Source organism: Echiichthys vipera (genome assembly GCF_963691815.1).
Source record: "Echiichthys vipera genome assembly, chromosome: 9".
NCBI lineage: Eukaryota > Metazoa > Chordata > Actinopteri > Perciformes > Trachinidae > Echiichthys > Echiichthys vipera.
The window spans coordinates 26093590-26215485 of NC_139834.1; the positions used below are offsets into that span (position 1 = coordinate 26093590).

Below are 121896 nucleotides of genomic sequence, written 5' to 3' on the forward strand. Positions count from 1 at the left end.
TTGTCTTCTTACATTTACTTGAACATGATTTCGATGTCTTTTGTTTGGATCCTTGTTCCTCAGTTGGTCGCTGTATGCCTGAAGTGAGTCATCGTATTCTGAGTGCTCCCATGTCGTTCCCCTTTTTCCCTCTTCTTGCACTGGCTCTGCCCAGACGCCTTTTTGCTGTATAGGCTACATCTGCTGATGCAATGATCTGCCAGAAATGGCATCAAAATGGTTTATTATCATAAAGTTTAATAAAAATATATGATGGCACTATGTTAAGTTAATTTTACTTGTCTCTGCTTCTGAATCTGGAGCATTTTTATTTATTTTTTGGACAGAGATGAAGTTCCTGTCCCCCAAAGTGAAAGAAATAACAATGAACCTCTTTAGTGCTCTCCCCTCTGAACTGAGTGATGACCGAGAATATCGATCAAAGAGTTAGCTAACACAAGTTAACTGATATTAATATTGAAAAGTAAGGCAGGAAATGCATTCCAGAAAAAAACCCAATTTAAAAGATTATTTCATGGTTGTAGAAACTGCGCTTTATAACTCACAATAAAATGAAAGAGGTGAAAAAACAAGAATGAGTTTGAAGTTAGTGCTGTTTATTAAGTGTTGAATAAAACCCTTTTATGTTGCTACTGTCCACAAGGACAGTGTGCTGTTTATTCTGCTTTATTGGGGAGAAGGGGAACTTAATAAGAGGCATTTTTTTAGTAATGGAAATTGCATAGTTTAAATGCCCTAGTGCATTCTTTCACATACAACATATATTATTATCTCATTTTTATTTACCTTTATTCATTTTGAAGCCATGACTGGGCCTCTGATTAACCATGTTTACTGGCAGTTAACATGGTTCTTAAGGAAGTAATTTTATTATGGCCACTCCTGAATGACTCTTACGGTTTAACGTAAATGTCTTATCAACAATGTGAGGTACTTGGGAAAACCCTGAGCCATAAGTTTTCCTTTATCTGACACACGTAATCCAAGAACAAATAAAGGCGACTTCCTGCCGAGGCAAAGGAGGGCTTTGCTTTTATAGCCATGGGTTTGATAGTGAGGATATGACAAACAGCAGTCAGTAAATGACTCGGCGGTTTTGCAACTTGACCCCGAAACTAACGCTTCTTTTTAATTTTCATTCAAGCGCGCCAGGAGCTGTGTGATATTTGAGGGGAAATTACTGCACCTGCTCTTTACACTGATTAAACTGATCCTGCAGTGAAGTTGAGTTTAGTTTTAAAGACGTAGAGAAAATGCATGAACACGACGGATCACGTTTAAGTCATTTGCACAAATGTCTCATGCCGGAGCTGATACCTCTTTTTTATTTGGATTCTGTAAACAAGGGCGTATCAAAACACACAAATCAAATGTACAATGTATAAAGTTTGAGTTCATAGTTGGCACATTGGGTTTACATTCATTTTCTTTGTTTGTCACTCTAAACTAAGCTATTTGTAGGATATTTGCAAAGCGAGCACATCAGCATTTTTAAACGTCACTGTTTGGCTTCGGATACAACGGCGAGTTTTTATGCCGTCGCTGAATGTTGAGCACAAATCAACCCACTCGTGTTCTCTGTCATCCCATGTCTAGAATATGAGTGGGTTGATTTGTGCTCAACATTCAGTCCGTCCAACCAGTGAGACCAAAAACTGTGAACTGATTTCAAACTATAGGTGTTTATTTAAGTGCAAAAATATGGATTGTGTGAATGTTTTTGTCTCACTGAACACAATTTCAGGGGAAGTGCCTGTCAGAGTTCATCTCCCGCCACTCAGTCATTTGTGTCTTTACAGGCTTGTGTGAACAGTTAAAAATTCAAATGAGCCTGATGAAATATATCACAATAACACAAAATTCCAGTGAAAATTGGTGCGGTCCGTGTTGCCTTCAGCCCACTCATCTCGGTCCACTGGTGGGGTCCGCCATAGTATCTTTTTTTTTAAATCAACACTGAACAACAATAAAGTCCAACATCTAAAAAGCCTTCACATTGTGACTTTTACATTAGTAGTTAAAAACTGAGGTATTGACCGTTATTATGTGGCAATAACAGTGTGGACTTGGAAAAAGTGCAATTATGCACAAAAAAAGTACAATGTCAAATGTCTCATATATAATAGTATGTACAGTTCCAGTGAAGTCCAGTCATTCTGTAAGTTTACTCTGGCTTGGTGAACGGGTTGAAAGCAGCAGCAGCAGTAGCTGTTGTCGTGGTTGTGGGGTTGGGGTGGTTGGGTTCTCGCATACAACGCATGTTCCCAGTGCTGAATACACACTGCAACGGCCACAACACAACTACAATAAGAAGCACCATGAGCACGATGAAAATCACCATCCTCTTCCAGTCTGCCAGCCGGCCCAACAGGCTATAAGTCCTGGGCTGCGTTTGGATCGGAGGATCCACTGTCTTGCTGGCCCCAATGTCAATGCAGATACAGAAGGCCGTGGGACTGTCAGGGGTGCCTGGGCCGGTGTCCTGCTTGGAGCTTTTGTAGCACAGCCTCTCCCCCTCCAGCCACACAGGCTCCTCCTGCTGCTGGTGAATGGGCAACTTGCAGAGGACCTCTCGACTGGTTGTCAGGGCCGGGGGTCCCTCATCAGGCAGCGTTGTGGGGTGGCGACAAAAGGGGCAAGAGAGGCGAGCGTTGCCGCCATTACCATCCTGGTCAGCCAGCGAGACTGCCATGAGGCGGGAGAGGCACTCCAGGCAGAAGGTGTGGGTGCACTCAAGCAGCTTGGGTGTTTTGAAGACATTGTCGTAGGTGTTGTAGCAGATGGAGCATTCTGGCTGGCTCATGACTGACACCTTCTTTTTCTGCTCTCCAGCAGGTTCCTGGGGGGCGAACTGCATGTGCCAAAACTGCGGAGAAGGTTCCATATTGAGAAATGTAGCGCTACCGTCGCCTTTATTGGGTCTTCTTGGACTCGTGGGCCTTTTCTTTCCACTTCTTGGTCCGTCTTTAACTTCTGAGTTATCTAAATAAATGATCTAAAAAGAGAATGGATGACAAGTAGATTAGTTTTATACGGTAATCTGCTGCTTGTATCATGAAAACTGTGCAAGCAAGTGAAAACTATTTTTTTCAGTCATGTGCAGTACAACCATAATCCCAACAAGTCAACAGGATTCCAGTCAATCAGTGCACACTTTGACATCTGAATGTTGAACTTTGAACACTTAATATTCCGAAGCTGACAGGATTTTGGTCTGTCAATGAATAATTCAGTCACGGCTGAAATGGAAAATGGGATGAATGGGTTGAGTGATGTTGTGGATTGGCTAAAGCAACATTGTCCACCTTGTTTGTAGTGTAGTGTAGGCAACAGGGTGTTATTAACAGCACCACTCAGTTATCAGACCATGAACAAGAAAAGGATATTCAAGATCCTTGATTCTCCCATACATTAAAAACATCTCAAACCTCTAGGAGCCAGAATAAGAACTCCATTTGGTGCAGTTTAGTGTTTGACCAGTGAATGCTGTAATTTTGTTATTTGCTTAGCATCCTAAATGGTTCTGTGTCTCAGACGGTGACAGCTGATTGAGCCTAGCAATAATGAACGGATCATTATAAACATGGTGAAACTGGATGCATGTTGATGGCTCATGACCTGGTTTGATCATAAAGTCAAACATTATTGTCCTTACAGTCTCATGGCAGTGAGTGCACACGGCGTAAATGATGAGGAAGGACACATTCTGTACAGCGGATTTCCTTGAGCAAATAAGCCCAAACGAGAGAAGCTTTTACTTTCAAACCACAATGTAGGCGGTCAAAACTCAAAATCCATGTTATCTAATCAACAATTAAGCAAGCTAACCTTTGTAAATTGCTATAGCCCAAGTCATATCTTGCTATTTTTTTCAAGCTTTTGAAATGTACTGCTCCTGTTAGCTTTTAACCCCTGAACACCGAAATGGAGACAGACTAATATATAACCTTTACACTTAAAAACAAGGTCTTATTTCAAAGCTTTTGGTTGTATATAATTGTTTCGATCAGACATTCTTTTTGAAAAAATTAACATGACTGAAAATATGAAAATCTAAGCTGTCAGCACATTCATATTCACGGAGCTTGCTACCATACCGCAGGCTGAACAGTATCCAGATAGCAGTCACAGCTAGCTTGTGCTGTTTACAGGTATTCTAGACTTTCTGGAAGTTCACTGGACATATAATGATACTCAACATAAACCAGGACAGTAATTACCCTCCCCCAAGATTCAGATATTCACATTTTCCAGTTGTACTGCAGTTCTGTGTCTGCTTTGTCCAAGTGGTGTTGCCGTACCCCAGCAGAAGTGCCCAACTGCTTTGGGTCGGTACAATCACTGTATTGTCTCTGTATTAATTAAAAACAGGGCAGGCATAAGTGACTTAGAGGAGGTGGGTGAGAACAGACACCTTGTTGCAAACCCTGACAGAATGATTATTGGACATATTATCTACATCTATATTTAAAAGACAGAACACTTTGGGGATTTGTTTAGGTCTTAAAGTTCTGACCTCAAGGTTGACAAGGGCCAGAGCCTTGGCAGATGCAGGCAATGGTGTGATCCTCACTTGCCATTGGACGATGTCGAAATGCAAGTTCCAAATATGCTTTTGAAAACATGAAGAAGACTGGAATATTTGGATGACTGATATTAAGACACATATTTTTAAGTAGAACAAAGCTTTAATACTCATTCGGGTGAGGTATCTTTTCACCAATAGGATTTTAAAAACAAACAACAGAATTTTTAATTCATATCTCATTTAAAGTGATCTAAATTATTTACGTTAGGTGATTTTGGCCCTAGTGCAAATGTACACCAGCTGGTACAGGGAGTCCTTGTCCCTTCTTTGCCTCGAGCAGCTGCTGAAAGATTGTTTTGGTGAGTTACAGTACGTGGCTCTACCTGGGATAGGACCAGGGATCAACACAGGCGGCTTTGTTCATGTGACTTTTTGAGCATATGTGTTCGTATCTGTATATCACACAGCACAGTGCAAAAGCTAATAGACAAGGTTACAGGTCAGGTTTTGTGTAAAGTCTGTAGAACTCTTTGAGTACCAGATTGCTGCTTTCTTCCAATTATTTTAGGATGGTATGAATATTACATGGTAATAACCTCCCTGTTGGTGTTGTAGGTTAGGTATAAGAGGGTAATAAAGGCCCTAATGTGAAGTAGACTGTGTGTTTGTGTGTTGGGGATGATGGATACACAGAGCACAGGTGTTCTCCTTGCTGTGCCCTCAGGGCTGGTCCTTCTCCAGTAATACCATCCACACAAAGTCTCTGCTTGTTCTGTCTTATCACTCCATCTACCCTTGAAATTCCTGCTCCGCCAACGCTCTCTTTGTCTCTACTGAATTCAAACAAGCTTTATTGGGATGAGGGCAGATTTTTCTGTATAATTAAACCTCCCATAATCACTGATCAAGACAATATTTCCCGGATGCTCGAATTGAAATTATAACACTGGGTGTGGTCATTTGCCGGAGCTTCCTGTACAAAAGTGTATCCAAATGAAATTGAACTCACCACGATGGACTATTAACTGCACCTCACCCTCACTCCAGTGTGAACGCGACTAACTGAAGTCCTGAGATATATGTTTATATGTTTCACATCGTGCACATAGAGATCATGCTTAAGGTCTTTAGAAGGTGAGATGTCCTCCCAAAGCCCCAGGCCATGTTACCTGTTGAACGAGCACTGAGTTAATAGCAACTGACTGAGCACAGGACTTTGTTATAGCCTACTTCTAATGATTCTCAAACAGTCCTCAACCGAACCCTATAGGCTCCAACACATTCTTGATATAACATAGTTTTTGATAAGTACAATAAAAAAAATTCAAATACATTTACAGCATCTTTGTTTGACCCTTGTTTAAAGATAGAAAACCATGAGACTAAATGATTAATGGGAGACTTTGATGTCTGGTCTTATGTCCAAGACCATTTTCTACCATGGGATACACTGTAGTCCAGTCACCTAAACCATGTGTTTGGTGTAGACTCTCCTGTGTGGAGTCTAAAATGTGTGCCCCAGTAGAAAATCTCCATTTCTAGTGATTTGGTTACACATTTAACTTCTCTCTCAGCTGAAAGTTCACAGTTTTTAATCAGCTGGCCGGTCAGAAGGAACGCAGTGAGTACATTCCACAGCTCTCTGTTTAATTTTCTGCTTGTCTTATTTACAAATGCAGAAATATGCTGTTTACGTTATAATTGGGCCCTCTGGCAGTCTTTCACACATTCCAGATGCATTTGTGAGACTTGCAGCTTGTGAAATTATTTCCCTGTATTGGTGAAATATGTCCCTTAGTTTTCAGAAAATGAAGAATTGTATGGTCCAGATGTGAGACATACTAGTGGTATTGAAGACATACTAGTAGTCTTTGTCTAATAAACAGATTATGTATGTTTTGAAATAATAAATAGCTCATTCTTTCTTTTACAAATGAAACGTTGAATTAATGATCATTTAAATGTAACCCTGCTCAAATCAACACAACCAAGAGTTTGGCTGCTACAGCCCTATTTGGTCTGGTATGACCAGTAGCTACATTGTTAGCAAACTTTAGCTTGATTTAGTGTGCTGTTACTGTTTTTTCATTGATCCTATGGCAATAATGATCATATAAAGCCACTGTGGACACAGTGTAAAGCTGAGAGTCACATATTAACCCAAGCATTACTCTTTGCTATACCCAAAATTTCAACTTTAAAAACGTGAGGTCCTCTTCTTGTGCTTCTATTTATGGCCGCCCATTGCTATCAGTGGCACACCTGTCCTACTGACCCATTAGTATACAAATCACAGCCTGTCGGTCACGAGACCTAATGCAAACTGAAGCGTTCTTTCCAAGCTTCATGTAAAACACCGTAGTTTTCTGTTCTCAGCCCCTTTGTGTCAGGCTCAGCTGTGTGTATCTTCAGCTCAACCGTCATCCCCAATGCTGCCCTACCTGTTCTCAATTTGAAAAGTAAATGAAACTTGATCCACCTGCCGTTTGAACTAGGGGTGGAGGGAGACTGCTGCAGACAGTTTAACTGAATGTGAGGCTGGCGGAGGCATGAGCGTGTACAGATAGCACATGTGTAAACACAACAGACAATGAGGGATACAGACGCTAGAGAATCCCAACTGAATAAACAGAGAATACTCATGACTGGGATTCTACTATTCACCTCATGATGGATGTGACCCACCTACACTGTCACAGTTATTTGCAGCTGAATAAAGTTAAAAAGCCATGTTAAACAAATACCTCATTTATTCTGTAAGAAATGAATCCCACAGTCTGGAGTTTCTTTGGTATTTGGTTTTAGGAAATGGTCTTCACTCGCCGTTCTTAAAAAGAGGTCATTTGGGGTCTTGCTTAAATGAAACAGGTCTTAAAGTCTGGTATTATAACAACAGTGAACCACAAACAGGTATAAAAAGCACAAAAGAAACATTTAGAGCAAAAGTTCAGTTTACCTGTTAATGGAAAACGATGTCAGACGATCCCCTCTTTATCTCTGAGGCTCAGCTCACTCCCTTTGTACATGAAAATGCATTTTTCTGGAGTCAAAATCAACTGACTTCTGAGATGCCAGCAGGGTGTTTGGGGTTTTAGTGCCTCTGTCCAACCAAGGTCCTCGCCTGCTCTCAGTGCACTAGTCTGGATCATCTGCTGGAGTCACAGGTGTGTTTGTCTGCGTGGGTGTGTGCTCAGAGGCTGTGTAATAGCTGGCAGTGTTGGCTCTGGGTCGGCTCTGGGTCCTTCTTCGTCTGCGTCCGTTGGCCAGTATCACCCGCCCTGCACTGTCAGCTCCCTTTTAAGCACTTTATGCAAATTAGTACAGACAGTGTCTCAGCCTTGAGTTGGTGTCTGGAGGAGGGAAGGGGGGAGGAAGAAGCCTCCAAACTTCAAGGAGAATACACATTCTTGCCCTCTCATAACCCCTCCCTGTTTCTTTATATGTTGATATCCTCTATTTTCCTCCTTAGCTCCTTTTCCCTGCCCCACCACCCTCAGAAAACACACCCAAAGAACACATAACCTCTCACCTCCAGTCCCATATACAAACACATACAGGATCACAAATCCTTCAACTGACACTATTTACTTTCTTGTCAACACATCGCATGGGCACTCTTAAAAATAATCTACAGACTGCACTTTTTTTTCTCCCCACGATAACGACATGCAAACTGAATGAGACTGCCGATGTGGTGTAACATCACTGCACTGAACATTAAACACAAGAGACACACAAACTACACAGCTTTTGCATCATTCAGTATGCTTAAGCTGCACAATACATATAAAGGCTTCATTTCCATTTAGTGAGTGATAAGGTAACAGGTGGCGATACAGGACTGTCTTCTCACCGGAGCACCGCTGTGTGAATAGCCTGTTGTTCCATTCTTTACTGAAAAACAGTGTTGCTGCTCAGGAGGACACATCAGCACTAGCCAGGCTGTAGTAACTCTTTACTGATTGTGTGTGTACTGGGAAAACTTTCCCAGCTACGCTTCACCAGGCAGTGTTGTGTAATGACAAAAAAGATGTCATGTTTGGTTAGATGATGAGATCACCCTTAAAAGTAAACAACATTTTGTTTAAATCTGCATTTCAAGAGTTTTTATAGACGTTCATCAATCTTTAATTCAGGAGATAAACAAAAAACGGACATCCACCAGGAACAGGCTCCTACGAATTAAGCCGACTTGAAGAATGGGTGTTGGACTTTTTATTAGACTACTCCTTTTATTTATTTTATGGTAATGACTAATGGCTCTGGGCCATTAGCAATGTCTCTGCAATAACAGCTGCCTAACTGACTCGGTTCTTTAGTAACCCAAACACAAATACTGCTGTATCATATCAGCAAAGTCATTTATTGGACATTGAGTTGTGAGTGCTTTGAGGAAGGAGGAGTTATACAATCAAAAGCCGTTTTATTCCCCTTCCTGGAATCCATTGACTTGGCTTTATAATAAACTTGTCAAAGATTTAGGGGCTGGCTGGGTGAAAGTAATAAGCTACGGTAAGTTATCTTGTGGTATGGATCGGGTTATGGGTGAAGCTGCTGCTGAGGTTGTGGAGGGAGATGTGAGAAGGGAAGAAGAAGTGTGTGCCGGCAGGTTGTAAAATGACACAATGTGACTTTATTTCCACTCTGCACGACAGTTCCAACACCAGAGAGCACAGAGGACATTTTCAAGGCCATTAAGGGGGGAAAAAACCCTGTGCTCTTGCATTTTTTTCAGAGTAGACCATACAATGTTACATCCGGGGCAGCTATGGCAGGAATGGGCTGTAGGGTTTGTGTACATTGGCTTGATGATATTGGCCGTATGTTTACTGTATTATCTAGAAGGGTTTGGTTGTGTTAGTATCTATTTCACCTTACTACTCTAACTGTCAGGACATTCAATCAAGTCATCAGGACACATTTTGAGTCCAAACAAGTGCAATCAATGTCTTTGATTGTTATGATGATTGTTATTATTAGAGCGAGTGACGTGGCTTTCGGGACTGGTAGGTCCATTTTTTGTCCAGACTGATACACCTCAACAACTATTGGATTGATCTTGTAGACCTATAGACATTCATATTCCCCAAAGGACGATTCCTGGAAACTTTGGTGACCCCCTGACTTTTCCTCTAACCTGCAAAACCGAATAGTAGGGTGATTTGAGCCTGTGGGTATGTCGAGCCGGCCCTTGTTTATAGGCAACCACAGACAAAATTGGTCATTTGACCACAAATTTGCCCATTTTACTCCTGTGATGGAGTGAGGCCCATAGGATTGGTAAGCAAATGTAAGTTTTTCATCATTCAGAGTGGTTTTTTTGTTCAAAGAGTCATGATTGTTGTGTCTGAACAATTACAGATAAGTTGTTTTCTAGGAAGAGGCTATGAGGCTATACTGTTAGCATGAGGTTCGCTCTAAACTGCTGGTGGAGGGGTGGGGGTAGGATAGTTTGAGCCAAAAGACCTGGGAGAAGATGATCCAGCCCCCTAATTGGTTATTATATAATTATCATCAAAGTGTTATTTTACTGCAAGTCTACATTGTTACCCTTACCCTTCATTGGGGGTAAGTTGAGCCAAAAGACGACTTTTTTTTTGGAATATCCAAAACTATTTATTTTAGAGCCAAAGTGATGACTCCCAGGGACGCACCACATCCTGAAATACATGTCGATATTGTAGTTGGCATCATTTCTGTCATGTCTTCATCTTAAAGATGCCTTGAGTAAAAACTCACCCGGCTCTCCTCTCCTCATCAGCGTCATACTTTGTGTTTAGTGCTAATCAGCTAATGTCAATGTGTTCACAAGCTAAACTAAGATGGTGAACATTACCATTTTACCTGCTGAGCATCAGTCTGTTTAGCAATGTCATTGTGAGCTTGTTAGCATTACGTTAGCATTTAGCCCCAAGGTGCCCTAAATGTAAATACAGCTGCACAGAGCTGCTAACATGGCTCTCAGTCTTGCAATATGATTACAAAGGTGTTTCCAACTGACAGGGATAACACGTAAAGTCCATGCTCCCCTTTATCTCTGTCATCTGGAATATATATATCTGTTATATATGTTAGTTAAGGGAGGAGCCCCCGGAAGCTCAGTGTAGCTGTTAGTTGCGAGCTGGAGAGCTCAGAGGAGGTTTTTGTCTATGGGAGTAGCCCTCAGATTGTCTATAAAGCTTTTTTTTTTGTTTTGTTTTTTTAAATCTGGTGTCAACTTTTGCCACAATAACTTCAATCTGTGTTTTTATGAACCTTGCTCTGATTTGAGCTAGTCTCTCAACTTTTCTCCAGCATTGACCTGAGAGCAATCGTCACATTTTTTTAGCTGTGCTTTGGTCGTGTTGGCCCTAAACTGTATACAGAAGAGAATTTGACAGGACACATAAGGACAATGAGAGAGGTGAATGACATGCAGTGGTTGGTTCCCAGCTGGAGTTGATTTAAGGTTGGTATTGTTATGGTATATGGTATAGGTCTTTGACCACTAGGTCTAGACTTTTCTAGAATCACTGGGAGGGGAATTTAAAGCAACAATAACAACAGTAAACAAACATTAATAACCGTTTCAAAATCCTTCTGATGATACATTGACTGATAGTGAGAAGGGTGCCTCTGTCATTCAATTCAATTCAATTCAATTCAATTTTATTTATAGTGCCAAATCATCACAAAAGTTATCTCAGGACACTTTACAGAGTAGGTATGGACCACACTCTGCGCCCTGAACGCCTTTTGGGACGGAGTCGGATCTCCCTTCTTTTGTTGAAACTGGATCATTTTTTATGGTGAAAAAATTGTCTGGCCCCAGTTTTTCCGAAAATAATTTTTCCCATGTGTCTTTTACTAATACATTATATATAAAATGTATTACATGCTGAATATGTGAGCTGATATGAGGGGAACATATGGTAGATAGTAGGTACGCAATGATAATGCATTAAATACGCAGCTAGCTTTAGTTGGACATGTTAACTGATACAGGGCTTCTGGGGAGGTGATGAATAAACCAGACACTTCAAGGTGCTTTTCCATCATCCGGCAGCCATCTGCCTCTCTACACCTCAGCAACAGCAGCAGCATTACATCAGTTTTTCCATTGTGAAAGCCTCACCTTCATGTGAATTTTGAAACTTCAAACAGAAGAAGGGTTGTCGGCAGCAAGCACACAGCATGACCACACTTCCTGTCAGCGTCCTCTCTTTACTGTCAACAAGTGAGGTGACAGAGCCTAGAGAAGGTCACTGTTAAACATTAATAATAATAAAAAAACAAACACATACCATAAATGCTAAGGTGCTAAGATGTGGAGTGATGTCAGAGCAACTGGGATGTGTTTTTATTAAAATAGAAGCTTTACAAATACTGTGTACAAATATATACAGGTCCTTCTCAAAAAATTAGCATATTGTGATGAAGTTAATTATTTTCCATAATGAAATGATAAAAATTAAACTTTCATATATTTTAGATACATTGCACACCAACCGAAATATTTCAGGTCTTTTATGTTTTAATACTGATGATTTTGGCATACAGCTCATGAAAACCCAAAATTCCTGTCTCAAAAAAATGTGCATATCATGGAAAGGTTCTCTAAACAAGCTATTAACCTAATCATCTGAATCAACTAATTAACTCTAAACACCTGCAAAAGATTCCTGAGGCTTTTAAAAACTCCCAGCCTGGTTCATTACTCAAAACGTTATGTTTGAGCCTCTCTCTGTGAGATCTAGACAGCGATAAATCACACTGCTAGTAAACTGTTCTATAAACATATTAAACTGTAAATTAGATTTTGGTCCAGTCCCCTATTTCTCTGAACCGAGGTCATGTCGAGGTCTGACTGGAAAAGTTCAAAAGGCCTACAAAATATAGCAAATAAACACAGGAAATATTGGTTTACATGTTTATGAGGGTCTATTTTACAGTTTACTGTAAGCCAGTTCAGGTCATTAGCTTATCTTTATGGCCCACAGCCACAAAACAGTTCTTCTTCAGATAATCTCTGGTACCACGGCGCTTACTGTCGCGCTCTCCGTCTTTTCTCGCATTCATTGAGGAAGAGGGAAGTATTAATCATTATCATTACCGTAAGAAATGAATCAAAGTTTGTGTTAGATGTTTTCAGAAACAAAGATGATTTCAATCAGGTTATAAACCTCCTCAGGTTTTCCAAAAGGTTATCCCAGTTCAGCTTTCCACAACAAAGATCCCACTTTCGAAATCAGCTCATGTTTGGGGGGAGATTATCATTTCCCCGCACGCTGACCTCTACTGTCAACATGTGGCTTTTATGGTTATATTCATGCCGAGCATATTTTATGCATATAATTGCACAGAGGCAAAATTACTCTTGGAAAATGATGGCACGTTTTAAACACCTGTTGTCACACACTTCTCGACACACTCCAGTGCCCACATCATGGATTTGGAGCAATTTTTATCCTTTTTTTCTCAGTAAATGTTAGATTTAATCTAAATTGTTGTCTTTTGTGTTTCTTTTTGTGTGTAACACAGAGATGACATTGGAAAATACCCACCTGATTTCATTAAGGTAGACTGTGTATTATTACTATTATTATTATTGTTATTATTGTTATTATTGTTTTTATTAGCTTTGACTGGAGTTAAGAAAGGATTTGTTCAATGAGAGAAAAACATAATACAAAAGAGCAAGAGCTGCTCCACTGTAAATATGGACATGTGAGTATTGTTTGAGGATGTACTTAAATCCCATGATTAGTGATGCCTGTCAAAAGGTGTAATCAACCCCCCGCTACCCATTACCATATATTTGGGTCATGTCCTAAATTGACTATTTGGGCAAAGTATTCTTGATACCATAGGTGGCACTTACGGCCAGATTGTTCCCCCTTACCCAATATCAGCTATTTTTGACCCCCCCCCCCAACACTGAGGTGAGACGGGCCCGGACTTTCTCAACCTTGCTGGCTTTGACGGCTCATTGGGCTTGATTGGAAGCTCTCCCGCCCCCATCATATACTCACTGGGTTAAAGAAGTTCTTTATAACCTGAAATTTGAAAAACTTAGGTTTTCACTCAGTGGCTCTACCAAGACATTTCATGACACTTGGCACCCCTTCTGAGGTGGACTAAGCTCAGGTCCCTTTAATTTTAGAATTCCCCCCTTTTATTAATTTTATATTTATTTTTATGTCTTTATGTCTATTTAATATTATTTTTCTCCTTTTTCGCCTTCTTTCTATCTGTCTTTTTCTTTGTGTGTGTACGTGTGTGGTTTGTCCCAGTCTGGTTCTGACCCCATGTTCTGACCCGATGTGGCTGAGTGGTCGGGTGGGTGGGACGGTGTTCAAGGGACTGGTTGACTTACTGTTGTAAATGTCATTTACAGTTTCTCCACACATATGTCATTGTGTTGAAAAATCTCAAAAAGAAGATGTACTTGAAAATAGGTCAACCTATCCTTTCAACTGATCAAGGAGACATGGAGATAAATGTTGAATTTCTTAACTGGGCACAGTGGGGCCTCAGACCCTCAGAGGTTCAGGTGGTAATAAGTTTGTAATAACAGGATTGATTTCAAATGTGGGTAATGATATGCACCACTAAGGCTCAGTATAAACTGATATCATAAAGATCTTTAAGTGGCTCCTGCGGTTTCACCTATCTTGAGACCCTATCTTGTCAACATGTAGTTTTAACCCCGTCAGTATTTACTCCAACAGGACATTGTGTATAGCTTGGTTGCAGTACAGCCATGCTGCTGAGTAATTCAAAGTGTACAGTGCAAAGACAGTGGGAGGAATATGTGGGCAGGTCAATGGGCCCCGAGCAGCGGAATAGCCTTCCAGTCTCCTTTAGAAGTAGTAGCAGTAAGAAGTGTGGTGGTGGTAGTATGAGTAGTAGCAATTAAAGTAATGGGTTACAAAGTATATTCTAATCCAGTCTCATTCATTCACATTCTTCACTCCAATTTCTCACATTTTGCCTGAAACTCTTTAAGGACTTACAATAAATATTTACTTATAATTTTCAGTTATGTTTTTTAAACCAAATTCTACTTTTATTACGGCACTATTGCATATCTGACAGTCCTAAACAAGGGATACCTGTTTTTCCATATTATTTTATTTCCAATTAAACCTATTTTGTTGAGTTTTTCCTCATTAAAAAGTGAGGATTGAAGAGTAGAGTGAAGATGCTGTTGAAATAGCCTTCTGAGACAAGTGTGACTCACTTGACTGCAGTGAGATCCAGTCCAGGCCTGTCAGAGGACCTACAGTAAGTGAACTAGTGATGTACTGTACTGCGCTGTACTGTACTGTATTATTCCGTACTGTACAGTAGCTGGGTGTCTCTCCAGGCAGGGCTCTGTAGAGCATTGGTTCTCAAACTTAGAACATGACGTACCACCTCGGTTAAAATCAGGCTCTCTCAAGTCCCACCAATGTTAAAATGCAGCAGCATGCCGACACTATTCAGCTACGGCTGGGTTGGATGGATTCTTTCAAGTACCACCAGAGAGAGCTTGAGTATCACAGTTTAAGAACCAGCGCTGTAGTGAATTCCCTCAGCACTGCCCCCAGAGGGCAAAGATACAATGTATTCCCTGTATGACAATGTGACTGCAGGTTCTGGTTAGGGTTAGGGTTAGGGTTAGGGTTTAGGATTAGGGTTAGGGTTTAGAGGTTAGGGTTAGTTTAGAGACTTGAAACTTGGGCTACCCCCCCTATTTCTAGGGTGCTGAGTGCACTCGTGCTAGTTTCGTTGCGATCGGACGTCGGGAACCCTTTGATCTTAAACAATTGTGTGCCTATTTTTATTTCCTTAGGTGCTCGTTTGTTGAGACTTCGCCTACCCCCCTATTCATGGCCCTGCACTTTCCATTGGTACCAAGATGGAGTCTCTACGACATTCCTATCAAACGTTATGGCCTATTTAAAATGGGGTTAAGGTTTGAGATTAGGCTTAGGGTTTGAGATTAGGGTTAGGGTTAGGGTTTAGGGGTTAGGGTTAGTTTAGAGACTTGAAACTTGGGCAACCCCCCCCTATTTCGTGGGTGCTGAGTGCACTCGTGCTAGTTTTGTTGCGATCAGACGTCGGGAACCCTTTGATCTTAAACAATTGTGTGCCTATTTTTTCTTCCTTAGGTGCTCATTTGTTGAGACCTCGCCTACCCCCTATTTGTGGCCCTGCGCTTTCCATTGGTACCAAGATGGAGTCTCTACGACGTTCCTATCAAAAGTTATGACCTATTTTAAATGGGGTAAAGGTTTGAGATTAGGGTTAGGGTTAGGGTTTGACATTAGGGTTAGGGTTAGGGTTAGGGTTTGAGATTAGGGTTAGGGTTAGGGTTAGGGTTTGAGATTAGGGTTAGGGTTAGGGTTAGGGTTTAGGATTAGGGTTAGGGTTAGGGTTAGGGTTTGAGATTAGGGTTAGGGTTAGGGTTTGAGATTAGGGTTAGGGTTAGGGTTTGGGTTTGAGATTAGGGTTAGGGTTAGGGTTAGGGTTTAGGATTAGGGTTAGGGTTTAGGGTTAGTTTAGAGACTTGAAACTTGGGCTACCCCCCTATTTCGTGGGTGCTGAGTGCACTCGTGCTAGTTTTGTTGCGATCAGACGTCGGGAACCCTTTGATCTTAAACAATTGTGTGCCTATTTTTTTTTCCTTAGGTGCTCATTTGTTTAGACCTCGCCTACCCCCCTATTTATGGCCCTGCACTTTCCATTGGTACCAAGATGGAGTCTCTACGACATTCCTATCAAACGTTATGGCCTATTTAAAATGGGGTTAAGGTTTGAGATTAGGCTTAGGGTTTGAGATTAGGGTTAGGGTTAGGGTTTAGGGGTTAGGGTTAGTTTAGAGACTTGAAACTTGGGCAACCCCCCCTATTTCGTGGGTGCTGAGTGCACTCGTGCTAGTTTTGTTGCGATCAGACGTCGGGAACCCTTTGATCTTAAACAATTGTGTGCCTATTTTTCTTCCTTAGCTGCTCATTTGTTGAGACCTCGCCTACCCCCTATTTGTGGCCCTGCGCTTTCCATTGGTACCAAGATGGAGTCTCTACGACGTTCCTATCAAAAGTTATGGCCTATTTAAAATGGAGTTAAGGTTTGAGATTAGGGTTAGGGTTAGGGTTAGGGTTTGAGATTAGGGTCAGGGTTAGGGTTAGGTTTAGGTTTTGAGATTAGGGTTAGGGTTAGGGTTTAGGATTAGGGTTAGGGTTTAGGGGTTAGGGTTAGTTTAGAGACTTGAAACTTGGGCTACCCCCCCTATTTCGTGGGTGCTGAGTGCACTCGTGCTAGTTTCGTTGCGATCGGACGTCGAGAACCCTTTGATCTTAAACAATTGTGTGCCTATTTTTTTTCCCTTAGGTCCTCATTTGTTGAGACTTCGCCTACCCCCCTATTCATGGCCCTACGCTTTCCATTGGTACCATGATGGAGTCTCTACGGCGTTCCTATCAAAAGTTATGGCCTATTTAAAATGGGGTAAAGGTTTGAGATTAGGGTTAGGGTTAGGGTTAGGGTTTGACATTAGGGTTAGGGTTAGGGTTTGAGATTAGGGTTAGGGTTAGGGTTTGAGATTAGGGTTAGGGTTAGGGTTTAGGATTAGGGTTAGGGTTATGGTTAGGGTTAGGGTTTGAGATTAGGGTTAGGGTTAGGGTTAGGGTTTGAGATTAGGGTTAGGGTCAGGGTTAGGGTTAGGGTTTAGGATTAGGGTTAGGGTTAGGGTTAGGGTTTGAGATTAGGGTTAGGGTTAGGGTTAGGGTTTGAGATTAGGGTTAGGGTTAGGGTTAGGGTTTGAGATTAGGGTTAGGGTTAGGGTTAGGGTTTAGGATTAGGGTTAGGGTTAGGGTTAGGGTTTGAGATTAGGGTTAGGGTTAGGGTTAGGGTTTAGGATTAGGGTTAGGGTTTAGGGTTAGTTTAGAGACTTGAAACTTGGGCTACCCCCCTATTTCGTGGGTGCTGAGTGCACTCGTGCTAGTTTTGTTGCGATCAGACGTCGGGAACCCTTTGATGTTAAACAATTGTGTGCCTATTTTTTTTTCCTTAGGTGTTCATTTGTTGAGACCTCGCCTACCCCCCTATTTATGGCCCTGCACTTTCCATTGGTACCAAGATGGAGTCTCTACGACATTCCTATCAAACGTTATGGCCTATTTAAAATGGGGTTAAGGTTTGAGATTAGGCTTAGGGTTTGAGATTAGGGTTAGGGTTAGGGTTTAGGGGTTAGGGTTAGTTTAGAGACTTGAAACTTGGGCAACCCCCCCTATTTCGTGGGTGCTGAGTGCACTCGTGCTAGTTTTGTTGCGATCAGACGTCGGGAACCCTTTGATTTTAAACAATTGTGTGCCTATTTTTTCTTCCTTAGGTGCTCATTTGTTGAGACCTCGCCTACCCCCTATTTGTGGCCCTGCGCTTTCCATTGGTACCAAGATGGAGTCTCTACGACGTTCCTATCAAAAGTTATGGCCTATTTAAAATGGAGTTAAGGTTTGAGATTAGGGTTAGGGTTAGGGTTAGGGTTTGAGATTAGGGTTAGGGTTTAGGATTAGGGTTAGGGTGTAGGGGTTAGGGTTAGTTTAGAGACTTGAAACTTGGGCTACCCCCCCCCCCCATTTCGTGGGTGCTGAGTGCACTCGTGCTAGTTTCGTTGCAATCGGCCCTGCGCTTTCCATTGGTACCAAGATGGAGTCTCTACGACGTTCCTATCAAAAGTTATGGCCTATTTAAAATGGGGTTACGGTTTGAGATTAGGGTTAGGGTTAGGGTTAGGGTTAGGTTTTGAGATTAGGGTTAGGGTTAGGGTTTAGGATTAGGGTTAGGGTTTAGGGGTTAGGGTTAGTTTAGAGACTTGAAACTTGGGCTACCCCCCTATTTCGTGGGTGCTGAGTGCACTCGTGCTAGTTTCGTTGCGATCGGACGTCGGGAACCCTTTGATCTTAAACAATTGTGTGCCTATTTTTTTTCCTTAGGTGCTCATTTGTTGAGACTTCGCCTACCCCCCTATTTATGGCCCTGCGCTTTCCTTTGGTACCATGATGGAGTCTATACGACGTTCCTATCAAAAGTTATGGCCTATTTAAAATGGGGTAAAGGTTTGAGATTAGGGTTAGGGTTAGGGTTTGACATTAGGGTTAGGGTTAGGGTTAGGGTTTGAGATTAGGGTTAGGGTTAGGGTTAGGGTTTGAGATTAGGGTTAGGGTTAGGGTTAGGGTTTAGGATTAGGGTTAGGGTTAGGGTTTGAGATTAGGGTTAGGGTTAGGGTTTGAGATTAGGGTTAGGGTTTGAGATTAGGGTTAGGGTTAGGGTTAGGGTTAGGGTTTAGGGTTAGGGTTTAGGGTTAGTTTAGAGACTTGAAACTTGGGCTACCCCCCCTATTTCGTGGGTGCTGAGTGCACTCGTGCTAGTTTTGTTGCGATCAGACGTCGGGAACCCTTTGATCTTAAACAATTGTGTGCCTATTTTTTCTTCCTTAGATGCTCATTTGTTGAGACCTCGCCTACCCCCTATTTGTGGCCCTGCGCTTTCCATTGGTACCAAGATGGAGTCTCTACGACGTTCCTATCAAAAGTTATGGCCTATTTAAAATGGAGTTAAGGTTTGAGATTAGGGTTAGGGTTAGGGTTAGGGTTTGAGATTAGGGTTAGGGTTTAGGATTAGGGTTAGGGTGTAGGGGTTAGGGTTAGTTTAGAGACTTGAAACTTGGGCTACCCCCCCCCCCCCCCATTTCGTGGGTGCTGAGTGCACTCGTGCTAGTTTCGTTGCAATCGGCCCTGCGCTTTCCATTGGTACCAAGATGGAGTCTCTACGACGTTCCTATCAAAAGTTATGGCCTATTTAAAATGGGGTTACGGTTTGAGATTAGGGTTAGGGTTAGGGTTTGAGATTAGGTTTTGAGATTAGGGTTAGGGTTAGGGTTTAGGATTAGGGTTAGGGTTTAGGGGTTAGGGTTAGTTTAGAGACTTGAAACTTGGGCTACCCCCCTATTTCGTGGGTGCTGAGTGCACTCGTGCTAGTTTCGTTGCAATCGGACGTCGGGAACCCTTTGATCTTAAACAATTGTGTGCCTATTTTTTTTCCTTAGGTGCTCATTTGTTGAGACTTCGCCTACCCCCCTATTTATGGCCCTGCGCTTTCCTTTGGTACCATGATGGAGTCTATACGACGTTACTATCAAAAGTTATGGCCTATTTAAAATGGGGTAAAGGTTTGAGATTAGGGTTAGGGTTAGGGTTTGACATTAGGGTTAGGGTTAGGGTTAGGGTTTGAGATTAGGGTTAGGGTTAGGGTTAGGGTTTGAGATTAGGGTTAGGGTTAGGGTTAGGGTTTAGGATTAGGGTTAGGGTTAGGGTTAGGGTTTGAGATTAGGGTTAGGGTTAGGGTTTGAGATTAGGGTTAGGGTTTGAGATTAGGGTTAGGGTTAGGGTTAGGGTTAGGGTTTAGGATTAGGGTTAGGGTTTAGGGTTAGTTTAGAGACTTGAAACTTGGGCTACCCCCCCTATTTCGTGGGTGCTGAGTGCACTCGTGCTAGTTTTGTTGCGATCAGACGTCGGGAACCCTTTGATCTTAAACAATTGTGTGCCTATTTTTTCTTCCTTAGATGCTCATTTGTTGAGACCTCGCCTACCCCCTATTTGTGGCCCTGCGCTTTCCATTGGTACCAAGATGGAGTCTCTACGACGTTCCTATCAAAAGTTATGGCCTATTTAAAATGGAGTTAAGGTTTGAGATTAGGGTTAGGGTTAGGGTTAGGGTTTGAGATTAGGGTTAGGGTTTAGGATTAGGGTTAGGGTGTAGGGGTTAGGGTTAGTTTAGAGACTTGAAACTTGGGCTACCCCCCCCCCCCCCCCATTTCGTGGGTGCTGAGTGCACTCGTGCTAGTTTCGTTGCAATCGGCCCTGCGCTTTCCATTGGTACCAAGATGGAGTCTCTACGACGTTCCTATCAAAAGTTATGGCCTATTTAAAATGGGGTTACGGTTTGAGATTAGGGTTAGGGTTAGGGTTTGAGATTAGGGTTAGGGTTAGGGTTAGGGTTAGGTTTTGAGATTAGGGTTAGGGTTAGGGTTTAGGATTAGGGTTAGGGTTTAGGGGTTAGGGTTTGAGATTAGGGTTAGGGTTAGGGTTTGAGATTAGGTTTTGAGATTAGGGTTAGGGTTAGGGTTTAGGATTAGGGTTAGGGTTTAGGGGTTAGGGTTAGTTTAGAGACTTGAAACTTGGGCTACCCCCCTATTTCGTGGGTGCTGAGTGCACTCGTGCTAGTTTCGTTGCAATCGGACGTCGGGAACCCTTTGATCTTAAACAATTGTGTGCCTATTTTTTTTCCTTAGGTGCTCATTTGTTGAGACTTCGCCTACCCCCCTATTTATGGCCCTGCGCTTTCCTTTGGTACCATGATGGAGTCTATACGACGTTCCTATCAAAAGTTATGGCCTATTTAAAATGGGGTAAAGGTTTGAGATTAGGGTTAGGGTTAGGGTTTGACATTAGGGTTAGGGTTAGGGTTAGGGTTTGAGATTAGGGTTAGGGTTAGGGTTAGGGTTTGAGATTAGGGTTAGGGTTAGGGTTAGGGTTTAGGATTAGGGTTAGGGTTAGGGTTAGGGTTTGAGATTAGGGTTAGGGTTAGGGTTTGAGATTAGGGTTAGGGTTTGAGATTAGGGTTAGGGTTAGGGTTAGGGTTAGGGTTTAGGATTAGGGTTAGGGTTTAGGGTTAGTTTAGAGACTTGAAACTTGGGCTACCCCCCCTATTTCGTGGGTGCTGAGTGCACTCGTGCTAGTTTTGTTGCGATCAGACGTCGGGAACCCTTTGATCTTAAACAATTGTGTGCCTATTTTTTCTTCCTTAGATGCTCATTTGTTGAGACCTCGCCTACCCCCTATTTGTGGCCCTGCGCTTTCCATTGGTACCAAGATGGAGTCTCTACGACGTTCCTATCAAAAGTTATGGCCTATTTAAAATGGAGTTAAGGTTTGAGATTAGGGTTAGGGTTAGGGTTAGGGTTTGAGATTAGGGTTAGGGTTTAGGATTAGGGTTAGGGTGTAGGGGTTAGGGTTAGTTTAGAGACTTGAAACTTGGGCTACCCCCCCCCCCCCCCCATTTCGTGGGTGCTGAGTGCACTCGTGCTAGTTTCGTTGCAATCGGCCCTGCGCTTTCCATTGGTACCAAGATGGAGTCTCTACGACGTTCCTATCAAAAGTTATGGCCTATTTAAAATGGGGTTACGGTTTGAGATTAGGGTTAGGGTTAGGGTTTGAGATTAGGGTTAGGGTTAGGGTTAGGGTTAGGTTTTGAGATTAGGGTTAGGGTTAGGGTTTAGGATTAGGGTTAGGGTTTAGGGGTTAGGGTTAGTTTAGAGACTTGAAACTTGGGCTACCCCCCCCCCCCCCCCCCCATTTCGTGGGTGCTGAGTGCACAATTGTCACGACACGAGATTAGGGTTAGGGTTAGGGTTAGGGTGACACGATGTCTGTCTCCGGTCTCAGCTCCTTCCTGCGTCACTGAACAGTGTGAGTTTTCCCTGTCCATTTGTTATTGATTACGTACATCTGATAACATTTCCGTCTTATTTATTGTAGTGATTATTATTAACTGTAGGCTGTTTGTCTGATTGCACCAAAGAAACAATGCACTGAGTTCGGTGAGAAAATGGACCCATGAGTGGCCTTTTCCCCCCCAAGGAATCTTTTGTGAGGTTCCTGAGCCGTAGCCTCTTGAGACCACCCCGATGTTGTGAGCTCCACTGTATATGCCGAGCAAATGCGAATCATGCAAATCTTCCTGCAAACTGCAAACAGTAGGGATTCAGGTTCAAAAGTAGTGAAAGCTCCTAAATGTATGGATTTTTTTTGTTTTCTCTGTAATTTCCTGCACTTCTACAAGACTACCAGGGACTTTTTTCCTTTAACATACACATATTTTGGCCATAATCAAACATCATACTTTGTACAGCACCATACCATATACCATATGCAGAAAAATCTATTCATTTCTGTGCCTCAGCCCGGCCACCCCTGGCCAATGCCCTGGTGCTATAAATAAGGTTGTTTGAATTTGAATTCAATTTGAATGAAGTAAAAGTACAGAAGCATTATCAGCTAAATATATTTAAAGTATCAAAAGGGCTCATTATGGCACCTATGACTGATATAAAATTATATCAGACATTGTGAGATTGATACTGACAGTGTATAAGTGTATAACAGTGTTAAAGTAGCATCTTATTGCTGCAGCGAGTTGATGTGGAGCTCATGGACATTACTTTGTTTTCAGTGAGGTAGTGTAGTCCAGTGGTTATTAAGATGGGAGTCACATGATCAATCCGAAAGGTCGTGATTTTACTGACTGGGTTTTACTGCACATATTTTGTTTCATTTTTAAAGATATTTTTTTTCTTTTGGGGGGATAAAACACTGGAAAGTAATATTTCCCCCCCTAAAACAGCTGGGAACTGTAGTCTTTGAGCAAATGTGCGGAAGTAGAAGTTCAGCAGCGGATGAATCTGCATTCACCCGACTTCACCTTTAACCCGAGCCCGACAAGTCTTAGTTCATCCCACTGATGTGTGATTCTGTGCAGTGTAGCTCAATTCGTACTGTACAAATATAGTGTTTAACTCCTAAAAGTCAGAATTAAAGGTCAAATAAACAGTTCATAATAGTAATCGATTCCTCCCTCTAACAGTTATTGACTTACGTCCATCACTCGTCCAAAATACAACATATATTTAACAAACATATTATATCTGAGATGTTGATGTATTGGCAGAGAAAAGTTCCAGACTTTAAGCACAGTCCTTTTCTATCAGTAGCAGGACATGGAGACACTGCCCCCATGTGGTAATGATTGGTGAAACACTTATGGTGTTTGGATATTCTTTTCAATGGCTCCCACTTCAGAAGATTACTGTTTTTAATGAGCTAAAGTGTGCCTCTGTGTACCAGCAAGCTCCACCATCCAAATGTTTGTATTTTAATTGGGACTGGCAGGATGAGGACCATGTTTTGGGTTTGGGATTTCAGTAAAGGAGTGAAAGACGTATGATTAAGTTGTGCCTGAGAGGCTCAGCTTAGGGCAGCAAGTTTTGGTTTAAGAAGAACCTGTTCTGCCAGAATGATTTATCCCTGCCGCTCTCTCAAGGTGTGTCTCTGGAGGATGGACTCCTCTGTGCAGGCGTTCAACTCAAACTCATTTGGTTGATCTGGAGAATCTACTAACCCACACACCGTGAAACAAGACAACCGAGTCAGTTTAAAGAGGCGATGTCTCAGACACAGGGTGAATACAGGTATATCCAGACGCAGTATGAGAAAAACAACGCGTTTGAACAACATTAAAGCATGTAAACACGTTCTAGTAACAACGTATATCAAAAATACAAGTACCTGGAAATGAGCATAATTTTCCCTTTAAGTGGAAAAGCATGATGGGTAATTTAGCAGAAATCCTGAATGTGCCAGCATCCACTTTAAGAAATCATTCATAGTGATAGGGCATAATGCTTTAAATGACTTTTCACAGCACAAAACAATGTTATATCTACATACATGTCTTAGTAAGTTGACGACTTCCTTTAAGACGCTTAACATATCAGATTTGTGTAAATACTTCTGCTTTTAATTAATGTGTTTGTTTTGAGCCCTGTATTTTAACGTTTGTTTATCTTATTTTATTGCCTTGGACTCAGATTTTACTTACATGATTTCCTTTTTATAGCTATTTAATGAGCATTGTTTGAGGAGCCTGAGGCTTAGGATTTTTTTTCTATTGCAAACGACTACATCTGTTATCGTTATGCACAGGACACGTAAATAAACTTAAGCAGTACAAAAATACTGATGGAAGACTATGTTTATCTTGGTGAGGATCACATTTTCAGTAAACTTAACTGACATAATTTAATAACATCAGTGACAACTACATCTACACTGGAGATCTAAATTTCTTTATTGAGATGGGGAACTAAATGCGGAAGTACTTGAGGTTGAACGTTCAGCGAGGATCAAATACAGGGGTAATACAAGACTTTGTCCCTATCTCTTTCATTCAAATTCAATTTTCGGACACCGTATTACTGCGAAACTATGGAAACGACATATGATAGTAGGCCTACTTACTCAAATATAACCTCATTTTAAAGCAGATCTTTTTTTAGTATAGATTATACAGCTTTATGTACGGAGCTCAATGCAGAAGAAAACATGCAAATGGACAAAACACAAGTAAATTAAATGACTTCTTCACCAATCTGATGATGCACGGATGCATTCATTCATTCATCTTCAACCGCTTGTCCCTGTTGAGGTCGCATGCAGCATTTAGAAGAAAAAAAAGCCAGCAAATAGAGAAAACTGATATCTGCAATCTTTCTGTAATGTAAGGACGGGCTGTAGAAGACAATATAACACTTCAATATCACTTCACAATCTATGGTTACTTAATTGTTGTACTGTCGTGGTAACAGTAGTTTAACTTGACCGTCCCCTGTAACAGGCTCTGAAAGGAACTGTTAATGTTACCATTAGCTAACATAATTAACGGTGTGTATTTTGCCAGATTATTTGAATTGTCATGTTAATACTAGGCAAAAGTCTAACGTCGGGTTAATAGCAACAACACTGATATTGCTGAACTCTGCATTCACAATGTTAAAATCCACTTTACTACATTTTAGCTTATTTTCCAACACTATTTGCACCTAATTTGCATGATTTCTTTATATTTTTCCTTTATTCCGAGTGCATTGAGTTTTCAGGGAGATCATATTTCAGGCCTCCCTCACAGATGCTCAATCACGCGTGTTGTAATGTTATCCAGGGTTAATGTACAACCCAGTTTAAATGCATTTGTATTATAAATAAATAGTCACTCATTAAATGCTGTCCTTGGAACCCATTTATATAATGTAGGACACATCATGCTTTAATACAAAAATATTCCAAATGCTGTACATTGGTTTCCCAACATTGTGCAAATTGTAAAAAAAATATTTACAACTGATGGACAGAGGGAAAAAAAACAGTTTTCAACACTTTGAAATGTTCAGAGATCAGAGAAGTTCATGAACTTGATCTGAAACGCAAACAAATAGAAACAGTGGACAAAGTTTTCCGTGCTGAAAGGAATGCAACATGAATAATGGAAGTTTACATTAAAACGTATAAAAACATGCAACGGGGTGGAACCATACACATTATTTTAAGTACTTGCATTCGCTGTAAAATGCACACACTGTGCAGTAGAGCTGAATATACGCAAAAAAAAAAGTCTGGCAAGTAAACATGTTTCCAGTCAAAGGGAAAATGGTTACAACCTACCACACGTGTTCAGGTTGATAACTGAGGTTTAGTAGCTGGGGTGTTTTCTGTAGTTTTCCGTAGACAGTGCCTCGTCTTCAAGGTTTCGTGAAACACTGCTGGAAGAGAAACAGCCTTTCCAGTATTCGTCCAATAAAAAGTGCACTGCTCTTCGACACGTATAAGGCGAGTAAGATGAACTTGGTCTTCTCGTTCCTGTACGCTTCACTGTCCCATTCACATCTAGACACAAGACTCATCCACATTCATTTCCTCAGCAAGTCCAGCAGCAACAAGTGTTCCATTTGTACAGTAATTACAGAGTCTGTCACTGGAAGTCCAGGATGTTGGTTGGTTTTCATTTCATTTGGAGGAGCTTCATCTTGTTTCCTGAAAAAGGAAAAACAATTAGCTGTGGAAAACAAACTTTCTGACAGTAAACGTTTGATGATAGAGCGCCGCTTACCCAGTCCTTTAAGAAATTTGTTTACACCGCTTGGCTCGGACTCAGGGTACGAGTCCATATATTCAGCCACTCTGACCTCGAAGAGACCTGGGAGAAAGTGGGAAATGTTGAGCCACTGAGACAAAACGTGTACAGAATTAGATATTCAACATAACCTCTTAACAAGTTATATGAAACTAAGGACTCATTTGGTACAAAGGATAGGCTAATGCTAACGCTCCAAAAGGATATAAGATATCCAAAATGAAAATGTATTCTACGTCCCACAAGTCTCCCCTATCCAGGCATGCCTGCTTTATGATAATCCCAAAGAGTTCGGGGCAAAAACATGCAGTTTTTCTCATGCAGCACAGATGTATTATTTTTGTCTATTCTACAATGAAATTATTCCGTTTAGAGTTGCATGAATTGGGTCTGACTGGAAGAATGAACATTGTATTTATGTGGGATGATGTTAGTCCCCATAGTAATCATTTCATTGTAGTGGGAGCATTTTTTGAAACTTGAGCTCACTGTATAAAATGACCTGTTGGGACCCCTAGGAAACTTTACAACCACAAACTAGAGACCTAGGGCATGCAGATGATGGACGGCTTCCGTGGGTATATTGACAATAAGGGGGTATCTGAGCATTGTTCACAACAGCCATTGAATCTTCTCACAGAAATCTCCAAATGTCAAACGTATTTGATAACAAATCACAGCATGGCTTTTCTGGGTGTCTTAATGTGGCATTCTGGAGGGATTTTTTTTTTTTATAAATTCTAAAAATGTAAAAAAATGGTTCAATTTAAAACCAAATCTGTGTAACTACTGGTGCCGCCAATGAGAATAGCCATCATATACTTCCATCATAATGTTCGAAGCCTTTATACAATCCAAACCTTAAACATTTAAATAGGTGCCAAACTAAAACACACAGCTTATTCCAGATTTATGACTAAAAGAACTTAACGCAGTGCTGATCTAATTAATCTTCAGGGTTCACAGCTTTCAGATGATGTACACCACTTCGATGGCAAAAGTTATAATGAGCAAAGTTTAGATTCTTTTATAATGTAACAGTTCATGGTTCTGGTGTTTGCATGCAATGAGAATGATCTTCTGGAGCCTGTTTTGCAAATGCCCGGCTTGTGGATCATTTAGTGCATGCTGTGATTCATTTAAATTTGGTCACATGTCTGGTTCTGTATGATATCAGTTTATTATGTGCAAACGTCTGATTCCATTACTCCAAATTTAATGTTTAATCTTCTGAGTGACATCTTCTTCACAAACATCACATGTTGAATCCCAGCTTCCCTTCAAACTTCCACCACTGTTTTACAAGCAATCTTAGGCAGCAATGCAATCTAATGGTATAAAACATTCATAAAAAAAGCTTAATCCAAGCATTTGCATGAAGGACAATACCAGTGAATGTTTATTTTTTTTTCCCACTTGATTTTATATTTACGAAGAAGTTACTTTGAGAACTGCATGTGAAGAAACTGCATCTCTAAGTTTTGTGCTGTCCTGTAAGAACTCATCTATGACGGCATATTAGGGCTGGGTGAGGGGGGTTTAAACTCTGAGATTAAAGTTAAAAGAAAATACCTATTTAATCTCAGAGAATATCAACATTTTTCTCGTTCATTCCCACTTTAATTTAAGAAATTTCGACCTGTTTCTTTTTTCTTTTTACCTACAATCGCCTTGTGTTTCCAGTGTTCCTATTGCTTTAAAAAAGGAGCTTGGCACTGCTACACTGGCATAATTACCTCTTCCTCCTCCCTTGCGCAGCTCTTTGTCCTGAATGAAGCCGGCAAACATCTGAGTATCCATGAAGAGCTGCAGGAACTGGCGGACTCCACGGGAGGGGTGAGATTTGCGGAAGCTGTCGCGCTGGAGCTCCCTGCTTCCGTTGGAGGACTCGATCATGTGGAGTGGATAGTGGCCCACCATCTCCACGAAGAAATGCACGAAACCCTCCGACAACAGAGAGCTCAGGTCAGCCTGCTGACCTGCACGGGCCACGTTTTGGATGAAGACAAAAGGGTTAATGACAGACTCCAAAACAGATAAGCTATTCTGTAGTTTAAAAAAAAATTATTATCTAACAGATATGTGTTTTATAAAATACAAATTCTGAGACATCTTAAAGGCATGGCCTGGGAACATGCACGCTATAGCAGAAGTTTTGTTCCCTCTGCAATAACATCACTAAACAAAACAGTTTAAATGAGTGCAGGTGTGATGTGTATAGGTTTTTGTGTGGATGTATTTGATGTCTCTAATGTAGTCATATTGTGGTGTATGATGTACTTCTGTGAGGCTTTGTTCAGACGGTGGCAAAAAATCTTAATATTGAAGCGTCCTAAGTGTGGTGCACAAAATTGATGCATCTCAAATCAAAATCCACAGCCTAAATTGGTCATCAGTGAACCTCTGATTACAGTTTCAAGTTTAAAACAAACAGAATAAACTAAAGCCTGCAGCATTTTGCAGATCATCAGTAGTGCAGTGAGCATTTGCAATTCATTTCTAAACATCGTCTCATTGTAGATTTAGTGAACTGGACAAATGGAAAATAGGATGCTATGATCATTATAATCAAAAGAAAAATAAACTTCTAGTGATATTGGAAACTGTAAGGGCTTTACTGAAGGCACAGTAAAGTTCCAGACCTAAAATACAGCATCTTGTAATATCTGTTTATACCAACCTGCACAACTGTTGCCATCCTCCTGTCTAAGGATATCTTCCCTCTCCTCCAGGATCTGCTGCAGTGCTGCCTGCAGTTTACTGGGCAGGATGCAGTCTTCGTCACCCAGCTGTCACACATCACAGGAAGTAGTGCTCATTGCCTGACCAGTAGACTATACACCTACAGACTATGCTTTGTATGTCAAATTGTTTTTAGACCTTTAGTTCTTTATGTTACATGCTGAGCAGGGAAGCTACCAGCAATATTGATGTTAGAATTATGTATAACAGACAGCTAAAGGGACTTTTACACCGCCGCCTGGTAACTAGCCGCTTCCAGTAATTTTAATCACTGTGCTGAACTTCTGGCGGGAGCATCTGCTTTTAAAAACTATTTTTTTTTGGAGGAACGCTCTTGCAAGTAGGTGATTGTCAGGGCAGTTGCCACGGGGCGGTTGCCACAGGGCGGTTGCCACAGGGCGGTTGCCACAGGGCGGTTGCCACAGGGCGGTTGCCACAGGGCGTTTGCCACAGGGCGGCGTGAAAACAGCTTAATGTTGGCGTGGCAAGTCAATCACAGCATTTCCCATTAGCTTGTAGTTAATAGAGAAGGAGACTGTGTCTGAATAAAGATTAAGCTAAATGAAATACCAAAAAAGAACCCAGTAATATTAGGACACATAACTATAAAACACAACTAATCAAAACAAACCCATTTATCATTAATTGAATAGACTGAGTGATTTCTGTTGACTAACAAACCTGCAGCTCTGAACCAGCTGCAAAACAACCTTCCTGTTTGATCACGACATGTTTCTGCTCTGGGTTTAAATCCTCTATAGTTTAATTTGTGCAATGCTAATGGGTGTAACATCATTTTCTCTCTGTCACCCTTAAAACATTCTCCATGAAAACAAGGGACAAGTGTAGGCACAGCCATCTTCCCCCCACTGGCACCACACCTATCATTCCCTTTATACACTGCCATGTGTACACACCTGAATGACAAACTTGTCTGCACACAGATCCACTATGAGCACCTGGGAAGAGCGAAGAAAGAATGACAGTTACAGACTGCAGGAGTTCACTATTTCGCAACAAGAGTTAGAAAAAGATGCTGTGAGCCTGAGCTACAGTCTCTTCAGGGTGTTTCTCCACTACCACACACACACTTACTCTGTTGTGATTCATTTACAACATGCCGTAAATATACAGCCATAAGATGGCACTAAAACCTCTATACAGACCGGACAATGATTTGAAAACATTTAAAAAGAATTGCGACCAACCTCCTCGATGGGCAGCTCTAGCAGCTCTGGCAGGCAGGGTGCCAGCACCCCGATGAGGAATGGTGTGGGGGAGCAGCTGATGTCCAGCATGCTGGCCGGGAGCACAGGTACAAAGGTATGCTGCCAGGTGAAGGGGTACAGCAGCGCCAGCACTGCATGGCTACACCGAGACAACACACTGCAGTGAGCAGAGGGAGGAGAGAAAGGATTAAACACAAAAACACTAGAGTTGAATAGAATAAAAGGACAAGAATTCTTTCCCACCACATTTTCATAGTGACAGAGAGCTTTCAGCATATAGTACTGCTACTACTATGTCTAATAACACTCCTTGTCCCCTTGCAAGCTGCTATTATACCCTGAACCCTGCTATTTTTTTTAATGTTAAACCAATTAAACTTCTACAACATCATATGTTTCTAATGGCTGTTCTAGTCAGTTTTAGACCGCCCTATATCACAGAAACTGCCTTAACATACTGCTGACATTCTTCACTTTGACATTTGCAGGTTGATATTGGCTTGAGATCCGTATCAGTGTAGCAGTATATACAGCATGTTGGCAGATATGCAAAAATTAATTGTTTACATGATTCGTATTTGATATATTTTTATTGTAGTTGTTTTTTTTTTAATCTTTATGATAAATAAAGACAAAATTATGAGTTCATTCAACTGAGAAATGTCAAGCTAAATCATAGAGCTTTGGACCTGTTATTGTTGTACAGCCCACTGTAGGTGATATTGGGCTGTACAAATAAACCTGACTTGACTTGCCACTGGGACTTTGCCATAGCTTAGCATTGAGGCCAAGGTACACACAGATAAACGACACTGGTGCTGTGCCTGTGTGATGTAATCGAGAATTAACATTCTTTTTTTTATCGCTATACTGCATGTCATCCTGCTATATACTGAGGGTTAAGTGGCCCTGCAGAGTTTTGTGTAACCACAGCAGTACCTGAGTTTGTCAGCGACGAAGATGACCCTCCTCTCAAGCAGAAGGGAGGCAAACACCTGCAGGAGATTCCCAACACTGAGACACTGCAGGAGACTGTCAAAGTCCACGTGCTCCAGCCTGGAGTCCACTGGTCGGCACAAAGTCAGTACCTGGCAAAACAACAAGAGCCCGTGGAGTCAGGATAAGTGGGAATACGGTGCAACTTGTAATTGTTTGCAATAGTTGTTCCGTACCGACTGCTGGGGGAGTGTCTGAAACCTGTACATTAAGCAAAGAGGATGTTTAGATACGGGGTTGCAAAGTTTTTCAGCTTGAGACCCAAAGTGAAATGTGTCATCTCCCCAGGACCCAAACTTACAGGTCAAGGTTTGAAAGAAGAGAGAGAAAGGGGGGGATGGGATGTGTGTGTGTGTAGTCTTCGGAGACTAGGGTTAAATGCATTTGGATGAAGGACGAACTTTTGAATCACAAAAGTGGAAACTTAGGTGGCTCTTATGACGCCAACTTAACTGCTCAAAGACACGAAAGTAGTGGTTTTGCAGCATTTCCTGCAGTTTAGGGAAGGGTCATTACTTATTTTGAGTCTGCAAACAGTTATGACTAAATTGATTAGTGTTGACTGTAATAACATATATAGCTGTCCCAACACAAAGCCTTCAAAGCTGAAATATCTATCCCTATTGTTTAAGCAGATAACCTCCCATTCTGATTCATTCTGCGTCTGCAGAGTGGTTACGAGGAACACAACTACTCATTAACATTTCCTCTTTTGGTTTCAGGGTTACCTCATTCCCAGAGCCGGGTAGGAAGCTCTTGACGGTGACTGTTCGTCCAGGGGCTGGAAAAGGGGCCTCCATCACGCTACGCATAAAAGGGTAAACCAAAGCTGGGGAAATGTCCCTGCGCCTCTCCACCTCCTCCAAAATCTGGACAAACAGAGACAGACAAAGCACTGTTTCCTGAAAGAGCTGATTAAAGTTTAGCACAACAGAGCAAAAATGGAGCTCTGCATGTAAATGGTTCTATTCGCACTCACTGTTTTTAAATTTCCCTCAACCAACTGAAAAAAGGTGTGTGACACAGCTACATGCATACAATTTCTATGTTTTTGAAAAACACACCCAGGGATTGTTCAGGATTATCTTCTAGAGTAGCCTCATTCCATCCTAATACACAGGAGTTTCAAGGCAGCACCTTTCACACACTTCAAGGGGAGTCTCACTGAACTTTAGCAAATCCAGCTCCTTTTATCTCCCTACAAAGGCTTCTATCAAGGGAGCGGGTGCATTGTGTAGTTGCCTTACCTTTGCAAAGAGGTTGAAACATCCCAGTTTGCTGACGATACAGTGCACCTCAGGAAGCCTCTTCCCTTTTCCAATGGGCTAAAAAGACACATAGAGTTTCACTTACCGCGTCATAAAGCAGGCAACAACAGATTAATCTACATAAAACACCTTAAATATTAACATTTAACCCTCCGAACCCCACAACACACCACCAACCCCAAAAAAACTGCCAAAATGACATCATTTACAAAAGACTGAATAAAAATCACTTAATTCTACTTATTTAATTTAAAATTTGAAAAAACTAAACTGCTTGTACTCGTTTCTGTAAAAGACAAAGACAAAATAGACTCGGCTGAAATCAACAGTCCCAAGACAACAATACAATAAAACTCTGGCTGAGCTGCATGCTCAAATAGCAAAGAGGAGGAGAGGGCCAGAGAGGTTGTAAAAATGTAAATAGTTCAATATGTATGTATGTATGTGATGCCCCCATTTCAACACTTGTGGGCACTTGGAAAACTGTTGTATATAGATTCCATCTTTCTCCAAAAATTGTACTTGTACTTATTATGTATGGCATTATACTGTGTTATACTGCACAAAAGACATTTTTGAGTTCTCGCTACTTCTACCCATGATTGTGCCGTTTCCATAGAGATTGAGGACTTATATGGCAGTGAACAATGAGCCCACAGTGACTTGGGGTTCAGAGGTTCAACGAGTGCAACAGTGCAATCAGCCTCTTTCCCCATACAATGTGTTTCAAAGTAGTTTCAATGACAGCTTTGTCGGGTGAAAGAGAAAAACTAATCAAGGGTCTAAAGTCTAAACTTTTATGATAGCCGCAGCAAGCTTATCTACCAATAAAGCATAAAAACTCTCTACCTGTCTACACTAAAGATTAAATGCAACACAACATACGGTACCAATCAAAAGTTAGGACAACGCTTTCTCATCCACTTAAATGGGAAAGCGTGTCCAAACTTTTGATTGTTACCGTGGTTAAAGAGATAAGACAAGACAGTACAATAAACAGTATGTTCATAACAATAAAAATAAACACAAACGACATAGAAAATGCAGATATAACATATAGTTTATACTTTTATCTTAAAAAGATCTACAAGCAGCTCTCCTTGTGAGGCAAGGGAAAGGGGAAATGATCAAATTCTTTTTGCTCTCTGTCATTGATTCAGAAGTGGTTTATGGTCTGTGATTCACATCTCCTCCGAGATGTTGAGTAAGCACGTGGCGGGCTGCCATGTCATCACACGCACAAACACACATAAGCGCGCTCGAGTCAATGACTCAGATGCGAATGTTTACTCGTCCAAACTCACCAAGATCTTACGGCAGTAACAAAACCAGCGGCTTCCATCCTCTCCGGTCAGAACAAAAGAGAAGGTCTCACTGTAGACAGAAAAATACACAGGAGGTGATATTCAAATGATTTTATCGGACATTTGACTGGCTAAAAAACACATAACCATAATTGTAAAAATGTCTGTAAGAGACAAAAAAAAAATATCTTCAGGGAATTACTTCATGAAAAAAAAAAAAATGTCAGGACTGTTAAATCTATGGGAATATAACAGGGAGATCATACAGAAACTTTTTAAATGGACTGGTCTGTCTTTTTTGCATTTGCACTATAACATAAGCGTTTTAAAGACAGGGAGGCAGTGTAGGTTAAGATCTCGATTCCACATTACAACAATGAACCGTACCCGGGAGTAAAGATAGAAGGAAGCCCAATGTGCCTTGGCATTGAGATTTAATTAGATCAGTTGAAATTTAAATTGGCCCTGTGAGGAATTTGAGATGTTACAGCAGCAATGCACTGGTTACAGCTGAAGATATGAATAGGAAAAGAAGAAATGGGGGTATTAAACATAATACAACTGATAATTACGGTGCTAGAAACTTAGCTAAATACTGTTCAGGAAAGAAAAGTTAGACATTTATTAGAGCACACGAAAGGTGTGTATAATGACAACAATAGAAAATACAGACATAGGCAGAAGGAAATGATGAAAGATGAAACAATAGTAGATTGAAATTGTGACCAATTGTTAAAGGCACAGTGTCTATAACGTGATTTCCTGAATATGAAACCTAAAAGTTTCTATACCATGTCATATGACGTGCTATGTTTCTATGTTTGAGTCAAAATATTGGTGCCTGCCTTCACTGAATTAATTCAACATGTTTTTTTTTTTTTTAAAAGATCTCTGTTGTTCTGGCTTGCTTATCAAAGAGTTATTGTCTTATTTCAGTCACATGCCAATGCACAGTTTGTTAAACAGACAAGACCTTTAAGTTACATTCCATGACAATTATGAACCTGCCAGCAGCTGGGAAGCCACACACCGAGGTCTTGAGGTGCTGCAGCTTTTATTCATGGACAAACTGAAACCTAAACTGTACATTTAATACCACTTTTAATTGTTTATTTTCTCTCTCTCTCTCTCTCTCTCTCCTCTCTCTCTCTCTCTCTCTCTCTCTCTCTCTCTCTCTCTCTCTCTCTCTCTCTCTCTCTCTCTCTCTCTCTCTCTCTCCTCTCTCTCTCTCTCTCTCTCTCTCTCTCTCTCTCTCTCTCTCTCTCTCTCTCTCTCTCTCTCTCTCTCTCCTCTCTCTCTCTCTCTCTCTCTCTCTCTCTCTCTCTCTCTCTCTCTCTCTCTCTCTCTCTCTCTCTCTCTCTCTCTCTCTCTCTCTCTCTCTCTCTCACACACACTCGCTACGCCCACGCTGCACTTCTCTTATAACATAACGTATACATCAAACTGTGTCAACTCCCTACAAATATAGGATTCAAACTAGAATGGCACCAAAAATGTGATATTTAGTGCTGATTTATTGAATGAGGCTTTCTGTGACAAGCTTTGCGAGGAGAGTTACAAACGCATTGCTAAGCAACAACAACAACAACCGTGAATTTATTTTGAAAGAACGACGACCAATGGGGAAACTCAAACTCAACCGACCAATGGTGTGCCCTTATGACTCACTCTTTGACTCAGTGACAGACTTTCGCATTAAAAGGGGCTGGCCCCCTCTATGCTGTGGTCCAGCCATAAAAGAATACAGTATCATGTTACCATTGTTTCATAGCTTTTGGAATGCAATTACTTCTGCATAGATGCTATTAAAATATTACTGTAGTGCATGTTCTGACCTTGGCATGTGTGCAGAGGGCTTCCAGTCCTGTGCGTCAGGGAAGCAGAACTTGGGAATGACTTTAAGCTGATCCTCTGCCTCTCTGGAAAGCCGGGATGACTTCTCAAACTGAAACAGAGGGACTTCAGTTACAGCAGTGGTTCTCCAAATTACTTCCTTGAAATGGTTCCAGAGGGGACCCGGATGAAATCAGTGGTTATTTAATTGCATTACAATATAATGACCTTAGTTAAGTATGATATAACAATAATAATATAACTTATGCAAGGTTTACTTGCCTCAAGTATTTTTTACCTAACCACTTGTTCTAAATCACAGACAAATAATTGGTATCATCCCATGTAGGTGCCTGTGTGACAGCGTATTAGAGCCACGTTTGAAAAAGAAAAAGAAAGAAAAAATTGGAAATTTATGAGAAAAAAGTAGCAGATTTATAAGATTAAAAGTGGCAAATCTATGATAAAAAAGTAGATTCATGAAAAAAAGGCGTAAAAATAATGTTGTTTTACACCTCTAGTGTTTTGTTTTACACTCCCTGTTGACTGACATCGTCTTTATTCAACAACCTACAACACACAATTGCTAATTTTAGCATTTAATACCTTATCAATACACCTGTTCTGTTTACACAAACATAAACATACAGAAGAGCGATAGTTCAATCTGCTCTGTCTAAAGCAGTCTCTTATTCACGGGCATTTTTTTACACAAGCACACACACAGCAAACACACACAGCACACCAAAGGGGGCTACTTACTATGCTAATGCATGATGTCATCGGACCTTGTACATGTTCTTCTTTCTAAACTTATTAAATCGTCAGACATAGTGCACGGCATGCGGGAGCCTCTGTGGTGATACTGAAGCAATGTAGTTCAAGAGGGAGTGTAAAATAAAACACTATTTTTCCGACTTGTTTTTCATATTAAATCTGCCTTTTTTCTCAGATTTGCCACTTTTAATCTAATAAATATTTCTCGGAAATCTGCAACTTTTTTCTCGAAATATTACCCCCCTCCCCAGGTCCATATTTTTTTTTCATAGTTCGCCCTAATAGGCCGTTATGTGACAGATTTCTTTAAAAAAAAATTCAAATTCTAAACATGACAATATTATTATAAGTCACTAAAAATAGAAACACAAATTAATATTGAAAAACAAAAATCAACCACTTGCTTTCATAAAAGCTCCTCACTTATGTTAACAGGAGAAATTCACCTTGGAAATACTCCTGATTACTTAAGATAAGATAAGATAATTAAAAGGAATCATCTTCCTTTTATTTTGCCAAACAAGACTAGAACCCCATTAATTTAAAGCACCATGATCAAAGTACAGTTTTGTCTGTATGATGTTAAAAGCTCCTTCTAACCAGTTTGGGGAACTGCTGTGTGATTTCAGGGGAGTAGGTGTTTCCTAGGGAGCCTTTTCTCAACGATACCACCACAAAGATCTGGAAAAGCTGCTGCTGCTGGTGCTGGATCAGGTCTCTCTCCAGGGTGCGGTAGCCTGGCCGACGTTTCAGTGTAGACTGGATGTAAACGGATCTCCTGGAACCTGCTGGACACCATAAAATGAGACTAATAGTACATGCTTGTCCTAGGCCTTCTCCCACCTAGCACACTGGAGCAATTTGAGGCATTTTGAATATCAGTATACAGTATAATTTTGAAGCTAACTCTGATTATATTCAAAAAGTAAGTAAAAGATTGTGGATAACTGGTAGTCTGTATCTGTATCACACCAGTGGAAATATTAGTGTTTTCCATAAGGGCCATAAGAAGTTGCTTGGGTGTGCCTGTTTTATCTGACTTTTCTTAAGAGGCTTAAAAGAAGCCACAGTTACCAAGTGTGACCTTAAGGATGGAAACATCGGTCAGTCAACCACTTAGGTCCATAAAATTTGGTAAGGACAGATCCAGAGGATTAACTCTGGTGAATCTAAAGTCACCAGAATGACAAAGTGATGGGCAAAAAAAGGAACTCTTTTTCAGTGTACAGTGTCTGTTTGTCGAGCACACTGGTTACTTTTGTGGATGAAATAGATTCAAAGTGGTCCCAAATTGCTCTCCTCTCACTGCTGCTCATTTTGTTGTTATGCAGTAATGTAACGTAGTGCAATGGCACTGAATGAACAAGTGAGGAAGACTGAATCAAACTCAAGTTGAGAGTCCGCAGGTGAAACTGAAAGAAATTGACGTAACGTCTCATTCTGTCCAGTGCTTTGGTTTGTAGCCAAATACCTGCAAAACTAATGACATTCCCGGCCTCAGCTGTAATATTATTGCTAATCAGCAAATGTTAGCATGCTTACACACTAACTAAGATAGTGAACAAAGAGAATATATCCTCTTCAACATCAGTATGTTATCATTTCCAATGCTAGCTCAATGAGATAGCCTCACAGAGCCACTATCATGTCTGTAGAATACAAAACAGAAAAAACGCAGATCCTCGTATTTGAGAGGCTGAACTCAGCGAGTCCATGGCATTTTTGATTGATAAAGTGTTCCAGCACTTGTGTAAATGTCCCCATCATGTATAATCTGCACTATGGTCCCATTATGGTTGTTTGTCACTTGAATGGACAGAAATATGCAACGTTGCTGCCATTAACTAGCACTGAAGAGCGATAATAACTTCCCTTTAGACATCAACTTCTTCAGAGATGCTATGAATTTTTATTTTTTTTATGTAGCCATCTGTCAATATAAATACAGACTGACAAAAATAGGTTTTCTTCTTCGTATGAGATAGTATCTCTAAAGTAGGGACATAACAGACATACTGTATCAAGTCAAGTATGGTGATACCTTTGGTGTTGTCCTCAGGGTCACTCTCTGTCCCACTGGTCTCCTCTGTTGATATGAATTAGAGGGAGGGAGGGATTAGGGAGAAGCAGAGCAATGGAAAAAAAAAATGGAGAAGCCATAATCAGATGCAGACAGTCAGCCTTTGTTTCATAATCAGTGGCTTTGCCTGCTGCAGCTGTGTACCATCAAAAGCTGGGTATTTCCACCAAGAGGCTCAACTTAATCTTATTGAAGTGTTGAAGTGAATGACATTTGGACATCTGTGACAGTCTCTGTGTGTGTGTGTGTGTGTGTGTGTGTGTGTGTGTGTGTGTGTGTGTGTGTGTGTGTGTGTGTGTGTGTGTGTGTGTGTGTGTGTGTGTGTGTGTGTGTGTTTACCTCGCACTGAGACCCCCTGGTTCTTTACCCTCTTCCTCCCTCTCTTGTCGTCAAAGATGGTCTCGATCTTGTTGACGTACTGTGGAGCAGAACACGCACAGATGGAACACAGGTACTCGTCAGCCCCGCAATTTCACAGCCATTATAGAATCATGATTACAGGGAATCACGATTTAACAGCCACTAAGTACAAAATTACATTATAGATTTTCAGCATTTTTTTAAACTGTAACATTCCTGCATTCATCTGTTAGTGCTCAGGCAGAACACAGTTGAGAATGTCGAACTCAAGTCAACTAAGACTGCAATAATACACAGCTCAACACACAGACAGGCACATGCCGGAAGCTGACCCACGTCAGTTAAGGAGGCAAACTTGTATGACAGTGTATGGAAAGAAGTAAAATGCCCCTACTAAGATAATGGTACCATTGTTTAGCAGAAAAATACACAATTGTTATTATGTCTATGCCCATTTTCATGGTTTTACCAGCTTTATTGTGATCTTAAAGAGTTTAAAAGACAGCATAACATAACTCAATGTTATGTTTTATTATAACAATTATGATAATTCATTCCAAACTATTTGTTTTTCTAGTAGAAGAAACAAGAGAACCAATACCATCCAAAAATAACCTGGATTAGCGTTTTTCAAACCTGCTCGTAAACACAGCACACGTGTCACGTAATCCTCTTCTTGTCATCACCTCTACAGAAAATAGCTCTGTTTTATCACTGTACCTTATTGTTAAAGTTCCTCCCTGTCCACGCTCTACTCACTGCCATGGTTCGTTTGTTCGAATCCATGTGTTCTGTGTTCTCATGAGGCGTTCATACAGGTTGCTCTACCACTATCTATTTCTTTCAGCCTTCTCTCCTTCCTGCTCAACAAGTCACACCCAGTCGGCTCTTTCGAACATGACACATGAGCACAAACCACTTTGTTTCTCTACCGTAGGGAAACATAAAAACAAAACATCTCAGTCAAGTGTTTTATCCAATTCAACGAAAGACATAATCCATGTAGGGTCAATTATTCTATGATTTGATCCAATGATCCTGATTTGACTGACAATCCCATAGGCGGATGGTCACAGCAGTGGAAAATGTGGATATGAAACAAAGGATCGTTCCATCCGGGCTACATGGAGGTGATGAATGTCTGACTTTACATAGAATGCCTTGGTTTCTCCAAATTAATCATGATATATAGCATATTTTGGAATACATTTACTAATGAGAGCACTTGCATAAGAACATAACACTAGCAGAAGGCAACTTATTGTTTTTACATATTCTCTGTCAAAATCAGCAGGGGGAGAAGCTTAGAAACAGCGGTTGTTTAAGGTTAAGGAAGTATAGAGGGAAAGTTAGAACCAAGAAAACCAAGCAGGCTAAGTGACGTGTGCTGTCCGTTGGTCTGAGACAACAGCTATTCGACAGTCACTTCATGCCTCTCGGCCTTTTATAAGCCACGTAAAGCTTAAACAGATGGGGCAAAAATACAACTGACAACTTATGGCACTGAGCACGCCTTAGCTCTGTGTGTAAAAAATATGTTGCAAACGAGAAAAAAAATCAGTCGACTATGGGTAACATTTTCTCGGGGACACCCCGAAATCCATGTATCATTTACCTGAGGCGTCCTCTGTATTTTTTGAGTGCTCGCTCGCCGGGGTGTCGCCGGCTTGGGAGTATCTGCAAGTGTTGAAGATTTGGATGTTGCCGGTGCTTGGAACTTCTTCCTCTCCACTTTGCCAGCGTAGCCTTGCAACGTTTGGGGTTTAGGAGGCAGCTGAGAAGAAGAACAGGAAGTGTGAAGTCATCGCTTGGTTTCAGGTAATTACATGGTATCAAGCTACAATACCTCCTCCTTCAGAATGTCAGGTTAGGCAGGGCTCACACTGATTAACGACTAATGAATAAATACTTCTGTAGTGTGAAAAGGAGACTTAAATAACTGTTCCAGTACCTTTGGGTGAGGACTTGCAATAGGGAGACACATGGGGGATAGCTTGACATCCTCGTAGGGGTTATCTCTGGTCACTTCACCTGGGGGAAGACAGCGAGATGGGAAAGATAGGACAGGCTGACTGGATGTTTCATCAGGGAAAAGTTTCACCACGCCTAATGCTTGCTTTCAAGAATAGATTGTGTAGCATTCAGCCTTTGTGAAGTACTAAGAGTACGATTAGACAAACAAGACTTGGCTTATTCTGATCAAATTGTGTGAGAGTTTGTAAAACTGATGTTTTGATATAGTTTTGCTGCTGTTAAATGCAGTGTACTGGACATTCAGAACATTAATATGGCAGCAAACAACGATTTCCTGTGTAAAGATATAGTAGAGTAATGGCATCCTGAACAGAGAATGAAGTCACTCTCCCTCTGTGTGTGTTGTTATTTGAGCTTCTCTGTTCTTTATGTGATAGACGGCGCTGACGCATGTGCATGTTAGTGAATATGAGCGTGAAAAAAAGTTATTTCACGTATTGGGGTGGACGCCATGTGCAGGCAATCCCAGTAGCGTGCCTTTAAGCAACGATTTCTTCAATGCAGCAAAACAAGGCATGCAACAAAAACAAAAATGTTCTTCAAGAATTCAAGGCGACACTCAGTGAGTAATTAATATACAAATGGTCATTTTGACAGTTACGTATTCCTTTAACTTGCTGATCCAGTCGAAGAAGCCTTTTTTTGTTTTTACTGTCCTGATTTATTACAAATCACTTTATTATATGGTTGCCACTTTCCATCTTAACTTAAATATCACAATATTCCAGATCTGTGGGAAACCAGGTGGAGGAAACACTTCTCCCAAATGCTCTTTAATGATTTTTCTTGATCTGTTCACTGGTCCCTGTACAGCACCATCCTGTAACAGGCTCTGTTATGGAAATATAATGAGTTCTAAATGGGGCATTTAAAAATCGGAACTGCACATTCAATGACAAGCACCCAACAGTCTTTATGACTTCCTCTCTTTGTCTCTTTTTAAATAAAACCAGTGGCCCGTTAAGTGGTGTAAAACGCATAACAGTCAGACAGCAAGGCTCCAGAAGTGCATTCACAATGTCTCCATTTATATGTCACAAGAAGCTCGACTTACAAACGATGTCTTCGTAAATATTGTCGTCAGAGTAGGCATGGTAAAGGCCTGAGTGTCTGTCCTCGCCTCCCAGCGTGCCTTGCTTCCCTGTCAGACGCGCCGCATCCTCGTACTCAAAGGACTTCCTGTAGCAGAGAGGGAAGGGAAGGGAGTGAAAAAGAGGGTTCTGGCTGCTTTCCTAAAGATAGCCACCACACTATTGTTAACGCTATTGTCTTGTTAAGTCAGCATCCCACCACAGAATTCTTTATGTTGATATCAAACACAGCTAGACAGAGAGCGTGTGATAAACTGTCATGAAAGGAAATGACCAAGCATATCAGGTACAAAAGGAAAACAAGGAAATAGACTAAGACAGGATTAAGATGGAAAGCGGTTGGCAATATGACAATGTCAGCTGTCTGTAAAAATTAGGTCACAATGCAATTTTCCTCCTCTAAAAACTGTAAAAATTAAGATTAACTTAGAGCATGATTACAGTTATCTAGGTCTGGTTACAACTTCAGTGAAACTTTTATGTGGTTATATTTTTTGTACATGTACTTGATTTTAGTTGCTTTTGTAATGAACAAGAGGAAGGAAACAGAGACAGTTACACGATGCATGGTTCAGTGTGATGCAATACCTAACCCCAGGAAGGAATTTCATAATGCACAAGAATGAATGACAGCTAATGGCTTCCTCTGAAGTTGGTAAACAAGGAACCTTGTAGAACTATGCGAACTGTGTGCAGACATGACAGCGAGACTGAATGTGAGAGACAGATTAGGTGCAGTGTTGCCAGATTGGGCTACTTTTTTAATTCAACTTGGGGGGCATCTGATGTGATAATTTGGCCAACTTTTGCACCATTTGGGCAGTTTACCAAAGACAATGTTATGGTTTATATTCCAATAAACTGGCCCATACTCTCCATAGAGTAGTATGATTAGGATTACAAAATTAAATGCCATTTCAAATTATTATAATCATGTTGATTTTTGTTTTATTCAAGTTATTATTCAGTCATAAAAAGCCTTTATCTGTTTATATAAGTGAAAACTTGTAAGCTTGTTAACTTGTATTCAAAAGACTACAAACATTTTGTGTTATTATTACTGGGGTTTGCCTAATCATAATAATACAATACGTTGTTTTTATAGTTATCTTCTTATTCGGCAATCATACTCAGATACATGACAAGAGGCTCCTTCCCAGCTCGATTGGGAACACTTAGGCTAAAACTTATGGTGTCCAGAAATAAAGCCCATCTTTCTGAAGGTGTTAACTCAACTGCATAGTTATTGTGGAGGATGCTGTTGAACTCTATAGCAATAGTTGACCGCTGTTTCTATTATTTTGCCCACCCTGTTTATATGAGTGAAGGAAAGTTAAATAACGGACATGTCTATCAAAATCGGCTAATTATGAGGCTAAATATGCTTTTGATATTTGAATTCTGAATTGGAAATTGTGAATGTCTTCTCATATTATTCTTTTCAACTATTATTGTCAACAATACATGTCATGACTTATCACCTAAATGTGTGCATGGGTTACAAGTTGTTTTGCTTAGCCTCCAGTGAATGAGAGCAAACGAATGTGAGAGAGCGTGTGTGTGCGTGCCTGTAGATGATGACCCTGGACCCGGGGCTGGTGAGGAACTAGGCCACATCCAGACAATAGAGAACGATGCTGCCAGATATCATGTGACATCGGACTTGGACCCCAGCCAACAATTAGACTCCACAAAACTGCCCTAAAAACACTGCTGATATTTAATCACATCTCTGTTTCAGCCGGAGTCTAAAGCAGAATGTTTAATGTGCATTTGTGAGTTTCCTTATCCCGTCAGCGGGAGTCTTCAGAAAACATGATTCAGATCAGACAAAGCAATGCAAGATTACATTTAAATTACATCCCCTTTCATTTTTTGTAAAAGTTTTAAAGAGTTATTTGTGCTCTGCTTTTGGTGCCTTGACTCACCTGCTCTGTTTATGCCTTGAAATCCCATTAGTCTTCGCTACGGGACATGGAGGAGGGGGGAAGTTAGGCGGGTGGGCCACCCTCCTTTTCCTCACGGTGGAGTGGTTGTTATGTGGGGATCTGCTGTCCCGTCGTATTGTGTGCTCTGTGTTGTTGTTGTTGGCTCCCTGATACTGGAATGTCCGCAGAGGTTTGGGAGGAGGCTTAGCTTCACCTGAAGACACCCTGCCTTTCTCCCAGTGCAGTCTGTCCCCCTCAAGCTTACGCCAGAAACCCCGTGATGTGTAGAAGTTTCCAGCGGGCATGTTGTCTTCTTGGTCATCAGTTGATAGAGGTAGAAGTTTAGACACTACTTCGACATCCAAGATGCGATGCGTTTTTTGGTCGCCATTGGCGGCGACGATTTGTTTCACTGTAGAGATAGCAGTGTTAGCCTCCACCTTGGGAGACACAAACATTTGTGATGCAAGTGGTTTATTTCCTGGGGTTGTGGTTGTAAATTCAGCGGAGCATTTGTGCAGAGGTTCTGACTTCCTTCCAACCACCCCATTTCCAGATTGTGCTGGGGATTCCCGAAAATCTAAGCCCAAGCTTTTAGTTTTGGAGAGGCTGGGTTTTATGTAAAGTCCCCCTTTCGATCCCTCGTTGTAACACCCGTTGCCCAGGACATCGCCAGACAGAGTTCGGGATACAGTCGGAGGATGTACTTTCACCCCGGCGTCCTGGCTGCTGCCCTGCTGACTGCGACCTTCCCACTGGGAGATCTTCTCCCTGATGTTAAGGCCCTGCTCGTGAGAAGGGGGCCTCGCTGACTGGCGGCCCTGCCAAGCCACAGTGGCCCCTTTCTGTAGGCGATCAATTTCACCACCTCCGCGCCTGCCCTGCTCCAGCCTCAGAGCCAGCATGTTGAGAGGGGGCAAGTGAATACATCAGGGTTTCCTTAGAGAGACAGACTGGCAAATTCACGTAATCTGTTGTCAATGAATCCAGAAATGATAAGTAAAAGCAGGAGTGACACAAGGTTTGTGGGTGTAACTGATCCTTTGTGTCTCTATGTGTCCTCTTTTGCTAGCAGAGTGTCATTTACCCCTCGTCTCCTTTTGTTAACAACCTAAAAAGAGGACAAGACACAAAAATGACTCACCAATTACTGCACTTAAAAACAAGTCCAGACAGCACACTGCAGGGTCAGAGGTATAGTGAGGCAGCACAGGAGGACACAGTTACTTTAGAAACAGCTGCACACATCTGAAGCATTCTACAACTTGTAGATAGAGACGGAGAGAAGGTCAGGAAGGACAGGCTCCTGTCAAGGTCATTTTCCAAAAATACATCCAACAAGAACAAGGAGAGACAGTGACAGGAACAAGGTTTCTGCAGATTTCTGCCGCTGTGTGTCTTGGTCTTGAGCTGCCTCAATCCTCCTCTAGCCCTAGGGGAATTCTGTCATTTCTGTAGCTGTCGTCCTTAACCGCAAAGCCGGCCAAATATGAAATGCCAATGATACAGCAAAGCATTAAATCTCATTTAGTATTCTATCAATGCTGTCTTTCAGACGACTGGGGAAGAATGCGCAAATTATATCAAAGAGCTTTAGAGGCAAACGCATGATTCTCAAGGAATAAATAAAGAGCAAACGGCAGTTAGGTGAAGGATGGGAAAAACTTTAACCACACCTATCTACACAGTGGAAAAAGTTCATCAAATGGTTTATCACACACAAAACAAAAAACACACAGGACTATAGACTCTTGATGATTAACTGATGCCTTTGTGCTCAGATTAGACTATGTATGGTAGAGCTCTAATCTATGGTCTTGCTCCCTCTCACCAAATGCTATCAAATACTGAGATGTAAAGTTCTGCAGCAGCATCCACCACGATTCATAATCCCTGAGTCGACATCAATGCGGTCACTGTACACTCTTGTACAGCAGCTCCTGGCTTGCTGGAACCAAACCGTTTGGACACGTTGCACACTAGGGCCGACGCTGAGTGAATGCGGAGAAGGGGAGACATGGTAAAATTCCACTGCACAGTTCATGATCATAATAACTCTATGAGCTGCATTCCTGCAGAGCTGTATAAGAGGGGGGTCGGGGAATAAATTTAAGACAGAGACAGTCAGTCAGTCAGTATTGCAAGCAACGCCTTTGTTTGGTTTGACCTAAATCAAATGTATGTGTGCGCTGGAATGCTGCGCGATCATTGCCAGACCACGCTATGACAATGCAACTCACAAACTGACCCACTTGCATTATTTGTCTGTGTGCGGTATGTTGTACAGGAAAGCATGGGTTGCACTTCCTGAGCTGCAGGAAGAAGGATCAACAGACTGTCCATAATTATGGTGCGGCGACATTTGCACCCAGTTGAAACCAAACCACTGATTTGAGCTATGTTTGGATCATCTATATTCAAACCCTGTGATGGTAATCAAACACGGTCTTTGAAACACAGTAAATGCAGAATATACCACCCCCCTAGCAAGTTACAGTAACATTTGCAAACATGTCGTAAACTGTCAGCTCTATTCAAATTCAAACACCATGAGGTGCTATCAAGTGACAGAGCCAGGGGGTTTAAATTAATGTCACTGATGTTTATCAGGCTGTCAACTCTGCAGAAAGGTATCATGCATCTTCTAGTGAAACTCACTGACTCATCCACGCAGAAACCAAAAAGACAGGGGACCAATGAAGCTGAAATACCCCGTCATCACCTGGCAGGTAAATCAAACCTAATTGCACCTTCAAAAGCACCACAAAACGCCCTCCCAAAGAAGTGCGGCATGACACAACATGTCGTGGGTGAGGTATTGTACGACTGTGTTAATCAACAGTTACAGTTAAAGCTATAATAAAAAGAGAAATGTGGGTTTGCTAAACGCCAGCGTAAAAGGACACGCCAAGATTAAGTGCCGGAAAATGACTGATCCATCCCCAGCCAGCAGAAGAGTTTGTGTGCAACCGAACATTAATTTTGACAGCACCGGTGAAAGACTGATAGACCACTTTAAAATGACAAGTTCCATCGTTTGTAGTGGAAAATGTCTCCAAATTATCTCATAAACTCAGACCAAAAAAATACACAAGTTGTGTGTCAACTAACTTAAGAGCTTCAGCACAATATTAATTCAAATCACTTCATTTACAGTGTTCCTGGTGTTGATTTGACCCTTTTCCTTAAGGGGATTGGTGGAATTTACATTTCAGATGCTCTGAGTTATAGTCAGTTATACATTAAATTAACTGCTTTTCCTAAATTTGATCTTAATCGCAGAATATCCATATGGTAGCTAAACCCTGTAAGGTTCAATGAGCTAACTCTGCTTAACTTCTGGTATTGCTGTTTAACGTGTAGTTAAGCAATGACTTAACTGCAGTAACATGGGGATACTGTTATGAAAACCTCTTGCCAAACTCCCTTCAAAAATATAGAAATTAAAGATATTCTTCCTTGTTGGAAAGCGTCATTTCATTAAAACAAAATAAATCATCACTCACCTGATGCATTAAGATATAATCTGTAATTCGGCTGTAACAAATATAACCTAAAATCAGGCAATATAGCTAAATGAAGTAAACTTTACACTGATCGCTTTCTACAGCCAGGTTGGACTTCTGAAGTTGTGTGTTGGGAGAGCGATACAGGATGGTTACGTGTTCGTTACCTCTGAATGTTTATATTGCACTAAAAAAGCACAGTTTAAACTATTGGAGTTATGCCGAACAGGACAACAAGACTTGTTAATGCTAAATTACTGAATGCAGCATAAATACGTAGGTTAACTCAGTTGTTGCTAGCGTTACCTTAACGGTAGAGGATAAAGACACACACTTTAACGTTAGTTTCAAGAGTTGTGTGAGAAGAACAGTTACTACTAATAAAACACCACATGGGAGGATACATAAATATGTGTCTCATCGTGACTTACCGCTTTCAAATGATGAGCAAAACTCATGCTCTTCCCTCATTTTCCTTCAAAAAGGAGAAAAAAGGAAAAACGTTTCATCCGAGTCCACCCGCTCGCTTCGTTTAAACCTGAGAGGTGAGTAAGTCCACAGACAGTTATTGGTAACTTCTTATTAAATATACTTTTATCCGGCATTAAACATGTCAGCTGCACTTCTAACTACACACAACAACAAAGGAAACGTCCACAGACTAGAGAAAAGTAACGCAGAGAGCACTCCTTGCCCTCCTCCGGACAGTTAGCGTCAAATTAGACAGCACATACATCACTTCCGCTGACAACCTACAAAATAAAAGACTTATAGGTTTAATATGTGGAATCTTTATTAAAAGCTATATTTTAAAATTATAATATTACAGAATGAAAAAATTGCGTTTCCCTAAAAAACATATTTAGTCAGAATTATTTTTTAAACTTTTTTTTGACAGGTTTGACAATGACTTTGTGTCACGTTTTGTCTACATTTTACCAGCCAATAGCGTTGGGCATTGCAGGTGGCCAGGGTTGTCTGTTGTTTGGTGCAGCTACTGAATGCTGGCACTGGGTGAAATTGAGTTTGCCAATCCTGTAGCTGCGTTATTTGTCCCAGCAGCTGAGTTACCGGAGACGGGCAAACACAAGAATCAATATAGGCCAAGCATTGACTCCATGGACTGAGATAAAGGAGTTCAACAGCATTAAAACACACGCCCAAATCGCTACATTTCTCCTTGTTCGGTAAGCTAACTTTCATGTTTACTTAACTGTCAGTCAAACTCCTCTGCAATACTTGTTTTTATGGTGCGATTTGTCGGAGGAGATGGGTTCAAACAGGCTCAAACAGACTCCTGCAGGCGACGGGGCCAGGTCTGACCAACCTGGCAACCTTAGTGGTGGAATTATTTTCTGTTGTTGCGACTACGATCTTGAGACACTAGATGGCGGCGTTCTGCTCATTCTCCATATTTAACCTTTAAGTGACAACCGAAGAAATGCTTCCTATTATCCGATGTTTTCTCAACTTTGAAAGTGATATTACACAACTAATGTTATACCCTTTACGATAAAAAAGCTCAGTTTTGCACTGTTAAAACAAAATGTCAATGTTCTCTAAATGGAATTAAAGGTCCCATATAATGCTCAAATGCAGATTCATACCATGGGTTCATACCTGTATTTTGGGTTTCTACTAGAACACGGTTACATGCTTTAATGTTCAACAAACAGAATCATTTGTTCATGTTTGAAACCAGACAGGATGTAGCCTACTATAACAACTGGATACAGGATCCTAAAATAGCACCTACTCACTCACTAGATGAAGAAAATATGTGAATTCAAATCCATTGCATCACAATCAATGGGGGATAGGGGTGTAATGCATGCATAGGCTTGTGTAGTAGTTTAAAGTGGCTGTAGATGTCCAAATTCAAGTTGTGTTGTTGCATGATCGACAGGAAGTTTCTCATCTCATCTCACTCTTCATCCGCTTATCCAGGGTCGGTTCGCGGGGGCAGCACCTTTAGCAGGGGACCCCGAACTTCCCTTTGATCGGCAAGTTTTATTTATTTCATTTGTTCATCAGAGGCGATATCAGCCTTACACTGTCCCTGTGCACAGCGATGGGATGTAACTTACTCAAGTACTGTACTTAAGTCCAATTCTGAAGTATTTGTACTGTACTTGAGTATTTCAATGCTACTTTATACTACCCTACTACTCCACTACTAGTCAGAGGGAAACTCAGTACTGTTTACTCCAGTACACTTAGTTGAGAACTCTGGTCTCTCTACTGTTTTGTTGTATATATTATTATTGTTATAGAATCTTTTGCATATTTGGTTGTATATATTATTATTGTTTATTGTTTATAGCACACTGTGCACTGTATATAGACACTATGTATATATTGGATTCTATTTAAGTTATGTAAAAAGTGTTTATTTGCTGACCCACTACTGCTGTTACAAAATAATTTCCCAGTCTGGGATCATTAAAGTCATTCTATTCTATTCTATTGACACTTACTTTTTACATAAAAATACATGATACAGTACTGCACTACTAATCTACTAATCTACTAGGTAGGCCTAGTATACAATGTATCTTAAATCTAATAATAAAATAAACACAGGATAATATAATAGCCTATAATGATAGAATAATGTAAAGGGTGCAGACTGCATAAGGAGTACTTTTATAAATAAGCCGTCTTTCATTTGTCTAAAGACAGATACACAATACACTGTAGACCCATTTCAAATATGTCTTATTTATAATTTAGCTACAAAAATGTTCCAGACAAGTCATTCGACTTCCGGTTACCCTGTGTGTGTGTGTGTGTGTGCGCAGCTTGACGCAGCCTTGACTGTGAGAAAGTTTGGTTGAATCCTCTCGAGCCAAGAGAGAGACGACGTCATCACATCCACTCCTGCAGCTGTCAACGGTGAATAAACGCTGTTGTCTTCAAGTGTCCTGGGAAAAATAAACACTGTGACGCGAGCTGCACCTGCGCGGCTCCGCGAGGTGATAAACATGCGTGCAACTTCACTTTCATTTAGAAAGGAACGAGATGCGATGCGGTGCGGTGATGGACGGCGTTGAAACTGTTGTGAAAGCGCATTGTATACGCGAGGTTTTCATTCAGTATGCCTCGTAAATGTCTATTTTGCAGCGGATGTTATTTGTACCCAGGATTTTGAACCACACCTAAAGAATATGGACTCCTGAGAGGACTCTTCTTCTAGCCTGCTTATCTCAGACACACCGCAAAACACTTGTCATTTTGTTCTTTAGCCTTTAGTTTAGTTTTAGTTTAGATAGTTTATTTCGAATAAGTGAAAAAACAAACAAAATGATCATACATTTATGGGCAATCATAAAGAAAAGGGAAAAAAACAGAGAGAAAAATAAATGTACAATAACAAAGTTTAACAAAGTAAACTGAAAAATATGAATTCTGTTTACATAACCGAAAAGGAGTGGGAAGAAGTGTAAACTTATTTAATTCCACCCCTTTTTAATAAATACTACTGAAATATTTTGCCTTCTATCTATAAAGTAATAATAGCAATAATAATGGTTTCTATTTGTCATTCTTCAATGATCCTTGTTCTATATCTAACAAAGCATAATTCTATTACAAAGATATTCATCTTAATAAAATATATTATTCTTTATATTATTATAATATATAACATACATACATACATACACACGGACGTACACACACACACACATATATATACACATATACATACATACATATTACGTACACACACACACACATATATATACACATATACATACATACATATTACATACACACACACACACACATATTGAAGATAACACATATATACATAAATAACAAAGTAAATAAACAATATACACACAGTAATAATCATACACCCTCCTCATTTCTGTACCTTGTAAAAATCATCTCCTTATATTATTATATTTTTAAACTGGTGTATGTTTGGACATTCCCTAAGCGTCGCCTTTCAAAGATATATCTCATTCACAGAGATTGAACGTGAACTCAGTCCAGCTAAGGCATTGTGTGTTGCCATCCCAGTTTTGAACTTCAATAATGAGGGGTGTGTCTTTATAGGGAATGTCAGACATCATGGAGGCTCTGTTAATAACTGATGGTAAAAGAGATGCATTATGCAACAACTGAGACTAATAACTTCATCAAATGTGCATGACCGGTGCAAATGTTTCCCTTCATTCCGCTGATACAGCTAAATGTCTAAGCAGCCGGAGTTCATAAGGAAACAACAGCCATGGGAAAACTGCTTTTGATACGCAGCTTAAATGAAATAAAAATGCATATCAAGTCTTATTTACAACTTAAAGGTCAGAGCTCATGAGGTATGTCTAAAGCAGCGGTGTCAAACTCAAATTCACAGTGGGCCAAATTTAAAAACCGGGACAAAGCTGCGGGCCAAACTCGATATCTACCAAAAAAAAAAAAAAGACTGCAAATGTGCATGTTTTCCCTTCTCTCCAGATATGTAATGTTGAACCTTTTCAGTGCAGGTCCTTGTACTTGTCATGGTGTTTCTTATGTTTTCTCTGCAGACAAGACAAGACTTTCTTTGGCCATTTTTGGGGAGGGATGGATTAAGTTTGTCCGAAGAGACTGGTAGCATGGATGCTCATGTTTGTCAACAGATGTATGTGCTTTATACTCGCGGGCCAGCTCTCATAGGACCTTGATATGATCTTGCGGGCCAAATATAATTACACCTCGGGCCAGATTTGGCCCACGGGCCTGAGTTTGACACCCCTGGTCTAAAGGCAGCAGAAGCTCTGCCAAGTCACTAAATCAACACAACTAGACAAGATAGTGCTGTCAAGTAAATAATGGTGTCAATGTTACACTGATTCAATTATGAGATGCATGAATGGGACAACTACCACACCAAGACAAGTGTTATTTCACATTTGGTATCCTTTTATTCTTATACTTGATGTTTATCCACATGGAATACATATACTGTAATGTATGTAAAAGGTGTGCAGTTTCTTCCTCCAAAGTAGAGAACATCAGTGTGTTAGATGGTCAGTTTCTTTAAGATTCAATTGTTTAAGAGTGACAGTGAAAAACACATGTAGAAACCTTTCGACATCATAATAGAGATGAGTTTGATCGTGTGTACGTTGGTGTTTACTCAGTCTTCAAACCCTCCTTGATGAGGTTGAGCTCATAGCACAGGGTCTCGTAGCGATACGCCATACGGATCTGGGCCACATTGGTCTTGCGGATGTCGTTGCCCTCTGGACCCTCCTTCAGGTAGTCGTTACCCAGGAAGTGGGTCTTCTCCTGGAACACACAAGACCACAAGCGTGTTTCGGTGCGAGGATAAGATTGTTGTGTCGTGTCTAAATAATGTGTTGATATATGATTGTGATGGGATTTCCCTGTCAGCTGACAAATTAAATATTAAATAACACAGACTGCATGTTGAACCTTCAGCCACACAGGACCAGTCAGTCACATGTGCATTTCCTGTACTACAGTACCCACTGTCATTGATTGGCACAAAACAGTGACTTTGTTAGATCATTGTGTGGATCCTGTTTTCCTTTGATTGTAGGCCTCTGTCCAGGTAACCTAACCGTCTTGTCACACATAGGTTGGATGTTGTGTTTTGCTGTGTGTTGCCCATGTTTTCTGTCAGACCTCTGAACCTAGCCCATGGTGTAGGAGCGCTGACCCAGCTGTTAAATAACTCTGTTGCACTCTGAATTCAGTTTCTCTTGTGTTATATTTAATTAAACCAAATTTCTTACAGTATATTAATGGATTATTTGCTCATTTCTCAAGGCAATTGGAATTTCCCCAACAAAAAGGACCCCTGATGTGTATCTCTCTGATAAAAGAGCAGCCTGCACGGCATGAATCTGTGTGTCTTTCTGAGGAGAAGTGCAGAAACAACTCTACGATTACCGTTGTACATCAACAGTGTTGCCGATACAAAAATAGATATAAAGCTAAAAAACGCAACAAAGCAAAATATCTGACTTTTATAAGGAAGAGGTTCTAATAACTTTGGAGGAAATCTCCCCTATCCCAAAGAAGCCTTTTATTTCTTTTTATCTCCCTATGCAAAAACATTGGTCATTGGTTATTCCTGCACCTTGAACCTTAGAAGAAATTACCACAAAAATACAATATCAATATAATTTTATATACAAGGGGCTTGCATGTGGTTCTAACGAAAGACCTCAGTATCCAAACTTGATGCATGAAGGCAGATTTGACAGAGGACATTACAGATAATAACTGTAACAGACTCAAACGGCCACCACTAATGTAAAGCTACTTCAGTACAATTGGTTAATGCAGACTCATGTAGCCCTCGTCAAAATGAATATGTAGAACAGTAACAAACCTGTTTTAAATGCAATAAGTCTCAATGAACATTTATACAGTCTATTTGACAGTGTAAGAAAATCAAATAATTTTGTCTATCTGTATTCCACTAGACTCCAATATGAGATTACTGCACATGTATCCAACAGACCTCAACCTGAGAACCGAAGAGTATAATATATAAATATTATAAATAATGAATATAAATAAGAAAAGGTAAATATATAATACAATAGAAAACTGCTGCACCTGTGCTTGGCTCAAGAAGAAGTGCAAGACATACCTTGAAAAACAGATTGGGTGTTTATGAGGGAATCTAGAAATCATTTAAAGATTTTATAACATGTGGAGATATACTATATGAGAGAGGAAGAATCAGGGATGGATACTTAAAGTTTCACAGTAGAGGAAAGGGGCATATTTTGAAAATTTGACGTAATGGTGTTACTAAGGTGTTGTGTTTATTATAGTAAAACTTACAGTGTAATATAGTGTATAATAATTCCAACAGGGAAAAAAACGATCAAGACATTGTTCAAAAAGATTAAAAACGTCACTAAAGCATCACCACATTTAAAGCTCTCCATCGGGTGTGTTACCTCGTGAGACAAGGAGCTCTGCAGAACACTGTTCCTGGAGATCTCACACATGTCGCAGGTACTGAGCTTGAAGACCTGGGCTGCAATGGCGTACTCTTCCATCAGGGGTTCCTGTGGACGTAGAGGCCATGGATCATTCCTACTTCAAGTAAGACTCAAAAGAGACTGTTTTTACACAGCTATCACCAGATAAAAGTACATATGTTTGACATGAACTGGTGTTTGTGTAGTATTAAATATGTATATGGAATTGCCGTTAGTAAACAGCAAATATGCATGCTAAACAAATGCCATAAAAACCTGTTTATATTCTTACAATGCTTGTTTATCCAATGCATATCCTATTATATTTTCTTTGAATGTTCTGTAAATTCCCTTGCCTGTACAATGTGAATGCAAGAATGCATTCATCTGTAGATGTACATAATACAATACTCATTATACACAGCACAGTATGCGCCATTGTCTCCTCTCCCCATGTGCTCAGACCTTGGTGTAGTGGAACTGCATGGGGTCGTCAGTGGACAGAGAAACCACCAGGCCTTTCTTATGGAACTCCAGCAGCGGGTTCTTGGCGTATTCCAGGAACAGGCTGTTGTTGCTGAGAGGGGACATGGCGATGGGGATCTGGGTCAGGAAGTACAGGTACTGCAGCACAGGACCCTGGGGATGGAAGAGTGATCGATATGATCAGTTTACGTGATCAGATCTGGCATTTTTGACTTGGTTTTTACTTTTATTTTGGACGATAAAGCAGGAGAAATTACTTGACGGGCAGTATGTAGTATGAAATGAATCAGATCCAATTAACCTAACCTATTGAACTTAACATTACATTATTAACTGTACAGTTCAGACATGGACGGATTATAAGACAATGGACCCTTGGGCACAGACATGTAAGAAGCCCATTGAAGTCACTTTGGAGTTGTTTGAAGTTATTTTATGTCTCTTTGTGGCTGTCTATTTTCACCTCCTTGTGTCACAGTTCAGTCATCCAGCCCTCAGTAGTTTTTCATTGATCCTGCCTCTGCCCCACTCAGCCTGTCAGCCACATCCACCTCGTCAGACTCTGACGTCTGAGTAAACCGTTGAACTTTAACACTGTTTCTGTGTCCTTTGTACGGCAATTGGGTCCATACACCCCCGGTTACACCTTGTGGTCATTTTGTTATTGTTTTGCATCTATTTTAGTCATGTAGCATCTCTTTTTGTGATTGTTTTACATCTTTGTCATTTTGTGTATGTTTGGTCCCCTGGACCTTTGTCCAGTAGGCCTATTCATTAATTAATTAATCAGCCCAGATATATATATAACCCTTTACTAACTTATTTTTTTAAACTGAAATCATATGAAGACTGTTGCAATAATCCAACAGCAGTTAATACAGATAAGGCCTGGAGAGAAAGAACAAAGTATTAACAAAGATCCAGGGTAATACGCACTTAGATCCACATTTCAAACGTTGGACCTAAAAGTGTTCATTTCTTCTCTCTGGGACCCCTTTGAAACTGAAAATGCCCTTTAATCAGACATCAGAAAATATGATATATCCAGGAAGAACATCTTTTGGTTCTTTCGGATAAGAGATTTTATCAAGAAATAAAGACTTTGTTATCTGGTTTTTAATGGCCCTAATAGAGAGAAGCAGGTGTTTCAAACAATTTTGTATGCAGAAGCTAGGACACTGAATTGGAGAGGGAACAGAGGATGTGAAGGAAGACTATATGAAAAGCATTACAACTCAAAATACTCCACAGAGTGCATTTATCACCGCTCCATTGTGCATTAAAAGCAAAACGAATACTTGTACAATGTATATTGTCCCGAATGACTCAACACTGTGAAAATACCCAGAACATGTTTGGAATTGAGCTTGAATTCAGATTTTTTTATGTCTCAGAAAATCGTTAGTTGTCTTGACATTGTGTGGAAGTAAAAATATATATTTTTGGATCTTCTGTAAGGCCCTCATGATCTCTGCTTGGTATAGGATAATAAGATAGATAAGGATGTTTTATGAGCCTGTGGTGGCCATCGCTATCCTGCTTGCGGTGTGCTGGAGTAGCAGGTTGATGGTAGCAGACGCTAACAGACTCAACAAACTGATCTGCAAGGCATGGGATGCTGTTGGGGTGGAGCTGCACTCTCGGTGTCAGAGAGGAGGACGCTGTCTAAGTTACGTGTCATCTTGGACAATGCCTGCCACCCACTACATGTCACATTAGACAAATAGAGTATATTTAGTGCTAGACTAATACCACCAAGATGCACCACAGAAGAATCTCTCCGACTCCTCTCACAGTGCCAGACAATATACTATGTTCAATAGACCAGCCCCTGGACTAATTTCACCCCTGTCATCTGCTTTAAACCATAGTTATTTATTCATTATTTATATCTCCAACGGTGCAATATTTATCAATGTGTGTAATCCTCTGAACTAACACTACAATAACAATAACTGTGCAACTCCCCAGTTTACTTAAATCGTACTCCGGTTTAATTATACCAGACAATTGTTCCCATTCTCAGCCCTATTATTATTTATTCTGTTGTGTGTATATTTTAATTGTAGTTTACATGTTGTTACCTATTTCTTAACTGTTTTTCTGTAATAATAATAGTCATAGAAATTAAAATCTGGCGAAGATAAAAACGTGTAGGAATATATCTTTAATCTTTTTCTCTGATGACACAGCTGCAGGTGAGTGTCACATTATGCTTTAGGGCGATGGAAACCTTGTGGCGGTCTGATCATGTGTTAATTAATGTATGATATGAGCGATGCATGTGGATTTGAAGTGAAGTGAAGTGAAGAGAGGACTGACCTTCTTGAGGTTGAGGCCGTGAGAGATGTTGTCAGCAGTCATGAAGGCAGCCAGCAGATGGGTGATGGCCCCGGCTTCACCGCAGTGAGGCCTGAACATGAATGTGTTCATCCCCCTCTGTCTGAAAAGCAAACCATAAACAAGTGTTATAACACAGACAGGACACTTATTCTCTTCTTATTTATTGTCCAATTATTCTCAAATATGCACTCCCCGTGAGTGTTTACAGAGGAGAAGATGAGATATAAAGAATGGATATGAACACAAAATGTCGATAAGAACATTAAATAATCATATTCCTGCACTACTAGCTGATACTGACAAAGACAAACCATGTGTACGGAGACAAAGTTACTGACCTGCGGAGCTGGTTGAGCACAGCGATGTTGGCGTACATGTAGTAGATGTAGTAGGTGTAGGAGGGGTTCTTGATGATGTCCCACTCCTCTGGTTTGGGGCTCTTAGTGCTGAACATGTGTCCACTGTGCTTGGACTCATCGTCCACGCTGTCGAAACCCGTCACCTGCACACAAGGAAGCAAACTGTTGCTGAAGGGTAGCAGAGTGTCTGTATTTTCATCATCATGTTAACCAGAAATATATATATATATATTGACATTTTAGGAGGATGTTGGGGTTTTTAAGGGTAATACAATTTTGCTAAAGCTGGAGTGGGCCTTTATAAGATTTCCACCCCAGTAACCTTAATACAGTCCCTACTTCATGGCAGGGAAATCTGTCCCTTTAACCAACATATGATTTGAAAACTTGTTGTGTCTGAATGCTTTTTGTTCCTGGCTCACATGCTGGAGGAAGATGCTGAGGTCTGGGTTAGACTGTGGGTCAATGGTAGCCTGGAACACAGGGAGGAAAATGTTCTCCAACATCTTGCCAAAGTGGGGCACAAAGTTCCTGCCTCTGAAGATGTCACTAAGGTAGAAGAGGAACAAAACAAATTAATTTAAAAAATGAACAAAATCTTTCTTTCACACCTCTGTAAAGGCTTCTTTCAAGCTTACAGGGGAGTAAAACATATTTAGTTATTTAATAACATATACGAGGCAAAGTCGAATTTATAATTTATCCACCACTGGATAGATAATTCTCCATCTATCTTGAGTCAAACTGCAGAGAAGAGAGAAAACTCACTAGATCCTGGGAACCTGAATCATCCATTTGAAGTTTGGGGAGTAGACTCTGTGCTTGACGAACCAGCCTGAGAGCTTGGTCCACTCGCTGGGGTTGCTGCCGTAGATGGACAGACGAGGCTCGGCGTACTGGTATTTGGCATCCTCCAGGTCACTGGCTACTTCCTGGTTTACACAAAATCAAACATAGATGATTCACGTGGCAGATCTGTAGGCTGCTAGATAGACAACAGACAGCTGTATGATGTCTGCTGTCTGGATATTGGCTCACCATATATGGATTCAAATATGGATAATTTCATTCTCAAAATCTGTTTTTCTAGAACTACTGGGTGATGTGTCTTTAGATATAGAAAGTGACCTTGATGATGGTGGCAAAGTACTCTCCACTGATGTGGTTCTCTGTCTTCATGTACAGGTCACGCAGCTCACTGGCTCCGACGGGGTTGTACTTGGCGTTGAACTTATCGAAACGCTGGAAGGTTTGTCTTCCCTTCAGAGAAACAAAAAAGAGACGAGAAAAGAGATTTACATCAGTCGGAATGAGGGTACGGGAAAATAGGCTTGATTCATTCTAAAGGCAAATGCAGATATAATGGCTTTTTGAAAGGAAAAGTGGGATATTAACTCTCAGTATCCAAATATAGTGAATAAAGAAATTACATTCAAACTATTTTGATATCTGAAACTCCTTATTAGGTGTATTTGCAATAAGAAAATCAATACTATATATCTATATGTAGGTGCTTTCCAACACTGTCAGAGAACTCACTCACTCACTTTCTCAGATTTTCTTTACAGTTCTATTATTCTGTCTGTCCACATCTAAAGCCGCTAGTGTTCCAAAAAGTGAGTAACGTACAGCGTGCACATCCAGGGAGTCCACAGTGAGGTCATAAGGATGCAGGTTAAGGGACTCGAAGAGCTCCTTCATGGTGACCTCTTTGCCATTAAGTTTGTGCACCACACGGTCAGCGTCCACGCGGTAAGACCTCTTGATGAAGCGCAGAAGGTGCTTCTGGTTCATGCAGGCAGCAGCGTGGATGTGGGTGTCCACCTGGAACAACAGAGAGATTATGGATAGTGAGGGTTTGGGTTTATGCGGTGTAGTTACTATGTTAGGTCACAAGAGGGAGACACACACAAGGTGCATTACAGTTGGCAGTGAGGACAAGTACAGCAAACTAATAAATGGGTTTAAAAAGTTTAAAATTCAAATGTGTAGAATCTCATAATACATCTATACGGTTCATCGCCTCCATTAAAAGTCAATGTTAAGATTTTCAGATCAGTCATTGGAGGAAGAATGTAAATAATCTTTATCTTTAATCTATCTTTTACCTTTAATCTTGACTTTATTTTACAGTTTTTCTCCACATTAAAGAGTAATTCCGGCACAAAAGCATCTCATGGTCTTTTTCGGCATGAATATACATCAAACAAGCCATTGAGACAGTTTTTTTTGTTTATCAACTATTAATGGAGTAATCGCGGAAAGACGCCAACGCATTACAATGGCTTTTTTTAACCACTAATATTGCTCAAAATAACACCAAACCTCTGCAGTAGCATGATAAGTATCCCTACACATAAAACAAAGCACCAACGACCTAGTTAGTGAACCCAACCGAGTTTATTAAGAGTGTTTTGAAAGACTTATGACCTTTTGGATTACATTCTGTAATCGACTTGAATGGACTTTACTATGAGAGGAGCTGGTACAGGGCCAGTAGTTAAGTCTTTCTAAACACTCTTTTAATGAACTCCAGGTTCACTAACTACGTTGTTAGTGCTTCGTCTTATGCCTAGGGACCCTTATCATGCTACTGCAGAGGTTTGTTGTTATTTTGAGCATTATTAGTGGCCATTCTAATGCGTGCACTGCACCATTTCTCCATTAACAGTGATCAACGAAAAAAAGTGTCTCGATGGCTTATTTAATGTATATTCATATCGAAAAAGAGCACGGGTGCTTTTTCGCCTGAATTACACTTTAAATAGCAGTATAGATTTATTCTTGTCCGCTTTTATGTTTTAAAGCTACATTTGAAGTAGTGTACATGCTAAATGCTTTTTATGGCTACCTTCCTGCAGTTGTAGAAGTCCCTGTGGGGGTTCATCTTCAGCTCCTTCATCTCCTCCATCTCGTTCAGCATCTCATGCACGTTGAACTTGGACATGAGGAACTTCAGACGGCGGTGAGTGTAAGTCTTACTGCAAAGAAAAGTATATTAACACCGTACACATGCAGCTGGTAAATAGGTAAATACAACTAGGGATGAGTGATATCTCAGATTTTTTCACAACACATCCAATTTATGGTTCTCAGCTGTCTCCCCCTTTAAAACAGACTACAAGTGAGACTAACTCATTAACAAAAGCAAACAAACAACTATGGTTAGTTGCAAACCTAACATTAACCAAACATCACTTCTAAAAAAAACTTAAAGGTTCCTCTTAAAATAAAAAAATAATTAAAAATTATTATTGAATCCCTGAATGACTTATGGCCCTGCTATTCACACTGCCATTAATAACATGCAGGGCTGTCTGACAACAAGGTAAAACAGTGGAAATATTCCAAATATAATGTACACTGATATTGATTTATCTTAGGTGTCTAAAATACATTTAGCTGCTGCCCCTGTCCACAGTAGTACACATCTTAGCTCTTGTGCATGTCTGCTTCTGCAGACTGGCAGCGTGCCGACCGCCATCTACTGTGGCTAATACCTTAACTATGGATAAGTATCTCATGAAAACACATTTCAAAATATCTAAACAGTCAACCTTCTATAATTCTAGAAAAGCTGGGTTGTACAGAAATTGGTAAGGGGTGAAATTATGGAGGGACAACAGAGATAAAAAAAAAGAGTGGAAGGACTCACGTTGGGCCCTGTGCAATGAGAGCAATGAGGAAGTTCATGTCGTCGATGAAGGTGTCGTAGTCGGGACAGGGCAGGTCTTTGGGCTGATGTTTGTCAGCGGCTGCGGCGTCATTGTACACATAGATGACACCATCCTTCATACGGGCGACATAACCCAGATTCTTTGGCAGGTTCTTGGTATCAAAGGGGTCATCCCCGTTCTTCGGAGGAGACGTGAAGACTGATGGACGCATGCAACGTACAAATGGATAATTTAGGATGGAAAACATCTCACGTGAGCTCATTTATCAGCACACAATTCGGCCACAACTCATGTTCTACTCACCTGGCTGTACCTGATCCTCAAATTTGAAGGTCTCACCCTCGATGTCACGCAGGTACTGGGAGGCCGTCCGTGGGAAGCGCTGGTAGGCCAGCCTCATGTACTTCTCCCTGATGGTCAAGGCCCGGTACAGACCCTTACAGGACAGCTCAAAGTCATCCATGGTCACCTGATATCAGAGATGTTGCAGATTTTATGGTTAACTTCACAAATCCCAGTGCAAAAGTCTTACATGTGGCTACGTCAACATTTCAGGCATTCCTTTCGAAAACCAAGATGAACCACCAGCTCTCCACTTATGCCAAAGCTTTAATACAAAGATTTATTGATGATTTATATGTGTTTGATGGAAGGGAAGGAGGCTTGATTGTTTTCTGTTCAAAACATTTCCCTGTTTGCTTGTTTTTCGGACATGCTGCCCCCACAAGTGGTCGATTAACTCTCTGTGATTTTATATAACGAGTATATCTGAAATATATCTTAACAAACATGGAGTTTTGAGTAAGCTAAAGCAGGCATAACAATCAGCTCCTCCAAACTGTTTCTCTCCCTGTAAATGTCAAACCCACAGTCATGAAACCTAAACCTTGGCCCGCTCTCAGATGAACTCCATTCATGGACCTCTGTTAGTGAGAGGGAGGTTAAAGGGCCACGGACCCACAGAAACATACAGTCAGTGAAATTCAAAGTCTGCATCCTGGTCAACTTGACCCGAGCCTAGGTAAGGAATCATTTTGTGACATGCAGTAAATACAGGGATAGAAACTTCAACTTCTACTGCTACTACACTGTAAAACAGCACACTGGAATTCAGTGAAATCAACTAATCTTTATGATAAGCTAAGTTAACCAGCTGCTACAGCCAGCTGTTACAGTCAATGGACAGATATGAAATTGCTATCAATTATAAATTTATGGCAAGAATGAAAATAAGCATATTTCCAGACAAATTATCGTTTGAAAAGATGCTTAGATCAACGTTACCCTGACAGTAAGCATCATAATTTTTCTTCTTAACTTCTTTCAAGTTTGCAGAAAAGCTCCATGATGTGAACTTGTTTCTCAGCGTATAAATGCTAAGTCACAGTAGTTGCTTTCACATAATAATGAAAAGAACATTAAGTTATGATAAAGGGTGGTATCCCATATATTTAACAATCAAACAACGTTTAAAGGTAAAGTTCTTCTATAGAAGTGTGTTAGTATGAGGTCCTTATGCATAGTCGCCTCCAGTGTGGAGGCTAAGCAAGCATTGACAAAAATAGTCATTTCACCTCACAGAACACAGGAGATGCTGATCTGTGTCAGTGTTTTATGGGGTTAGGGTTTATGGCAAGGGTTCCATGTCGATACTCCTGTCTACTTCTCCAAACTGGGGGCATGCCGACTGTCATCTGCTGTAGGTAATACACTGACTATGGATAAGTACCTCATACAACTTCAAAATATCCAAACTAAAAAATATAAACAAATATTCAAGTTTAGTTATTCAAAAGAAAACTGAAAGCGACTTTTGAAGTTGAACTACTCTAAGTTCACCAGTGAGTTTGAACAGGATGAGAGGAAAATGAAAAGTACCCCAGAGGCGTAGTCTCCGATGATGGCCACTCTCTGGAAGTCAGGCACTTCCAGGTAGGTGGGTGTATCCACTTCCACTGACACTACAGGGGAAGCAGCTGCCTTCAGGGTAGCGGCAGTAGGCACAGTCATGGTACAGGCACGGTGGTGCCTCTTGCTGTGGATAAGGAGAGGTAAGATTTAATAATTGGCTTCATCTTTTTACCAAATTTCAGAAATATTTGTTGTGAAGGCCAAACAAATCAATCCTGGGAACTAATCTACAAGATCATATTTTATTTGCTCTGGCAGATCCGTGCGGTGGTTGGCACTGTCGCCTCACAGCAAGAGGGTTCCTGGTTCGAATCCCGGCTGGGGCCCTTCTGTGTAATGTTTGAATGTTCTCCGCGTGTCTGCGTGGGTTTTCTCCGGGTTCTTTGGCTTCCTCCCACAGACATGCACATGTTAGGATCTACTCTCAATTGCCCGTAGGTGTGAAAGTGAGTGTGAATGGTTGTCTGTGTTTGTCTCTATGTGTCCTGTGACAGACTGGCGTCCTGTCCAGGGTGGACCCTGCCTCACGCCGATGTCAGCTGGGATCGGCTTAAGCCCCCCGCAACATGACGCTACAAACTGACGATACATAATCTCCTGTCTCACCGTTTCTCTGCATCATCCTCAGTGTGCAGATGGTGGGCCATCTCGTGGTGCATGATGGGACAGTCCTCAGCCACATCAAACATGGAGATCTCATCGCGGACATCCTCGCCTTTGGTCTCAGACGCAAAGACCTGCTCCGCGAAGGCCCGCATCTTATCATCGGTCTCTGTCAGCCACAGCAACGGTTTCTTCTTTCAATAACAGGAATGCATTTCTCTCCCATCACACCATGCAGCACTAAATTGAACAGGCTGGGGCTATGAGGCGAACCACAAACCAGTCTATGCTGCATGAATATGACTGGAGAACGATGTAGATTCACAATGAAAGAACGGTGCACATGACATCCTACATCTATGACATAAAAAGGCACATACATTACCGAACCTGATGTGTACAGACTCCAGCACATGCGTTGTTCATAACTGACCCAGCCACTACAAGTCTGCAACTGCCTCCAGTTTGGTCCCATGCACACAGAGGAACTACGGTGATGAAGCACTGACACACATTTTTGGCTCGACTCATACCGACACAAGATGGCGAAGCCTTTTTAAATATGTTTTCAACTCCAGACCCAGTTTTCTTATCATCTCTCACTGTTTATTTAGCATGTTATTATCATTTGCACTCTATCAGTTAGGATGTAATGTAAGGCTCTATATGGATATAAGTGAGATGATTTTGATCAGAATGTACAAATATGTTGAAAGAATGACAGGAAAAGAGGGTCAAGGTCCAAAATGACTGGAGTTATGAACAAAGCTATGGACAACAGTTCTTTAAAAAAGCGTTCTTAAGAAAAACCATGACAATACACAGCATGAGGGACATGACTTGATGCCTAACTACTCTCAAGTAACTGTACTTGTTACATGCGAGCCAAGAGCCAAGGCTTTCTACTCAACAGCTCCGGTATGGCACATATGACTGAAGCGACCCTCCATACTTACTCTGTTGACCTGATTATATCCAACAAGAGAGTAGCACCACCGGATTCAAACCCAAAAAAAGAGAGTGTTAGAAAGCATTGGTTAGAAATGTGTTATACATGAAGATGGTATACAAACAGAACCCTTCACTGTGTTTTATAGTAATTGCATAACACAATTTACACTATAATAATCATCAATTATTAACAATACAGAATATGGATTAGAAATACATGCAAAAGTAGATGTTGAGGATATTAGTGATGAAATCCCAGGTAAAAAAAAAAGTACACTGAAGTACACTTCATTTAAGTGTATGTGTTTGTGTTAATACACTAAAAGTTTGCTATTTTTGATGCACTAACAATCTATTTAGAATATGAATGATATATTATTATACTAACCATAAACTGACACTGTTAAGATTAAAGAACTGTTTCTGTAAAAAGAAACTTTCAGTGTATTTTAATCCACTTTTCTTATAATTATTAATACACTTATACTATATAAAATATATATTTATCAGCCAACTAAAATGTGTGGATATTACATTTCCAATAGAATTCTCTTAATATATAATTAAACCCTGGGATGAGACACTGGACCAGTGCATACGCTCCATGGTAAATGGATAAGTGGGATTAAGATGACAGACAGTGTGAGGGCGGATAACGGAGAGAGGAAACATGACTGAAGTAACAGCAGATGGACAACAAAATGGTAATTGCATCGTCATGACACATGCAGACATGACTTTGTTGTCTCAGTGCTTCCAGAGGAACAGCACGTTTTGAATTGAATGCTTAGGATTCTCAGGTGACGTGTTTCCATTACTGCACCGCTACGGTTTCTAAACTCCGTGCATGTGAAGATGCATTTCCTGTATCTCCCTGGCATTACTTTGATGGTTCAAACAAGTCTGAAGGCCAGTGTTGTCTTGTTTGTGTGCTGCTTTTGCTAACCGATTAGCATTCCCACGTGGTGGACCAATCAGTGAGCAGGAAAAAGTCATTTATTAATATAAATATTCACATTCAGTTTGTAAAGCATCTATAAATACATCATATTGAACCAGACAAACAATGTTGAATGTGAACAATAGATAAATAAATGTTGTCCATTTCCACTTTATTCCATTATTTGCCATTGCATATGGAATAGACGCCCATTAAGCAAGAACCATATTACGAGGTTGCATTTGAATGGGCTTTGGAGAAAGGATATTTGGTGATGTGACCGTCTCACATCCATACAGTAAACCATGCATTTGAAATGCTTCACATCTTCCCTAAACTTGGACAGGAAGTCTGTCAGCACCATACTCACTTCCTCCCTCTGCGGAGTAAGCAAAAAGTCCCAGTCATGGTGGGACGGTCCGGGTTAGAGGGAAACAAAACATGTGTGGTTATGTCTCAAAGCAGCAACAGTAAGAGTAAGTGAGCTCTTAAAGCAAACGTCCACACACTTTATTGCGATTATTCCTTTAGTAGAAAACAATCCACATGACGTTATATTGATTGTCTAAGCCATGGGTGTCACACTGATCCAGTAAAGGGCCGCTGTGGCTGCAGGTTTTCATTCCAACCAATCAAAAACACACCTGGTCCGACAAATCAACTGTGTGAAGACAGTTCAGGTGATCGAGTAAGTCGTATAAGGTGTGTTCTTGCTTGGTTGGAATGAAAACCTGCAGCCACAGCGGCCCTTTACTGGATCAGTTTGACACCCCTGGTCTAAGCCCATGTTTCATGACATTGCTGAGTAGTCGAAAGTAGGACATTTTTTAATTCGGCCTCGCAAAAAAAATACATCAAGTAAAATCAAAACAGTCTGCATGGTTGAGCTGGTGTTTTAGGTGCAATTTGGGTGAACTGCTGCCATCAAATGGAACTCGTATTTATGACATGGGAGGTCCCATTTGAAGGCTGCATGTGACGCATCTGAATTTGATCAGTCTGATAATTAGCACATTTGTTGTCAGTTGCTCTCCATAAGTGGAGATGTCAGCGTAAACTGCTCAGCAACACTGGTGTGAAATCGCTGCAGTCCCATCAACATCTCACAACAAGTGGAAACAGTCTCAATCACATTCTCGACCGATACCTGCTAAATCATTACGACCACCTAATCTTATTACGTAGTTTTGAAATCAAGCTCTTCGGGCAGCAGCTGGTTAGACCATTGCATTTCTATTTTTCACCCTCTGAAAAACTCATAACGGCATATCGTGTCATCATACTGGCCAATTGCCCCGTGCCTGATGACGGTATAATTAACTACCATTACGGCAGCATTTATGATAGTAATAATGATAGAGAGTGTTTTTATACTGGGGATGAACTGCAAGAAGGAGCATGAAAAAAACAAAGTACAAATTGAGCATGATTTGCTCTCCTCTCACACTGGACCCAGGAGAATCTGCTGGCAAACCACCTCCATAAAACACCCTCATGACATTTGCACAGCTGATACTCAATCACACACTAGATTCTGAGCTCATACGCGACCCTTAAGGTTTATGATATTAATTTGAATTCTCACTGAGGTCAAGAAATGTGTTTTGACGTCGGAATTACACAAAGGTAAAAAAGCATTTTCATTAAAAATGTTTCTATTCTGAGAAGATGGTGAGACCTTATGATATTGTAGACAGTATGGACTTCATATTGGAACTTTATGCATTTTAACCCCAATGAACCTGTCATTAAAGCTGTCAGTGCCATCCGTTAGAGTGACAATGTAACACTGGGAAATAGATGGGAATTTAGTACCTTAACGACAATACTATACACAGCAAGCGCTGTCATATCATGCGTTATATGCATTCAAAGCATATTTGCATTCTTTCCATATATCTTTACAAGCAGACCCGAGGTCGGCATTTTAACAGAAAGGTCCAGTTTTTAGAATGAATACATTTTGGTGAAGGCGTCCTTGGTTCATCTTTATATAGTCATGAGTCAATTAGAAGTAACCTTATGAAAATCCTCATACAAACACTCTTTGTATAGATGAGAGTGCATTCAACACGTCATTCTGCCCATACTCACCTGGCACTAAGACTTTAGGCATGGTGACGCTCTTCCAATGAAACACTCCCTGAGGACTAGCAAAGGTTGGTCAGCCACTGGACCACTGTAGGAGGGAAGTGAAAAGCCCTGCGCTTGGTCTGTGCAATATTAAGCTCCTACTGCCTCCCACTTGTAACCAGAACCTGCTATGCCCACACGGGACACGCCAAGACGTAACAGGGGAACTCATATGTGCCCAACTCTATTTTAAGTTGTCTATGTGCGCACATGGCTCCCAGCATGTAGACAAAGAGACGGGTATGTGTGTGAGTGTGTGTGTGAGTGGGAATTATATAATACTCTGATAGCTGTACAAGTAGCCTTGCATGTGCTTGGTGGGTTTTTAGATGTGTGCTTAATTCCAACACACCTTTATATCCACTTTGCAAGTGGCAGAATTGTTACTGTAGCTGGTGGCTGTGGTTTGCAGATTTTTTGCAGGTCCAATTCCATTGGGCCTTACGTACCAAATTTGTTATCTAGTTCCCATTATATGCTAGGCTGTACATAGACCTAGCGGTGCTTTGAACTATGCTAACATCGGTATGCTAACATGCATGCACACAAATATTCACTTATTAGTGCTTAAGACAGTAGATTAAATCTACTGCATATATCCAGTAGATTTAGATATCAGATTAGTGAACTTTTTTGACTGGCTAGTGTCGCTAAAGGAAAAGTCAGGGGATCCACATGTCAGCAGGATCCTTCCTCATGGGACCACAAATATCTATTCAATTTAATTCAATTCAATTTTATTTGGAGTGCCAAATCATAACAAAAGTTATCTCAGAACCATTTTCCAGAGTAGATAAAGACCACACTCTATGACTTATTTATGATTTACATAGACCCAACATTCCCCCGTAGAGTACAGTGGCAACAAAAACCTTCCCTATAACAGACAGGAACATCGCACAGACCCAGCTCTGTGGAGGAAGGACATCTGTCTTGGCCGGTTGGGGAGAGGAAGAGAGAAAGACAAAGACAGACAAAAGACAGAGAGACAGACACAGTTCCAGAGATGCAAGCAACCAAAGAGTAACAGTAACTATAATAATATCTATAGTAATGTGAATATGACTCATGTGTTAGGGCAGTTAATACAGCAGAATAGTAGGAACAAGCACATCTAAGGTGATAGAATATGAAAATGATAATAATTATGACAAACATGATTGATGATGAATAGCATATTTCATGGCAATCCATCCAGAAGTTATTGAGATATTTCAGGCTGGATGGTAGACCAACCAACACTGCAGAGCAATGCTGTTAGCTCCAGTATTGGTTGGCCTATATACCTAGTTACGCAGAAGGTTTGAGCTTTATTTGCCCTGTTTGTTACATAACCAATTCTGGAAAACTTTCCTAGAATGGAGGTGAACGGATGTTTTTGCAGCTAAACTCCAGATTCAACTCCACTGGATGGACAAATATTCAAAACCTCCACATATAAAACCAGCACTTTCTGCATCGCTCGATACCAAAGTAGTTAAGCAGGGGAAAAAAACAATTTTATAATAAAAAAAATTATAAAAATAATATAATTTGGAGAGAAATATCCATTCCCTTGTGTAGCACATGTCTGCTTCTGATTCATCCTGAGACGCTGTGCAGCTCGAAGACACTTAACAAGCCATCTATTTTTAGGGAATGCGATCCTAAATGTCAACGTTCCTCTTAGGGAGCACTGAGTGAAAGAGATCAAATTAGAAATGGGCAGACGGTCAGTAATAACATTTCGAGCATGAGTTTTTAACAAGCTATTTTGTGAATTATAATATTTTTCTGATTTTACATTTTCATAAGCATCCATTTTAAAATAATATCTAATGTTTATGGTTTACGGGTGATTGGAATTAACTAGTGACACAAGAATCACAAGTATTGGAAAATGATCTTGAATGGTAGAGATTACTTTAATCTTCACGTGTCTTGGCTGTTGTGCTGTTTGGACGCCATGCTCTCAATAAAAATACTTGTATAATAAATAAATAGAATGAATTTCCTTTCAACAAATCGTGGTTTCTGTCTTCAGTTCTCTGATGTGATACACTGATAACTACAAATATGAGGTAGAACATTTCCTCTTTGTGTTTTTAAAGCTACATTTCCACAGCCTTCGCCGGGTTGTCCCATGAATGTGAACTTGAATGACAAGCAACCCATCAAAGGCGAGTGGCAACACATGCACATGCTGACATGACTGAATAGTTCTCTGAAGACTTGATCTTGGATGATCTAGAGAGATCTGACTGTTTCTCGACTTGAACCTGAGAGATCATCAGCAGCTGCCCATGTTATCTACACGGGCAAGATAGAGCAGGGAGTCTAAGTCTCCTTGTCTCATGTTACTCCTATCACCGGACTGTCAGGCACTACCAAATTACAACAGGTGCTCCCCTGTCCGGCCCACTCTGGGACTGGGAGTTGTTTGGTTAGTGTTGGGCCACACAGACATTCCCTGTGGTTTTTCACTTTTCTTATTCATTTCAAACATCATATGATAAGCTACAGAAGCAGCAACACATGTTGTGAACACCAACATGAAACAAATCCAAACGAACCAACCCCACTCATGCATTTCAAATATATAAATAGTTCACGTTGGTGTCATATAACAATGTTTTGTTTGGTTATGAATACTACGGCGTCAAGTTAGCTGTTGACTACTCCTCGTGCTTGCAACATGAAGGCAGAGACTTGTGAAAAAATGCAGGTCACTGCAGTATCACAACGACATTAAAGGGATAGTTGTGATTTTTTTGAAGTATGGTTGCATGAGGTACTTATCCGTAGACAGTTTATTACCTAAAGTAGATGGCGGTCAGCACGCTCCCAGTTTGGAGAAAGAGCAGGATTACCTGCAAGGAAACCAAGCAATATGCTGCTGTGGATGGGGGCAGCAGCAAAAAAAAGTAATTTTACATTATCGAACACAGGATTTGCTGGTCTAATGCTGCCTCGATCAGTTAGTTTGTCATACGATAACACAAACTAACTAACCAACAGGAAGAGCAGTTGAAAATGATCCTTTTGGCTAACACTGGCATTTGCAGTAATGTTTATTAATGTCTGCCCCTGATAAATTAGTTAATACAGAATAACCCAGGTTACTGATCCGGTAAAGGGCCGATGTGGCTGCAGCTTTTCATTCCAACCAAGCGAGAACACACCTTAATCGACTCAGGTTGGTTCTTGCTTGGTTGGAATAAAAACCTGCAGCCTCAGCGGTCCTATATTGAATCAGTTTGACACACCTGGAATAACTGATCAAGGCAGCGGTAGACTAGCAGCTCTTAACTCAACTCAATGGTGTTCTCCTGGGTACTCAAACAGGTGTACATTTAAACTAATTTTTAAATTAATTTTTTTAGGTGCCTTAAAAACATTTAGCTGCTGCCCCTGTCCACAGTATATTGCTTAGCTTCCATGTCGGTACGCCTGTCTGCTTCTTTAAACTGGGTAACACTTAGTACCTCATACAACCACCACTTCAAAAAATCGAAAAATTCCAAAACAGTGTTTGATTCATTTGATCATCAATGATTGAGTAAAAAACCAACACGTGATTTTAATGAAAGACTGATCAGAATATTGAGCGGCACAGACTCGCTGAGGAATGAGTGATAGCAAAGGCTCACTGGTGCCCAGCTTACAAGTTCAGCATGTTTACACGTTCTGTTTGGATCGTAATCGCCCTTCCTGTTGGAAAGATAAAGAGGAACACCCAGATCTAACGACATAATCACTGGAGAACTGCAGCACGTATTTGTTTTCGAGTTTCATAAGACCGTTTAGATTTTACTCCACAGAAGGCACTGCCTTTTTTTACTAGGACATCTTATAAAAGCTACTTTTAGAAGTCAAGAGAAATTCTTAAGTTGTGCAACCACCCAGGGTAGTGTGAATTAAGGCAGTGACAGTGCAAGATGAGAATGGGTTGAAAAATGTACGTTCACCCTAAGGCTGTACAACCTTTATGCAATGAATCTACAGAGGAAAAGAGAGTTATGAAGAAAAATAACACACACACATACACCCTGAATTAATGTGTAGGTTGCTCACTAGCTACAGCTAATATCTGTACACTTGGTACAAAGGGTAGGATACATTTTATCAAATCCATTTTAACAAAGAGATATTAAAGCATTACATTAAAGCTTTATTTTATGGATTTAGTCTTGCTGCAGCAGTATACACTCCCTAAAACATATTACTCCATATGACACTCAACTATTACTTTACCTGACTTATTCCCAGGGTTAATGCTAATAAAACTAAAACTCATCTAGGCCACTCTAGGTGGACAGCAACTTACACTTACAACCATATACTGTATATTTACTATCACTGTTTAATGCATCATTATATTTCACTAGAATTCTATTCGATGTGATTTATTTTCTACATGACACACACACGTTTCCTACATTGATTGACTGATTTCTTGATAATGCTATATTGCCAAATACATTCTGCCAAAACTCATATCTGAATTAATAAAAGATTTATTATCATTCCCACAATATTTACTTTCGTCCGACATATGGGCAGGTTGTTGGGGGTGAAACATTAACTTTGAAAACAAAACTCCAGGAGTGAAATGTGCCTGAATAACACACATTTTTGCATTATCCTGTAGTTGTAACTAGCGGCTGCTGCTCAGCACGTTGGCTTTTTATTCTATTTATTGGAGAGTAAAAGCTAAAAACAAAAATAATTTGGTTTGAGCAATGATAATACATGTATATGTACAAAAGTCTCTAACTTTAATGACACACACCGCTGTTTAAAGCCAGGGAAATCATACCACTGACTTTTCTGATGTACAATTTCATATAAACCTAGAGAAATTCAGTGTTGCTGTGTTTATTTCCCGGCACAATGGAAACTATGCAACTATGAACTATGGGTGGGATCATAAACTGTCCTCAAGTGGTAGGTGACTTCAGGAATTTTAATTGCTCTTAATTGCTCAAGAGTTCCTCCCAACCAGGGCAGTCCCCCAAAGCAGAGAGGTCCAAGCATCTGAAGTACACACAGGACAAAAAGGTAGGTGCTGTTAGTATTAATATTTAAAAGCCATTTTTAAAAGTCTGTTTTTCATTTATTTTCAGTGTTATGGGGACACTGTCACTGTAGACGTCCTATATAAACGCTTGCACTCAAGCTTGACCACCACATGATGGGCAGACAGATAACAGTGAGAGACTGAACTTTAATGTCCTTTTAGGATAACCCATAATGGAAGTGAAGGTGTCGGTGGACGGTATCCCACGGGTGGTTTGTGGAGTTACAGAGGAAACAACATGCCAAGAAGTAGTCATAGTGTTGGCTCAAGCACTGGGTATGTATATTTGTGGCTCTACAAAGTAACTGTGATTTATGTTCTGACATGTTGACCAGGCTGACAACCATGATGTCATCCTTCTCTTTAGGTCAACCCGGACGCTACACCTTACAGGAGAAATTTAAGGACTTTGAGCGCTTCATGGCACCCAATGAGTGCCTTCTGGAGACCCTAGGGAAGTACGGCGAGCAGGCCAGGGAGGTCCAACTCACACTGCTCCACAACGGACCTTCAGTCTGGGATGAAATGAGCAGGACAAAAGTTGGCAGATACCAGCCTTTGAGAAGAAAAGACGCAGGAGCCCGAATGCGGCGGGGTAGCGGTTCACTGAGTTTACATCGTCAAAGCTTGCCACCGCTGTCCTCTTTGAGACAAGAGGCAGAGCAGCAAAAAGAGGACATGAAACGGCCTAAAAGGAAGTCTCTGACGCTCATGGAGGAGGCCTGGGAATGGCTGGAGAGTCTGGGTAAAGGCAAGGTCTATAGCACCTCCTGTGATAAAGAAAGCAGTAAGAAGACCGGTAAAAGGAATCATACCTTCTCGGGTGTTCCTCTCACTGTTGAAGACGAAGGTAACACAGGCCGAAGGAGTAGAAGCAAAGTCAGGGGTCAAAAAAGTTTAAAGTCAGACTTGGATCCTCAAACATCCTGCTGCATGGGAAGTCAGGCGAGGGGTAAAGAAAGCAAACGCTTAGAGAAAGGTCGAGTGGCAAAATCCGATGACGTGTCCAATTCAAACTGTGCTACGACCAAAGATGAGAAAAACAGTCTCAGAGAAACCATAATATATCAACTCAGCTGTCTGCAGGATTTACAGGTCCAGGTTGCACGCATAGACAAGCAGATTTTGGAGCTTGAGGAAAAACAGAGGGGCAAAAAAGCTGAGCAGGAAGTTCAGCAGAGAATGGTGGAAGAGGAGATGGAGCAGATCCAGTTTTGGGAGAACGAGTTAAAGGCAGAGGAAGGTTACGAGAAAGATTTGCAATGCCAGTTCCTCGAGATGAGGGCGAATGCTGTGGAGTGCAAGGCCAAACTGGAGGAGTACAAGCGCAAAATGCAGGGGCTTGATTTCTCTGCCACTAAAAATGTTGCTCAAGAGGATTCAGAGAGGATTTCAAAGGTTGGGGCCAACGCTGCCACTGAGCTTTCAGCCGTTTCAACTAAGGACCTCGAACGGCAACAATCTGATCCAGATAGAGATGTAAATATTAACAGGAAGTTCCTGCCCAGAGAGGACTTGAACCCTCCTCGGGCTCCAGTTCCTCCCAACCAGATAAAGGAGCGGCGGCCCACAGGGCCCACCGAGTTGAGGGAGTGGTGGACACGCTGGGCTCAAGCACAGACCCCTCAATCACAGACTCAAAAGAAGGTGATCCACCGCTCTGAGCTCACTATATATCTGGGCAGCACCAAGGTTTAGACTATCGAGTCAATAAATATTAGGAATGCATTTATAATGTTATGTGAAATAAAAACTAAACTAACCAGTTTTTTTTTATTTAATTTCTCAAATTGCAAGATGCTGATCCTCTTGGTTTAACTTGTACTGAGCCTTTCTGCGCCCCCTGTAGTCCTCAGCAAGGGAACAAGGGATATAACTCAAATGTCGTTCCATAACAAAACAAGAAATGTATTTTTTTTGGGTGAAGCACATTTTAAATTAACCAACAAGATTCACAAACTTTACATTTTAAATTAAAATTACATCTCCAGGTAAGATTCCTTGGTATCCAACCCATGCAAGTTTGCATTTTGGTCAATTATGTAACTGAAAGCAAGGGAAATCAAAAAGGACTGTATTCCTGCCTTTGCTTCAAGAAGACAGCTTCCCATTGCCTTTTTGGGGTTCTGATGAACCATTTTTATAGTTTTAACAGTCCTGTAAGTCTTCCTCTAGACATGGTATAAAGAATGTAAACAATTCTATGGTTAACATGGTTTTTCCACAAAAAACACTTGGAAAGGGCCTGGAAGCACATCTATTTCACTACCTCTTTATTTTGGATCCCACCTCAAGCTCCACCCACAACCACTGCCATAGTTACACTATAGCATGGCCTAGACACGAGCTGACAGGATTGGCTCTTCAGGTATGTGATGTGTGAAACGCAGGCTGTCTGAATCCAGAATTTGATTGGTGCACAGCAATTTCAAGGCAAAAGTGCTCAACCAAAGCGTTGACTGTTCATTGCTATCATGTCTTGTAGCATATAAAACAACCAATATAGACACGTTAACTAGATTAAGCATGCTATTTCATTAGAGGGGAGTCTTAAAGAAATTAAGGAGTGGATGGTACATCTTACGGTTCTCTGTAGCTCAGAACGCACACAGCACAGAGTGGGGCTGGACTGATTGACTTTCATTGAGCTTCATCTTGCTGAATATGTAAATTCTGCCATCTGTTGAGCCAGCCTCATTATTGTTACTTCCTGTGGAGCACTCACCTGTGCATCTTTGTGTTTGTGTAACAGCCACTGGCCAATCTCTGCAAATATCTTTTTCTAAAATTAGGTTATTTCCTGCCCTTAAATGAACCCTGAGTGCAACAATGGTGAACATAATAAAACCTGTTTTCACAATAACTTCATGCTTCGAAGTATTAAAAAACAGTGAGAAATAAAACAAGACTCGCAGCCCGTCTCTGAAAGAAGACGATTACAAAAACAGCTCGTGATTTTCATAAAACTTTAATTCAATTGTTTCATTCAAGACCATTAACAAAAGTACATGAGAACCTCTGTCCCTGGTTCAACTGAAACCTGGTGATCTCCAAAGTTGAAATTAATTTAGACTGTAACTTAATGTGCAGAGGCACAAAAGCTGACCCACCATGTCTCCAGCGCACAATAATAACTGGTATCCTGATTTTTTGATGCTCTTTTTTTTAATTTTTTTTTTTTAAACTGAGTTTCTAATACTTTTCTCCTTTAAGTTAAATTTGTTATATCTGAAGTTTCAATGAACTTTCACTAAGCAAAGAAAAAGCACACATTACATACAGTATAGTTCAACCCACAGGTTCGGGATGCATATCAGTATTATTTCTACTAGAAAAGAAAGCCACCCTAAGATTGTTCTTTATGTTTTGGCGGTTGGCTGGGAACAGAGGATACATCTAATTTTTTCTCTTTTTTTTTCCATTTCATTTTGTTTGTAGTTTTTAGGCACCTTATTCTTACTTAAATCAATATTAGTAGATTGGGTTCCAATGGAAAAAAAGCAAAAATATGTGCAAGAAAAAAAAAAAAAACATAGTATAAAAGAACTGCAGATATAAGATGCCACAAGGAATTCTGCACCTGGGAAAAATTGCTTAAGTGGAGCATGTGAATACCAAAAAGGTATCTAAAGGCTCCAGATTGATAAAAGTAAATCCCATCAGATCGACTACTTCGACATTCACATACATCACTCACACACACCATGCTTTCACTTCAGCTCTTCAATAAAGCATTTTAAAAACTGCTCAAAAAACCGAGCAGAGAAGAATCCTCAGTTTAAGCTCGCACATGAGAAATATGATCCTCCTTATGGAGGGAACTTTGCTTTGCTTTATGCGTCTTGTAGGAAAGCATACAGTAGTGGAAACTTGACAGTGAAATCATATCAAGTTTCCATGGGTAAAGGAGCAAAAATATGAACGAAAAGAAAAATGGAGCAGATGCTCAAAGACATGCCAACAGTCACACCCATTCACCCAGGCAACCCACCGCTGGACAGATTACAGGTGCAGAATTCCAGACGACGCAGACTGAAAAGATAGGGACATAGACAGCCACACAGTCATCACTCTGATTTAGAGGGGAAATACCCTCAGAAACAAATACCTCTTTTACACACTTCAAAACTTCTAGGATACATCACACACCGACATACACACACACACACACGCGCGCAGAGACCCCATGTACACTGCAGTATGGAACTCTTTATCAAGTACATCGTACATGGGAGGTAGGGAACTGTGGAATGAGAAAATCCCCTCGCAGGACAAAGATTACACATGCCGATTACTGTATGTGTGTGTATGTTTTGTGTGTGTACAAGCATGTGTCAAATCAAATTCCCTTATCCCCCGTTGTTGCCCTTTGGGACAGCATCCCACCAACACCAATCAGGGCGGGCTCTGTATTGCTCAGTCAATGACACCGGGCTGGCGAGTCTTGCGCTCCACACTGAAGCCCTGCATAGAAGAGAACACAGAATTAATGTTGCAGCTTACAAAAAGAAATGCACATTCACTTCATTTTGCACATACAGAATATAATCCAGTGAATAGTCCTGATTTCCAGTGTATGTACTGATAGAAAAGTTCAACAACTCAAGTTTTATATGATTTGATACAAAACAAAATTGGGATTTGAAGTTATGCTTTCATTATAATAATTTTAAAAAAGCAGGTCAAAGACTAGCAGCTACAATCATAGCACAGACAAAATGAGGATACAGCAGAGGCTTGGTTGTACCTTTGAATTGTCTGGCCCACGGGGCTGTCTTATAATCACCAGGCGAGGAGCGCTGGCGTCGTCAAGAGTGATGCTCTTCAATCGGTTCACCAGACGATCTGGACGTGGAGTCGCCACCGGTTTAGGCCCCTCACTGTGACAGCAGGGACACAATTAGCATTGAAGATCAACATTGAGACCATTTATTTCTAGGGCTGGGTATCGCTACGGATTTCCTGAATCAAACTAATTCAATTCAATATTGATTGGATTAGGGATATTTCAGTTAGAAAAACAATTTTGCATGGATATGAAAGAGATTCTCAGAACTAATGTAAATTGTACAGACTCTCCACAGTTAGTGACTATTGACTGAGCGACATTTTCTTTCAGATATGTTGAAGTCTGAGTCCGAGGGATCATCTTTGAAGGGTTATTTAACCCATCCCGAAGAGCTAGCATGACATTGTTAATACCATGGATTCCTTAGGTCTTCTAGCTTGATACAATTCCAAAAAAATGTAGTTTTTCTTTTTTGAGTTAGTATCGGATCATCATCAAACGATGATTGATTTGAACCGAAAAATCTATTATTTTGTTTAAACCCAGCCCTAATTATCTTGTATCACTTGTAAAGGGTACAAAAGAAAAGAAAATTGGGGAAAAAACAACAAAAGAAATTGAAATCATAGTAAGAATAACGCAACAATGTTCTGGGATCCTTACCTCACTCTGCGTACATTGCAGGCACTACATTTTCCTGTGCGTTGATTGAGGACAACTGAAAACTCCACCTCATCCCCGGTCTGGAGCTCTAGGCCATCTTGCACTTCTTTTACATGGAAGAACAGCTTCTTGCTCTCACCAACTTCATATGTGATGAAGCCGAACTGGGGGCAACGAACACACAACTTTAGGATTCAAAAAGTAATTCACTCCAACATGAACTGTGCTGTAGCCATGGTAACTTCAACAATGAGGACTAATGGAACTGAAAAACAAATCACTGATCACTACCTGGTCTTTGACACACTCCACCAGGGCTCTACGCTGAGGGACCACATTACACGCCATCTTCTGTCCAGTTTGAGTTACTGTGCAAACCTGGAACTTCACAAGCTCTCCTTTCTGCAGACAATCGGCCTTGTTTGACATACCCATGATTCCAAAGGGATAATTTTGGCTTTTAGGGGCACCTGAAACAATAAAGAAGGAGTGATATCGTAATCCTCCCAAGAAAACACTGTGCCTTAAATATTGGGTATATAAGCCCCATTATAACTTGACACCAACCTTCCTCTGTGACTTCAATAAGCCCTTGGTATTCTGTCTGGGAGGGGTCCACACTGCGTAAGGGCCGGATGACTTTCCCCATCATCACCGTTGCACCAACATCCTCACTGATGCCGTTCACTAAAAATGGAGAACGGTAGATTTTACACACCTTTCATTTGTAGTCACACACACCCATATGGCCACATCAACAAATATAAATAACGTAGATGAAACCCCTCATACCTGCAGCCACTTTGGTAACCTTCTCAGCACTGACTTTGTTTCCTTTTCCCTTAGAGAGAGTGTACTCCACTGTGTCGCCCAGCTCCAAGTTCTCCAAGTCTCCGCACATTTCGCTGAGGAGAAAGCGGACATACACGGAGTGAGATTTGAATTAAAAGATCTTTGGATGCCATTTAATTAGGGTAAAATTCGCAAGTCAATCTTCCAAAGACTTGAACATCTACCTATAGTGAAAGAATATCTCCTGGTCATGATTTGCTGTCTCAATGAAACCAAAGTTGTCCTTCAGTGTGGCAACAAATCCAAGCAGTCTCTTTGCATTGGAGGCATTGCGGTTGAGGACCCGAATGGAGACTGCGCTCTGCAGGCCAGTCCGTTTCACTTCGTTGATGGAGAATTCCACCTAGAGGATAAACGCATGCATAAGTCACACAACTGAAATATCCTTAGTAAAACTGACAAGCATGATCAAAATATCCGATTTGCTCGTTATGCATTTGTTGCTGGGGAAACAGTAAATTCTTAAAATCTGCTTTCCTCTCTGTGTAAACATCCCCTAAACAATAAATGTTAAAAGTAAATGTGAGCCATCATTCATGTCACATTAAGTAGTTTTAAACACAGCAAATGTCAACAAAAAAAAGAATTTAGGAGGGAAAGTTTGTGGTACGATAAAAAGTTTGGAAGCACCGATTTATTGGCCAGACATCAGAATCAGCTTTTCGACTGACGATGGCAAATAAGATAACATTCACCGATGGCAGAGGCCAATGTTTAACTGTTGTGTTCGGTCTTTAAAAGTGTTCAGTTATAGTTTCTTATAATGAAGATTTCTTTCTTTCCCTGGCAAAAATCAGCCTAATGTTCTATTAAACATCATTACCGGCCCAGAATTTGAGACTAAAAAGGTGTAATGTTTATTAGTAAATTTTCTGTTTACAATTATACAGAAGAATCTAAATCACGACTACAAATACAGTCCCAGAAGTTGGGTTTATTAGCAGATCTCATATTGTTAACCTCATGGATTGAGTTTATTTCTTCAACGTGAAAGCCCTTTAAATGAGGAGTTTAAAGTTTCTAATCAAACCTTTCATCCAGTCTTCATTTAATCTCAAGCTAAATCACTGAGTGCAGGGTCATTCAGATACCTTGTCCCCGACCTGTGGGTATCCTCCTCCCTCCAGGTCCTTGTTATGGTATGGTACAGTGAGCTTCACTCCACAGTCTTCATATGCAATCACCCCTTCCTCGGCTTCCTACAGAGGGGACAACAAATCATATTATCTTTCCAATAATGAACATCCGGTGGTTGATCCAGAAGGCTGATAGTTTCAACAATGCTACATCTGTTTCTCAACAAAGCTGCTGTAAGCTACCAATGTCTCAAATCATTTGATTGGATGATTTAAGAGTATTCAGTGTATTAGAGGATGGTGTGCAGACAGTCCACGCAAGCATGTGAGAGGCAACAGTGTTTGCAATGCATTATTCTGTAGTAGCCTAGTTGGTTAGCATTAGCCTTGTCTACAGTGACAGCCTGCTATGAAGGGCTGCATAATTACCCATCATGGTTGCATTTGTATTGGAAACACTTCTGCAATATTTAAATCATCTAGTCTCCCCTCGGGTATTCACAGTAATCACCTGAACCAATCACAGCATGCCATTTACTGGCATTTTCATGTTAGGCATTTAATACCAAAAAATAGCAAGAGTGTACAAATTAAACTTCCCAGGCTGCTCGTTTACAGAAAGTGAGCAGACAATTTTTTATGCTCTGTACTGTGTTCCTGCCGCAACTTCCAATTACTATAATCGTCTTGAGTGCAAAATATCTCAATAGTCTCAAATGTCTTAATTTCTAGTGCCAAAGAGAACCAGAGTAAACAAACAACAGAAAAGCTCATTCAATGAAGGTGCTGCATATGTTGTTTCGGAAGGACCAAAAGAAAAATATAGTTACAGGATTATATTAAAAGGCACTTCACAAAAACCAAACAAAAAAATGGGACTACCGTTTCATCATTAATTGTGCAGCCCTACCAATCACTGAATCAGTGATAGAAGGTTTGAGTTTGTGTTTCTAAGGGTTAATTGGTGATCAAATACCATGCTATCAACTAAAAACGGCAACAGAGGCGATCAGTGGGCCAGAAGCCAACCAACCTTTTCTACAACTTTAGCCTTGAAAGACGAGAGAGAGAGACAACAAGGCATGTCAGCATCACATTGTGAATACGGTATTTTTACACTGCATTATGTGTCAGCTTCTAGACTTTTACTATACGGTCAAGGAATCAAATTATTTTTTTTTAAATAAATTACATCTATAACAAATCTGTATACATTTGCCAAGGAGACAAGTATCTGTATCATTTATTTGTGAGACTTTAGTCATGTGGCTTCATGCAGAACGTCTCAGTCCTACCTTGTCTTTTTTCTAACAGGGAGAATGAACAGGCGGTCGTCATTGGACGAAAAAGCAAAAAGGAAAATTAGAACTAAAACAGAAACTGGGAACATGGCTGACGTGATGTGGGTTGGGATGGACTACGTGGCTACTGTTTGACGCACTGACTGCATTTTCATTTACAATAATATTTGTCAAAATTGTGCTCTATTGTACCTTTTCCTTGCCCTTGGTGGGGCTGGCATTCTTGGCGGTGGCTGCCACAACCTCCTTCTCCACCACACCCATAAAACGCTGCTCAGACTGAGTATGGAAGGACACTGTGCCCTTGGGCAGCTTCTTGATGCGCACTGCATGGTTCCTCTGAGCGGACAGCATATCCTGGTAACAACAAGACATTTACTTTAGCTTGTCACGAAGGAATGATTAAATGTGCCAGATTAAGTAGTAAGACAGAATACATACTTTTGTGAAAAGCTTATAAACAGGACCTACAGGCACAACAGTGAACTCCACTTCATCTGAGATGTGCAGTTGGCTTTCCTCCAGGACTTCACTGAAGTGAAAGAACATCCTGGCATCCCGATCCACACATTTAATGAAGCCAAAGCCATCGCGGATAGCTGCAATCACCCCCTAGAAGAAAATGGGTGACACAGTTACTGTCTGTGATGCATTCAAAAATATATAATTATCTTATTACTATCATTAAGAATACAGACAAACACAGAGCACTATTACTTAATCATACATTAGTCTGGTGTGCGTCTTTAACATTGACTTGTTGAATCTGCTGCTATTAATCACACCACTCACTTTACAAATGTATTTTTTTCCCAAATATTTATGTTGTTCCTAAAGTACTTATGCAATGTATGTATGTATCTTATCTTATAATTGACCATTTATCACATTGATTTACCATTTCCCGAGTCTCCTTTGTGAAGTCGAAGGTGTCTGGTAGGATGTCGATGTTGGTGGCCCTCTCCAGCTTGTCTCTGCGGTCGGTGGAGATGTTGAACTGTATGTGGTCTCCCTCCAAAAGGGTCACTTTAGACTTTGTGTCCTTCTCACCAAACGGCAGTTCCTTGTCAGTGAAACCAATCCGGGAGCTGATACGGCCTGGAAGAGGGTCGTTCTGTGGGGGCATTAAGGAGAGACTTGAGAAAGTTGTAAGTTATATTCAAGTTCCATACTTGCTTTACAGCCAAAGCCTTCTCCGACTTGTAATCTACTTGCCTGGTTTTTGGTGGGAACCTTGGGAATGACCTTGACAACAGTGCCTTCGAACTGCTCAATGCTTATATCCTCAAATATGACTGTTCCTTGGGGGAGCAGCCTCACATCTGTGGCTACCTCTTTGCCCTGTGGCCACAAGAACACCAAATATAAACAATGTTGTATTACACACATTCAGGCAGGTCATTCAAGCTGCTCAAAATCCAGTCAGTGTAAAAGGTTACTTGGGTGTTTCTTAATGGTGGAGTTGGAACACAACACCTACATTCCTGTCTTTGATGGTGAATTCAACATCATCTCCAGCCTGCAGAGCCTCCAGATCACCCTTGAACTCGCTATAGTGAAAGAAGATCTCCTTCACCACATCGGCCCTCTCAATGAATCCAAAGGCCTCCTGAAAGACAACACATGGATCAGGTACAAAAACCCACCAATCAAAATCTCAAGAGTTCAGTGGGTCACTTTATGGCACTAAAAAACAAAATTGGCAAATGATGAGGCCCAAAATTACTCGCATTCAAAGATTCTGATGGGCATTAGTCACTATATCATCATTAATATACTCAATTGAATGGTGGAAAATCATGGTATGGAACAAGGTAATAAAAACAACAATAATAATCATAGGCATGTAGATGCTGGGCTACACAACATTATCATATCTAAGGACACCTGCTTGGTACAAACCCTGCCCCCTTTGCAGAATAGCTAGCGGCTATGTTAGGTTGGCAAATCCTGTGCTGACAGGAGCAACTACCATTTTGGATAGTGCATTTAGTTTTGCAGAGTCTGCTATCACAAAGAGAGCCATATTATGTCTAATTTGCTTAATAGTACAGGTAGATGTATGGATATTTGTGTACTTACCTTTGTAGCACACACAACACCCTGGCACCTCATTTGCTTTTTCTTCACAAGTTGAATATTACGAGCACTGACTGCACCAGTACTGAAATACGAGAAAAGTTTTTATATAAATTTAAGTGCAAGCTGGGAAATTGTGAACACAATACTGACATGGTGGAAAGACTTACTGCTTGTTGGTTTCCATATAAAAGCTGACTTTGTCGCCCGTGTCAAGGTGGATATTTCCCTCCACATCATCAGGAGTGTAGGTAAGGTAGAACACTTCCTGTGGAAAGTCACAACGTTGTTTTACTTTTCTTTTCTTTTAAAAAAATAATGTTAACATGTTAACGTGAAAACAATTTCAGATTCTGGAAATGGAAACATCTTTTCTTTTCATCCAATTAGAAAAAAATTCCCTCCTGTCGTTCCAGATATATCGCATTCACAAAAATAAAAAGGACGACGACCCTAAAAAAAACAAAAATTATGCCTCTGGCCACGGCTGTCTCCGGTGCAAAGGCATAAATATACACTATAGAAATGCACTGTTTTTGTGTTGTCTTTCACTGCATTCCATAGTCAATAAGAACAAAAAGCAACCCTATGCTGTACAAACTTGAAAAAAAACAAACAAGAATTGAGAGAATGCCTATGACGTTACATGGTGGACAGGCAGCCACATGCTGTGGATGCCACACTTACCCAGCCGTCTAGTGTGCCAGGAATGAACGCACTGCACATCTTTGACATACATCATCATAATAATGTGGAAGCAGATGCAAATAGGCATATAGCAAAACCCAGCCAAGCATGTAACAATTCACTGAGTGTTGTGTCCGTATGTGTACAAAATCCCCAAGAGTGGAAGGATGAAACTTGTATTACATTAACATTCTGCATTTTATTGATCAAGCATGCCGTTTGTTGGTCCATACAACTTACCCCATTTCTTTCATAACAAACGCTGCCAGTGGGCACCTGGCCGGGAGCAGACTTTCCATCCAAGTGCACCGGAATTGCAGAAACAACCTGCCAAAAAGGAAGACAACAGATGGAGGCCATTAGCACACTGCTTTGCCGTTGGGAGGTTGAATATTCATTGTAATTACAGAGCCCAATTAAAATATTTCTAGACATGTGATGGATGAAATGGCTGAATTTCAAATGTCACAGTAACAAGTATATCAAGTGTCACAAATGTGGTGCCCCACCCACAGAGTAGCATAGTTGCACATTGTGCTCTGCATGTAAACTGACAGTTTAATGATGCAGCAGGTCGGGTCACTGACTCTGTCCAGACCTCAACCAGACTCCTAAATGTTAGATTTGTCTTAGTTTGAGAGACTGACCAACTGCACTATACGGTGGCTGTTGTGAGCATACAAAAATAACTTAATACACCCACTGGACACTTACATTTATCACTTGACCATATTTGTTCTATAAACATTCAGCACCTCCAGCAAACATGCACGTCAGCACAACAAGCCAATCAGAAATTCAAATGTATTATAAATCTTGCTGGGGAGGGTTCTTTAAATTTAGATACAGGATTAGAGGGGGATCAAATTCATCAGTTAACTTACATTACACCCCCTACCCGACAGACACAATGGGCCATACAAATGTTAAATTGACAGACAACGACAGAACCAAAAATAAAATGGTGTTCCTTAACTGGATGAATATAACCATGCAGCACAGTAAAGGGATAGGCGTGCAGGTCTGGCCCCACCTGGCCCGAGATCCGCTCCTCTGGCAGCACCTCTGGCTTTATCTTTAGCAGCTTCACTGCTATGGGCTTGCCAGTGCGCCTGTCAGAGGATACCTCAAACTCTACATCATCTGAGGAGAGAGAAGCAGAAGAAAACACTTGGCACACGCATACATAATACAGGGACAACTTAAGTTACAGTAATCATCTTTTAGCCAAGATGGGTTCTACAGGTTAAGTATGTATGACAAGTCCAATGTCTCTCACCTCCTATTTTAAGCTCCTGCAGGTTGCCATTGTACTGGGAGCAGTGGAAGAAGAGACGAGCTTGACGTTCGGAGCACTGGATGAATCCGTAGGAAGTCAGGAGCTTCTCTACCACACCAGTCTCTCGAATGCCGGGCCCTGTGCCATTGGCATATGCAGTGTGTCCATTGTTATGGAGCATGCCTGGGTCAAAACTCATCTGGGGAAGAGGGGACGCAAATGTTAAAATGCATCCAGTAGTGGATCAACGTGAAGCAGACAATAAAAGTAGGTTGCCGTTTAATGCAGTGTTTGATGCCAACCTTAAAAACAAAAAGCACTTCAAAAACATGCAGGTACAGCAAACGTCAGGAGTAAGTGAGGAAGGGGAAAAAAGCAATACTAGGTAAAATTTCCATTTAATGCTAAGCTAATAGACGAAGTCATCTGAATCTAAAGCTACAGCATCTTCTGGGGCTAGCTGGCCATCAGCAGAGGGGTACACACGGTAGAATTTCAGGATAATTTATACAGTTAACTGGAAAAAAATAAATGTAAATGCAATAACACTGTATGGCTCGTTCTGGTTTTCTAACAAGTGTCATGCACATAAAGCTAGACCTAATTTAGTCCCACAAAACCTAGTTAAAGCGATACTATGGGTAATGCATCTCTAACACTGAGAAAACAGACAGACAGACAAACGTTCAAAAACTGCCTTCCTTAACCAACCAACCAGTGATTATACTGGAAGATAAATAAAAAAATACCTCAAAATCTGCCACTACACCCTGGTTAATCTAGCCTTTAACGCAACTTCACACCATGCTGTTAACAAAAGTCACTTGACAACAACAGCTCACAGGGCTGTTAAGTCAGTGTTGGCACCACCGAACATGCCCTCTTACTGATCTCTGATACAGGGGAGTCCGCTTGTGTTTTTTACTTCCTGGGTGGGGCTGGCAAGAGACCGAAGAGGAGCGGGGGATAGACATGGGACCAGTAGAGGTATATGGGGCAGAGCCAGTGTTGCGAGCCACTGGAGGTTCAGAAGAGCCTCTTTCCATTTCTGACACTGGGGAACGGACTTGGGTATGCTGTTGAGAGGGGGCAACAGCTTTGAAAAGGACCATAATCATAGCATTTGACAATTTTTCAAACGATCCCATTCCTTTTCGAGGTGTTTCGTTTTTAAGGCAAAACCTTTTGTTACTTTATAAAATACTGTATCTTCTTGACCTTGCTAATCTGTCGTTTTCACCTAGTGTTCGCCGATGCACCACTTTCTGGAGCACCAACATGTAGACATTACGCAATATACTACATGTTCTTAGAATTTCTCCAGTGCCATTTTACTATATTCTCCTGAATATAAGACAGTGTTTCTGGAAATCTGCCTGAAAAGGCAGGTTTGTCTTATTTTCGTGGTCTAGATTTTAAAAAGGCTAAGTAAGTGCTTCTATAGAAACCGTCAGAGTCACGGTGTGAGCTTTACATATCAATCAGTGAGTATACAGTCACAACAGCAGATGCCGCCAAAAATCTCTAAAACGAGTTCCTTACATGACAGGCCTTCAATCACAACACAGTTTACAGCTACACCGTTTACAGCGACAACTAGCTAACCGAAACATGGAGAGAATGATCGCCTTGAAAAAGAGAGGCTCAAAAGCCGGCAACTGAGTAGTTATGTCATTTTAATGATGGTGATTAACGCGCCAGAGTCAAACAGCCAAGAAACACGGGAAGCTAGTTGTCGGAGATCTACGTAGCTGGTCTATAAGGAGGTATTACTTGGTTTTGTTAAGCTAATTTTGAAACTTTTGTTTAACGGGTTCCTGAAGGACTATTTCTTGTTTGCAAAGAAATACTAATTTTCTTCCAAAAGTCTTTTTCCGAAAATGATTTTTTTTTATTATAAAAATAAGGGTTGGTCTTATATTTGGGACAATACGGTATAATATTTAAGCTGATCACAACCACCAACACGCAAATCCTGGCACCAAAATACCAAGTCATAAAAAAAACAGCAACAATGGGTCTCCTACCATGACAATCTCACATCACAGCATCAACCAACAGCACTAATCAGTGGTTGAAAATACTTAAGTACCCACACAGGATGGCTTTACAAAGAAGGCAGACTAAACTGAAAAGGTTCCCAACTTCTTTGCGTAGCCTGTTAATGTGAAGTGTTTTAAGTGCAGTGTCACGAATGCTACTCAAAGAAAACTACTGAAGATGGAGAATAAGAAAAATGACAGGTCAAACAGCGGTGCGACTACAGTGGACAGAGAGTTGGTGATGGGTTATGGGTTATGAGGGGGGTCCCAGAGCAGCCTCTTCTGTTAAGCCCTGTACTGCTGTACCACAGTGAGCTACTCTTAACAGAAGACATAACATCTATGGAGGACTTTCACCCTTTAATATTTAACACAAGTCATTAAAGACTCAAGTACACAGGTCGCATGCCTGAGCAGCCCATGCAGTGATTACTCTCAATCATCCATGTGAAGAAAATACATTTTTGTCTCAGAGATAATGAAGGACTTTAGTTCATTGTTGATGGGTAAGCATTTGAAAAATACTACCCATTTAATTATTTCAGGACCGACTGGTTAGCAGTTTAGCTTGCATTTATGACTTTCATGTTGCCTTGATTTGAGTTAAATCACGGCCCGTCTAAGGTTTTACTGGATTATGACGCAAAGTAAAAATGAGGAGGAAAAAAAGAGGCTCTTCCGGAGTTGTGAAAAGCCCATTTTTCAGTCAAATCAGCAGAACACCCGTCACCCTGCAACAATATAACTTTGTAGAGGCTAGTCTCGGGAGCCCGAAAAGGATGAAAGAGGTTAGGCCATTCACAGCAGAGAGATGCAGGGAAAGGTGGGTGGATGGGTGTTCGATGTGGTGGGGCACGTAGAAAAGAGGTGGGAAGGTGGAACTTACGGATCGGCCATATGGCGACAGGCTGAGTCCGACAGGGGAGGTGCTGCTCAGGTCAGCGCTAACAAACGCAGTGGGTGGCGACGCAGGCAAGGTAAACTCAACAAAGCCTTTCCAGGGACTGCCCATATTTTCCCATAAACTCGGACCAAACTTGCTTGAGCACTTGCTGAACTTGATTACTTGTTTGATTTTTTTTGCTTGACTGTTAAGCTCTACTTTTATGTAACCACCCAATGATACACCGCTGGATGTCTGCAAGGGTGAAGAGAGGAACAAACATAACGGGTAAGGCAGATAGGTCAGCCAGTATGCCAAGTGTCACAAACAAAGGAAGATAGCTGTGGGCTTTTATTCCCCAGGGAGGAAATTGAAAATGCAAAAATCAGGGAGGATATGACTTTTGAAACGACAGAATTGGAGAAGGGTGCGGGCTGGGTGTGGGAAGGCAATCAAATTATCCTCAAACTAAGCTGAATAACCAGTTTAACTGTTGGAGGTAGCAGATCAGTTTAGCTGGCCTAGGTTTTAAGAAGAGGTATCATTAGCAAATGGCATTGTAGAGGTCAAACAGTCTACTCGGTATGACTTATCAGACTGATTCCACATTAGCACTGTGTAATCATGTGCAAAGAGGAATGAATATACACAATTTCAAACCAAGCGCTGCAGCAGCTGCTGCAGCAAATCTATTTGCTATTGAAGATGTTGCCATTTAAAAATTGAGAACCCACACCAATGCCACAAAGATAAAAGATCCAGATAAAGTTTCAATAAAAGCAATTTAAAAAATAGCAAACATTGGTTTACTCAAACAACATCCAACTTGCATCCAAATGCACTGTTATTCGTGTTCAGTGACAATAAGAAAACAACCTCTGCATTGCTGCCTAAAGTTAGTGCAGCTGGCCAAACGGAGTCAGAATAGAGAGTGTTACACTATCTGTGTTTGTACATCTGTATGCAATGTGTACAAACTGGGAATTTGCCCATTACAGTTTCTGCATTTCACCCAAGTTGCATACAGGAAAATCTTTTCAGCATATTGGGACGGACAAAATCATTCAAAACAGGACAATCGAAATCATAAGTGACTGAATTACAAAGTACAGTTGTCATTAACATGATAGGCCTCATGTAATGAAGGGCCTACCAACTGGGACCCACCTTTATTTGTTGTCTTGAATCTTGTAATTCTCAGGATATTGATGACTATGCAGTTCCTGCAGATCGCTTCATGCGCACAGTTGAACACACACACGCACACACACAAACACACGTTACAGGTTTCTGGCACAAGTTCTAGATGGTTGCATAAAGCAAAAAAGGGGGGGAGAAAAATATAGCGCAAAAAAAGGCAAATGCAGGTGCAATAACACTGCTTAGAAAAAAAATAACAATGAAAACAGTGGGAGTAGAGAAAGGGTAAGATGGGAGAGGGGGACTATGGGGGGAAATAAAACTAGCAGATAGCAGCCCACTCCACACCCCGGTGGTGAGTCGGTGGTGTGGTGAGGATGAGGAGGGCTAGGAGCAGCGTTGGGACGTGTGCTTTGTCAAAGCTGTTGAGTAGGCACAGACTTCTGGTTTCAGATCAGTTAGTCTTCTCAGAATATGCTTGGGCATAGGATTGCTTCTCTTCTGTGTTTCAATTGGGCTGATGTGCGTCTTCTTTGGTCGTTTCAGGATTTGGTTGCTTCTTCTGTTTTAAACCCTTGAAGTGATCCGTTTTTTTCTATGCGTCGTCAGTGTTGTAACTTTGCTTGTTTTGGGAAGTTTATCTTCAGTTTCTTTGTTATGATCTGAACTTGAAGCAGTTGCGGATGGTACAAAAATTCAGTTCCGTTTCACTTCATACTGTTGGGGAAAAAAAAAAAAAAAAGCATATTCAGGTTAGCTGAGCGGCTTGTGTCACTGATCAACAACAACAAAAACAACTTTACAGATGAAATGTTTAGGGTTAACCATAAAGTCGATTGTCTGCAATGAGACAGAAATTTTATTTCACTGTCAAGCGATAAGAATAAAAAACAATCATTAGGAGGACCAGTGGCTTGAAACCCCCAGACTCATAAGTATAAAAAAGGGTTTTCCTCATTTGCATGTAGATACAGCCAATGCTGGACAGCTGACTAGCAAGCAAGAGCCTGTGGATAAACAAGTCAGTGCATACCTTCAGTTAAGGCCATGATATTTATGGCACACTTTCTGACAAGGGCCCGATTGTGTAATAATGAAACTCGCTACTGTTTTGCACACTTATTGTACATGTTAAGTGTGCAGCGGATTTATCTTTTTTCTAGATTCAGTTAGAAACTCATAAACTGATCTCCATCAGTCGGGTTGGAGCCGAGTGTTGTTGACCTAATTGCACTGCTTTGAAAACAAGCTGGGTGAGCCAACCCCGGACACATGATATCTATTCTGCTGCGACTGTGTCCCAATGCCTCCCATCCCACATACTTCCTGGAATGATTAAATGCTATAATGCTCAAACTGGACTCTAACAGTAGAGAGGGGCAGGGGGCTTTTTAAAGAATGTTATTTTTTAAAAAGGTGCCTCGATACTCTTATTTAATTGTCAAATCCAGATTAATCAACAAGCATTTGTGTCTTGTTAACATTTAGCTTGGATGAACACCAAGACCCACCGGCACTAAATCTGTACATCCTAGTCATAGTATAAACAAAGAAGTCAGTTATTACGGGATGGATTGCTAAAGTGGGTTAAAGGTTATGAGCAATGGACAGAGAAGACTCTTCAGTGCAAACAACCTTGGGGGAGATGGGCTTTTCTGTTCCCCTTTTTTAGCTTCTGGTGACGCAGAAAGAGAAAAACAGTCCGCCCACTAAACCACCAGCACCGATTGGCCGTTTCAGCACTGTCTAATGAGTGCAAGACTACGGTTTACCTCGGTAATCATTAAACAAGAAAGACTAGGAACCATGCAGACATCCCATTTCAGACGGAATGACCATACACCCAAGGAAACGTCTCAAGTTTGGCAAGATTACGGTGCTACCTCGGCCTGGGCCCGAACAACAGCCGCCCTGACAGTACCAACCATGTGACTTCCTAGCAATCCGCCATCATCAGCTGGAACTGCTAATATGGCCTGACCCAACACGTTGCGGCAAGCAACGCTATCAGAAACGTCACAACTAAGCTAGCATGCTAATGTTCAACACACCTCAAACTCCTAAATATGTGCCGAAACAACCGACGGTGGATTATGAGTCGCTGTTTCACTGACTGCCATGTAAACTAACGCACACCGTAACAGTCAATCAAGTATAAATCGCATCGTCTTTATGACCTTGTGTGGACAAACGGAACCAGACAAATTAGCATCTCGCTAACGCTAAAATCGTAAACAGCCATCACTCCCCCGGGCGTTTCTGACTTTTACATGTGAATTAATGTCAATGCGACGGTGTCATTTTGCCAATTATGGGGTCAAATAGTTATCACATCAGGCATTTCAGTTATTTGGATGGTTATCGCAAATACGAGGCTTCGCGGCTGATTAGAAAGTTCGCGGAAAGTGTGCACACGATCGTGTTGTTCTTGTACAACGAGACAAGCAGACCAAGCTACACCCAAAAAACTGCCCTTTTGGTGTTTCGTGGCTTGTTTTATGATGTATACACTTGGACGAACGTTATATGAGACTTGTAACAAAACAACTGGGTGTCCCAACAAATTCGGCACCATGGTTACAAACGACTAATTAATGTATCTTAATTAAAATCATTTTGAAGAACCGGGTAACACCACGCACTTCTATCCTACACTGGCTGTTAAGACTGAGGTTTAACGGACAAAATGAGAGTTTGGGAACGGTTGATTTGGAAGTGTCTGCCAACGGAAAGACTGGACCTCAACCATTACACTACACTCACACCTAACGAATATGGGTCAAAATACGTCTTATAGTAACCTACGTTGTCTGCGTTTGTTCTGTACACACCCACAAATAAGGTTAAAATAAAATAAGATACGGTATCAGAGCTAAGGGCACGAGGACTGGATAACAAAGAAAGCTATGACAAGCGTTACGTTAACGTTGCTCAGCTCAAGTCAATGGCCGCGTCTGTCACTTATGTTAATGTATAACACGGTCAGATAACAAGTGTTGTCTCTTTGGGATATGTTTTAGAAATACAGAGTTGCCAATGTGTCCCGTTTACAGCGGAGCTAGGCCGTTCGCAATGCTAAGCGGCTAATAGCGGCTACAGTTAGCTAGCATGCTGTTGGTGCTTGTGTGGTGATTTATGGTGAGGAGAAACACGGCTGCCCCCACCCAGGCCCGAGCTCTGCGTACGACTAAATGCCGGACAACCCGTTCATTTTTAAAGAACCGCTGGACAAGAAAGAGAACCGTCTTAATGACCCGGCTCAAACAAATGTTTGAATTGTTATAAAAAACAGGAAAATTAATAAAACTCACCCCAACAGCTTTCAGCACTGTCACCAGCGCCGCTAGAAGCAGCACGGCACATTACGTAGTGATTAGGGAGGCAAATACCGCGATATTTGACAACGCGAGGGCACACAGAGAGCCTAAAGGGTAGAGACACTAATGTAAAGACTGACCCCCATTGACGTCCAGCAATGATCCCCGGTGGATTTGGCGTAAAAGAATTACATTATAAAGTCCTGCACAATATTTACCCCACTAATATTATTTTTCAAGGTTTGCAGGTGTGGACAACAAATGCGAATTTTGTAACATTGAAGAAGAAACTTTGGAGTGATGGAAGAAAGTTGAGAGCTTTTTTAACATTCAGTACAATCACTTAATTACATTGGAAGCAAAATACGTCATTACCTGCTATGGAAACAAAAACAAAACAAAACAGTGGGTTGTCAACTTACTAATTCTACAGGGAAAATTTAATATCCATAAAATAAATTCTCCAAATCTCAGCCAATTTTTATCCCCTTCAAAATTTCTAGTCTATCCGAATGATTAATAATAATAAATGTAGTTATGCATCTGACATATTACAAGATTTTTGAAAAGAAATGTAACAATATAGCTTTTAAATTTAATTTCTCTGTATGTATTAATCTGTGCTTCATTAATTGTTTTATTCTTTGCCTTTTTATTTTATTGTACATCTAAGTACTCTTACTTATGTTATGTCATTATTAAAATTGTAATGTTTATTGAAAGGAGAATTGACTGCCTTATATATACATTATTTTATTTGTCAAGTACGATGTCAAATTGTTCTACTATGTTTGTATTACTTTATTTTTGCGAAAATAAATAAAGTTTAAAAAAAAAAGCCATACAGGAGTGTGATGATGCTTGTAACATTTTCTGGTTATTTCTATCTGGGCTAGAAAGCAGACATATTACAGCCGTATTACTTGAAATATAATTACTTTTACTATTTCTAGACAGCTGAAGTCAGTGCATGCTCCCCACTTAATCCCCTCAAAGTGACTGTTCTCCTGCTGTAGTAGAGTCTCTGATGTCACACGTAGCAACTTGGTGGATGAAATGTGCACTTTTTATGAAGATGAGCCAGAAACAATTGTACGTTTATTTTGTATATTTGCCCTTTGTCATCTGTTTTTTGGAGGGACATGGAAAACTTGGTCTACAACAAAACTAAACAATACATAACAAGTAGACCAAAATATACTATTGCAATATTTGAACATGACGACAAATCAGTTTGATTCATAATAAACCTCATAATTCTGATTATTCCACATCCACAAGAAGACAATTTCCAAGTCCCTTCCTAACTTTAATGTCTTCACAGAAGAGTTTAATGCTTGTATAAAAAGTGGACGCACAATCATGTTGCCAGGGTTGTCTGTTGTTGGGTGCAGCTACTGTAGTCTGGCACTGGGTGAAATGGCATTTGCCAATCCTGCTGCTGCGTTGTTTGTCCCAGCAGCTGAGTGACCGGAGACGGGCAAAAACGAGAGTTCAACGACATTAAAACACACACCCAAATGGCTACGTTTCTCCTTGATCGGTAAGCTAACTTTCATGTTTGCCTAGCTGTAACGGCTAACTGTTACGGCTAACGGTAACTGTCAGTCAAACTCCTTTGCAATACTTGTCGGAGGAGATGGGTTCAAACAGGCTCAAACAGACTCCGGTCTCCTGTAGGCTACTGGGCCGGGTCTGACCAACCTGGCAACTTGAGTGCTGGAATTACGTTTTGTTGTTGCGACTGAGATCTTAAGACACTAGATGACGGTGTTCTGCTCATTCTCCATATTTAACCTTATTCAACCTTTAATTCAGACTAAATATATGTTTTTTACGTAAAAGCAATACTATCATTCTGTGCACCGTTGTGACGAAAAGAGAGCTGAGTCAGAAGGCAAAGCTCTCGATCTACTGGTCAATCTTCGTTCCTACCCTCACCTATGGTCATGAAAGCTGGGTCATGACCGAAAGAACGAGGTTGCGGGTACAAGCGGACGAAATGGGTTTTCTCAGGAGGGGGGCTGGAGTCTCCCTTAGAGAGAGGGTGAGAAGTTCAGCCATCCGTGAGAAACTCGGAGTAGAGCTGCTGCTCCTTTGCGTTGAAAGGAGCCAGTTGAGGTGGTTCGGACATCTAGTAAGGATGAACCCTTGGCCCCTCCCTAGGGAGGTGTTCCAGGCACGTCCAGCTGGGCCCAGGCCTCGGAGAAGACCCAGGACTAGGTGGAGAGATTATATCTCCACACTGACCTGGGAACGCCTCGGGATCCCCCAGTTAGAGCTGGTTAATGTGGCCCGGGAAAGGGAAGTTTGGGGTCCCCTGCTAAAGCTGCTGCCCCCGCGAGATGAGATGAGATGAGATGAGATGAGATGAGATGAGATGAGATGAGATGTACCCCTTAAAACGCCCCGTAGGTGTATTATTGTTATTATTTTTAAATAGAGCTTTTAATAAAGATTCTACATATTCAACCATCTCACTGCTGCTGTCAAACGTCTACCTAAACTCTCCCATAGATGGCGGTATCTACCTCGAACTCTGTTTCCGATTCGTGACGTGTGCAAAGAAGAAGAAGAAGAAGAAACGGACGTGACGTCGTCGTTCAGTCTTGCACGGAAACGGCTCACTTCACAACAAACCAGACCAATTTCTTTTTTGGATGTTCTGTACTTAATATTTTGTACCATAGACGCTTTGTATTCACAAATATTTCCGAAGGCCTGCAATAGTTTGTATATAAAGGCGCTACCTCGGCTAACTAAGTTAAGGCTAGACAGCCAACTTAAGCTAACACTGCGAGCTCTGTCAATCGAGCTTGTAGTGAAGTGACTTGTTTACGTTACGTACAGGAGTTGTCAGTTCACAGTATGGCCTGCACTTTGGAAAAAGTGTTGGGCGATGCCCGGACCCTTCTGGAGAGGCTGAAAGAGCACGACACGGCCGCCGAGGGACTGATAGAGCAGTCCGGGGCCCTGAGCCACAGGGTGCACAGCATGAGAGAGGTGGGAAATGCCCTTCCAGACAAGGTGAGGACAAGTAACGTCATCTCAACACGGTTTACAAGATAAGTCCTTCAAGAGCTGCACAGCTCAGTGCATCCACACAGAAGTGGTCAAACAGAACTGAGTTTAGTCTGACTTACTCATCAATTCAGAATAAATGTTATATATAGAATTTACTGCCACACAATTTTATATCTTTCATGTCTCTATGTTCAAAACCCAGGGGGATATGTCAACCATTGCTGGCAGAGATTATGCTCCTAGTTAGGTCACTTTTGGGTCCAGTTTACCTAAACATCCTTACAATTATACAAAATGATTCGCTCAGATGTTTTGCACAATGCGTATGTTTGAGATAACCACAACAATGTTAAATTCCTTCTTTGTTGAGTGGAGTTTGGCACGACATTCATTGATGGAGGATTAATTTCATATCTTGCACGATGCCCCTTTCTTCCAGAGACTAGGCTTTTTGTATGTTTGTGTATACATGTATGTTTTAAATAATGATCCAACCAGTCCAACCTTTTATAGTCGAAAAGCAACTTACAACAGTTAGTTGTTGTGAATGTCATGGAAACATTCCCATGGAGCTGAGCAGTACTTCAATCGTAGTTTACCTCTTGATGATTTTTTAGTAAGTACATTTTTATCAGAATAACATGTTTGCCTTGAAAAGGGAAATTAGGACCCTCTTTAACAAATGAAACACTAGCTTTGCTCTATCATACTGTGTTGTAGCATCATTATACCACTTTTGAAATATGGTAATCTTTCAGTTTTTAATACATATTTTTGAAGTGTATATAAAATATCCCTCTATGTCATGGTTGTTTTAATATTAAAACAGAGCAGCACATCTTTCTATTCCTCATCTATTCCCTACACTGTCCTATACTGCTCTCTCCTCTTAGTACACAGAGGACACTTCAGAGATCCAGGAGTTGACAAAATACAAGCCACATGTCCTTCTGACTCAGGAAAACACTCAAATCAAGGAACTACAGCAGGAGAACAAAGGTAAAAAAAAAACACCACTCTATTTTGTTGATTGTATGGCTGTTTTTTTAATAACTTTGCTAACCCTCCTCATGACTATCGCTGCAGAACTATGGTTATCTCTTGAAGAACACCAGTATGCGCTAGAGTTGATCATGGGTCGATACCGCAAGCAGATGCTCCAGCTGATGATGGCGAAGAAGGAGCTGGACACCAAGCCTGTTCTCAGCCTCCACGAGAACCATGCAAAAGTAAACCTACTCTTCTGTTCTCTCTTGTTCGTAGGTTAGGATTCAAATTGTAGTACATACAAAAATGCATCAACTTTGGGAAACGTCTTGTCTTCTGACTCTTCTCCAGGAAGTGCAGAGCCAGGTGGAGCGCATATGCGAGATGGGTCAGGTGATGAGAAGAGCAGTGCAGGTGGACGATCAGCACTACTGCTCTGTTCGAGAGAGGCTCGCTCAACTAGAGGTGAGCACAGTGCTTCAGAAGAATCAGGGACAACTGAAGACGTTTTTCTGAGTGAATCCATATTTTTGGGAAATGATTTCTAGAAATTGCACACTGATACTGTCTGTGTATCTTCATGTGTTATATTTCATAGGCATTAGGTTAGGTGAAGAGATCAGTAGTAATACATACAAACCTGCATTTTATCACCTACATAAATATACCTCAATTAATGAATATGTGCACATTCAATATTATGCATATTGTACTTTCAGTATGATCCATGATATTGGAGAGTATGATCATTATTGTAATTTTAATTGAAATCTATAGTTTAATGATTGTGGTGTGATTTTTGCGAGGATCTGTACCAAACATAGATTTTCTTCTTAAGTCTGTAGAATAGGAGTTGTAAGCTGGGACACCTCTGCAGCATGATACTTCATTCAGCATGGTGTTTTGACACATTTTGCCTTTAACAAATATCGTTTCCCCCTTGATTTGGATATTGCACTAATTCATATTACGATTTTGATTAAATTGCCATTAATTGTGCAGCCCCAGTAGAATTTACATTGAACTGCTTGTCATGGTTATTTGACAAATAATGATCCACAGTAAATTTCAATGACAGTGGTAAACATAAAAATGGCCGCCGCTCTGACTCTACTCTCATTCTGTTTCTATGATATATCTATATACACTGTAGATATGCCTGCTTTTAAACATGTTTTCATTTTGGTCTTAATTTCTCATTCTATGTTTTACATATAGAATCAGGTGATATGAATTTTACATTATATTACCTTCATTTAACTGACGCTTTTATCCAAAGCGACTTACAATAAGTGCATTCAACCATGAACATACTACCCAAAAAGTGCAAGAACCATGCGAGTACTTAGATATTTAAGTGCTCCAAAGTAGGCATGCAGACACAGTTGTGTTTTATGATATCCATCTAGAGATATTTACTGCCACCAATACATTAAGGTGGACGGAATTACGTTTGTGGCACTAACAACATTGAGCAACAATACAATTAAAACGGAATTTTTGTGGTAGAAAATAGTTTCAGCAAAACTGTTCACATTAGTGTACTGTATCTCAATTATCCACAGTACCAGAGATGCGGTTTCTTGAAGTAGATGCAACTGTTGGATTTTAAAATGTTTTATTTTTTGTAAGTCTTCAGTTCCGTCAACGTCACAGATGTAATTTCACTCACCTTGGGGTGGAGACCAAAATCCCAGAGACACTAATTAAACCAAAGTAGTTAGATACCACCAGAAGTAAGTGAGAAAATATGTGATGGTGCAACTTGGATGAAATCACTATTTACTTTATTGATCATTGGTCACATATGATTGTTAGAACTATGCAGCGAAATTGGACTTCCGCTTTCAACCCATCCCAATGAGCAGTGGGCAGCTGAAAAGCGCCCCGGGGGGCAATTCAAAGAACAACCACTTCGACTCCTGTGCCACAGTCGCCCTTCTCAACTCTCAAATTTCTGACATTTGTCCTTAAATATATGGTTATTCCGTTTTGTTCAGATTGAGAACAAGGAGCTGCGAGATCTCCTGGCCATCAGCAAGAGCTCTGTGAAGGCAGCGAGAGAAGAAACCAGCCAGCCAGCAGCAGCGCAGGAACAGTCCCCTCAGCCAGAGTCCTACGAGTGATCAGAACAGCTTCAGTGTTAACTGTGGTTGGGGCAACAAGAGCAGGACACAGGGTTGATGATCTCTTTAATATCATTATGATTTTTTTTTTACATAAGATTGAATGCAGTCAAACCACAGCATATTTTCTTGTAGCGAATGCCAATTAAACACAACATTCTGGCTACCAGATATATTTACCTGCAGGTGTATCTGGGTGATGGCTATTGTTTTCATATGTACAGTATGTGTATTATCACTGCAGTGTTGGAGTGAATTTCAGTGGGAGCGAAGACACACATGTACTGTAGTAAAGGCAGTAAAGGCAAAGGGGATTCATTTAGTTTTTGGCCAAAGACACTCTTTAAGGTCACAGTTTCTACCTCTTTGGTGCCCCTTTGCTGTTCACACACACTCACACTCACAAAGTGTAAAATACTCACAACCATCCCTGATATGAGTTCACTTGAAGGCCATTGAGAAGCCAACTTGTAGTCTGCAGCATTTTAAGAGACTGTGCTTGATAATCACTCTGCCAACCCGATGACTTTTGGCTGTTTCACACAGTTTGCCTGCTGAGGAGTGACAGTGGATCATTTGTATGTGATTGTCTATAATTTAATGGATTTGATATGTTTGATGATATGTCTATTTGTATAATTCACCTAGGGTTCTAGTACTTATGTCCTGTGTGTTAAACACCAGTTTTGTAGTTTTGGATGCAGAGGTGTCCAGCTGACGGCACATCTTTAATGGTAACAATTTCAAAATGTGCCAAGTTTATGTGAAATAGATATCAAATGTATGTGTCAGAAATTGTACATTGTCATCTCAGGAAATCAGTGTTAATACGGTGAGCGTGCTGTAATGACTCCACGACAGTGTACAGGTCTGTGTCAAACGGAATTTAATTCCGAAAAAATTTAAAATACATTTGTAATAAACACCGTGTATGTGAATAATTATTTCTGCCATAACAGTAGACAGTAAGTACTGACTTGGGGTGAATTACCTCTATGCTTCACCACCTCAAGATGGCACCAATAAGCCACTTTGGTTTTAAGGCATCGCGAGGTTTGCAAGAGTGGTGTAATGCTGCGTTCAAGTGAAAACGTATAAAGAGCTTTCGCAACAAAAGATGTACAAAAATAAAGGTATTTCACCTGCTTAGGACGTCTCCCCAACATATATTATATCGAGCAGACCAAGTGGGGTTGTTTTTTTTTTAAAAGAAACCACAGCATTTTGTCACGTCCCCATGCGTTTAAACCGTAAAATCCTACATTTCCTACAGCATTTGAAAGCAGCACCAGAGCTAATTTGACAGTCTGGAAGAAGCAAGCTAGTGTTCAGCATGTCTGAAAATGAACTGGGGAAAAAGTGGGACCGATGCCTGGCAGATGGAGCCATTAAACTCGGTAAATATCCCAAAGTCTTCCGCGTACAACGACCTCGTAATGTCCGCGAATAAGGACGAAACAAGCCGCAGTTGTTCCTGTAGTCCACATCTGTCATTGACTGGGCGAGAGGAGGCTAACTAAGCTAGCCATAAAGGGCTTGTAAAGGGCAACTGAACCACCGGTCAGATATCTGCTAATTGTTTGTTTTGATACGTTGAAATTAGAGTTAAATCTGTACTTTAATTAAAGAAAACCCGTGCAACGTTAACGTTTCTCATAAATACCGTTGTCCCTTAACGTTACATATTGTTGGAAAGACCCTCAGAAGGAGGGAAATCATGAATCATGAACACACACATAACATTTACTTTACCACCATGGGCACTTTCCATTGTCTCGGTTTATAAGTCCCCAGAAATGGGAGCAGGGTGAAGTTGAGCTCATTTATTAAAGTCAGATTGATGAATCATCGGTATTACAGCCCAGTGGATCCAGTAAGCTTGTTTAAAAAAGCCTTTATTTATGTTCGTACTGCTAATAAGCAAAGCACCATAAATAGCAGATGTTTGAGTAAACTTTGGACAGCTATTGCATTGACTTTAATGTAAAAAATGCAATGAGAATAATGGATTTATTACCAAACCTTAACAAACCCAAATTGGCAAATGAAACTTACACAATTAATTTGATCATAATCTTAGCAAAATATTCTATCCATAACACGATTTGTCTTATCAAACTATTCTCCTTTTTATATTTTTAAAGATCCAGATTTTAAATCATATTCGACCACGATGAAAAACTTAAAACACAAAAATAATACATGGATAAATAAATCAAATGTACTCCCTTAGTTGAGCAGACCCCCGTACTGTTTTTGTTAGTCTTCATTCCTTCTTCTATGTTTTACTGTTTCTGTACATTTTAATTTATTATTTTATTATTCTTTTTATATTTAGAAATACATTTTTGGTATTGTGTATAACTCTGGAACCTGTAAGAAAAGTAATGTTAATATTAAATCTTATCAATAAAAGAAAATAGGTCCGCCATAACAAAAGAAAAGTTGTTAGGATTCAAACAGATTAAAAATGCCATATTATTGAGCACTTTCAGGGAAAAGATGGTGGCAATACTGTGACGTTACTTCCTGCCACCTTAGTGTATGAATGAGAGTACACGTTCAGATCTAGTATCAAGTTTTTTTACATTTAGTAGAAAGAACTGCATGAGACATGTTGTGCTTTGACTGCATGAAAGATACACAACACATAATGTTAATGTATGTCAACAATATGAAGTACCGCTAGATTAAGCACACCATTTTACTTTCACTTTTAACTTTCCCTTTGTTTAGTTGTACCTATGTCGCACACTGCTAATCTGATTTTCATGGTTCTATGCTCAATGCCAAAGAACTATTCTATTCTAAAGAACATAACTATCCATTAAAGGCACATTGTCATCCTTGTCGTCATAATGTTGCTGTTTGTATTTCCCCCTCTTTTTCCAGGCACTGGGCTGGGGTTAGGAATCGTGTTTTCGGTCCTGTTCTTCAAACGTAAGTCATTTCAATGGATTGTCGCTGTTCCGCATCTTGAACCTTTAATTGAGCTCAGAGGTCTTTGGCAGGAGAGGAGCAGGAGAGTTAGGAGCAAGGCTTAGCTGCCGCAGCACCTACAAGCAGTTGTCTGCTAAACACTTTCACTTTCTTTTTTTACGCAGTCTAACAGTCTTTTGAGTGTTTTGGTTAAAAAAAGACCCTAGCTGAACACATTATTCAGTGTGAAATGATAATTGAGAGTGCTATCATTGTGAGAAGAGCATCAACAACACTTATCATCAAAAGCCCAAAGAGGAGCATGTTAATATTAAATCCTCAAAGCAATTTCAGTCAAAAGCAACTGGACTTGGTTATTTCAGAGGGAGCAATTTTAGTCAAAAGCAACTGGACTTGTTTTTTTCAGAGGGAGCAATTTCAGTCAAAAGCAACTGGACTTGGTTATTTCAGAGGGAGCAATTTTAGTCAAAAGCAACTGGACTTGTTTTTTTCAGAGGGAGCAATTTTAGTCAAAAGCAACTGGACTTGGTTATTTCAGAGGGAGCAATTTCAGTCAAAAGAGACCAAGTCCAGTTGCTTTTGACTGAAATTGCTTTGAGGATTTAATATTCACATGCTCCTCTTTGGGCTTTTGATGATAAGTGTTGTTGATGCTCCTCAACGATGATCTGGACAAATGAGAACATTCACACGCTTGGTAAATATAAAAGTTAAAGTTGTACTCTGTAAGATTGTCTTTTAAGTTCCTATCCATCAAAGAGTGAGTTAAAACAATGGTGATTAATCATATGACTCCTAATAAAAGCACCTTTTCCCACCGAGTATTCCAATATCCGTGTCTGTGGCAACATTCCCTCTCTAAATGCAAATGGACTGCCACGTTAGTGACACTGCTGACAGTGGTTGGTCTGCCGGGTGAAGCTCGTCACTACCGGTTATGTTGTGTTCACTTTTACTTGGAAATCAGGAACTTCCAGCGTCTGAGTCTGGCTTGTAGTAAGGGCAGAAGTGTAATAGGAACATGTGTTTGTGTGTGGATCAAAGAGGGGAACATATAGGGGACGGACCATAGTGTGTGTAGAGAGGTGAATGTGTGTCAATAAGAGCAAAAACAAAAAAAGTCAACACACACAGTGACCGTGACAAGATGGAGGGCTCTGAAAGAACAGTCTCGTCTGCTATTACATCTTACCGCCAAAGAGGCCGCTAGAAACAAGTTGTCTCAGATCTTACGGATTATGACTTAGTACAGGAAAAAAAGACAAACAGACAAGATGTCACAACAATAGAGTCCGACGCATGTGGGATTTTTGAGATCAATATGTGTTAGAGAGGAACACCAATCACCAATAACTGATATGACAGTTGATGCAGATCATTTTAAATAGCTCAATAGAACTCTATGTTTTTGTACAAGTCATCTGCTGACCATTTAAATAAAGAACAAGCATCGTTTGCCACATTATATGTTCTGTATGAAAAAACTCTTAATATCGGCGCGCAAAGGACGACATGTCTGTGATTGGCCAACAATAAAAGGGTCAGACTGGGATTTCACACACCCTCTCTGGTATGTATTTAATAACACTGTGACGTGTGTGAGGAGAGATAAAGTACGTGTTTGTGTTTCATTTGTAGGACACACCTGGCCGATTTCCTTCGGCTCAGGAGCGGGACTTGGCATGGCATATGCCAACTGTCAGAACGACCTGCGATCCTTTTATGTGGCGCACAGAAGGGAAAAGGTTTGTGCAATAAAACACATATGGACCTAACAACAACTTACAGACATAACTCCTTAAATGTATTACCACATAACAACCCCCTTGTCATTGTTTATTATTATTTATTATATTGTTTATGTTAATCAAGGTTTATAACTGATTTCTATTTTCTTCGACAGGAGCAATAGCTGCAAGTCATCGAGGGACTCTCGTTTTTATTTTTTTGACTGGTTCTTTTTATTTTGTTATGTCCGTGGGAGAGTCACCATTTGCACTGTTCTACAGTAATATCCTTGTCTCCCTGTTGAACGATCCATCCCAGTATGACTCTGTATGATTTGTATGTGCCTGATCAGGACATAGTGATCTGTGTATATTTAATAAAATAACAACAACCAAAAAGGATGCCCTGGTGATTCATTTTTCCTCAGATGAAAACCATTAAAGATCAAAAAAAACCTCAGCTCTTATACATTAAGCAGTACCGCTGATACTTGAGGGAGTAATAGGAGTCAAGTGTTAATGCAGCTTTGAATAGGTGGAGATTCAGTTTATTCCTGAATGCAAGTGGGAGTGCTTTTCTGAGAGGGTGTCGTGGAGGAAGGTGGGGAGAGCAATGCAAATGCTGTCCCAGAAGGTGGTGGGTGAGAGGGAGGTCAGGAGGTTGGCAGCAGCTGATCGGATGTGGCAGATGACAGCGGCATAGTGATGGAAGAGATTAGTCAGTTACAAGGCGGGGGTATGAAAACTGGGAGTTTTGCATATTAGGATTAGTATTTGACAAGGCTATTGAAATGCTGAAGTGCAAATGGTTTTACCTCACGCATGCTTTTATTTTCTTTTGTATTCTGCTCCTGTTGGGAAGTGAATAATGATCACTGTCTGGACTTAGAATCATGTAGGAACAAGGTGAAGAGACTCAATTGTTTGTTGACTGTATGGTATGAGTTCAACCCAGGTCTACCACCGATGGACTGACACCTTAATCTACTACGATATCTGTGGGTTTTAATGACATATTCAAGTATTGCCCGTACAAAAATGTTCACATTTATTGCTTTAAAACACAGCCACCGTGAAAATCATCAGACTTTTTGACACTGACAATAAATGAAACGATTGGAAATATAAGACAAAGCTGCACGAACGTCTGTAAATTAGGTGTAAGTATCAGTTGTATGGAGATCACTTCAAGGTTTGATAAGTGAGTTGAGGTGAAATACACCTATATATGTGAAGTCAAAAAAGTATTAAATCAGAGACAAGGCTACAAGAACACTGACATGGCATGGACTGTAGAAGAACTTCTACTGTAGAGTAGAAACGCTTAATTATATCTTGTGTGAATCAACGTGGAAAAAGCAAGAGGGTGGCTTTCAGATATTTTTAAAAGGCTACTGCTGCTCTAACAGAGAGAAAAACATGAACAATGACAATGACTTGAACAGTTCAATAGATCTGACACTGTGTGTATACATTGTACGGCAGGCTGAATGCACAATTACCGAGTAATTCAACTATTGGAGAAAATCAGTCACATCTTGTACCTCATTAGGTAAAAACACCATGACCAAACATGGAAAAAGACCACCCACACCAATTCCTATGCTGGAGAATTAACATTTCTTGGCTGTGATTGTGCATGGTAATACATTAACAGCTCAATGCTTTGACACGCTCCTTCTCAAAAGCTGCGCGCTCTGGCTGGGAGGCGCGCTGGAGTGGTCGACACAGGGATTAACGGGGAACGAGGGATATAGAGGCAGCGTTACAAAGACCATGATACCTGTAGATCACTTATGAACAGAGTCTTGCTTACAAATGACTGCTTCTCAATATTGTGACGGTCTCTCTTCCTCTAAGCTGTTTCTCAGAATAAAAGGACTTGTGAAAGGCAGCAGAGCTCCGGCTCAGCAAAGGACTTGTGGAAGCTGTCAAATTCCACTTCTGTGAGGTGAGGTGTATTTCTGAGAATTGGTCCTCGTTCTTTTCATCTTCAGTAGCTCCTCTCACCGGCGCAGCTCTCGTATGCCTAGTCGAGCTCATCTCTCCGTGTGCCCTCCTCCACTGACTGTCATCATTGTGACAGGCTGCTTGGAAAACCCACTGTCAGCCGTCGAAAGGCTCATTCTGGCTCTTAGCTGTGGATGAGGCAGGGACATGCTTGCCAGGATGGAGAGATGAGTGAAACTGTGTTAGTGGCAGCATGTATCCCAACCAAAGGGAGATGGAGCTATTTACCCATGGAGAACAGTGTGGTTAACCTTGACAGGGCCAGGGTTGGACGGCTTCTCAACACAAGACCTCAGCGGCTTCTTTTTATTCAACAATGTCCCTAAAGTAGGAGCTTTGGCTGCAAAGAAGAACTGGTTAAGGTGCTAAACATCTGGTGGTGCCTGTAGAGGAACCTTCAGGAGCTGGTCCATTGATTGTTGCTAACCAGCACCATGGCTGACTCTCACTTGTCTGGCTCTGTAGGAAGCTACAACAGCAGCTCTCCAGCCACCAGTGCTTGGAACATCACTGGCAGCGGCCCGTGGTTGTTGGCCTTCATGCTGACTGTCATCATCCTCATGACAGTCTGTGGCAACATGTTGCTTATCGCTGTGGTGTTTGCCCATCGCTCTTTGCGCTGCACCTCAAACTGCTTCCTGGTGTCTCTGTTCCTGTCCGACCTAATGGTGGCGCTCGTCGTCATGCCCCCAGCCATGCTCAATGTCCTGTGTGGAGCCTGGGTGTTGTGGCCTGCCTTTTGCCCAATTTGGCTCTGCTTTGACGTCATGTGCTGCAGCGCGTCCATCCTCAACCTGTGCGTGATCAGCCTGGACCGCTACATCTTCATCATCTCACCTCTGCGCTACAAGCAGAGGATGACCCCACCTCGGGCGTTGCTCCTGGTAGGAGCTGCTTGGGGGTTGGCAGCACTGGCGTCCTTCCTGCCTATTGAGATGAAATGGCACAGCTTGGGCCATGGGAGTGGACACTCTGATCCAGGGGTCAGCAATAGCAACATCAGCTCTTACTCTGACACACTGTACCCAGCGTCCTACTTTCAGCTGTCTCCATCAGGAGGACTTTCTTTCCAGTGCCGCCTGCGGGTCACGCTGCCCTTTGCCCTGGTGGCATCTGTACTCACATTCTTTTTGCCCTCCAGTGCTATTTGCTTCACTTACTGTCGGATCCTTCTGGCAGCGCGGAGGCAGGCGAAGAGGGTCGCAGCGATGAGCCATCCACCACACCCGCATCCCTCTCTAGGGGAACCTTCCAGGCCTCCTTCACCGGGGGTTGCAGCAGGGCAAGGTCAGCAGGACGGAGATGACTGCAGTCACCAAGAACCTCCTGTGTCACAAAATGTGCCGGTAAGCAGAAGAGACCAAACTGTAAAACAAGTCAACCAGGGCAGATATATACTTATAGGTGCTCGGTGTAGGAGTGCTGACCGAGACAGTGAATACAGAACTCAACAGTTCTGAAGAGAGGGCCAAACCAAAAAGCCTCGTAAAAGAGTAGCCTTAAGCAGAGCAGACCTTAATGAGAGTAGGAGTTGAAAAGGTGGATTCTGTGAGTGGCACAATGATAATAACCAAATGACAGTTGTCCATCTATTCTAAGAGTTTCTGATTTTCAATTTGGGTTTTTAGGTGACTCATGCCATTCACTTTAACGTCAACTCGATTTTTAAAAGTTCAATATAATCCAAGTGCAGCAATTATGTTAATCTTATGATAATACATGCTTCAAATGTTCCTTTAAAAAACCTTCAAGAACACTGTGTGGAAGCTGTTTTTGGCAGCTGAATTTGCATTTTTTTACCTCTCTGAGACCTCCAACCACTTAAATGTCCTGATGTGCTTGGTTATAAAAGTACTTTGGCATTGACCTAGTTTGTAAGTACACAGCATCTAAAGTGACTGACATGGCCCAAACTGTTTTAATGTTTCGTGCAAACTGCTGTGTTCAACATCACAGAGATGAACAGACTATGCAGTGAGGCTATTTAGTAATACATATGTCTGTTGACATGGTAAATACCTTAACTTCATCCATCATTATCAGGCTGTTAAAAGAATCAGAAGGGATACAATCTAAATAACGCTGCAGCTATGACCTGAAAAAGGTTTTTTTTGCTCTTCATTTATGAAAGAAAAGTAGAGATCCAGTGAAAGGGAAGAGGTGTAAAAACCAGCGCCCAAAAATGAGTCGACAAAGATCCTCTCCACACGTAGTCTGTCACATTTGCCTACAGTGAAACCACACAGGCACACACACACACACACACACACACACACACACACACACACACACACACACACACACACACACACACACACACACACACACACACACACACACGCACACACAACCACACTTATTCTGAGAAACTCTTTACACTTGTGAGTTCTCGGTTTTTCCCATCAAGTAGTTTTAAAATTACATTTTTTCATCCATCCTAAATATTCTGTATCAGCTTTTTCCAACTCTACATTGTAGCCAAGTGACACTAACAGAGTACTCAAACCTTTTACTGCTGCATCATTCCATTAGATGGAAATATTTTAGATATCTTGTGCATCATTTTATACACAACTCCCCCAGGATTAAGCCTGATATATTGGGTATCTTTAGTAATTTCACAATCCCCACAGACATTTTAAATGAAATACTCTGTGGGTTTTGGCTGCACATCATCCGTTTGAAATGATCGGCCCAACGGTCAATGAAGTTTAGGTCACAACTTGATAAATTGATACAAACTGGACAGCTTCACTACCTTAATGCATTAAGGAAGCCAAAATGAATTTAAGTCAAGTAATTTGCTTGTGATTGATCAATGATTCAATGATTATTGTAAGCAAGGGACATTTACGTTGTTTATATCTAAGTAATTCTAGGATTTACCATTTCTATTGCTCTCTACTGTCCACAGCCATCAGTTAACAGCGAGCGTCGTCTGGCTCACAGGCAGGGTCGGAGGGCACTGAAGGCCAGTCTGACACTGGGAGTCCTCCTGGGGCTCTTCTTCAGTGCTTGGCTGCCCTTTTTCATCACCAACATGGCTCAGGTCAGTAGAAGGACCAGACACTGACTATGACACAACGAAAATGAAAAAACATACAGATAACATGACATGTTCGCGTCCATCTGACATGTCAAACAACTAAGCTGGAATGGGCAAATAGCTGAAATCTTTCTAGGTTACATTCACCTATGCACGGGCGAGTGTTCGTAAAGATGTGCAACAATTAAAACGTCTGATGTTGTATGTCCTTTACTAGAAAGCTCTACTCTACCATATATAGTTGAGACACTTTATGTCAGTTCTCTCACACATTTATATGTGCGGTGGGCTCCAAATCAGTGTGAAATACATGCAAAAGAAAGAAAAAAACACACTTGGATACCGGTCTATTTTGGTGTTGGCCAGCATCGGCGTCACAGCCTTGCAAGCTACCCAATGAGGAAATAGGTTGGCATTTCAGCTTTGTGCAGCTGACTCATTCCTAAACCCAGAAAACAGCACGCCAGTGCCATTTATAATTATTATATTCGTTTAAAGTAGTTGATTTTGATGTGATAAGACACACACTCATTAGTCAGTGAACAAACAAACCTCAGCGAGAGTGAATGAATGTTTAAAAAACAGCTTCATCTAAATTGGTAATGACACTTGTCCTGTTTTTCAAGCTTTCAATGATCCAGTCATTTTGATTTCCCATCTGTGCCCTCTCGCTTTCCCCCTGCATAACATAGAGCACAGAGACTTGACTGTGTCTGTGCTCTCCTTCCTTTTCACACTCAATGTGGTGTGTGAAACGCACCCCTCCTTTCTGTCCTATTCCCACCGCCTCCCTGTCTCATCTTGATGGTATTGGAAGCTCTCCTCTAACAGCTGTCTCCTCCTTCACTGTCCTTGTCTAAACCTACTGGTAATGTTCAAGATCAGTCGCAGACGCAAATGTATTTACAAGTTCTCCTTGGGGGAAATTAGATAAGGAAAAGAGAGGTGGACAGCCCAGAGAGAAAGACAATTTCTCTACTTCTTTTTGATGTTCCAAACTCATAGGGGCCCAAAGGCACATGGCAGGTAAATAAATAAATACATGTTACAAAGCATGTGGCACATTGGCTTTTTAACTCCACACTACTGCAGAATGACGACTTTCTTAAGAGAAAGAACATTTAGATTAAATTATTGCAATTAACAAATCTTCATTGAAGGAGCCCAGGCATAAAAGTGGATTCATTAGGGATAAAACAATTGAGTTTGCTTCCAATCTAAATGAATCCCAGCAGCACATCCAGAAATTAGAAAAAGGCGACTCTACGGTGGCTCTAAAGTGCAAATCATATAACACAACATTCTTAAACAACATACATTTATGCTAACCTGATTTTGGTTGGAAGTTTATATGCGCTATGAATTTAGAATACACCATTTTGCCAAAAAGGATAAATAGGCTACATGCATGGACAATCCATAAATGTCTTTTTCTATTTGATTATCTCTATACTGTATATTATATATTATGATTAAAGGTAACTTATTTTTACAAGTTTTTTAAACAGTCATGATTAAAATGTGTGTTCTTGAGTCTAACAAACATGTTGAATTCATTTCTTCTTCTTTGAAGATTTACAAAGAAAATATTTTGAATATTTAAATTTTAACATTGTTTGGGGTGGACCCCGCCTCATGCCGGATGTCAGCTGGGATCGGCTCCAGCCCCCCGCGACCCCGACAGGGACAAGTGGTTGAAGATGAATGAATGAATCTATTTCTTGTTTCCTAGTTTGCAGTCTTCTACTTCCTTAACTGTCTTTGCATATCAGAAGAACAAAACCAGCAGTAGGAATGTATATTATGTTGCCCACGTGCTCAAACCAAACGCACACACCCTCATAAAAACATTGGTCCATAGCGCTATGGACCAAAAACTCTGCAGGGTGCCTTTAAGATTACGTTTCTCCATATTATAGAGAAATATATATTTCTTTACCCATTCTCTGTATTATTTTTTATCTGGTTTATTTCTGTAATTAATTATCTTCACATTTTTCCATAACGTGCTGAGGCTTTAATAACTGCACTACCCACTGTCTTCATTCAGGCAGTGTGTGAATGCGTCCCCATTGCGCTCTTCGACGCCATCACCTGGCTGGGTTACTGCAACAGCACGATGAACCCCATCATCTACCCGCTGTTCATGAGAGACTTCAAGCGAGCTCTGGGGAAGCTCTTGCCCTGCTGTTCCTCGCAGTCCCCCAGAAGACCCTCACCGGCGCTCTCCCTCTCTCTCCGCAACTCAGGAGAACCTAACATCGCCAGCAGCCCCCCAACTCCACTGGCCTCTGACCCTACACACCCGCCCGCCACCGCCACTGATGCCGTCAACCTGCTGGATGCGGAGCATGCTGGCATGGAGTTGCCTCTGCTTCTGCCTAATCAGGTCGACACCCTGGATTGAATGGAAATGCTAGTATGATAGGATTTATGGTGATTCGAGACAAACATTGAGACTCATAATTCTTGATTTATTCACTGCGAGGTGAACGGTTCTATGGACACAAATTCAGTAAGCTCCGCTTGTTTTATCTTGAAGTGTGTGGTTCTTTCCAATTATGAGACATGGTTGAATAAACCGATACAGGTGCATTACCAAAACAACTAAGTCGGGGACTATCTTCAGTATAAAGAGTGCCAGTAAACCCCGAAACTCTCTGGTAAGCAGCGCTTCACATTGGCGTGAGCGAACAGTGAAAAGAAAGGCAATGAAAAAGACACATTGACTGAAATAGCCAGGCCTTATGGAGTTTAAATTACTGTGATAATATCCATAGCAACCAGGCCCACAGATGAAATGTAACAGGACGAGAGGATCGTAAATATCACGTATGTTGAAGCATGCTCTTAAACCTAAAATGTAAAGTATTATTAAATAATATGTATAGGTATTTGATCTCACAGTGAGTTTAGAAAATAAATTATGACACTATTTATAGTTTCTTTTAAAAAGTACCTAATTTACAACATTATAAATTGTTATTAAATTAATACGTTAGTCTAAAAACAAGCCAGTTCATTCAGGGGATTTTCACTTGAGGCTGCCATATGTGTGCACTGACCCTTTAGCCGTGTCTGGCACGCCAGTGTGTTGAGAATGGAATAAATATTTTCTCCAACAAAGCTTCGATGCTGAAAAAAAAACTCGAGAGGACGAGATTTTACAGGGGAGCAGCTGGTCCAGTAACATGCTCTTTTACAAGTTTGGCTGCCTTTGTTTGTGCGTGTGCTCCACAGTCCAGTGTGTATCATCCCAGCTCCATGATATGTGTTCGTTATCAGGGCCAGCCTCCTCGACACCGTCACTCGGGGCAGTAAAAGCAGATGCAGTGGCGTCGTTCTCCTCAGATGTAAGTGGTAAATTGTTCCTGTCTGATTCTGAATCATTTAATGAGTCCAGCAGGTCTGAAATATCAGGGATGTCCCAACCGTCACCCATCTCCTCTGTCTCTGCGACCTCTTTCACGTCTCCACTTTCTCCTGCACGAGTCTCTTCAGCTTGGTTTTGTGTCTCGGTCACTTGTTGTTCATTGGGGGTTTGGTCAGGGATGTCCACTGCCCCCTTTGCAACTATTACAGGCTGAGGAAGAGCAAGGGAGCCTCCTGGGACTTCTTTGGTGGGAACTCCTACTGCCACCAAGATGGTGTCCATCTGACGCATGTAGTCCAAGTGACCTTTCACCTGGGAAGAAGAAGAAACATGGTTTTACTGTCCGTGACTAAAAAGGGTAACTTATTTCTTTGTATATTACAGCGTAGAATTTCAGACCTAGGTGAAGCATTAGAGGTTCAACATGTCACTCAACTGAACATTTAAAAAAAGACAGATCATATGTAGACATTGTCCAAAGTCCCCTTTCACACATGTAGCTGACAGCAGGAGACTGTCCCGTGTCAGACGCATCCTTACTTGGATGCGTCTGAAAATCCTCTGTTTGGTTTCGGTGAGGGGTGGCGCCCGGGTAGAGTGTGCAGGAGGCAGGACATGATGCGGATTACACCGAGGCCAGGAAGCCAGTTCGCATTTTGGTTACAAACAACAGAGTCCTTCCCGTCCCTTGAATTTGTCTGACCATTTCAATGTTGACCCTTACCCACAAAAGTTCCTGAATCACGTCGTCTCCCCGTTTTTGTTGGTGGCCTCATATAAACCACCCCTCTTCTTCACCCTCAGAGATTTGTTTTCTTCTGGTTTCACGCCAGCCACATGATAGAAATGTCAACGCGCCCACTCGCTCCCTGTACATTCAATGTGCTGCTCTATTCACACGTCGGCTTAACTGAACATTACACAAAAATTGGTGTAAGGGAGCTGACAGTGTAGAGTCTGTTTGATGTGCGGTCAATCTAACTCGCACATTTGCGGTCTCTAGATGATTTCAGGTTTGCAGTGCATGTGTGAAAGGGGCTCCGGTTTTGTAAAGCATCACCTAGTTTTGTTGAACCAGATGTTGACGGTTCATGTAGAATCGTGTTGATTTACAGGGTGGCAGAAAGGCGTGGTTGTATACTCAAACAGACCAGCAGGGGCCTTAATTTTACTTTCATTTTATTAAAGCAATACAACTGTGTCTTTTAAAGTGCTAATAAAATGAAGTATTTAATAATACTGAATCAAAAAGTCAAAGACGCCTTATATTTTTTCAGGCATATGTGACATTTTTATGCTTGTGTCAATTTGTGGCGACTGAGCTTTTTCGCAAATTCAAGCACTTTCAATTGACCTAAAACCAAAAGTTCCAGGCTCTCAAAACCTTTATCATCACGTCTGTGGATTTGGTTTCTTTCAAATATGAAAGGTTTATGGTTTACATGACTGATTGTGTAGATGAAATACAAGATTATGTTGAAAATCAAGCTTTTTTGAAGTATATTCAAATTCAAGCATTACGACACATGAGAATAAAACAAAACAATATAACGATTCAAATTCAGCATTTTCCAAACTTCTAAGACTTTGTAAAAACCCTGTGCGTGTGAGTTTCTTTACAGGTGAAAACCTTGACATGTTTAATCATTTTCAGCTCACATGTTCTACAAACCATGACCTTTAGAGGCCTAATTACAATATAAGCTGCAACTCACCACAGAGGAAAGGTCCACATTGATTATACGCCGATCCTGGATGTTGATTGGCTGTAGCCCAGCCACACACAGTTGTGCAGATGAACTTCGATACAAGAACCCCAGGAGCCAGTCCCCTCTGGTAGATGGATAGTTGAGAATGTAATTTATTCATAAAATAATGTAATTTATTCAAAAAAACATTTGACCTCAAATGACGAGTGTATACAAACTATAAAGCAACTGTTCGCTTTAACTGTATAAATGTAGACATTTCACTCCGTGCATACAGAAGGATAGAGCTCGGTTAGATTACCTGCTGTAGCCATTCACTATTTTTCCAGCCACTACCCTGGTCATTCTCTCCCAGGCCTTTTCAGAGCCGTCCACAGGGGCCCCCAAGAGGACTACATCCTCCACTACTCCTTCACTACCTGAGGAATCACAAAAACACAGGACTCAACTAGAGCCGCAACGATTTGTTTCAAATATTAAATTAATCACCAACTATTTTGATGATCAATTAATCGTGAGTCATTTTTTATTAGGAAAACAAGGGCAAAATTATCTGATTCCAGCACCTTAAAGGTAAAAGAGTAAAGGGAATATCTTTGAGTTGTGGACAAAACAAGACATTTGAGGACATCATCTTGGGTTTTGGGGAAAAAAATGGGAAAAATGTAGATCAGTGTTTGCCAAACTACTAATCGACAGAACAATCAATAATGACAATTTAGTTGCAGCTGGAGAATCAACTAGGTTTTAAGTATAATGCAAACAAATGAGGATAGGAGATAATGAAGGACTTAATTGGAATAATCACGGTTTGATTACACGAGGAAAAACCCCATTTAATGCTTATTGTAACAATTCTGCTCTGCTGGTCTTTAAAAGTCATGACTTCAACCCAGGGATGTCTCACATAGATCACAGACAGTCAGTGCTAGAAAATATGGATATGATTCCAAATCCAATGCATAATCAAAATGTGGTTTGCACCACAGACAAGTGTTCATACCTTGGTCATTGGCAAGCTCCTGTAGACAGTAGTAGATAACTCTGGCCCCGAGACTGAAACCTATGAGGCTGACAGGACGCTTCCCCTTCAAATACGGAACGAAAGAAAGAAAGAAAAAGAAAAAGATACACAATTCTGAAGCAGCTTTCATCCTCCAGTGTTTACTGAGCATAATGTCATATTTCAGGTTAATAAATATGGTATTTCATTTAAAGTTTTGTTCTTTTATTCTAGGAGTCAATCAAAAGGAACGATTAACAAAAAGCTCATGGTTGAAGTTGAATTAATGCAGTTAATAAAGTGTGTACACAAAATATTCAACCAACCCTTCTAGGGCAACAGCTGACACAACACTGTGGTACGCTACGGTAAAGTGTGTCTTAACAGAGGTTAAGAGTTCGTAGCATACCTGCTGTCTGCTTCTCAAAACCTGTGCCAGGTGTTTCCCCACCTCAGCGGAGCGGTTCAGACAAACACACCAGGGGTTGTCAATGACGCTGGCTGCTGCCAGCAAAGACGCAGGCCACGTCAGAGCGGCCACGATGCCTGGACAGTGTGATGGTGTAAAAGACATCAATGCAGTACCAAGGGTCATAATGACACAGGAACAATTGCTAGATAAGATAGCCAGAATCGTTTAACATTAATAAACTCATTACCAACAATCAATTTTACAGTAGCATTAACTTTTTACATCCTGTGTCACACATCACAATGTGAAGTTGAGAACAGAAAATATAAATAAGTATAAACACTCCTGTTTCCAAATACAGATCCACGGAATACACTTATGAACACCGTCCTCCCACCTGAGAGCACCGTGTACTTGAGCGCCTCCTGGGCCACCATGCTGACCAGCCCATCCAACAGAGAGGCCATGGCTGAGCCCAGATCCCTGAGGAAACGTGACTCCCACGCCAGGCAGTACTGCTCCCCACACTCCCCCAGGCTGCACCACGGGGCCTGGAACGAACCTGGAAGACAGCACTTGTGTTTTTACGCAAATGACTGAGCAGCACTTAGGTGAAGTGTTTTTTACCCATTGTGTATAAAGGAGGTACTGAGCTTGTGTGAGTGTATTTTTTAGTGGGGGAAGAGAGCTGCATTGTTTTTATGTAAAAACAAGCGTGGTTTGTTTGCACAATCTCAGGTGGACACTGGTAGTTGTAGAACATAATGTGTACATCATTTTTCTTCTCAGCTTTGCCTCAATATTTGTATTCTTCCTTGTTTTTTGCCACCTACTACTTTAACACTGTTCAACATAGAAATTCATTTAAGGGGCGCCCCGTGGCTCTGTGGTTAAAGCAGGCACCTCATGTTCAGAGGCTAAAAGTCCTCGCCTCAGCGGTCTCTGGATCCACTCAGACCCGCTGCCCTTTGCTGCATGTTATCCCCTCTCTCCCCATTTTACTTTAGAAAAAGAGAAAGAAACTTCATTTAAACTTCAAAAAAGTGCAGCTCATTGACTTCCGCTTGATATACTTTATCTATACACTGCTGCCAAAAAATATATTTTTATTAAAGAGAGGAGTGTGTATCTTTTGCATTAATTCATTCTTTTTTTGCTATCTGTAATTTATATATTTTATATGAAAGTAATTTTACATGGGAATGACGGCACACGTGGTTGTGTGGTTGTGTTGCAGTGAGTGTGTGTGTGTGTGTGTGTGTGTGTGTGTGTGTTCGCGTGATACCATCGTATAGTGAGTTATGATTCCCACCCATATTGAGGACATACAGACAGTCACTTCAGTGGAACGCTAGTAGTTGTAGTGAGAGCAGAGGCTGTACTTACTGTATTTACCACTGCAGAGCCACCCCGTCACTGTGATGGTCAGGTGAAGATGCTTCCCAGAGTTCAGTGGCAGGAATTCAAATTCCTCGATTGCCCCGACACACTTATTCATCTTATAGCCTGGAAAATCGATGTATGAAAATTAAACAAAGGCTGAGAAATGCAGAAATTAAAAAGAAGATGAGGAAAGGTACAGGTATAAAGCACCGCAAAAATGTATTTATCAAGGTCAGTCAAAATTACCAGTCAGTCCAGCTCCTGCTGCTCCAAACAGGGAGGCCATGATTGCAATGCCAGTGGCTGAGCCCAGAGCAGCGGCCCCTCCTGCCCCCAGCACAGCACTGGCCCCTGCTGCCACCAAGGGGGCTGCCAGCCCACCTGTCACGCCTGGCAAAGGCACAAAGAGTGCAGTCAATACAGGAAAAGACATTAGAAATAGGCCTGTGTCCACGTACTGTAAGATACTTGATGTTTCAAATGCACATTTAAAGTTTTCAAAAGCAACTGAAGCAGGAATAATCACCAATCACAGTTCCTCCGCCCACGGTGGCTAGACCAATGAGGAGGTAGCGTCGCAACTTTCGCCCTCTTTCTCTCCTCAGCCGCCGAGAAGACTCCTCTCTAATAGAAGAACAGTCACACCGATCATCTGTATTAGTTTAAACATTTAGGAGCTCTACAAAGTAAATGTGAAATGACGCTGCAGGTGCATTTAAAGTGACTTTGTGAAAACAATAAGCTGCTTGTCTGTGCCACACACAACTATCTTCAGGCTATCGTTTTGGGTGTGACTGGTATGCACAGTGTTTGTGTTGTTTAAAGGGATAGGTCTGATTTTTTCTAAAATTAGATTATATGAGGTACTCATCCTTAGTCAGCTTAAACTGATATTGAATTTATTTTTAGGTGCTGCCCCCATCCACAGCAGTGTATTGGTTAACTCACTCTATCTGCTTCTCCAAACCAGGGGGCATGCTATGGATAAGTACCTCATACAACCACACTTCAGATCTGAACTGTCACTTCACAATAAGATAAGTTATTCCTTTATTCTTCCCCCAAAGTAGGGAAATGTCCTTTTTACAGCAGCGAAGTGGATAGCAAACATAGAAGAAGCCTCAATAAGAAGAAACAGTAAATTCTAGAACATGTAGAAAAAATATGAACTATGTAAACACGGAAATATGAAATATAAGAATAACAGGAACAATACATACAATATTTTTATAATATTGTGAATTTACACTAAGGCACGGAGGAAAAATGAAAGTATTGCACATTGTGATCGAAATTCACCTGAGCTAAGTATTTCGCGAGGTGAACCCTGTTGGTGAACATAATAGTGCAGTCTGACAACCACAAGATTCGGCAAAAAGAAGCACCATGTAAATGTAGCACCTGACACAGTCACAGTCATATATCATCCTTCCTTCCTTCCTTCCTTCCATGCAAACGTAACTTACTCGCTCTCCTCCCCTCCCTCCCTCAGCCTCTCTCCCAGTGTTTCCTCAAACTCCTCCAGCTGCTGTGGCGGGACTCGTAGCAGAAAGCTGACATGGCGGATGAGAACCCGCGATCTGGCATCATACTTGCCTGAGTGAATGACAGACCATGGAGGTGATTAAGAAACAGGCTTACTTTACACCAACTTAATGAAGTATACAATGAATTCATTAAAGTATTCTTACCATCTTTGACAGAGAAAGACACCAGGTCCTGTAATACAAAGTGAGAGCTGGTTATAATTTGTTCATTCATTCATCTTCAACCGTTTGTCCCTGTCAGGGTCGCGGGGGGCTGGAGCCGATCCCAGCTAACATAGGGCGTGAGGCGGGGTCCACCCTGGACAGGACACCAGTCTATCGCAGGGCACATAGAGACAAACAGAGACAGACAACCATTCACACCTACGGGTGATTTTAGAGTCATCGATTAACCTAACACATGCATGTCTTTGGATTGTGGGAGGAAACCGGAGAACCCAGAGAAAACCCACGCAGACACGGAGAGAACATGCCAGGAACCCTCTTGTTGTGAGGCGACAGTGCTGACCATCACACACCAAATTGGTAAAATACAATGTAATTAATGTTAGCGTAATTAAAAACGATCGATAAAATTGATCCATATTGAAACAGTCCAATCAAAACACCATTACAGTATTAGAGTAACACAACACCTGTATGATGGGAGTGGCTCCAGAGGCCAGCAGTGGGTCGGCCTGTAAGATGGAGAGAAAGGTGTCGGAGCCTTCGAAGCCCAGGCCTGACAGGAAAGCCCCCATAACCGGCATCACCGACTCATCCAGGTCCAGCCAGCGGACCAGGCCCTGCAGATACTCGTCCCTGAACACACTGAGAAACACGCAGCTCAGGTTCACACTTGAGTGGAAGCATTATTATTCAGTTTAGTTAGAAAGTTATAAATGCAATTAACAAGTGGAAGAAGAAGTTGCAGTTGTTAGATATGTTTCATTTGTGCAGAAAAAAAAAAAAACACTGTTTATGTCAATGGAGTCTGGTGGCTTTGACAAGACTATAGAACAGCATAGAAAGCAAAGGTGTATTGATAACTTATAATATAGTGTTTATAGTGTTTGTTGAAATACTGTAGGTATGACAGTTAATCACACTGACATCAGTCACTTATCCCTTAAATAATATGTGAAATTAGAGGAAGGTAGATGGTAGCTTTTTAGCTTACTAAGAGAAAACACACACACACACACACACACACGCACACACACACACACGCACGCACAATGCCATGATGACATTATCCTTCATGGCTCCGTTACCTGTTTTCAGGTCCAGTAAATAACTGGCCCAGAGAGACGCCGCACAGTGCAGCATAAGCAAAGCGGCCCTGTTCACTCAGCCGCCTGCTGATAATGTCGTCCAGGCTGGGGTCACGTGGTGCATCTTGTGTTGATCCTGCCCCCCCTGGGTCTAAGGTGATACATGGACAAAGCTTAATTATTAACTTTGAGGTAGCAGTTTGACTCACTCCATAGAAGAAACCAAACACAAGTGACACATTAAGTCATATTAAAGTCACATTAAGCATGAGTAAAGCCTTTACAGGGTATCGTATTTGCCCTGAAGGGTACACGAACAATGTGTAAGAATATTTGAAATTATTTTTGATTTCATCATATTCACAAGTGTGACTAGCTAAGTAATCTAAATACGTTTATTCAAGTAATGCACTTATATTTTACTTGAGTAGTTCCACGTTAGACTACTTTATACTATTACTACACAAAAATTTGGAGGAAAATATTAGTACTAGTACTTTTCCCCCCACTGAATTTATTTGATAACTTAAGTTGCTTTGCAGATGAATAATGCAAAGATACCCAGAAGTAGTTAAAGTCATAAAAATGAGCTCCACCAAATGCCTCTGATACGGCTTTAAATACTGATATTGTTACCCGTGGTTACGCAAAACTACGACTCTCGAACTACATAATTAAAGACATTCTCTGTATAACATGAGATAGAAACGATAGAAATCATATCACATCCATGCAGGGATAGCAGGCCGAATATAAGCTTCAGCCGTTAAAAAATAATTATAATATACGTATTTTTAAACGCTGGTATCGGATCGGTACTCGTATGGCCAGGTCAGGTTTTCTGAATCAGAAAAATGGTAAAATATAATCCAATAATGTCATATTATTCTGAAATGGGCTATTCTGCATAATGAGTAGGCATACATGTCTCTTTTGGTAAGTTACTTTAGGTAGTCTTATATTTTTCTAAATTCAGATTTTAAATAATATTCGACCACTATGGGAAACTTAAAACTCAAAAATGATAAATTGGCAAAAACTATAAGTTTATTTAGGCATTTCAAATTGACTCCCTCAGTTTAGCAGACCCCAATACGTTTTTGTTTTTATTATTCTACATTCCTTTTTCTATGTTTTACTCTCTGTACATTTTAATTTATGTTATTATTAGCGTCCTGTCCAGGGTGTACCCCGCCACGCCCATTGTCATCTGGGATCGGCTCCAGCGCCCCCGCGCCCCCGACAGGGACAAGCGGTTGAAGATGAATGAATGAATGAATTATTTCTACATTTAGAAAGACATTTTTGGTATGTGTATAAATGAAACATTTAGACATTAAGTCATGTTTATAACGAATATTTTAGATAAAAAACAACAACAAAAACAACTTTAAGTAGCGTGTTTTGATGCTAGCGATAGACCTATACGTTATATTGGTTTTACAGGTGTATCATATCGGCCGATGCGGGCTGCTGCGTTCGCACAGACAGGTGTCCACAGGCAGCTCCGTGTTGCTGGAGACTCGTAACATTTAATATCATCATGCATAATTTTTAGGATGTAAATTAAGGGGGGCAATAGTAGTATCAGCTCCATATACTGGCTCAAGAAAATCGGCAGTCCTTATCGGTCATCGACTAAGGCTGAGGTAAAAAAACATCAGTATCAGCATCGGCCCTGAAAAATCCATATCGGTCGACCCCTAGTTTATGTTTTCAATTAAAAAACAACTTTCTGGATGCTAACGTTAATACTTTGTACTTTACATTATATTTGAAATGTATTTCTACACTGCAGTATTGATAAGTTTAAAAGTAAAAGGTCTGCACCACTGTTTAGCAATACATTCATATCCAGAGTGATTTAAACAAGTGACTTTCAACGACACACAAACTCAGCGCTTGTTAGCTGCTACAAACAGCTGTCTGACAGTGGCCGTTAGCTAGTTGTCTAACGGTTCACCGGTAACCTTGGATACCGTCGCCACTTTAATAACCGTCTCTACTGCAGCATTGGCGGACATAATAGACAAAGTCTGAGTGGTACCTGGAGCAAAGTCGGTGTCCGTACTGCTCTGTTTTCCCTCCATGGCCACAGTTATCTCAACTCTGTACAACAAACTTTAGTTGCGTTCACGTGTTCCTCCTGAGCTCTGACATCTGACAATTACACATAATAATACTTATAGTAACACATACCATTTTGGTGGCAAATATTAACCAAACCACCAATGTAAGGAAAGTATTCCTTGGGGATGTTTTAAAATATTAACCCGCATATAGCTAATTCGTGCTGGACTGATACGATAAATAGTAAAAAATGTATGTTTGAAACATCTTTGATGAAATGACTGTTACTTTTTTGTTTCTTATATCACTGTTA

General features: G+C 40.9%; 10 protein-coding genes across 24 annotated transcripts in view; 5 read left to right on the forward strand and 5 right to left on the reverse strand.

Moving 5' to 3' along the window:
• ptpn11b (protein tyrosine phosphatase non-receptor type 11b) overlaps positions 1-179 on the forward strand; it is a gene marked incomplete at its 5' end in the record, with an annotated part of 43978 nt that extends 43799 nt beyond the window's left edge. For both annotated transcript variants that reach the window (XM_083920686.1, XM_083920687.1), the window contains one exon: positions 1-179. This exon is cut by the window's left edge and continues 2890 nt beyond it.
• A 1721-nt stretch (positions 180-1900) lies between these two features.
• On the reverse strand, positions 1901-2884 carry rnf223 (ring finger protein 223; the record flags this gene model as incomplete). Its single annotated transcript, XM_083920275.1, has 1 exon — positions 1901-2884. One exon carries the CDS (start codon positions 2882-2884, stop codon positions 2165-2167), a length of 720 nt encoding a protein of 239 aa, XP_083776401.1. The 3' UTR covers positions 1901-2164.
• Positions 2885-25406: 22522 nt separating this feature from the next.
• dennd2c (DENN/MADD domain containing 2C) lies at positions 25407-48142 on the reverse strand. Of its 2 annotated transcripts, none has more exons than XM_083919703.1 (19): positions 47879-48142; positions 43942-45052; positions 41977-42101; positions 40840-40919; positions 40504-40662; positions 38868-38946; positions 38490-38534; positions 37049-37233; positions 35674-35783; positions 33839-33908; positions 32514-32591; positions 31995-32135; positions 31210-31358; positions 30250-30427; positions 29959-30000; positions 28980-29088; positions 28036-28278; positions 26276-26362; positions 25407-26199 (listed from the first exon to the last, which is right to left on the reverse strand). In XM_083919703.1, exons 2-19 carry the CDS (start codon positions 44844-44846, stop codon positions 26168-26170), a joined length of 2817 nt encoding a protein of 938 aa, XP_083775829.1. In that variant the 5' UTR covers positions 44847-45052; positions 47879-48142; the 3' UTR covers positions 25407-26167. The 2 variants fall into 2 exon arrangements, with proteins under 2 accessions (XP_083775829.1, XP_083775828.1); XM_083919702.1 differs by having other exon boundaries at positions 37049-37236.
• A 4195-nt stretch (positions 48143-52337) lies between these two features.
• On the reverse strand, positions 52338-67886 carry ampd1 (adenosine monophosphate deaminase 1 (isoform M)). Of its 3 annotated transcripts, none has more exons than XM_083919716.1 (15): positions 67748-67886; positions 63786-63949; positions 63147-63303; positions 61572-61737; positions 61247-61466; positions 60443-60572; positions 59221-59415; positions 58720-58851; positions 58360-58523; positions 58014-58140; positions 57571-57734; positions 57212-57332; positions 54869-55042; positions 54380-54490; positions 52338-52727 (listed from the first exon to the last, which is right to left on the reverse strand). In XM_083919716.1, exons 1-15 carry the CDS (start codon positions 67787-67789, stop codon positions 52572-52574), a joined length of 2223 nt encoding a protein of 740 aa, XP_083775842.1. In that variant the 5' UTR covers positions 67790-67886; the 3' UTR covers positions 52338-52571. The 3 variants fall into 3 exon arrangements, with proteins under 3 accessions (XP_083775842.1, XP_083775843.1, XP_083775844.1); XM_083919717.1 differs by having other exon boundaries at positions 63786-63951; positions 67768-67879; XM_083919718.1 differs by lacking the exon at positions 67748-67886 and adding an exon at positions 64739-64868 and having other exon boundaries at positions 63786-63951.
• Positions 67887-73038: 5152 nt separating this feature from the next.
• On the forward strand, positions 73039-74563 carry rassf11 (Ras association domain family member 11; the record flags this gene model as incomplete). The annotated part of the gene is made up of 2 exons (XM_083919719.1): positions 73039-73141; positions 73233-74563. The coding sequence occupies 2 exons, from the start codon at positions 73039-73041 to the stop codon at positions 74561-74563; spliced, it is 1434 nt and encodes a 477-aa protein (XP_083775845.1).
• A 1254-nt stretch (positions 74564-75817) lies between these two features.
• On the reverse strand, positions 75818-93031 carry csde1 (cold shock domain containing E1, RNA-binding). Of its 11 annotated transcripts, none has more exons than XM_083919711.1 (23): positions 92968-93031; positions 89684-90373; positions 88520-88771; positions 86479-86667; positions 85592-85790; positions 85346-85455; positions 84553-84639; positions 83796-83893; positions 83629-83710; positions 83027-83155; positions 82762-82887; positions 82445-82660; positions 82018-82158; positions 81739-81903; positions 81279-81296; positions 80261-80368; positions 79334-79512; positions 79110-79222; positions 78885-79004; positions 78609-78787; positions 78318-78481; positions 77613-77745; positions 75818-77329 (listed from the first exon to the last, which is right to left on the reverse strand). In XM_083919711.1, exons 3-23 carry the CDS (start codon positions 88643-88645, stop codon positions 77282-77284), a joined length of 2730 nt encoding a protein of 909 aa, XP_083775837.1. In that variant the 5' UTR covers positions 88646-88771; positions 89684-90373; positions 92968-93031; the 3' UTR covers positions 75818-77281. The 11 variants fall into 11 exon arrangements, with proteins under 11 accessions (XP_083775837.1, XP_083775836.1, XP_083775834.1 ...); XM_083919710.1 differs by having other exon boundaries at positions 81988-82158; XM_083919708.1 differs by having other exon boundaries at positions 85289-85455.
• A 2559-nt stretch (positions 93032-95590) lies between these two features.
• sike1 (suppressor of IKBKE 1) lies at positions 95591-99985 on the forward strand. Its single transcript, XM_083919721.1, has 5 exons — positions 95591-96000; positions 96891-96996; positions 97084-97226; positions 97336-97449; positions 98985-99985. Exons 1-5 carry the CDS (start codon positions 95842-95844, stop codon positions 99108-99110), a joined length of 648 nt encoding a protein of 215 aa, XP_083775847.1. The 5' UTR covers positions 95591-95841; the 3' UTR covers positions 99111-99985.
• Positions 99986-100402: 417 nt separating this feature from the next.
• Positions 100403-104165, forward strand: micos10 (mitochondrial contact site and cristae organizing system subunit 10). Its single transcript, XM_083919722.1, has 4 exons — positions 100403-100507; positions 102003-102050; positions 103689-103795; positions 103954-104165. Exons 1-4 carry the CDS (start codon positions 100444-100446, stop codon positions 103960-103962), a joined length of 228 nt encoding a protein of 75 aa, XP_083775848.1. The 5' UTR covers positions 100403-100443; the 3' UTR covers positions 103963-104165.
• A 2056-nt stretch (positions 104166-106221) lies between these two features.
• On the forward strand, positions 106222-111240 carry htr6 (5-hydroxytryptamine (serotonin) receptor 6; the record flags this gene model as incomplete). Its single annotated transcript, XM_083919720.1, has 3 exons — positions 106222-107133; positions 108702-108836; positions 110884-111240. The coding sequence occupies 3 exons, from the start codon at positions 106222-106224 to the stop codon at positions 111238-111240; spliced, it is 1404 nt and encodes a 467-aa protein (XP_083775846.1).
• A 259-nt stretch (positions 111241-111499) lies between these two features.
• tmco4 (transmembrane and coiled-coil domains 4) lies at positions 111500-121616 on the reverse strand. The gene is made up of 14 exons (XM_083919449.1): positions 121561-121616; positions 119514-119664; positions 118896-119070; positions 118405-118432; positions 118180-118309; positions 117240-117337; positions 116960-117103; positions 116717-116836; positions 115728-115892; positions 115328-115464; positions 114919-115003; positions 114217-114334; positions 113922-114039; positions 111500-112518 (listed from the first exon to the last, which is right to left on the reverse strand). The coding sequence occupies exons 1-14, from the start codon at positions 121601-121603 to the stop codon at positions 112033-112035; spliced, it is 1998 nt and encodes a 665-aa protein (XP_083775575.1). The 5' UTR covers positions 121604-121616; the 3' UTR covers positions 111500-112032.
• Positions 121617-121896: the final 280 nt, after the last annotated feature.

Coding starts and splice junctions, on each gene's coding strand:
- csde1 (XM_083919704.1), bottom strand. CDS start 88,645: ATGGGCAGTCCCTGGAAAGGCTTTGTTGAGTTTACCTTGCCTGCGTCG. Junction 83,156..83,628: donor GTGTTGTGTGTGCTACAAAG/GTAAGTACACAA, acceptor GTTGTCTTTCAG/GAGGCCTTTGGATTCATTGA. Junction 78,482..78,608: donor TGGAGTGTGTCAAAGACCAG/GTAGTGATCAGT, acceptor CGTTGCCCCCAG/TTCGGCTTCATCACATATGA.
- ampd1 (XM_083919716.1), bottom strand. CDS start 67,789: ATGCCTAAAGTCTTAGTGCCAGGTGAGTATGGGCAGAATGAC. Junction 63,304..63,785: donor GAGGATGATGCAGAGAAACG/GTGAGACAGGAG, acceptor CCTTATCCACAG/CAAGAGGCACCACCGTGCCT. Junction 60,573..61,246: donor CTCATTGCACAGGGCCCAAC/GTGAGTCCTTCC, acceptor TTTTCTTTGCAG/TAAGACTTACACTCACCGCC.
- sike1 (XM_083919721.1), top strand. CDS start 95,842: ATGGCCTGCACTTTGGAAAAAGTGTTGGGCGATGCCCGGACCCTTCTG. Junction 96,997..97,083: donor ACTACAGCAGGAGAACAAAG/GTAAAAAAAAAA, acceptor CTATCGCTGCAG/AACTATGGTTATCTCTTGAA. Junction 97,227..97,335: donor TCCACGAGAACCATGCAAAA/GTAAACCTACTC, acceptor ACTCTTCTCCAG/GAAGTGCAGAGCCAGGTGGA.
- tmco4 (XM_083919449.1), bottom strand. CDS start 121,603: ATGGAGGGAAAACAGAGCAGTACGGACACCGACTTTGCTCCAG. Junction 116,837..116,959: donor AGCAGGAGCTGGACTGACTG/GTAATTTTGACT, acceptor TCGATTTTCCAG/GCTATAAGATGAATAAGTGT. Junction 115,004..115,327: donor TTTTGAGAAGCAGACAGCAG/GTATGCTACGAA, acceptor CCGTATTTGAAG/GGGAAGCGTCCTGTCAGCCT.
- micos10 (XM_083919722.1), top strand. CDS start 100,444: ATGTCTGAAAATGAACTGGGGAAAAAGTGGGACCGATGCCTGGCAGAT. Junction 100,508..102,002: donor AGATGGAGCCATTAAACTCG/GTAAATATCCCA, acceptor CTCTTTTTCCAG/GCACTGGGCTGGGGTTAGGA. Junction 102,051..103,688: donor TTCGGTCCTGTTCTTCAAAC/GTAAGTCATTTC, acceptor TTTCATTTGTAG/GACACACCTGGCCGATTTCC.
- dennd2c (XM_083919702.1), bottom strand. CDS start 44,846: ATGCTGGCTCTGAGGCTGGAGCAGGGCAGGCGCGGAGGTGGTGAAATT. Junction 42,102..43,941: donor TCAAGGCATAAACAGAGCAG/GTGAGTCAAGGC, acceptor TCTCTGCTACAG/GAAGTCCTTTGAGTACGAGG. Junction 37,237..38,489: donor CCCTGAGGACAACACCAAAG/GTATCACCATAC, acceptor TATGGTGTCCAG/CAGGTTCCAGGAGATCCGTT.